General features: G+C 39.0%; 1 protein-coding gene across 3 annotated transcripts; it reads right to left on the minus strand.

Moving 5' to 3' along the window:
• Positions 1 to 37,704: 37,704 nt before the first annotated feature.
• LOC141014487 (cadherin-12-like) lies at positions 37,705 to 94,754 on the minus strand. Of its 3 annotated transcripts, none has more exons than XM_073488300.1 (11): positions 94,643 to 94,754; positions 90,311 to 90,605; positions 86,793 to 86,912; positions 83,995 to 84,162; positions 80,434 to 80,621; positions 60,528 to 60,781; positions 55,301 to 55,437; positions 51,769 to 51,890; positions 45,990 to 46,107; positions 43,143 to 43,394; positions 37,705 to 38,996 (listed from the first exon to the last, which is right to left on the minus strand). In XM_073488300.1, exons 2-11 carry the CDS (start codon positions 90,321 to 90,323, stop codon positions 38,485 to 38,487), a joined length of 1,884 nt encoding a protein of 627 aa, XP_073344401.1. In that variant the 5' UTR covers positions 90,324 to 90,605; positions 94,643 to 94,754; the 3' UTR covers positions 37,705 to 38,484. The 3 variants fall into 3 exon arrangements, with proteins under 3 accessions (XP_073344401.1, XP_073344402.1, XP_073344403.1); XM_073488301.1 differs by lacking the exon at positions 94,643 to 94,754 and adding an exon at positions 94,546 to 94,591; XM_073488302.1 differs by lacking the exon at positions 94,643 to 94,754 and adding an exon at positions 94,448 to 94,494.
• Positions 94,755 to 144,179: the final 49,425 nt, after the last annotated feature.

Below are 144,179 nucleotides of genomic sequence, written 5' to 3' on the forward strand. Positions count from 1 at the left end.
GGAGTACTTCAGTACGGTACCTGAGTAAATGTACTTACATTTCATCACTGCATATAACAAACATGCAATGTCTGGCAATATTTTCAAAATAAAGGCAACAAACTACTTTGTTAGCTTCTGGAAATATTATGCTTTGGCTTTAAATAACTACTTCCTTAAAAACAATCACCATTACTTGGTTAGGTTTAGGGAAATAATCATGGTTTTCTTCAAAATAGCTGCTTCCTTCAGTCAACATGGACTATTAGCTTCGCTGAGTGAAAGTCCTATGAACCCTGACCTCCTCCTGATGCAGACTCTCTGGCTCTTTATACAACATTCGTCCTTTGCTCTCTTTATTATCAGCCCCTGGAGTGCCACCTTCATACAGGTGTTTACTTTTCATGCCTTTCCAAGACAATACAAGCTGCACTCTAGGGTCTTTTACATGCTTTTACATGAGAATGTGCTGAATCCTACATCATGATATTACTTATGTTTCCCTATCATGATTAATTTCTTGTTAGACCATTAAAATACTCCATAAATCCAAAACAGATTCATGATGCCTTATAGTGCTTTGTCCTGTCAACTCCAACAACAAAAAATGTTTTATATTGTTTTACAGCAGACAGTCTCACTAAATGAGAAAAAGTCATTAAGTTTAAATGTGATAAAACAGTGTGAAGTCGGTTATTGAGCCGTTAAAGAGAGTCAACGGTCTCCAGGATGCAGAACGATGAATAATAAATGTTTTGTTGGGGTCCTGGTCCGAACATATGACATATAATGAATATTTATATAATAATTTTAAGAGTATCTGGCATTTAATAGTCTTAACTAATAACATAACAGTTTTGTGGTAATAATAGGCTCGTTCGAGATGAGCCAGGCCTGCGCAGAATCGATCACCGGCGACTACCGCACAATGCATGCCGGTTAGATTTGTGTCTGACTTGATCCCGACTTGCTCTGACGTCATGCACGCGCCGGCAACGATAACCTCACGAGATCAAGGCGGCCGCAGTTTTTAGAGCCAGGCGCCGCAGTTGCTTTCCACCGACTGCAAGACCTCAGGGCATGATGGGAAACGCCTGGCTGTCGCCTGATCAAAGAGCTGATTGGCTCTTAGTTAGGACTACAAACACTACGTTTTGTCGAAAATCCTAATTTTCTGTGTAATTGTTATATTTAATGCTAGATTATATGAATCTCATGTTGTGCAATGAAGGTTTAATCTGTTAACTAACATTTGTGTGGTTGATAATGATAATAATAATAATAATAATAACAATAATAATAATAATAATAATAATAATAATAACAATTATGATAATAATAATAATAATAATAATAAAGGTTATTTATATAACACTTATCAAAACGAGCAATCAGTGCTTTACAAGGCAGACAAAAAGAACAAAGGATAAAACAATGCCAGATACACACATATTCCCACATATATACTGTATATAATTACAAATATAAATACATCAATAAATAAAGATTATAAGAAACCTTTGCTGCTTGTCCTCCCCATGTGTAGCCTATATAGCTGCGAGAACGTTTGGACTGTTAATTCAGTAGTTCAATTTCTTAAATTTAGTGATTGTATGATTTATAAATGACAGTGCATACGCAATTTCTTCAGCCTTAGCTATCCGAACGTGTTCTGCAAACTACAGGTAGCCTACAGATGGATCTAACAGGATGTAAATATTTCTGTGACTTCCTGTATGTTCTTTGACGGCGGCTGGAAACTGTCCGACTTGACTGCAGCTTTTTGTCACCGCCCCCTGCTGCTGCCGCCTGGTCTCGTCCACCTTCCAGGCAAGGCACAGTTCATCTCGAACAAGCCTAGTGTAATTAACACTTCACTTTTTCTTTGATTCTAGAGACATGTTTGCATGACTGCCTCGATGCATGACTTCATGTGTCTTCACCCATTAACTGCCTGCGTTTGAGGCTCTTCTTTCTATCTCAGTATTTCTGACACAAACAAGTTGGTGCATCATAAAACTCTGGAGGAGCCACCCTGCTACGCCAATTCAATAAGGTGGTGAGGATATTAATAAAAAGAATGCTTTCACCAACCTCTTGTTGAATTCAATTGATTTCTCTGCTAAAATAAATTTGCTCAAGGCAATAAAAATAATCTTTTTCACTACTTATTAGGAGTTGTCAGGGGAGTGACATTTGCAAAGTAATAGTAAGGATACGTTGCTGAAATATAAATACCTTATTTCTAAGAGAACACCTCTGCTACATAAGAATTTGTGCCAGCTCTACTTGGGATTAAGAACATCTTTTCTGTGCTGAGACAGGAATCAGAAAATTAAATAATCAAATAATAAAAAACAGAATCTGTTTGGGGAAACACTCCCACATGTACAAATAAGAATCAGCAGTGTTTCCTTGAAGCTCTCGGGGATATAAACATCTTCAGGCAAATGGGGATGCTCACGGATGATGTCACGCCAAGGTAAAAGTTCAGCCTGAGGCCGTTGTCTTTCCCTTCTCTGTTCTTTATTCAAGAGATGTGCTTTTAATGAGCGATGACTGAGCCTTGATTTTAAATGTCTTAAGAATGTTTCTGGTAAGTCTGGCTGCTTCTGGGCATCAGATACAGTCGATACACATCTTTCATACTCCTTTTTATTTTTAATGAAATTCGCTTAGAGTCATAAAAATAGGCACCTGGTACACTCGAGTGATTCACTAATCAATTATTGAACCCGCTTGCACATTTTAAAGGCTCAGGCTATTGTCTTTGAACATACGCATAGCATTTTCTTTGATTTTGATCAAAATACACAGCATCCAAAGCAAAAACAAAGTCTTCATACATGTTACATGCATGTATGCAAAAGATACATGTTTGTTTTACAGCATACATGCATATATTCGCTCTATAATCCACACTCTACCAAAAGAGGCTTTGCACTTGCATTGCAAAATCTCCTAGCAACCACTCTATATATACACAGTACAGGCACTATAGAAAACAGAAAAGGAAAAAGAAAGTGAGACAGAAATATGTGGTGTGGGCGGAGGTCAATTTAGTTTACTAAGTGAATGGTGTGATGAGAGATTTCAAAATGCAGCTTTCAGGAGACCGTCTCTTTCAAAAATATACTTTCAATACATATTATAGCTGGCTCTAATATAATATTAGGGTTAGGTTATTAGGGTTTAGGAAAACATTGTGGTTCGGGTTCGAATAACTTTTACTTCTGAAACTTGATTTACAAACGTATCTATGTTACCTAAGTATATGGTTGTTTTTCTGATGAAGACGAGCTGGAAAAGATATTTTCAGTTTGTCACAAAAATTCATCTTTAAAACTCACTTTGGTCAAGGATACGGAAAAGATAGCAAATTCCGTTTTCTGTGAATGAAAAACTGTCTGTGAAATGACGACAAAATTGGATCTGGTTTTGTGGACATTTTTTTATTTCATTTTATACTCATGCTCAGCGTAGAGAAAGAAATAGTCAATTCGTCCCCATGCACACAAATCCTATGGATTACATTATGTCAGTATTTCACTAACGGCCATGATATTGGGTTGGACACTAATGCTGACATTAGCCACAATTCTAGATAGCATTAATGTAGTGTGTGTCCAGGTGAATAGAAACATTATGACCTTGACAGTCCCTAAAAAGCTGAAGTTGTATCAGTTAGGAATGGGCACAGTTTTCACAAGGACATGACCAACAACCCTCCTTTTGCCTTGCCAATTCTAATTGATATAACTTGGAACCAAAGTGTAAAACAATGACAGTTATACTTCCCCAGAACCTTTCAGGGATGACTCACAGTAGAGTTGATCATTCTGCCTTAAAAGCCTCTCACTTTGAAAGCAGAGATCACTGTTTACATCCCGTTTCTTTCAAAGCACTGCGGTTTCTTCTAAAAGTGACTATAATCACTCCTTTCCTAAATAAAGTTGATTTGTACTGAAACCTAACAATCTTTCAGATGAGTTTTGGAAAGCACTGACAAACACCTACAATCAATGTCATCTTAACCTGTTAGTTGAGAAAACACTCAGGCTGTGTGTGTCATATTTGGGAGAAAATGGCAGAAAAACTAACATTTAGTTTGCAAAAAGAGCTTCATCAGAAATTTTAGGAATGTGGCACAGCAGTCGGCATATTCAGTCCCTTCTGCACATGGTGGAGGTCTTTCACTTTGGCTGTAAGAAGGGCTTTTACACGCTTCATTAATGTTCACTTAAAAAAAACTTTGATCTCTAATCATCTGCTGGTCCAACAGAGTAATGATCCCTGGAGCCCTCAAGTCAATCATTAAAAATGAAAATGGGCTGCTTGTTAACACTTTCTTTTTAAAAAGGTTCTAAAACTAAGCCCTAATTGTCTCATCTACACAGCATCTAAACCAAAACAAACAGACTCAGCCAAGGTGTAATGTTGATAGCATTGGGGGATAGGAGGTTATGGGCAGGGCTGTGGCTGTGAATTAAAGATCCATTAAAAACAGAAGCATTTCCCTGCAACTTTCCAGGGACCAGGCAGGCAGTTCGTTAGGCAGACAGCTCGGAGAGCACAGTCTCGGCTCGTGACTGACTGCAGTAGATCCTCGCTCTCTGTGCATCACTGTTTGATGATGAGAACAGTGCTTTAGCTCCATTCAGCAGTTTGCTAAATAATTAAAAGTGCATTTCATTTCTCAGCCAACCCTTTCTTCTTCATTACGCACTCAGGCATTTTTGATTTGTCCATATAGTAGGTAGGAGTGGCTGCAGTCGTTAGAGGAATATAAGTAAAATATGGCATTGTGAAAAGTGTATTTTGTGTTTATTTCATAAAACTATGTAAGAAAAAAGAAGAAAAAAAACAAGCAAAAGCTTTGGAGAACATTTTAACTTACTGTGGTCTGAGCACAAGCATTTGTCCTCTTCAAAAATGCACTTTTGAATCAGTTCAATCAGCAGCTCGGCCATCTATCACAGCAGCAGTAAACTGACATAGCCACAACACTGGCTCATTCCAAGAGGTCTGGAGAAAATCAAGTTAGAGACCCCTGAATAGGTGGGCTGTGCGAGGCACAAGGTTGCAATTGGATTGGTCGCAAATTGGAGGGAAAGTTTCTCACACCCACAGAAGAGGCTCCTTTGGTTTGTTTATTGGAGTAGACAGGGTGAGCTCTCAAATATTAAATGCAATCTATAGGACTAAACACAGCCTACCAACTTTGAATCGAGTCTGGCTTCTGTTTCACCTGTAGTTTGCTTGTTACAGCAGATACAATGCAGCGCATATCACATTATCACACTTGGGTGTATTGCTGCAAACAAGCAGGTAAAAGTTTGGTTTACCAAGAAATCTAATAATATTCTGTTCTCTTGTCAAAAGGAATCTGTCAGTCTGTTATTCTTACATCTCCAGAACCATTCATCCGATCTATGTCACTGTCGAATTCAGTGCAATTTGGACATGCAAAACATTCAATATACATACTTTTGAATAAACAGCAAACAGCGCTCTGTTCAGCAGGGCTTTGGCTTCATCGCTCTGCAGACTGAAGCTGGGCTCTCACATAATCCCTGTCATGTGATCTCTTGGGTAAGCAGACTTAAACAAAATGGAGATTAGTGTGGCGCAACAACTTGCTGTAGCAACACTTTAGAAAAAAAACAAAAGTAGAAGGTTAAACGAGCCTGAATGAGGTGGGAGACCTTTTCAACACAGGTTTTCTATTGTTCAGTGAGAACTGGAGGTAAGATTTGTAAGTTTCTGTCAACAGTAGTATGCTAGCTAACGTTATCCTCAAGGCCTAAAATGTTTCCCATCGCTTGGCTCATCCAGATTTTAAATTGGTGAGTCTGTGAGCAGTTAAGGAGGCTTAAAACTGGATGTGTAAACACCTCACAGCACTAGATTACCTGTGTTGAACAGCATGTTTTAAACCAGCACTGCACCAGCATCAATAATGCTAGATCAGTTTGTTGGAAAAGTAGTCAGACGACAAAATATGGAGAGAAAAACACCATCACAGCTCATTATTCTGCACTGTTTAAGCAAGATTATAATTAGCAAAAGTTACAACAGTTGTGTGTTTGAAACTATCCTTTATTCCCGTGAAAAAATGAGGGACAGTTGAGGTCAACAAAAAAAAAAAAAAAATGTTTGCAGATTTGTATTATAATGACCAACTCAAAGAGTGAAAATATAAGGAATATATATTCACCTTTCACAAGGGGAGTTCATTTCTCTGCACGCTCAGCTATTCTGAGGAATCTTCCTGAAGCTAGAAAACAACACCTAACATACTGTCACACCTCTGCCTCAGGTATGGGTAGTGTACGGCCGCTGACCCGGGTTGACATGAAATAGATGGCAAGACACGCTGAAGTTTTACAAAGTTTATTCACCCAAGTGGTTTAAAGTGAACAATGACAAAAGAGACCAACACGTTCTGTAAAAAGAGAGAAAACTATAAGTAATCACAATTAAACACATTGAATGTATTAATTGAAATAAGGAGTTAGAATTAACAAACTCAAATCAATTAACTACAGCAAAAATAAGCAAATTAACTTTATAGTCATGACTTAATAAACAAACAAACTTTACCTCCTCAGAGACAGTTGTAGGCCTACTCCTGAGCACCTCAACAGACCAGCAGCATAGAGAGGACCGAGCCTCAGCTCACCCCCTTTTAAACACTTGGCCCCTCCCACTAAATGGGCCAGATCACTGACAGGGGTGAAAAAGGAATTGCAAACAATCCCTGTCTTTAAATAATTGTTGCGCAAACACCATAACAACAGCATGACTTTAAATACACATAATATAACATATAAAGTTCTCTTAATGTCTTGTGTACTGTTTTCTTGACGTCTTTTGTACTTCCTTAACAAAAGTAAAAGTAGAGATGGTGGCATCCATTCAATCAGCCACAACCAGTCTCAGGTGTGTCACCTTACCCCTGTGTGGTGACTGGGAAGCAGGTGGATTGAATTAAGGACATCTTTGCGACCTTGATGTTGCTCATGTGCTCCTCACAAGTGTGCACCCTCGTCAGGAGTCATAGGTCAGAAAAGGCTGTCCTTTTAGTGACAGTGAGGGCTCACATTGTCACACATACACAGGCATAATGGACATATAATTATACATTATGAAGTGCAATTTATCTACATAATCGTCTGAAGTTTTCTCTAAATTTGATGGACATATCAAATGTTGGCCTTTTGAACGATGAATGAAACCCATAACAAAAATAGGACAAACAGAATTTGATGGAAAAACCTGGTTTGTCCCATGCGGCACATACAGATTGCATAATGCACTTGGGTAATCTTGTTTAGATAAAGTGTAAAAACTGACAACCATGAGAGCAACAAGAATGATGACGCTCTCATCAAAGCGATTGCTGAATTATTCAGTCAAATTAATGAAAGTTCATAAAAAATGTAAGTCTTTGACATAGTGCCGCCTCCCTGACAGACGCATCTCAGCGAGATTAACCGTGAAAAGCCCCTTTGAAATAGTGAGAGGTCCTTCATTATTAAAGATCTCGAGGGTTTGCTCTTTGAAATGAAGAATTACCAAGTCTAAATGAGGGACACATGAAGTCATGTCCTGGTCTGCTCTGACAAAAATCTAATTTGTTATAGCATTTTTTTCTCATGACATTTAAAAACAAGTCCCAACAAGACATGGAATGTTTTTCTGTCTACGTAGTGCATTGGAAATATCATTCAAATTTGTCCTGAAATAACCATTTATTTCAAAGTGAGCAATGCTAGTTTGTTGTATGAGTCCAAATAAAAATTTCCTCTTGGGCCTCTTCTACTGTCTGTCCAAAAAGAAGTTCAAAGCATCGTTCTTCCTTTTTTCCTCCAAGCCCTTTAATGATGCCCATTAGCTCTCAGATCAACAGACTGATAGTATCTGTCGACACTGAATAACTTGATGTTTTGAGTATTGTCTATGATTCATAGTGTTTCTAACATTTAAAGACCAAACTCATGAATAGATAATCTGGGCTGATGATGATGAGTTTGACCTGAGTTTGAACATTTAAGCCTGTTCCATTCAGATTGTGGCGGTACTGGCAGCAAAATGCTTACAAGCCAGCCCAACCTACATAAAAATATAGACAAAAAACATGCAAATCTAGAGGACAATAAAGCAACAAACAAATGCCTCTTCAGGGTATAACCAAAAAAATGCCTCTTCGGGGTATAATCAAACTGAAATGTGCGCCTACAAGCCCCAGTGAAATAAAATGTTAAAACTGAAGGTGTATATGGGCTTGGGTTTCAAGAATGAACACAGGTTCTCTCGACGTGGGGCAGCCAAGAAAACACAATAGGGCCTAAACAGACTAGAGTTTCTGGCTGGTAATCTAATGGGATGAGGGTCTCAGTGAGTCAGGGGCAGATTCAGAATGACTGTAAGGGCCCCATGGGTGCCATTCCCCCACCTCTTTTAAGCCTTCACAAAAGGGCGTTGTCACACCATGATTGGCTGGGAGGGGGAACGCCCCAAGCTGCTTCCACTCCTCAATCAGGACTCAGTCTTCCCACCCTGCACACAGGTTATCTGAATCCCCTGCAATTAGTCCAGAACAAAACAAAACAATTAACGATTTAGTCTAAAGTTGATAATGTTTACAGGCTACACAATTAGCAATCAAGCTAAAGGAGTAAGACTGAGTAAAGGAGTGGAGAAACATGATCAACACAGATGCTTCCATACAGCTGTAATGTTTAGGAAATGTCCAACTTTATTATGTTCATTTACATATATAAAAATGCTGAGCAGACTGAGGTGACTTAGATCTTATCATCTTACCATCTTGAACCGGAAATCTAAGCGACTTTGAGGTGGGTTTACTTTCAGAGCACAGATGGAAGAATCTTCAGTGAAAAACTTTCATCTTGCTGATATTTCAGTAGAAACCTTTGACATCCGTATTTAGATCCATGGGAAAGACTTCAGTGTTGCAGTGATCTTTGAGACAACTACAGTCACTGGCTTACCAGCTTTCTCACCTGTGACTCCACCACCTTCCCCTCCTCCTCCCAACGCGAAGTCAGGTCATAAACTTAAAATGTGAACAAATATGGTAGAAATGTCAATATGGTACGTAACCTATGACACATACAAATGCTAATGTTATCAGTGTTTTCAAGAAACGTTAACTGCCAACATTTAACTAGGCTGAAAAACATTAGCCTAATGCTAGAGAGAGCCACCACTATTACCAAAACACCAATCCCAGAAGCAGTAAGGGGTTTTGGGACTTCCACTGTCCAAACAACGCATTTGCTGGCCAATCTTCATTCAATCTTCTCTTCATTCAATTCAATTCAACAGGCTTTATTGGCATGACTGTGTGTTACAATATTGCCAAAGCAGATATCTGCATATAAATACAGATACATTGAATAAGCTAAACATGTGAGATGATACCTGATGGTTTCAGAGATTGCATTTCCGCCAACACTTTCAGCCTCTTTTTACCTCCACATGAAATGTTTACCTGCAAGCAACTGAAGCCTGCTCAAAGGTCCAATACTACTCAACTACAAACAGAGAGAGCAGAAAGCTTCAATATCCAAATCTTTTCCCTTGCCTGCAGATTCTGCATTCATAAACAGGTCTGATTATAGAAATTACCTAAACAGCAATTGAGGCAGACGCTCTTCTACAGCAGAGCAGTGCCTATCCAGGATTTTATGTTTGTTTTCAGCATAATTTGTAAGCCATCTCTGTGATCTATGTGATGTGTTTATATTTTCAAATCTGACTTGCTACACTGAGTGCACTAAGTTATGAGTATTTTGCGATTCACTTCCAGAGTAAAAAATGATTTATGGAGTTAATTTGAATCTGCTGCTGGACCTCATGGATCCCTCCTGCAACATGCTGCAGCTCCAATTAAAAATTCTAATTATGATGACCAACATATGGGTTCAATAGAGTGCATATTCACATGTGGTGTGTCAGCGTGTCTGTGCATACACGCATAATTCAGAGAGCAGCAGAGAGTCTCATGGAGCTGTAAACCCTACGGCGATGCAGGTAAGATCTCATTAGTTGTGTGTGCGCTCTTCCCCAGACACCAATTCCTACACAAGGATAACCACTGCAACTAAAAACACATCAACCAATTTTCTTCACTTATTGGCCATTTACATTAATTGCATATATACAAACTACATACAAATACAAACTAATTTTAAGGTTTAAGAATATTGTGAAATAATCTTTTTCCAATACATGTAATGTTTTCTTGAATTCCAATTTTTTTCCCTTTAATTTTACTGAAATTAATTGATTATTGCTACCCAGCCAAAACTCATATTCATGAACTGTGAAATGTATAAAAATATTTTTTTTGTTTGGTAGGGTAGTTTTACTCAGACTTTCACAGTGTGAATATGTGGGGATTATGTTGACTGTCAGTTGCTGGAAACCTGAGCAGTGAGCCTTGAACCTGTGTCCTCCTGGTCACAGCTCAGTCTCTCCAACAACTGAACAGTGCTGATAATAACAATCATCCTGAATCACATTTCAAGAGTGCCTCTAGTGTCAAATGTGTTTTTTTTAAAAAAAAGATTAAAAGGTTGACACCTCAATACAAATGCCCACAACTTGTCTACACTTCATTATGTCTTATTTCTTCTGATATGTTAAATGTAAAACGAGGTTACATGGTATAACCTTTGGTCAAGCAGGTGCATGAACAGGCAACTTTTCTTTTTTTTTTTAACAGAGCTGTCGGTTTTAGTGCCACTCACAATTTGCAAGTTCCTCAGAGATTTACTGTTCGTTAGGCTCATGGCGTGGCCATGTGTTGGCACCTTCTGCACACGATTCTGCAGGACCCATATGCTCTAGCACAGGCTATTATGTCTGAATGACAATTAAGCTTCCTGACATGCGGATGAAGAGGTTGTTGGAACCCACACTCTGCCGTGACACGGTCAAAGGCTGCATCTCTTTATTTTTTTCACTTTTTGCCATTTTGGTCCATATGAAAAAGAACAAATAATGGGATTTACTGTACGATTTAACGCTTAAGTGTTTGACATTTGGACCAGTTTCCAGTGCTCACGTCAGGGGAATTTACAAATCCAGTCCAGATATGTTTTGTGGATCTTAAAAAACACTCGCGACCGTGTTCCCTGAGGTATTCTGTGGGAGTTGTGCAGGACTCAAGATCGGCAGCCATGTCCACCTACAGAGCATGGACAACATAACAGGAAGTTGCAATATAATGCAATCCAGTACAGCATAATCTATAGCCACGAAAATTATCATATCTTTATGACATGGTGACACTTGTACATGCTACTATGTACACCTCCTATGTTGCTGTATTGTGCTTGAATATTTTAAGCTTTACACAAAATGTTAAGCCTGTTTTCCAGCTTACAGTAAGATGTACTTTTGTATATATGTCACAGATGTTCTTGGGCACATTCACATAAACACAGCATATTGGTTTCATTTGGGTATTTCATTTGATTTGACTTGAATTCAGGCCGCATATGCAGTGAATAATCCCCTCAGTGAATAATTATTGTCCTTAGTGAGGCGAATTTTAATTTTGTTCGCTTTGCAAAAACAGCTCTACAGAGAGTTTCACTGTTCAATTAGATATTTCACACATCTCAAATAAAAGGAAAGGTTTGGGTAACGAGGGAACTGAATTGTAAAAGAAACATTTCAGAATCATGGTGTGCTTTATGCTGCAGACAGGATATAGGAGCAAGTTTCCTGTGGAAAATGTAAAGAAGGAAAAGATAGAAAACTGATTTTATAGATCGTTGGGCTCTTGAGCACACTAATCATTTCCTCCTTGTTTTCCTGGCCTACTTCTACAGCGGTCATGTTTTTTTTTAACTAGTCGTGATCCAGGTCTGTGAATTGCTCTTGAAGGACCAAGATAATTCATTATTAAAGTGTAAAGAAATCTAAAAACTGCTACCCATAGCCAATACAACAAAACCTTTATATTTGAATGATGATTGTGTCTGCCTTTTGTGACTAATTAGACATCAAATCAAACGATATCTGATGATTAAAAGGTAGCAAATTGACTAAAGTCTAAAAAAAAAACTTCACATGTGGTGTTTTCTGGGTTTTTTATTTAAAATATATTCCAAAAGTATGTAGATAAGGAATGACAGATGCAACATACAGACACGCACTATTTTTTATACTCCCACAACAATCTTTCTAATGTGAGTGTGATGCATGATAAAAGGACATGAAACATCACTTTGAGCTTAAACACTCCTAAAAACACTTTCCTATTCTTGACATCTAGACACCAAAATAGAAATTTATGTCTGTGCAGCACACGAAAGGAGTGACAAGTGCTGCATCTCCGCAAACATGCAACAATCTTCCAGGAGATCGTAAAGGTGCTGCACATCCTTTGAAGAAATCAAAGCTCATCAGGGTAAAAGGCTCAGAGCAAAGCAATTTCCTGGCTCCACCAAAACTGTTGAAGACACAGCTATTACTGCACCTGCGGGAGAATTGAGCCCATTACCGAAATCTCATTAGCTACTAGCACTGCAAGTTGGCATGGCACTGAAATGATGCGTGCTACCAAAGTTTCATTTTAATTATTCATTGTTTGCAATAAACTCCTCTAGTATGTCCAGTGAGGTAGACGATTGAGCTTAACCGAGCTTTTCTTCTCTCGCATCTTCCCAGAATGAGGATTGAAAGGAGAGCACGGTGCCTTAGAGGCTGCTGCTGCTATTCCTTTTTTTAAGTAAAAATTGCATCAAAATCGAGGTTGCCTTATGATCAGAGAGATGGGGCTATACGTGGAGTTTCCAGAAGAACTTGACTGATGTATGTTTTTGTAAGAAAACCTAGGCTTTTTGATCCATGCTGGTAGTAAATTTGACCATGTTCTCTTTAAATCTCTGTTTACATTTTTTAAATGTTTACCCACTCAAGTGGTAAGGCTCTCTGGATTAGGGATGCACAATATTAGATTACATTATCTAATATGACAATATTTGCAAACCCATTTTGGCCGATGGTGTAGATATATGCACATATTTCTTTCCACATAATTGTGGTGAACATTAAGTCCCTCCTGTAGTGGAGTTATTATGCCTGCTATTATGGTGATGGCCCACTGGCAGATGCTTGATTGCAGATGATTCACTTTGGGCTGATGGGGATATTTCACGAAAAAGCCTTTGTCAGACATTAATGATGGCATGTCTTATTGTGCGTCCCCCACTATGGATTGCAATCTATGTTTGTAGATAAGGTCGCTGGGTCAGCTGGTCTAACATTTTGGTCCAGATGGAAATATTTCCACAACTATAAGATGGTTTCAGTAGTTTGCACAGAACATTAATGGACCCCTTGAGGATTTATCAATTTATGGTTCAGAGTGAAAGGTCTTGACAGCTATTGGATGGATTTCTGCAAAATAAGCTCCATATGTTCAAAGTCCCCACGGGATGAATCTTTACAGATAGTGATCTCTTGACTTTCCCTTTTGTGCCATCAAGTTTCCCTAACAATTGGATAGATTGCCATGAAATGCAGTAAACACATATATGTTCTCCTTAGGGATCCACAGGTCAAAAGTTAATCTTGTCCAACACTTTGGTTTATCACCATATACAAGCCCAACTGGCATTCCCTTTAGCCTCAGCTTTGCTTTTCATTTTGTGCCGATTAGCAAATTGACAAACATGCGAACTAAGATGCCTGTTATGATAAAAACATTGTGCGCATGCTGATGGTAGCATTCCTTTTTTTGTTTGGTTGCCTATTTTGTTCTTGGGCATTTGTTTGTTTTCTGTTTTATACAGTTATTCATAAGTGTTAGTTGGACATACATTCAACTTAAAGATAGTCAAAGGTATGATGTAAACGTTCTCATGGAAATAACATAAAGGGTCACAGGAACATGCTGCCAGTTTAGTAAATATGTGCTGGAAAATATACTTAACCTTGTGATACCTTGTGATATATATATATGAGTTTATATGGGTCAAAATGAGACTTTTCTTTCTGTAATGGCAACTATGGAATTTTAAAACCCTGACAGGTGTAGGGTGCAACATATAATTGGCACATTTTCAAGAGAGCGTTAAAAGGCTGAAGACTCTGCAGCTGGAAAATTGTGAGGTGATTACACAGATCAACAGCCTTATCAACTGACAAACATTATACACTGTGACATGATTATTTTTCTGCTTTGAGACAGCAAACGTCTAATGATTTGCAACTAATATCATGTACGGGCTGACATTTACTCATACACATGGAATGGTTTATGACCACTAATTCCTTCTTCATTCTAGTTTATGAATTGCTTTACTAATGTAGCAACTTCTTCCCTGGAATATCAACAGCATGGAAAGTAAATATAATTTTGCCAAATTGGATTGAAAAGAGTTTTTTGGGGTCTGTCTGGATGATTTCGTTACACTGGCTGTAATGGTGCTCAAATTTATGTCATTTATTTGTTTAACAAAATCGCAGGCTCCGAAGTAATGACATAAAATGCTTAGATATTTAAGAAAACAAGCGGAAATGATTTGATTTTGTTGAATAGAAAAGAATTTACCGACTCATACAAAGACGATAATACATGTTAATTGAATTGAATGTTCCTCAAGAGAGCCCGACTAGCTCTACCCCCTGCTTACAGTCTTTGTGGGAAGCTAAGCCAGCCAGTCGGTAGCTCCTGCTACATTTTAATATTACAAGTAAAATGGTATTAATCTTCGGATCTCACTCTCGGCTAGAAAGAAAATAAGTTTATCAAAATGGCAAACAATTCCTTTAAACACAATCTGTAAACTGTTTCCAAAATAATGTCATGACAAAAAATTATTATACCATGTTGCAGTGACGGACTCTGTTTCCCTACAGCATTTAACAATTAATTACATCAGGCTGACTCTGACAGGGCAGGTTGCGTTCATACTGAATGTAAAAGCCAACTTGTTATTTGAAAAGTAAAACAAATCTTTTCTTTTTATTTTATTTTTCTCAATTAGTCTCAGATCCTTTCAAATCTTAGAAACACCTCTGATCTGACATTCAACAATTCGCTGGTTAAACACCAATTAATTTTAATGACACACCGAATCCTGACTTACTTCACATGAAGAAAAAAAAACGTAAGGGGCGTTATTGTTTTTTTAAGACTTTCTTACGGTCTTGTTTGCGCACAAATACGGCATTATTGCTTTCAGTGTGTGGCTTGACATTTTAATTGCACACACTCGGAAAAACAAAATCTTATTTACACATTAAAATAAAACTATTCTAGTATATGATATTTTTATACAGACAAACAAATGAATTCAATAGATAAAAGGGTCGGTCTTTCTTTCTTCAGCTTTGACAATGCAGCTTTTTTAATTTGTTTTACAGGACATTTACTGTATGTTTGGTTAGATCAACTCTCATCACAACATTTCCGGCAGAAGCATTAAGAAAAGCTCAGATAAACCCACCGTATGCTGTCTGCTTAACATCAATTAGACAGTTTGCGCCAAGCTCCTAAAGAAATTGTCGCCCAATCGCGAGAATAACATGATAATCCTTTCACTTGGTCTTTTTCTCACCCTAAACATGTGGCATTTGTGCCTAAACCTAACCAAACCGCAAGCACAGTGTTGTCACCACATAACATTGAATAACATCTCAAGAAACATAAAGTTGCAACACATCTATGGTAAGCAGAAACATACACTGCTAACATTTATTCTGACGACTGGGTTGAGCAGAAATCAAGTTACTGAGGCGATAACGTGCCAGGTTGGGGGGGGCAGGGAAAGTTCCCCAGTCCCTGAGTTGCCCAAGAGCTTAAAAAAAGCACAAAGCAAGCGCTTCAAAATGAAAAATTACAGTCTTCAGGGGCTCTGTGTCTCTCATTAAATTATGAAGCAGAGACCACTGCAGCACATTGCCTCCATTTTTTTGCGTTTTGTTGCATAAGAGGGACCCAGCGAGGTCACCATGCTTTGTACTGTAGCCTGAGCAGACTTCACAGAGAGAGCCCGCTGCCCTTGGCTCGCACCTCCATCAATAATTACTTGGCTTTAAAACTTCCTTTTGGAAAGCAAAGTGAGCGGACTGGTGTTAATTTTATCCTGCATGAGAAGAGTGTCAGTGGGTGGCCTGTGGTGAATTTCACTGCGATAAGGTGATCTTCAGACAAGACTAATATGGGGTTGGGCAGGGTGAAGGTCTGGAGAGGACAGTGATGACACATCAGAAATTGGCTTTACAGTCGGCTAAGTCAGCTTTGCTTGCTTTCAAATACCTTCCAAAGCCTTTCTTGTGTTTTCAGCACCATGTGTGACTGTTTGGCAGAGACTGACTGGATGATATTGCCGTTTAAGTAGCCACCGTTGGAGAAGGATAAGAACCTCACTTTCAAAGATTGTCAGTTGGGTGAGGGGATCCCATCTTGACGTCTAAACTTTATTGAGGCTCAGCTTTGTAGCACCGAGTATGAATCCACTCTCGCACACTCACAACCCGCCAAAAGACAGTATTGAGAGTATCTCCACAGCGTATCATTGTTTTTGAGAAGAATACTGCTCCCTTGCCAGTCTTGTCACTGAAATAGGGCAGCATCAGTCTGAGTTGCTTTGAACACTCTGACATGATTTCAGGAGGCATCTTAAGGGAACAGAAATATAAGAAACGATCTCTCAAAGGTGTTGGAACAAAAGCAAAAAAGTTGAGGGTTGTTAAAGTTTATTGCTCTGGAGCCATCCTAACTATTTTCAGCTGCACAGCAGTTGACAGTTGTCAATAGTTAACTGAGATATACAGACCTGCCCACAGGCATGGAACATAACCTGATGCCATTATAGACAGATACTGCATGTCATCTTAAAAGTGACCACAAGATCATATCACTGTCTGTCTGTGAAGGGTTCTTACACACCTTCCCTGACCTACATGCTTTCCAGTAGTAGTAGTTTTGAATCAACATGGCAAATCCTCTATTTTACAGGTCATTTTATGAATCATTCACTGTATACTGGGTTTGCCATTTTGTAGTGTTGTGTTGAGAATTATTAAACCCTATATGTATACTGTGCATTTAAATGACAACATAATGAAACATAAAAAGTCATGTGGTCTCTATACAAAACATAAATACCATCATGTTCATGCAAACAGGAAAACGAATAATCTTAGTAGCTGACCCTAAAGGATTATTTTCTAATTTCTAATTGAATGCTAAAAACAAGCAAAATGTAAAAGGCCCTCTCTTGAGCCAGTGTATGGTCTGTCCTTTCTGGGCTAATGTAGACACAACACGTTCCCACTCCAATCTTGTCAAATATGGCAGCTTCTTCAGTGGCGTTGAGCCTCAAAGTATGATTCTGTTTTTATCCCTGTAGTGTCGTAGTGTAGATTTGCACGTGCAGGTCAAATTAGCAAGAATAAATCCATCCAAACATCCAGTTAGACTTTCAAAATAAAGCTGCCAAATAAACATTTCACATGACTTTTTGGATTGATATTAATGTTGTGAAATGGCCACTGCTTGGTTAGGTTTGGGGAAAAGATCACGCTTTGGATTTAAAATAGCTACAGTACTTACATAAGTTCAGCCACGTCACTTACATGACTTGCATACGGAGTCATACCCTGCTCTCCTGGGGGAGAATCTGATGTAAGGCCCATCCACCCCCAAACTTAGACATCTCTTGCCCTTTATACTACACAACTGGGCACTTCAAGAAGTAATGCTAGATGGGTAACTACAGCATCATACTTTGAAGCATTGGGCACCTAACCAGGCTGCTGTATTTGAAGCGTTGACAGAACGGGCTGTGTAGAAACATGGTGTTGCAACATGGTAGACTACGTGGAAGAGGACCCACTCTCTCTGTAGATACAGATAAAAGGCTCATTCTAAGGTAATCTACGGTTTAAAGTACATGACACTGAACGTGTTTGTGGTCTTGTATATTGAAACACTCACACATTTCAGGTTTGTGTCCACCTGTGTCTTAAGAAGTGTACTCTACCTGATCGAGCCATCAAAGAAAGCATGAAAACATATGAAATGACCTGTTAAACACACTGTCTGTAATTTTCCTGGAGTTTGAAATGCAAAAGCCAGCTGTCCCTGGTCTGTTTTCACCCTCTACATGTGCACAATGAATAGAATGGTAATACTGAATCCTGTATTATTCGTTGTGCCATATGCACAAGGTGGACCTTAATTTATTGGCAGTAGGGGTCTAAAGTCTTGGACGTTATGATCTTCCCCCAGTGTGTCTGACTCACAGAACTCCTACTGCAATATGACTAATATAAAGTTATAATAATTCTAGGGCAGACAGGTCTTTAATAAACTTCCTTTATGAGCTTCTTGGTGAAAGTGACATTCTCTCTGGGATTTAAACCATGATTATAATCCTGAATGAGTCCCTGTTTATTAGGCAAATAAGCATCTGTGTATGAATAAAATACCACTTAGCAATAGTGGAGATAAATCTGTAAATGTGTGAGTGCTTTGTGGGGGATGCGGTGCAGCCTATCTTGAATTGAGCAGTTTGATTGGAAATGGAAAAAAGGTGGTGTTTAAAGTAAGGGACTGGCGGTCATGGATGACCACGCTGATCTCCATATCTTCCAAACACAGCCTTGTTCTCTGGGGTCACCTTGTCTGACTGCTTTGCTGCAAGGGGCTTCATGCATAATCCGCCATTTACTCCCGTGCTCTAAAAAACACAGGCTTACAGACACACAAAGCTTGAGTTACGCCAGCAACGCCTGTGCTCTCGTGCTGATCCACACCTATAACACCCAGGTGGCAAGCTAAGCACATGGGGGATGCGCGCAGATAAAGCCGGAATTGCTTGTTGTCTTACAATGAAATGATTTGCATGAGGCCTCGGAGAAGAGAGAATCTAACAATATGGATTATAATTGAGCATCATTTGTATTTATTGGTTTACAAAGTGGTTTAGCATAAACCAACACAAATCTTACCAGAATGAGCTTTGCAAATGGGAACTTGTTTTACAGGTAAACACACTGCTGAAGCTCGAAAACACAAGTTAGTGTGCTTGAGCATTGTTGACGGCATGTACTCAGGAGAAGATTAGGTAGCCTGTAAACCTCCGGCACACAAGCGATTTAATTCCAATTAAAGCACATTACAGAGAATCATTTTTACTGAGCATGGAGTGCTTCATTAAGCAGCTGCAAAAGCATGTAGTGAAATGAAGATTGGACTTTTTGTAGAAATCTTTATATTCAACAAACAACCAAAAACTTTTGAATCTATGACAAAAACAGGATATTTTTGTCAAAAAGGCTCTCACGCCAGAAGGCATATGTATTACCAAGGGAGGATCTGTTGGTTTGCAAATATTCTCTTAGGACCCTTTGAAACCTGTTTCTATGAGGAACAAACAGAGATTTTCTTCTGAATCTCTGATGCAAATGTAGTGATGGTACCAATACGGTTATTTTGATGATGGTTGATGAGGGTTAAATTCATTCCCCTTCCTCTCCACCTGTTTTGAAAGCATGTGTTGTGCTTATTCTGTAAAAGCCATTGTATCTTTTTTGGAAAAGACTATTTTTAGGCATGATAGCTGTAAAGGCTGTAAAGATTGCGATGTTGGCTGTTCTACAACTAGAAGTTTCCTACGGACATTCAGGATCCCCTGAGGATGATTCAAAATGACTTTGATGATCTCTTTATTTCTATACAAAGTTTTCCCTTATCCAGTGAAATATTTGCTTCAAACATTTATGGTTTCTTGACAATGTGTCCTAATATGGATGAATTGTAGAGTGACATTTTTTAGTGACATGTCTCAACAGTTACTGGACGTGTGTCTGTGTTTTTGTAGACACATTCACAGCCCCTGAGAGATGGATTACAATAACTTTGGTGAGTCACGATCAGTCCACCACTTTGGTCCAGAATGAAACATCACACAAATAAATATGATCCCATCGTCAAACACACTGCTGGTGGTGAATGCAACATTTAATAGCCACTAGTTTATCTGATGTGACTCAGGCGTAAATGTTAACAGACGAGGTGATGATTAAAGTTTTATTTAAAGTTCCCGATGCCAGAATGAAACACCATTAGTAAAGTTGTGGATTTCTCTGGGTTTGGACATTTTTGGAAACATTTGGGATAATGTAAGTACACAACTCAAAAAAATATATTAGAAGGGCTCGTCATTTTTAGACATTTTAATGCAGAATTCTTACATATTTTATGTTTAAGGATCACTGGAGATTTTTAACTTTCCCCAGGCCTGTTCGCTTGACTCAGCCGTGCAGTCATTTGGTCGGTCTACCAGTGTAAGCTCGCCTTATGAAAGGGAATTTACCAAAGTAAACCTGGCAGACGGAAGAATGGTGAACTCAAGAGATAAAGAATTTATAGCCCCCCCACACACAGTACACACAAGTGTATTGAGTCAGACAGCCAGTCTAATACAGGTTCAAAAACATCAGATATTTCTTTTTTAGTTTCTCCTGTCAGTGTGGGTTGACTCAAAATTTGCCCGCAACTCAAACGGCAAAGGAAAACTGTGGAAAACACCAGTCACATTTTCTGCTTTGTCAATGGTTGAGTTTATCGACTGTGGCTTCTCTCTATAAGTCTGTTTGTATTTAGTTTACTACAATCGCCAAATACTTTCAGATTAAGATGTCTTTAATGTGTTTGTAAGATAAAAATGACTAAGATTTAGGTATTAGTCCACCGCCAGATGCAAATATTCTGCATTTTGTCATCACATTATCCTTGTGAACCACACACTCTGTCATACTGACAACCTGTGGGAAACACTTAGTTCATCCAACACGTGCTCCTTCACACAGCTCTCAGTTAGTCATTGACTGATGCAGATGCACAGTCTCTAAGCAATTCTTCCTCAACCCTGAAATGATTTAATTCATCGAAGAATTAACAACATGACTGAATACATTTTGATTTGACTCTGATGCTTTCCTAATGAAGTGATCTGACGTTCAGCTATTTTGTTAAATAATTTACCTCACAGTGCTCAACACACATTATTACAGTTACCAGCAGTGGTACCTTGGCCAAAAAAGACTGTGAAACTACCTGATGTTTTTGATGAGGGACCACAGCGTTTCAACATTTGTAAGCCTGACACCACACCTGACATTTCCAGCTGTGTTTGTGGCGAACAAAACAGGTATTTTAAGCCAAACCATTTTCCTTACCATAACCGAGTTTTTGTGCCTAAACCTAACCAGCGCATAAGCACAGCGTTGTCACAGAACCTAAAGTAATCTAAAGTCACAAAATAATGAAAAGTTTTAATTATCTGTGGGTTTACATCATTTTTTCTGGCAATTGGGTTGGTTCGAAGTGGCTAATGTAGCCTTGAGCTGCTGGCCTCAGGCAGAGATGAGGAGCAGGCTGCAGAGGTCTCGTAAAATCTACTTTCTTTCTTCACACCTCCAGATTTTCAAACTTGCTACCCACGTAACATCACTGGAGGCAAGGGACGCACCTCCTCTGGAACAACTGTTTTTCTCCACATACTACAGACTTTTGTGGAATAAAAGCTGTAGTTTCTAAGTGACTAAACTTTATAAGACCTTTAGCAAAGTTGTGGCATAACATCCTCATATGAGTTGTTTTTGGATATGGGTCATTTTTGGGGACAGTAACCTATTTTGCCTTTTGGGTGTACAGACTTAAGAATAAGACAGTTTTAAAGACACAATTCACAGATGTTTTACCAGAGTCGAGAGCATTGTGCCTTGTGCCTTGTTTGCATGTCTTCAGAGATTTAAGTGACGTAAACAAAGGGACAGTGGAGCCTACCTCATTTCAGACTGTTAAATAACTCTTTGCTGGCCTAAATATCATAAAACCGCTTTCACACACTTGTGATCGGTGCATATTAAATGATAACTAGTGTCTATTCGGAAGACCTTAAAAGATACTTTATGTCTCTGAAAGTGCATCTCCAGGGTAGAGGCAAGTTGCACAACCTTATTTTTTTGTCTTTTTCAGTTCTTTCACTTGAGCTCACTCAACATTCAAGGCTAGAGAATGTGTCTCTATATTCTGTCTTTTCTGAGATTGGTGTGTGTGTGTGTGTGTGTGTGTGTGTGTGTGTGTGCGTGCGTGCGTGTGTGTGTGTGTACTTTCACTCTGTATGTCACTTCGATGACATTCCGTCAGTCTTGTGTTTCCTCGGCACTGATCAAATCAACTTTCTTTCAGCCGTGTTCCTGCAGGAAATAAGAGCACTTTGTTTTTCAGATTTGTTTTTTTCACTTTCGGCGCGTATGTGTTTAACTAAGAGTTTAATTGGATCGAGGGAAGCTGAGACACACGTCACTCATCTCAGCCATGGATTTTTTCGCAAATCTCCGTCATATACAGTCACGCAGAATATATGAACGATATAATACAATGTTAAAAAAAGCTTTAATACGTGCCATTTCACACATTTCCTCCGTTTCAATATGACTGCATGACATCATTACCACAATTAGATCACTTGATGTATCACAAGTTCACATTTTGGCCTCGCTCGTTGCCACCTTCTCCTCAGATTCAGAATCAGCGATCCAGGGAATCATTTCATTTATGTTGCCTAGAAACAGGGAATGGCTGATCTCACCCACAAACTAAACTCGCCACGCTCTCTCTGACCTGTCTCGGTCACATCAAAGAGGAGATTTTATTTTGAAGTCGACGTTCAGGAGCAGCCAATGAACCACTAACAGCAAGAAAATGTATGCATCATTGCTGATCTTCACATTAGAAAGGTGGTCTGTGCTTATTTCCTTCAGCTCCTTCATTAACTGAAGAGGAGTAAGAAAGGCACAGTACATCAGTTCCAGTCATGAGCTGATGTTTTTATTTTATCTTTTAAAAATCAAACTTCATTAAAACTTTTGCACTCATTCACATGACTGAACAGGGACTTTTAATTAGCGCATTGAAAGATATAATTTGGCATTGAAAACAAAACCTGAACTGACAAAGGGGACACTGACATTTAATGAAGTTCTAGTGGCATTGAAGTTCCGATGAAAAAAAGAAACACAGGCAATAAAAATGATTTTATTATTATTATTTAGGTGTGTTTCTTTTTAATGACAGTCTTGTTATTTTTACATAGAACTGAGGGTTAAAGTTAACTTTTAATAGATTATATTCTGGTCTGTAAGTGTTCTGAGTACTAACAACACTGGCAGAGAGAGACAGACTTCACTTACTTGCTGTTTGGCATTCTCAGGTGAACAGGAAGCCACGACTGTGTGGTTATATCAGAGGCTTCTGAGCAGACCTCGTGTCCAGATGAGTGCCATTTTTTTTTCATTAGTATGCAGATTATATGTAAATCACACTCCCCATGCCCCCTCCCCTCAAACCCCTCCCGTCCACGCCAAAACGGTGACAAAACATTGAAACTGAAAACTACTGACACTGACAACATTAAAAGAAACTTTCCCTAAAAAGACAGACACGAAAAAAAATTGGAATATTTTATTGAAAAACAACAAGAAAACACTTCAAATAAAAAATAAATCATTTTTTAAGTCTGTGTTTTATTTTTCCGGCAAAACTTTTTCAGTGCCAACACTGGTTTCAGTGCCCGTTGGGCTCAGTTTTGTTTTCAATGCCAAATTTTATTTTTTGATGCCAAAAGCTCAAAAGTCTCCATTTGCATTTCCAATGCTCAAAAGAGCATTATCTTTTGAAACATGAATATAAAAATTCCACTTTTTAAGAGTTTTGTAGTCTATCATTCTAATAAATGGGACATATGACATTTCAGTCTGCTGGAATAAGTTCAGTTCTCTATTGTCTGATCTGAACTTTTCATATTAATGTGCGCTGTCTTTTGAATTCACACGTGGATAAGACATTCACAAGGAAAAGCATGGACAGTGTTATTCTTTTATTATTATATACACCAAATCTGAAAATTGAAAGTAAATTTACACCGAAGATTGTGATTGTCGAGCAAAATACTGTGACATTTTAAATAGTCAAATTTGTGACTGCATGGATGTTCCATATATAGTGTGCAATGTCTATATCCTGTCAGGATATGACACAGATAAGCATTAATTAGAACCAATTAAGAACAAAACAATCATATAATCTTCTCTTCTTTGCATAATGATAAGAATCAACATGTGTTCATTCGTGCAGACAGACAGAAAATGAAGAAGGCTTTGAAGGAAAAACCACAGAAATTCGCTTCACTGAGCTGCCACTCTGTCATGATAATTATCACACAAGTAATTAGAGAAACCGTGGCAATAATAACAAAACTACTGTACTTTACATGATGTTTTTTCAAGAAGCAAGCACATTTTTTAAAGCCATCGTACAGTTAGTGTTTTGATATTGGGTGGAATGTCACTTTATGGGGTTGCTTTGGGTTTGACAGTCTTAAAAAAAGCTCTGCAATGAAACCACAATCACTGCATTAACATTTGCTTTTTCGATCTAGCTTCCGGAGCCAGGTAGTTTGCAGAGCACACACTGTTTGCTGGGTTTGATTACCATCTTGGTTAGGCACCAAGAATTAGCGTCTTCCTTTTTTTGCCGGAGCGATGATGAGAGTTTCATCATGCAGAACAGAATTACACTGTAAACGTCTGCACTTACACCTGAATGAAGTGGCCAATTTTCAGGGTACTATGTTCTTTCTTCTATTCCCTCTTCCCCCTTGGCAGTTTTTGAGTTAGAGTCGTGTGCTTCTCATCAGTGAACAAAACTGACATGGGTAATGAGTTTCCTCATTTTCTCTTGGCGAGTTTCTATTTCAGCGATGTAGGTGCTTTTGGCAAAGTCATTAGGGTTGAACTTGTGCCACTGTCTGCTGGTATTTTCTGCACCAGTTTTTGTGAAGTCTCCGAGGAGTTCACTCAGACAAATTTTTTACCATTCTAACTTAGACACTAATTTCAAATACTTAACTGATAAACCCTGATGAATGTATTAATTTCTCTACCTACTATAATCTGCAAGTATTAAAGCTTTGTGTGCTGTTTTATTATATTCCTACTTGCAACAATCAATATAAAAGTATTTCCTCACATGCAGTTAACACCTTCTCCCTTGTGAGATATTTATACACTTTCATTTTCGAGCGTTACCCCAATAACACTGTAAGCCCTACTCTCCAAAAAAACAAAACACTTGTGAAGCACTCGTGGCTTCTGCAAGGAGCTACAGTAATTATTCAAGTATTAGTGGAGCAGTGATGCCAGTGACAAAGAAAAACTGTTATCTCTCCTGGCAAAGGTGGTGAACTGCCTTGTCATTAAAAAGGTAGCAAGGATTTCCGCTGGTGGAGTCTCAAATCTCAGGTGTTGCAAAGGTTTCTGAAGTGTAATGATTCCCAAGTGTGTATTTATGTTCGACAAAGATGTAAATAGGAGAGGCGTTAAAAAAAAAAAAAGAGGGGGGCAGATTAAACTGGAGTGATAAACAACAAAATCATGATAAAGAGACAAAATAGGAGGATTAAGCTCCACGACAAGGGAACAAAACGTCATTAAAAACCATAACAGATGCATAAAAGTGAAACAAAGATTAAATGAATAACACTCGGCTGCAGCAGCCTCCCTTAAAGATATTCCTCTTTGGCGAACAGGATTAAGAGAGCCGCGTGGTTGAATCTTGTTACGCCGAACACAGACTGAGGCAACACGAATCTTAAAGCACAAATCTTTCAAGACTTTCATGGCGTCCATCTTTTTGAAGGTCAAATAGGTATTACAACCACGCAGTACGAAGATGGAGCCATGCAGATCAAAATCAGCAGCACTCTTACCTCGGGACTGGCTCATCTCTGAAAGAACAGACAGAAGTGAATAAATGTGTAAGGTACCTTTTTTAGAGAGTATTTCACATGAATAGTAAAGATATAGAAAATCTGTTGCAATCTCCTTCGAGGCCATTAAATCAAATAGAAGCACATCGAGGAAAAGTACAAAATCAATAAATAAAGTTTTACTGTAAAAGAAATGTAATTGTAAGCCAATATTAATTAATTTTGGATATATCTAAATTCAAATATCAGCCTCACAATCACACCTTTTTGACTTATTTAAAAGAGCAAATCAATAATATTTACTAAATGGTAAAAATCTAACACTCTCAATGTGTTAGGGGGGAAAAAATTAAATCTGCTTATTACACATGCAGATGCATTGAATGATGAAGACATAATTACTATTATCAAACTGTCTGAATAACATGGACATCTTATGTCACTTCAGCAAGTTAAGCAGCCACCGAATAAAAGCGAATCTGTCACGTCTTTGTGTGCATACTGAGAAAGGCAGCCATTAGCGACATAATGCAACAGGGCGAATTGGCATCACTTAGTTCTTTTCATTACCATTTTCATTATTTATTTAAATATGGCTTGTAAAAGACATGTAGATGTGGTCTGTATATTGGGTATAATAGAGGGCATCGAGAGAAATGTAGACTAAATAATAATGACAACTTATACTTTTAGTATATTTTGATGCTACCATTCTTTCACTTAAAATGGCCACAGACTACCTTCCCCCCTTGCAGTTCCAAGTGGTACTATTGTTCGTTGCTCCGTTGCAAACACAACTGGATTGTTTCCCGTTTTCCTCAGAGTCAGAAATAACAACAACACAGGACAAAATGTGAGTTTATTCAATCATTTTGACTATAATGGAAATGGATCGCCAATTAAACCTTCTTGTCCCTGGTGACTGTGTGCCCAGTGGCAGATAAAATTGTAAAGTGAAAACAAGGCGTATAGGGAACCAACGTAAACGCTGATGGTTTCATTATTCTATATCCATTACTTTGTACAATCAACATTTACTTCATAATAACCCGTTGAAGCAGAAAACTTGTCTATTACCAGTTTAATATGATTTTGGATGCAGGCTTTTGCTTGTAATAGAGCATTTTTACACTGTAGCATTGTTATTTTTAGTTCAGTAAAATAAAATCTGAATATTTCTTCCTGCACCAAGGACAGGTACCTCAAAACCGTCACTAAATGCAACCCAATCGCAGAAAAAATGTTGGCAGAAGACGCTTCTGCAAACCACAGATATGCTGATATCTTACATTTGTTGTTGTTGCAATTTTATGTTTCTTTAGAGATCATGTTTTGGCTTAAAATACCTGCATTGGTCACCAAAAATGCTGCTGAAGATCTTCAAACTTCCTGTCAAAACATCAATATGGTACGTATGGCACGTATTAATGTAAACATACCAGTGGTTTTTACTTAGATTGATAAATGTATTTAGATAATACACCATCACTGGTGACCTGCCAAACACATTAATAAGATTATTTGATATACACTTGATGTATGATGTGAATAAATGTATTGTGTAGCCCTAGCACAAGAATTGCAATTTACAACCTACTCCTGCTGTATTTCTTTTTTCCTTTTCTCCCACAGAAACCCATCATAAGCAGTCATCCCAGCTTGTTTATATTCGCAGGCTGAGCTGTAAAAATACATTAGCTTGGAGCTTTGGACTGAACGCCTCTGTTTCACCCCAGAGTTGAATAGAGGTGGCAAAGGTGCCATTTCACAGAGCACAGGGATAATCACAGGCGTTGTTACTCCGTATTATATGGTTCAGATATTATTTCGGTGGTTTTTCAATAGATTGCGCTGCTTTTGCATTTTGCGCATTGGTCCCACTGGATGTGGCATGGGATTAGCAAATTGGTGGTAGGTTGTTACAGGCAACATTTGCTCCACGTGTGAACTGTTTTCCTGATGGTTATCACTTTGATAATTACAGTCAGTGTTCTTTCAATTTGTCCAGCCTTTAAATAGACTGCTTATCATTAAGGGCAGCCACACCTACACGTAACTGTGTGTTAAATTTAATGAAGGTGTTGTTACTTTGAATCCTCTGGAGAGATTCAGTTTGAATATTTACTCAGCTCAACATCAGATTCATGTTTGCTTGTATCAAGCAATGATGTAAAAAACCGTCAAACAACGTGAATGCTTATCAACACAAAGAAAACTGTCAAACGTGTAAGAAATCACGTTTGTCTAATAAAGAACAGGATAACAGTATCAACAACAACATTTTCTAACACATTAGACAGAGTTGTTTTTATATGATAATGTAGAGCTGATTAAGGAGAAGCCTTTGAGAATAAGTGTCTTAACACTCAGCTACAGGTCCACCAGACACAAGTGTCACAAGGCTGCAGAAGCATGCGACTACACATGAATAACAAGAAAGAAAGAAAGAAAGAAAGGACATCTTAGGTGAGTGAGTGTTCTGAGGAGAGGTATGATAGATCTTCAATCAATTTTTGAAGACAGATGGAGACGCTGCTGACAGAATCAAGTTTGGTAACAACCTGGTGAGCCCACAGGAGAGTTTGGACTGAGATTTCCTGCCTTGCAGTGACAGTAGTGCCAGTCAGGAGTAATATTTTTTATAAATTATAAATAATGTTATCACACACAACATGTTAGACTCATAATGGCTGCTTCTGGGAATTATTTCATTATTTATTCATGTTTTTGCTCATAATAACTTAACTGTGTTCCTGATTGTTTACCTGCATGTCTTTGCCACTTGTGACACAGGCGTTGTTGCTGTCCGGAGGTGGTTCAGACTCATCATCCTCAAGCTGCGAGCGGCCACAGAGACAGATAGTTAAGATTTAACAATTGAAGTGTGCATTTACAATATGCTTCCCTTACAGAACAAGCATATATTGATATATATATACATATATATGATTATATAATATAATTCTAGAAGGAGTCCATATGTTTGATAGAACATACCAATATATTGTCATTTTGCTTCAAAAATATATTGCAAAATACAATTATTGTACATTTTGATAAAAATTTGGCAATATATTATGATATGTATTTAAAAATATATTAAATATATATATTTTGCATATATTCATAAATCATTTTTAGGGGAAAAGATATGGCAATATTTTTTACAATATATGAAAATAGCATTAATCGATATAATTGTCAATATATGGAGAATATATAATTTGATATAATCAACAATACATTGCAAGTACATTATTAAATATATAGTTTCAATATATATGACTCTAAAAAATATTGTATTGTATTGTAATAAAACACTTTTTAATTCAGACAAAGGACAGAAAAAAAATAAACATGAACGTATAACAGACATGATCTAAGAAACCCAAAGAAGATGGTTGACCTCCCTCGCTATATACAGGAGAAAACAAGTGTCAACAGAACCAGCAGCTCCTGGAGGACAACAGCCAGCAGCCTGGCAGAGATCCGACCAACTGATGCACAGATTTGCACAGAAACAAGTGTGTCTAGTTGGAACGCAAAGGAGATTAGTTTTTTTCCCCACACAGCACCACCACCATCTTGGCTCCTTATATAGTGGGACCTCATCCAGAGGGAAGCCAATCACTGACTCGAGCCATGGGGCTGGTGCACCAATCATCTCCTCTTCCCTGCCCATACAGTACCCACTCACACGCTCACCTGACACACATCCTGCATACTTTGACACAGAATTGCATGTACCATCGTCAACAACAACAGAATACATTGGCTGTAGTTTCCCTCCAGAATGAAACATTAAAGTTTTTTCTTCTCTTATGTTAAATCTCACTGATGCAAAACACAAACAAGAGCATCTGCTCATCACTATGTTAAAGGTTTGGTGAGGTTTATTCACAAAAATGGCCTGATGAGGGAAAGATCATAGTTTTGGGTTAAAATAACTATTTGATTATGCTTAGAGAATAATTGTGGTCATCAGCAAAAGGAACCAACTATTAGTGGAAAACAAGAAGTACTCAGTGGTGTCAGATGTCCAAATCCTAATGTTCCCTGACAGATTTATAAAAATAACCCATTTATTGTACCGCCCATGTGTCACATACACTCTCTGAGAGCTTTCTGGTGTTAATCAGTAATTTGTTCAGTTTCACAGATCGGTGGTCAAATCTCTTCAAGGAATCAGGGTCGACTTCCACGCTGGATCATTTACTGTACCAGCGGTGCACAGAGGAGAGCTTGAGGCAGGGATGCTCCGCTAAATTCAATCCTCTTGAAGCTCTCACTCTCAGCAGACCCAGATCCAAATTGGGTGCCACAGTAACAAAGTGAATCCACACACAAAGCCCTGACACAGATGATAAAACAAACTGGTGTTCACAGCACTAAAAAAGTCTAGAAAGTTTATTTTCCAGGCATGAGCAGGAGCTGCCATGTGTATATTAATGCTGACCTTTTTGTAGCTGGTGGTTCTTTGGAATGGTATGGAACAGACTAGTGAAAAGATATTGGAAGAAACTGCTTCAAGCGTGCACAAAATGTGTATATCCTTAGTTTAATCCTAGTTCATCAAGACATTTCAGGGTATTAGAGAGTTGTAAACCATCCCTCTAGCAAAATTAAAGGTACAAATGTATTCATAAATTCATAAATATATTGAAAGAAGCCTTAGAAGAGGAAGACAGCAGACAGAGAATCCCTGACAAATATTCTTTAGATAAGACCCTATAGTAAGAGTAGTTGGCTTTGTACTCTAACAGCATGCACGTTTGTATCTCACCAGGCAGCTCAACTTGTTTTTGTACTGGCTTTAAAAATAACATGCATGCACACAATCCCCTGGGACAGGAAGGAAATGGTCTGTGTCTGTTGTTGTTTGTAAAGCACACCAGCAGCCGCTTGGATAAGTAAGAGGAATGAGTTCAAACCATGTGTACTCTACATGTTAAGTCTAAACAGAGCACAGAACATATGGCCCTTGACTAATTCAGTGGTGAGCAGAGAGGCTGTTTCTCCGTACTTAATGAACTGGCACAGACGTGTAAAAGACGGCTATTTTGGGATTTGCGGTGTAAGGATTGTGTTTCTGCTTCAAAACATGAGGGAAGGTGATAAAACCACCCACTGAGCAGGCAACGTCTGTGGCGTCCAGAACAGGTTGATATCATGTCCGTCGGGCCAGGCCATGATCTGGACGTCCATTGACAGCCAGAATTAGTCGATAAATGACGTTCATACTGGCTATGATCTAGACGTCCACGGACAGCCAGAATTAGTCGACAAACGACATATAAACGTCTAAACAATGTCCAGAAAAGACGTATAAAAAACTTTCATTCTGGCTCCCCAGAGGACGTCTTTTAGACATCTTGGACATCCATAAATGACGTCTAAAAGATGTGATCTAGACCACTTTTTGCTCACTGGGCGGTGTCTGTCTGGCATTGTGTCCGACCATAAAAAAAATCATGTGAAATCATAAACTGAGTAGTGCTCTTTTATCGCTCAACTACAGGAAAAAATATCTGCAACATTGTGTGCAACTTCATTTCCTATAGAAGTAGAAGACATTGCAAGCAGTTTCAGTCAGTCATTAGTCATCAGTCATTTATAAGAATGAATGGCTCTGTAATCAGATTTTGTCAAATTGTCGGAAATGGCAAACTCTTGACAATCTCAATGATACTTCTGAAATTCGAAGAGGGCTTAACTACCAGTCGTGGCTCTCTGATTCTGAGCCAAGCATGAGTGAACAGGTGAATTTTCTTTTCTTTTCAAGCTGCTGTATTCAAGGAGTTGTGAGTGAGAACAAAATGTAAAAGAAATTTTAAGTTTCAACATATCTATGGTTTTGCCGAAATGTACATTGCCAACATTTATCCCGGCGAGCGGGTTGGAGGATGAGTTAGGCCTGGAGCGTGGTTCAAGCTGAAAGCTGACTAATTGAGACATTCAATGTTTAATGCATCCATTTCCACTCTTGCTGTTTATCGCCTGGAGTAGTAATATTCATTCAAACTACAACTGAGTCATTGAGGGTTGATGTTAGAAGAAACATTGGCTTAGAATATATTGTACTTCTTATGTTAATTTTTATGTATTATATTTTTTTCTTCACATGGAAGATGTGAGATTACTATTTCAATTAAGTCTCAGCTTTATTTTCAGACTGCTGACTTGTTTTCACAGTTTATACTTGTATTGTATAATTTGTGATGACTGAATAGAATAAAGCTACTACTTCTACATGTTTCTTTCAATATATCTTGTTCCTCATATAAAGTGCTTTATCTTGCCTCTTTTTTTGAGAGATGAGATAGAAATAAACTGGCCTTGCCTTCTTAGTGTACCGGGTGTCTCCTCTTTGTCTCAGCAAACATTTCTTTCATTAAAGACTTATCTTATATGATGTGCTTTTCCGGCTAAGTAAATGATAAGGGCTATAAGGAGAGGAACTAAATTGTAGGAAATGTTCTGTACTAACTAAAACTACGCAATCTGGCTCATGGAAGATTTAACATTCAGCTCGAGTGTTCAGTCGCTCAGTTTTGAAGTTTGAGTGTCAGTGTTGCTTTGTTCTTTTGCAGGTCCTGCTGTGAGAGAAAAAAAAACAATACGGTGATTATTTTTCTGACTTGTTTGGGATCACAGCGCCTTCGGAAAAACAGCGACAAGTCAGAAACAAAATAATTTAGAATTTTTCCACACATGCATACGATTTTTTCAGATGGGTTTAAAAAGTTACTCTGAGGCTTAATTTTCATGTAATACCTTCAAAGGGAAACCACAATGCTTTTTTTATGCTGCCGGCTGACTTTTTCACCCTGTTCTTTTCAACCCTGTCTGCAGTGTTACACCGGAGAAAGTGTCGGTAGCCGAGACTTCTAAAAGGATTCTGAATAAATAAGCTGGACATGTATTTAGACTTTGTGGTGTCACTGACGGTGCAGCAATCGCTTATGAATCACAATGAAAATAAGGGTTTAACTTTTAACCCCCTTTGGGATTTGACACCAATACAATGCAATACGCTAAAACACCAACCATCGACACTTCTCTGACACAGTGGCAATGAAAAGTCAAAGATATAATACCTTTCAGGACGTTTCTATCTAAATGAATTAGATTTAAATTGCCTAGGTGTTCCAAAAATCTGCCAGCTGTATTTAATTTGCCCATGGAAATGATTATTGTTGTTTCTCCATCAGTTAATGCTTAACACAATATGTTCTTAGAGTGTGATAATGACTGCCCTGTTTACTTACATGCCACCGTCTCAAGGTGAGTCACCGCTGCTGCTGCATAATTAAGGGGGTTAACAAAGGTTAGTGGCCACAAATGTATGCGCACAAAGATCAGCACATTTCCTGTAAAGCTAACCTGTCAGCTTAGAGAGCGCTCGGCAGCAGTGGTGACAGCTTAATTTCCATATGCATTAAACACTCTCAGAAAATACCCTTAGATGCAGAATAATACAAAGTGACTGGTATTAATTAAAGTAGCCACATGTATCAGCACCATAATCCCTAACCGCAGCAGTGCGCAATACAGAGGTTCATTAGAAACAGAGGCATGTTTCCATAGCAAACTGAAAAGTAATAACGCAGTGGTCTTGGTGATGTTGTGTATTCATTTATTTCAGCCTAAGCAAATTGTTTGGTGCCTTCAACAATAGAAGAGTTTATTCAAAAGGCACTATGACAACTCGTCTTTGTTGAATCATGACAGCTATGCTCTCACAAATTCTTGTGACTCAGAAATTGAATGCTGTAAACACCTTGGTTCACAACAAAACAATGTTCCCATTATTTGAAAGCCCCTGTAAATTGATGTTTCCTCGCATCTTTCCTGTGGCAAATAGAGCTTGTTACTGTGATGAAATTATCGATAAATGACTTACAAGGCAAAGGATGTTTTTGATTTTACGGAGTCACTCTACTCATGCTGGGGCACTGGTGGTAAAAAGGCTGCAGAGGAGAGTGAACAATGAGCCTGGACAGTGCTGTTCACTGGGGGACAGAGGCTTGAACCCCATCCAACATAAACAGTATCAATGCCATCACTTCTTTTTGCTTTGGCTTGTGGTAATGGTTCCTCTCCCCTGAGCTATTGCGTAGATTGTGCCAGTTCTCTCATGTTTATGCATACGATGAGGGCCCCCCTCATTCCCACACCCGCCCACCACTCCTCCCTAGTCGTGCTGATGTCTCTGTTTGGTCTGTCTACACTGCCTAGTGCCACTAGACAGGGTGAGTCATAAGTGGCATGGATACGGTGTGTTTTGGGAAAAGCCACTCAGGGCAGTGGGAGTGTAGTGTTTCGTGATCACAGTTGCCTGCTGCCTCAACTCAAAGATTGCTTTCACCAAACTGACCAGTCACATAGGGCTGCAACTAGCAATTATTTATAGTCAGTGATTCATTTAATCGATAAATATAAATATTAATTTATGCCGACAAGTCCAGAGCCCAGTAGTTATATAGTCTACAGCCGTGCGAGCAAGTCTGTGAGGCTTTTCTTAAGCACTGTGTAAAGCTAAATGCTAACAACAGTATAATAATATGCTCACAGTGAACATATATTTCAGCATTTATACAGTAAGTGTGAAACCACTGTATATATTTTTTGGGAGACCTCAGGCCAATTTCCAGCAGTGCTTGTGGTGATAAAAACCAAATAGTTTTGACAGGAAGTCAGGCCATTTGCAACCATATTGTTTTTTAAGGAGACCTCAGGACATCTCCAGCCCTGTTTGCATTAACAAAAACAGGTATTTTAAAGCCAAAATATCATCTTTTCCTAATCCTAATCAAATGGTTTTTGTGCCTAAACCTAACTGGAGCATAAGCACAGAATTGTGACGAGATAACATTTTTAAATTGAACCTAAACAAACAGAATATTGAAACGTAAAGAAACATAAGCATTTAACTTATCTGTGGTTTTGCAGAAACATACTTTGCAAACATGTATTTGGGTCTCAGATTGGGTTGCATATGTTAAGAGTAAATGACAGTGGTAGAAGAGGGTTTGAAAGAAGGCTCAGCTCCACACCAACAGCAAAAAAAATGTCCCCAAAATAACACCTTCCAAAATCACTCAAAGTAATGTTATCTGATCCTCAGAAAGACTTTATTTGTCATTTCAACATCATATGACCGCTACAAAAATGATTTAAGTGACAGGGTTTTCTGATCTGCTGTCTCTGTGGGTCAGAAACCATCCAACTCAACATCTTCCCTATGAGAGGTTTCGTGGCACAACAATATCACACTGCGTCCACCTTTTCATCCCCATAAGTGAAACTGAGGAGCAACACTTCAAAGCTATAACACAGGTCATTTCAGAGTGATACATCACCTCTTTCTGACATTATTCCTTTGACTTTACTAGCTCATTCATTCATCTCTCTTTAAGAAATGTGACTATGTAGCTGTCAATTACAGACCACAATAACTCAAAAGGATGACAAGGGTGTAGAAGTTAACTCGTGTCACTGTTGTTGCAATTCCAGCTTCCTGGAAGGGTCATAGATCGCTTAATGTCCATTCAAACACATCGCCGCACATTTACTGAAGCTCAGCCTTGAGGTATACCTGTTGGAGGTGATCTAGAGAGACAGAAAGGGGAATCACTTCACATCCACTGGTAGAGGCTCTGCTTTGTATGTCACAGACTGCTTTGGCTTTCATCCAGACCTTCCATTATGTCGTCACCAGACCATGGCAAGAAAGGTCTGAGCCACTCTATTCAATGACCGGGGAAATAGGGCCATTTCGATACCATACTGAAGCCTCACTGTGATTTGCAATTCTTAGATCGTGATTGCCTTTCCTCAGCTTGTGGTATGTTTAGCCAAATCCGGAAACACTCTCTTTAAAAGCACTTATTTGTTGATTTGTCCGAGAAAACCAGATCAACTGTAAAGTTATTTGTCTCTTCTGGGAAGGTTGTGCTGTCCTGTTGGTGGAAATGGGACAGGAGACGACATGTGCAGTTAAAACAATATATCATTTGATGATAGGGACTAAAGAGATTGTTAGGTGTCCATATAAATGGTCATTGTTCTCAGATTTTCACTGAACAGGACTAAGAGCTTTATGCTCTGAACACAAGGTATATAAAAATAGGGTTCAAAAAGATTGGCCAGGTTGAAATGTTGACTTGACAAGGAAGATTAAATGTGAGGGTGTCATTCATCCAGTGAAGAAAATGAAAAACTGTATTAAAAATGGTAGGTTATACAGGAGCATTGTCAAAGAACCATGACAGTGTCAGTCCATCTGGGGGATGTTAAACATTCACTTTGTTAAAAAGTAGATCTTTGAGTCTCATTCCCAACTCATCAAATACTGATGCTTATTGGATTGTAGGTTGGGTTGGCCACCATCTCAAAGCGTCAGTATTTGATGAGGTGTGAATTAGACTCAAAAAACAACTTGCTTAAAAATTGAACCTATATCCAATAAGCTATAACCCATATCTAACTGAATGATGCTACAGGTGCTACATATAAAGTCAGGAGATCAGCAAGATCATTAAACGGCACTATGTAGTTTTAAGGAAGAGAAAGATCTTCATTTTTTATGCCTAAACAAACCAAACAAACAAACTGTCTTTGTTTTTATTACTGAGTAAACTGAATAAACAAACTGACCTCAAGGAACAACGCAATTTCGACTGTTTTACTTTGTTCATATGTGGCGGACCCTGCCACCTTCCTAGCTTCAAACAGTGTTGTGGGGACCTTATTTTCCTCTGAGAACAGCTTGGTTAAAATAGATTTTTCTTACTTTGTGTTATTACCTCATTAATATTGTAAATATGTTTACAGTAGAGTTTGTATTTCTTCTCCAAAACTACATAGTGCCGCTTTAAGGTTCATCTTCGGGGCACCATGAACAACTGTACCAGATTTAATGCAAAGCTATCCATTTCAGAAAATGTTAGCCTGATTCTGGCACTGGAGGAAAAGTCATCAAAGTCAGCCAAACTTCATGCCCTTGGAACCATAAATGAATGTGCACAATTGCTTAGCCGTCTATAGCATATTTGTTCATGGGCTTAGAAAATGGAAATGAATATCCGGCATTGAAAGCATCACTTGAACTGAAAAAGGAAACACTAGCATTGAAAAATATATCTGAAAAAGTTGTATTGGCACTGAAAACACAGGCAGTATTTTTTTTCTTTTTTCTTTTTTTTTGTGTATTTTGATGTGTTTTCACTGAAAACCTTTTTTTTTTGTCTGTCTATTTTCAATGACACTTCTTTAACGCCCTCAGTTTTTTTTTTCACTGTGTTTCAATGCCAACGTTTTCAGTTCAAGTCTAGTTGTCGGTGTTTTTGTTGAGATATTTTATCAGTAGCGGACTGATTAACCACCATTGCCATTTGTAGCTCAACACTGACATGACATTTCATGTCATGCCAGTCGGTGGTGATTACAAGGCAACATATTTGAAATTTCTTTGAAATTACCCACAAATAACCACAATCATTACCTCTAAATTTATTGAAAAAATAACTCCAATGTCATTTCATAACAACACTCTGCATTTTCCAACAAGCTGTTAATGAGTAGCTGGTAATTGCATTTATACTTTTTCAGGAAACTTCCAATTGGTTTCGACTTAACTCCTGCTAATCATGCCACTTTAATTTCCAACTAGTTTCAGTCTAACTTCCCATCAGCAGGCCACTAAATTGAAGTGCGTTGTTGCAGCCTAATTTCCAGCTAGTTTCTGGCAAGCCATTAACATTTTCTCATCTTGATGCATGGCCTTACATATGAATAATTGAGATGCGGAGTACAGTAATGTAAGACAAATAAGTCATGGAGGGCATTTGTCCAAGTGTGGTTTATTTACGAAAACTGTGTTTATTACATGACTGAACTGCAGTATTTAGCCCTAAATTTATCTTTTTTTTTTTTTTTACAACTCTAGTACAAGTCTATTCACAGGACCCACCTAACAGAAACATACATTTTCATGTGGGCCTTCATTAATTACAAAATTCCTCGAGTGTCTCCAAAAATAAAAAATACAGATTGATGACTGAGAGATAAATAGATAAATACACAAAAAATCTAATCCAACTCAATCAGCCAATAAATAAATAGAACAATAAATAACATTCAAAACATCTTTGGCCAAACTCGGGCCACTTCATTGTCCCCACAGAGTTGACATTGGTCTTGGTAGATGGTAGATGCCTCAGCCAGTCAGAGCACAATATGCTGACTGAAATAGCTTAACCCATGGGGACCTAAGAAACAACACTGGATATGTGGCATGAAATAGCAAGTGAAAGAACAATTATATTGAGGCACTTTTAAGGATGTTCTAGGAAATGACAACATTTCCATGTGTATGCGTATTCCCCAAGAGGAAACAAAATGTAAGACAAGAAACAACATTCAATTGAAAGGTCATTGAATGGCTGCTCTGCTCATCCAGTCATGTTATCATAGATTCCCTCCTTTTTTTGTTTTTTTTTTACAATTTTGGGACTGAGCATGGTAAAAAGTACCACATAAAATAGAAAACAGTGAGCTGGAAAAAGATGAAAACAGATAACATGGAAAGAAAACAATGGTAAAACATTGTGTGTCGCCAACCAAAAGAACATTGTTACATATTTGCTTTTTGAGTCTGTGAATAACATCAATGTGTGTTCTCCGTGGTGGTTGAGTCCGACTGAGTCTCTGACTGCTCCCCAAATATCCCTGCCAGTGTCTTAAAGCGGGGCCCCCACTCGTTAAGGTAATCATAGTCCTCCTCAAGGTCCATGGCAAGGGAGTCGATGGAGCTGAGCGACTCGGCCACAGAGCCGTTGCCCTCGTAAGCGTACGTGGCAAGGGAGTCGTAGGGTGGGGCTGAGTTGTCCATGTCATGCTCTTTCAGACGCTGGTTGATGAAATCTCGGATGTCGGCGCTGTCCTGAGAGACAGGCGGCCTTGGACCTCTCTTCAGCTCAGGTTTGACGTCCCTGCGGAAGAGGTTCTCTTTGACAACCTTGGGATTGCGGAGCGTCCCCATGTCAAATGCATGCGTGTCCTCCTCCCCACCTCCTTCATCGTCGTAGTGGATGACATTATCCCGGATGTCCTCTTTGGATGACATGAGGGTTTCCTTCTTCTTCTGCCGTCTCAAGCCCACGTAGAGGACAACGATCACTGGGGGAACAAACCAAGAAAAACTTAAATATCTATATATAAAAAAATAAATGCTTGTTTTGAGACGATTTTGACTTTGTCACAGCTGGCTCTAGGCCATGACAAAAAGAGAGATGCACCGTTTCAAAGGAATAACAAAGTATGTTTATTTAACATAACCATAAGAATAAATCAGGCAAAACGATAACATGGGGTATGACAGTCAGTAAGATCAGTAGTGTAGGATGGGCATGCGTGGTGAGTGTAGGGTGTGTAGGCGTTGTCAGGTGCATAAAAAGGAACAAAAAGAGCAACTAAAACTAAGGCTGCCACATCACCCAGGGAGACAGGCGTCTATCTGGGAGGAGAGAGAGACACACAATGAATGAGAAACCGCTTAAATAGTAAACCAGATCACTGGGCCCAGGTGTCTTCAGTTACCAGATTGCCAGGCTGGCCCAGCCCACTGCCAACCAGCAACCAACGCCAGACCCCACTGGCAAACACCAGCAGGGGTCGCCACACTAAACACAAGTCAGATTATTTGATTTTTACTTGAAAAGAAATCTTAAAATTAGTTGGTTCCTATGGTTTTGAATAAGTAGAAAATGCAGCTTTTTAGGTCAAATTACTCGCTACAGCACAGATAAACGTAAAATACACTGAATATCATTCTTAATTTTTGCACGGTCTCAGAACAAATATGCTCAAATTCGATCAGCGTGTTTCCTGGAAGGGATTTCAACCCACGACCTTTGAACTGGAAGTCATGTACCCCTAACCAGTGTGCCAAGATTGTTACACTTGGTTAGATCTTGAGTTTTTGCACTACATTCATTGTGATAATTTGCTTCTCAAGCAAATCAACATTTTAATTACAAAAACTCTTTTTTTTGGCCCATGTCTTCAAAAGTAATGATATTACAGTAAGCTTCTGTACTTGTTTAGTGCTAATTAGCAAATGTTAGCATGCTTGCACAGTAAACTAAGATGTTGAACATAAAAATGTAATTTTTTTTTTTTTTGCATTGTTATTGTTAGTATTTTGCCATGCAGATGTTGAAACATTATGGCTCTGCATTTCAGTAATTTACACATTTGGTTTAAACGTAACCTTTTTTCAGCAGCACAACAAAGTCCCATTTCACTGAGATAAATAGACAATTCTTGCTTGTTTCTTTGGTAGAGTTGTGTAATTAGCTATTTTTGACAAGAAATGAGCCAAATATACTTAGCAACATTCTGAGTTTTTGCAGTGCATTTAAATGATGTAGGTAAAACCTGCCTCACACTGAGATAAAGTAAATTAAATCCCATTGGAACTAAGGTTATGAGAAACACAGACATTTAAAACAGTTTCCATTCAAATGCGGCCCAGTTTCAACCCAAATGTCTAGTTGTATTGTGACCTCCGATTCCATGCCTGTAATGACAATTGCCTTTGTGGTTTAAAGCAAATAATGCGTGCTGGCAGCAAACACTGTTGGGTGAAACTGTACCGTGGAGAATACACCCAGAGCAGAGGTTTACTGTTGTAGCACGCAACCCTTAAGAGGTTGGATGAGCTTCTGCACGTTCAGACCCTTGGTGCTGCAGTGTGATTTTCAACATGTTACAATAAATTTCCTTCTCTCTCTTTCTCCTGTCAGTGCAATCTGTCTCCTTCTGTGTCCCTCTCTCTGTCTACTCAGTGAAAAATGCAGTAAAATATGTTTTTTTCCTCCTGGGTCTTCAATATACAGTTGCATATAGGAGGAAGAGCGATGGGCAGAATAAAACTGAAATCATTCATGTAAAAGAGTCCAATAAATACATTCAGAGTGAAAAGGAAGCCTTAAGTAGGTCTCTTCCTTTCATCCTCGTTATATCTCACTTCCTTTCTGCCTCCCTTCACTCCCGAGCGATTTCTATCTGCCTGTGTTATAGTGTGCCAGCTCCCCCCAGTGGCGCCTACGCAGACTTCAACAACAGTCGGTCATTATAGGACACACTGGTTGAACACAGCCTTGTCACTGTGTGCGCAGACAATCCACATCAGTTTGAGAGGTAAACAGCAATGCAGATGAAAGTCTCTGTGCTGGACTTTTAAATTTACCTCATCATTTCTCTTCACAGGACAACTAGGTCATCCTAACAAATCCTGCACAGGAGCTAAGTGGCTCTATGGAAATGCTCTCAGTGTGAGTTCTGATTCTCTCTGCCACTTTCCTTCTCAGGGACAGCATGACAGCTTGGCGTCAGCCTCAGCCTTGGGGGCTAGTGGACTCGGAGCTTTGAAGCCATTCTTCTCAGATGAAGTGAACACGGAGACACAGCTCTGCAGCACACCACTAGAAACGACTGTTCCCTCACATATGAAACAATGAAACTCGAGCTGATATTCCACATGAATACATTCATGAAGGTAATAAAAAGGGATTTATGATGAGTCATAGCAGGAATTTGACAGCGGATTCCTTGTTTGACAGGGTATTAGAGAGATATAGCAAAATGTAAATACAGCTCAATTCAGAGGTCACGGCTACCCTCAACTTCCACTGTAAAATAGGAACTTCCTTAACAACCCACCATCCCATATTCATAATTCAGAAAATGATGCCATAAACCTACATTTACTTCCTCCCCACTATGTAGATGAGTTTGGGGATTAATAGCAGAGAATTAAGGGGGAGTTTTACAACCATGACCTTGTGTGAAATGTAAAAGCTGTAGCCTGGGAAGCAGCCACAGGGCAGCGAGATTGGATTTAGTTTATAGAGCTAAGCTTCCCTCCCCGCAATCTTGAACGTCTCATTGAATGACCAAATTCATACGGGGTTCTATAATTAACTGCGGACACTCCTGGAGTGAGGCCAGACTAAGTCTGAGGGTCAGCTCAGCATGTTTGGAGCCAGGTGATGTTGAAAAATGGCAAATAATTTAAACAGATCTGGAGGTTTAGGGGCACATTTGTATTCTAGGTGTGAAACTTAGAGTCTTACAATAATCTCTAACTTTGACATTTGAAGCTAATCATATTTAAAACTTCACCAGGAAAGATTTTAAAGGTAAAACTACTACTGACCTGTCGATTTAAATCTAAATGAGACACTGCAGATTTGCTGGTTTTGACTAAGTAAGGTTGGGATTGAGGTATCGACATTTGGATGAAAGTTACTGAGTTTTATTCCAAACTTCAGTAGTTTTCAGCCAGGGAGATATTTTCCCATGTTTTGGTATCTAAATGACTAATGGGGACAACAAGTTTTTTAATTGGTCCAGTACTGACAGAAACTGCTGATGTTAGATGTGAAAATATTCTGGCTCTACACGCTGATTCCCCGCTGCTTCTCTGATGTTGACACTCCCTCTCGCTCCACTCCCGATATTTCCCAAATTTAATGTGATGAATAAAGGGGTTTATACCAGCCAAACCAGAGATGGTGATTGCTGGAACAATGGAAAGATGAACCACATAGTTTTTTGCTGAGTTTTTTTGTCCTGTCATGTTTGAAGAAAGTGTGTTTAACGTTCATAAAATTACTGTTTCTGCGAATGGAGTCTGGTGGCTTTGGCGAGAGCGATAGGGACCGTTTCTGGTGAAAACAAAAAGGATTTAATGCTTTAACAAAAAGATCTATCTCCGTAGGAATCCTTTCCATAATGTTGTCGGACACTTAGAATAACAATTTGAGCCTGTCAGTTGCAAAACAAGCACTTTAGGAACTTTGAAGGTGTGAAATTGGAGAGATTGGAAAGAATGGAGAGAGATTACATTGCAGCCCGTTTTGCGGCTGCCGGCTGCAGCCGTCTCGCTCAATACTGGACCAATTTCAAAAATTGTTGTCCCCATTAGTCACTTAGACACAAAGGCATGGGAAAATAGGGTCCAGGTTGAAAAATACCCAAGTTACCCTTGAGAAGAAAGACCAAATTACTTACAGTGGTTAAAACAATTGTCATATTTTCCACCAATACCACCAAAAGATACATTTAAAGTCTTAAAAATCACTATCTTTCCTGTCAGGGAGCTGCCAAAATGTGAGGTTACCTTGTGCTGAGGTTTTTTTAAGATTAGGGCTGTAGCAATATGGCAGCACACACAACAAATCCCGTTTACTTTATTGTTATCAATGACTCTGTGCTAAAATGAAGACTGTTTACAAGCCAGAAGACAACAGGTCTCACCTAACAGGATGATGATACATAGAAGGATGGCGATTAGAGCTCCTGTGCTGAGACCCACGGGGAGAAAGATGGCCTCTGCACTGCAAGTTAGCAGGGAACCATCTGATTCACAGCCGCATACACGGATGGTCAGGGTGCCTGTGCTGCTCTTGGGTGGATAGCCATTATCTTCAATCACCACAGGAAGGAAGTAAATCTCCTGCAAGCGTCGTCTGAAGCCACCCCGCTTTGTCACAATTCCGGCTGTGTTGTCTGGAAGAAGGGGAAAAAAAGGAGAAGTTTTGCAATCGACCGAGAAGAAATCTTCAAAACAGCCGTTGACTTTTTTTGAAAGAGTGTGTGCTCGTAGATTAAAAGAATCGTCCAAATGTGAACAGAAAGGCCTGAAGTAGTGGAGACAGTGCTTATTCCTTGATCTGTGCAGGTTAGACAGTGTTCGGACCAAAGCAGAAGAAAATATTTCACCCAGCATCAATCAGACAATCCTTGGAGCTACATTACAAGTCTGGAGGTCCAAGTATGAGAAGATATATAAAACTTTTCAATGTCTGATAACTCTTTACGTTTGATATCAAATCCTCTCTGAATGTGATGAGAAGCTACAATGTATCAAAGAGTTCGTCTTATCAAAGCCCTCGCCATTTTACACCGCTTACTTTAGAAGCTGATAGAGCCTAACCACACCCACTACATCATTCCCTGAAACATTGCAAAGCGTTTCCTGTCTACCTTCGCTGTGAGAACTGTTGGGATCTGTTGTTATTTTGTTATCTCTTTGTGCAGGCAGCATCACTCTGGAGAAACAGCAGATTAGCAACGAGAGATAATGCGTGAGAAAAAAAATAAAAACACACAAAGGGAACAACTTGGGGAGACAGCCGGAGGTGTGAGGACGGCGAGTGGAATAGAGGTCGACAATGTATACGAGGGAGAGGGAACGTGTCAGGTTGGACCTGCCTGGTTCTGTCTGCTACAGCCAGACTGTCTGACCCCTGTCAAGCTGGGTTTGTTCCGCTGACGGAGCCCGGCACTTTTTCCTGACAGGAGGTCAGGCATTTTAGCACACCTTGCATGTTGTGCACAACCGTGATTCTGTTTGTGCCCCCTCTCCCTCTCTTGCTGAAGCTGTCCGAGGTGCCCGTGGTGCTTGTATTTTTCTGTCCCTGCCTATCAGATCTCACTCTGTGTCTGGAGAGCTCGCTCGCAGGGCCTCTGGCAGCCAGGAAACTGCAAGACGCTGTGTCCAAAAGGTAAAACTGGATCAGAGGTTCAGACCTGGGCTTGTCAAGGATGGTGAATGCATTCGTTTCCCTGGCCTCATCCTGCCACGTCCCACTTTTCATTACCCGTCTTTCTGGTTAGACTTCAAAGGGCTCGGCCAGTGCACACTGCAGTGTCATATACTCCCTTATCATAAGACAACGTCTCGCTGCATGTACTTTAGTTATTTTTAGCAGTGAGACATGACACTCTTAAACTAAATAATAACTGATCTTGAGAAGGTGGTTGTCCTAATTCCAAACTAACTAGTTGCATCTAGAGATTGGAGGGAAGCTATTGAGATATATTATTATTATTATTATTATTATTATTATTATTATTATTAAGGTATACATAACAGTTGGATTGTGGGCAGTATTTCATTTAAAATACATTTTTTTAAAAATCTCTGCAACACTATGTGTGATTCAGACTTGAGCAATTATTTAACTGAGCAGTTACTTTGGTATACTGTATTTAGACTGTAAATATTGTTATTTATTACCTATTTCAGTATCATTCAATATTATCTACATTGCTGTTATAGTGTAGCATAAGGCACACATCTTTAGTTTTCATGTGTCATAGTTTAATTCACATACATTTACTCTATATTTTTATGTTTTACATATTTTTATTCAGTGATGAAATGCACATGTACTCAAGCACTTAACATAGTGCAATTGTGAGATACTTGTTCCGCTACATTTTGGAGGTAAATATGGGACTTTTACTTGAGTAACTAGTTACTTTGCAGACTGCATGCTGCATCAGAGCCAACGTAGCGTATTTTAAAGTACAAGAACATTGATTGCAATCATCAGAAAAATACTGAATATTGGATCTTATCGACCCACCAGTACATATGATGTTAACATCCGTATAAATTACTTTTACTTGTATTTTTGATACTTAAGTACATTTCATATCAGATCAGACTTCTGCTCAAGTACTTTCTGTATGGGTGACTTTCACTTTCACCAAAATATCTTTACATTTACTCAAGTAAGATTTTTGGGGTAATTGTTCAATATTGCTCTCAGCTCTTATTCTCTATTTCATATTTTTCTTATAATTTCTATATTTGTGGCACATCCATTCTCAATTAATAAAGTATTTCTGATTCTGAAATGTAATTAATAATGGTTCTATTTGTTGGATTGTTTGCCCCCAAATTCAGCTGTTGTCATTATTATACTATAAATTGATTTTCTTATCACTATCAAGGCCACTTTTCATATCATTTACCAATCTGTTAAAACTGTTTGTGTAATCTCACAAATGACTTCTCTTTCTTCCTTTGAAGTGATCAATTTACCATCTGCTTTCTTTCTAGGGAAGTCTAATTGATCGCAGGCGCCATTTCATCATCATTCATATTGCTAAACTGTAATCATTTGTCAAGGTATAAATGCTGAGAGTGAATGCTGCGAGTTTCCATAGTTTAAAAGACGGAGCTGCATAAACTGTGATCATAGGCGATACCTCCTCAGGCTATATAGTCAGAAATCATTCTGCTGTGTCTCACTTGTACTGATTTATCATGTCACAGAACAGAGGGTGTTGTCAGAATACAAGAACACTTACTTCCAAAGTCCCGGATGGTGAAGTTCTTGTTTTTTACGTCGTCCTTTGGTGATTTGAAGGAGAACTGTTGTCCAGAAGTGGGTAGATCCTGGTCTCTTGCACTAAAGGTTTGAATCACCTGTTGAAAAAGGAAACAAAAGTAAAAATCTGACAGAAATCAAAGTGTACTAATACGTTTTAGCTAACGTTATACTTTTCTGTGTGGAAATTTGGATTTCCCCAGATTGAGGGTTTTGTTTTGAGTAGTTATGTTCCGTCTTTAATGGAAATTAAACTCCTACAGGTCGGATTGTTCTGGCAGAAAATGTGAAATTATTCAGCATTGAGCAGAAGTGTCAGACCTGTCAGTCTTTTAACAAGGCAGTGATTTGTTCTCTCTAGAAGTTTTGGATACAGTCGCTGAACACTTGATTGATAACTGACATTTCTAGCTCAGCTCACCTCATATAGTGTGATGGATTAAGTTCATTCATAATGCCGGAGCTTGTTCAATGTTCATGAAGTGAAAACAGTGATTTTGCAGTATATTGTATTTATATTACAGAGCATATTCCAAGAGCACAGGACCAAAAAACCCTGCAATGAAACAAGAAACAGGCACCATTTTGAACAATCCAACACCTCTTGCTCCACTTCAATGACTTATGTGAATATGTGAAAATGTGTTTACTGAACAACAGCCAAGCCAAGCAGCCACTAACTTCTCTGTATTTCCACTCTGCTAGACACAGACTGCGGACTCAGCCACCTCTGTACCAGACTGCTGACGACTTTATACTTTCTTCAATCCCCCTGAACGTCTCTGAGCTTTGTCTGAAAGCGGCTGTCCTGCCAGCCCAGCTGCGCTACCTGGACTGCTCTCCCTCACCACCCACAGGGCTTGACCTGAAGCAGACCTGATGCCTCAGCCTCGGCTCACCCACACGGAGAAACCACTAATCAGCCCTCCTGCCCTGTTATATCAGCTCAAATGTGTTGCTTCCCCCCTCTCACTATTTGAATAAGATTCCCTCCAGGGGAGTAAACCTGACACCAGGTGTGATGAGAGCTCTGTTGTGCTCCCCACAGCAGCTGTACACTTCACACTATTGATTCCCAGCAACCAAATTAGCTCAGTGATGAATAAATCTAAAGCTGCAACCAACAATCACTTTCACTTGCATGCAATCTATCAATCTTTTTTTCCAGTATTGTCAGAAATAATTACTTATGTCCATCAAACCTAAACACAGCCCAGAGTGATTTATGTTTTGCAGGGTGTCCTGGTGGAAGATCAGTAAAGTCGCATAAAATTAAGCTGCAGTGTCACTGGCTTGATTCAAGCCACAGACCTCTGTTGCATGCCCGTCTCCCCTTGCATTTCCTGGGCAATTATAAGTGTCCTTAAAAGGGCAGTAAAACCTCAAAATGTTATGTTGTTGAAAAATAGTCTCAACAGTCAATCGCCCCCTTGGCATCCCCATCATCAAATTAAAGGCTGCAAAGTGCCCTCTTGGATACCCTTATGGTAGATAAAACATATAAAATGCCCTTTCAGTAGAGAAAACATGGTGAAGTGCCCTCTCTTCACTACAAATATATCACTAATTTCTGCGCACTGGTGCCGCACCACATACAGCTTGTGCCCTTTTTATTGTTTTCGCCCCTGCCCCTCAAACATCCACCACTGTTTTCAACTAAACTTCTGCCGATATCTCACAAATTGCTCCTCTAACTTAAATGACAAAGTATCAGAACTATCAATAACTAATTATCTGTAGATTGACCAAATGATTAATCAGCCGTTTGTTTCATCTCCAATAAAAACAATACAATGAGGACTGATAAAATTACATTTCCTTCCTGTAGCGTCAGAACACCTCAGTTAAACTTATATAATATAAACATAAGTTTTGGATATTTTTTGTCAATTTCTGAAATTGCTTAGTGATTTTTGTATGTAACGTGATCTGTAACGATTCTTTAAATGCTGTTCATCAGCAACAAACAATACTGAATGAGTGAAAATACTGAATTTATATAATATATAGTATATAGTATATTAAACTGGCTGTCCTTAGCTTCAATGGTAAACATCCATATTTGTCACCAGCTTTGAAAAGGTTGGTTTTATTTCCTAATTACACCCTTTATTCTAATCTCTCGTGTAAAAAATGCTCCTTTTCTTGGACTTGAGTGCCTCCCACCCCTCTCTATCATAAGTGGAGCTGTGTGAGCTGCTGTAACTGCTTATTACCGCGTCCTATTGTATATGTTAAATGGCTTTAAGTGTATTCTGCTTTTGCACTCAGCTGCATTGTAAGTCAAGCTAGATAAGAGTGTCGGCTAAATGCTGTAAATGTAAATGTAATTATTCCGGCATAACCAACTGAGTAAGAGGATAGCATTTCAATGTGGCATTATAAAAGAGCAAAGGAAATACATTGAAGAAAGAGGGACACATAATAGCACTGGCTGTCTTAAGTATATCTAATAAGTCAAACTCTGCAGTAGTAAATAAGCTTGTTTTATGATTCCTTTGTGGCTGCTTTTTCTCATTTCACACTCCACCAGTTGACTGATCAGGTCTCTGAGAATAGTTAATATTAAAATAAGGAAACTACTAGTCCATTACTTTGCCACTGCCCTGACCAGTTTTATTTGCAAATCTAAGTTTAAGGTCCGAGGCCACACATTTACATGAAAATAGCCAGTCGCTTCTCTTGCTCAGCTACATCCTGCTTACTGATTATTTTACATGGGAAGTTGTGCCACAGTGTGAAGCACTCCAAAACGAGCAGTTTGTATGTTTTTCAGCTGTGCGAGCGCAGATAATCATCAAGAGAGACGTGTGATGGATTTTACAAGAGAGGATCTGCAATTCTTTATCATCCACCAGCTGTGCACAGCACCTGGTGGAATCATGCTGTGGAAACAGTGGAGGAGAGTGTATATACTGCACTGGAGGGCAACGCAGGCAGGGGGGGAGAATAGGTGGGAAAACAGAAGATTAAAAGCAGGAGATAAAAGTCAGGGAGTAAAGAAGAGGAGAGAAGAGGGTAGGCCATAATGTTTGCAGCTGATCTGAATATCAATCCAGTGTTGTAAAAAGTACCTGAAAGTCATACTTTTGTTAAGATACCATGCGAAAATATTACTTTTAAGTCATCAGTACAAATAGTACTGAATCAAAGTATCTAGTATTAAATGTACTGAATTACTTTTCTGGCAGTAAATCTACTTAAGTATCAAAAGTACAAGTTAAGTAAATTAAACATATACTGTATTTACATTTATGTATACAGGGCTCCAGGGTGCAACTGTGTAAACATTTGCATTTGAACAAATATTACTATATAAACATTTTTTCTGTATATTAGATTGTTTATATCAATCAATGGTTTGTATAATACCTCAATAATATTTTGGGTTGATGTATTCAGTCTGTCAAGCTGTCATGGTTTGGGTTTTTTGTCATTTGTCATTTTTTCCATTCCTGTTTTATTTAGGTGATTATACCCTCATGTGTCATATTTCACTTTCTGCCTCTTCAATTTGTCTGTTTGTTGTTTTTTGCTGCCTGCCTTTTTTCATTCTTGTATTTTGGGCTCACTTGGATTACAGCTCACTTTATTAAAGCTCCCCTTTTGTTCTGCCCGCCTCTGCGTGTTTGCGTTCGGCTCCTATTTTCATATCCGTGACGCACTTTAAACAGCAGAACTTTAACTTAACTTTTAAAACATCTGAGCTTATTGCAATCTCCTATTGCATGTGCTGTGATTTAAATAAAGAAAAACATCTATATGCACCTTTATTCCTGTTCTGAATGAAAATGTATAATTGGCTGCACCTAAGTAATGTGCTGGTGCACCTTAATGAAAACGTTAGCAAACCAGTACAGCCAGTGTAGAAAGTTAGTCTGGAGCCCTGGTATATACTGTATATTATGGGTTGACCAATTATTGGCCTGGCCGATATCGGATCCAAAATTCAGCATTTTTTTGATTATCAGAATAATTATTTTCTGTAATCTGATTGCTGAAACAATAAGAAAAATGCTCTCATTTGGTTCTCGTAACTGGAGTCAAAGGTCCTGGACCTCCAAGCTGCAGTTTAAAGGCTTCTCCCAGCACCTGTGGTCTTTCCTCTCTCCACTTCCAGCCAGACTGCCAGCATTTCTATTTCTGTGTCTTTTAAACTCTTTGTTGCTGGTGGTTCTTAAGAGTTGGGAGGAAGGGAGTCTCATTTTCATGGTGCGCCAGGGTTTCCCCTCAGTCCGGCTTGTAACACCTGTTTTTTTCAATGTATTTCTCTGCAACTGTTGCACAAGATTTTAATTTATCCTCGGAAGAGCAATATGCTGATTGGATTATAGGTATAGCAAGTTAAGGATCGCAATCCTTTATGGTTTAATTTGTGAAAGTATCACAAATTGTGAAGAACGGTGTGGGTTCCAGGGCAGAAGCTGTGCAAGTGAGTGTAAAGATCTGTTGATCCTTAAAGCCCCTGAAAACGTGGTCTCAGATACTAAGTACTTCTATGTAGCTTTAAAATATTTATGATTAAAAAACTGTAGCCAATGCATACAGTAAAAGTTTGGAAAGCATCTGTATTTATTATTTATCAAGCGTGTAACCCAGCTACTGTTTCATCAGGACTGAGTGGATGTGGTTTGAGCAGATTTGATTGACAGTGCCCTCGTAAACTAAAAGGAATACACAACTGTTATTGAATTTTGATTTGAAAAATTCTTAAATACCACCTGGTGGATTTACTGTACGTACATGAAGTCAAACCTAGCCTTTCACTAGAAGAGAAGAGCACAGATAGAATCTGAGATCTCTCAAGTGAAATAATATAAATATTGGCAGAACATTTTGCATTCATGTCGGATGCCCTCGTAGTCAGCAGCTGATTGAAAGAAAAGGTTGTCAGGGCGCCTTTTTCAAAGTGTTTAGATTCAATCTTGAAGGCTGAAAACATGGCAAAAATCACTGGCAACTTCATGTTAGCAAGACAGTGTTGCCTTCAAATGCAGGGCATAGCCGTTGTTTTGATTGCAACAGGCCTAAGGACCCGGGAAAACATCCTCAGCGTGATGAGGAGTCTACAGCAATTTGATAGACTGCCAAAGACGCTGTTCCCTCCGAACGCTAACCGCATATAGATGCTGGTTAATGGGCTAATTTACAGGCACAGGTGGTTTACAATGCGCACAGGCAAATTCTCCACTGCATCTCAAATACATCATCTGAAATGTACTCTAGGTTGCTGATATGCAAAGCACTGCTGCGCTTTATGATTGCCTCTCGAGCTGAATCGAACTCTATGACACAATCAGTTCGAGATTTAGATTCACACACTGTGCTGAAGGGCTCTCTGCAAACTCCCTTGAAATAAAAAGGTTTTATCCAAGTGACCTTGAGTAAAATACTGGAAATCGACCTACTGTCTGATATCAATGTGAGAGGTAAATGAGTGTATTTACTACAGCGATATGCAGCTCGGAAAGGCAAACAGTGGCACTAAATTTTATCATCCATGTGCTGTAAAATCACAGTTTTTTTCTGACTAAGTTTAAACAGCAACTCTCTCATTTCATATTCAATTTATCACCTTGAGATGGTTTTCAGCAAACACCTAAAAGCCATTATCAGGAAAAGCAACACCCCACTCAACAGCTGTCGACTCACTGAAAGATCAACACTTCTCAACACCACAACATTTGCTGCGTTCAGTGCCAGGAGCTCATCACATGTGCACATAATGAGGCAGGGAAGGGAGGAAAATGTGAACGTACCTGCCCCACTTTGGCATTTTCGCACACAAAGGTCTCATAAGGGCTGGCGAGCTCAGGGGGGAACTCGTTGATGTCCAACACGTGGACAGTGACGGCCACCCGGCTGGTCAGAACTGGACTGTCTGGAGAGGAAAACACAACGAAACAAAGTGTTTAAATAGAGCAGACATGTGAACTCAGGACTGGATAAAATACACTGGGAGTTTTTATTTCACAGCACTGACATCATGTGGATACCTACAGTACTACCATCATATTTTGGGGCAGAAGCATAAAGGTTTATCACTGTTGCTGTGGGATGGCCAAGTGGTTAAAGACCACCAAGTGGTGCAAGTGTCCAGTCTGAGTGTCCTTGAGCAGATGCTAAACCGCCTAGCTGCTCGCCCACTGGTTAAATACCTCTGCTGGAGAACCATTCATGTGTCTGGAACATGCTGGTGCATAAATTGCGCCCTGACGCTGCTATTTTATGACGCTTTTGATTGATGATGAAAAGGAGAATTAAATAAAAACACACAGTTAAAAGCATCCCATGCGCTGCCTACAAATAAAGCATGCCTCGCCTCATGGAATACGGCTCTATGGAGAGAATATTTCCATTGCAGGCTTAGATTCTGTTATGGGTTTTAGCTATAAGATGTGCGGCTCATATTAATTATAGTGTGAAAGCCCCCTTGAGAGGGACTAACTTGAATCCAGGGTTGTTTGTTACAATGTTTCCTCGCTGCAGGGGCACCACGGGGAAATGTTCTTTTTGTGTGAAAGCCCAAGTAAGGTAAACTTTATGGATTTGATGCGGGAATAGGCTTTGCTCTGCAGTAGGGGGGCTTAGTGTGTGCTTGTTTGTGTGAGTGCCTGTGCAGGGGCGCGTAGGTGCGTAGGCTTGTGTGTAGGTAGGTGGTTTAGAAGGATGCAAGAGGGGGGGGATCTGTAGAGTGGTCTCAAGGGGATTGGAGACGCAGCCACAGCTCAGTTAGTAACCTGTCTCTGACCTTGATGGAAAAAGCAATCTTCCAACCAAGGTAAAAATGACACCAAGAGTGGGATTTGCTGCAGTGCACTGTCTGAACTACTAACATTGATGCTCACCCAGCAAAAATACTGATCTTTTCGGTCATCGGGTTGCTCAATTCTTTGGCCTCTAAAAGTTTGAAGAACCTCGAATCGTCTGCATCGATGAAAATCTGCTTTCAAAACTTCTTCTGGTAACAAAATAGCATAATTTCCTCTTCATCTCTTCCTAAAAAAACTCATCACCATAACTGTTGACTGACTCTCAGCATGTCATCAGTGATATATCTTACAGCCCACTAGATGGAGCAATGGTACAGTGGTTATATTGAAATCTGTCTAGTGTCAGCATTTCAGCCAAGTAACAAAATGCTCTATTTATTTTACTGAAGCAGAATCCTGTATTGCTACAGAATGCTTGGGCAGTCAGCCATAAAGTTGTCTGCTTTATACTGCTTTTCTACTGGATATTACTTTTTTAATTAAGCTCATTTTAATAATAAAAAAAAAAAACCTCAATCTTTGCAAGCAATCAACCACAAATCTATAAAAAAAAATGGGCTACAAAACAGAGACAGAAACATTCCCTGTGGATAGTCATGTAGAAAGTGCAACTGTGGACAGAATTAAAGTAAGCAAACTCAAAACTGCATGATGGTTGTACACTTTATTGCTGTAAACGAATAGAAAGTGTGCCTCCTCACCGCTTCCTGCCAAGGTTATTATTGCATTTAATAGATCTTCCCCTTTCTTTGACTCCTAAAAAATTGCCACTGGGCTTAAATGCCAAAAAGCAAACCGTTAATCTAGCCCCGGCTCTTATTTAGCACGCCTTCTGCTGTGTACTGTGTCTCAGGAGAGCAGCAGACACTGCTCTCATTTTGCTGCATGACTGCGGTGTCTGGCAATGACCGGACAAATCTCCCAGGCTTTGTGACGTGAAAAGTCTTCAACTCAGGTGTTGTGCTAATCGTTGCAGCGGAAAAGTACCTTTTATTCAAAAGGGATGTCATTCAACAACTCAAAATGTTGGATATTTTGCTCAGAGTTATTGTAACGGGGAATAAAAGGTGTGGGTGGACAAATGCGAGAAACATATTAGCAGGAAGGACACACAGTAGAAGCAGAAACGGGTCAAATAGGAAGGTCTGCAATAATTTAGTGTTTATTGAAAACTGCTGTGAGGCTGCTCAAGAGAGTCAGAGCGCTTTTTTTTCTGTGCATGACCTCATACAATACATTATTTCTATGGGCATTGAAGGTATCTTGCTTCAGAATTTATCGCTGTTCTTCATGGTTTAAAACCCGAGTAAGAGACAGACAACATCCCGCTGATGATAATGGAATGCATCGCAGAGGAGCCATAACAGCTATCCAATACCCAGAACACAAAGTTCTGCCAAATCTCACTCAAGGTCACAAACACATTTGAACTCACGAGTGGGGACACAAACTCCGGGGTGCTGGGTTTATCTCTTTCCCTTCTGCACCAGTACAACCGTCCCCATCATTTATTTTAGACGTTGTTTTCTGGAGCTGAATTTTTGTCTCCACTCTCTCTCACGGTGAAAATAGTCTCCAAAGGAGCATCGGGGAACCCAGAGAGGGCAAAGGGCTGGATCAGAGGCTGATAGGAAAGGAATGAAAGGCAAGTGGGCGATGGTAAGATGTGCAGGAAAATGCTGCTCCAATCCTGTATAGTCGCACTGAACATGTACCGCGCTTGTAAAACTCCCATCTTCCTCCTACTCCCTCCTCCCACCACCGTATACCCTTTCAGTCCTCCTCATCCTCCAGTTCCTTGACACTTCTGCACAAAAGCCACACAAAGAAACGCACGCACACACATTGAAAACAGAATTAGCATGTCACTGCCATGACCTTGAGGGGAAGTGAGTAATATCAGTTTCCAAGGCGACAATGACTCAAGTTTTAACAGCCCATATTTCACAGTCTGTCCTAATGAATATACAGCGTGGGTAATTTTGATTGAGCACCAGCCTGCCTCTGGGATAATGACTTTGACGGTTCTTAGCAGATTTGATGACTTGATGACGATGGATTTGCTTATTTATCCGGAAATTTGCTCCACTTCCTTCATAAAAACATAATTAGCTTGATGACATGTCTTAAAGCCACAGCCACGCATTACTTCACCCTTTTCTCGCTGCATCTGCTTGCTGTAAAAACTCCAGAGGGTTCACATTTTACTGCGGTGTAAGTAAAAGTTGACTCTGGCAAGAAGAGCTCCCTTCCAATGCCAATGTCATCAAATGTGTTAAAAAAAGGACAGTTAAAAATGAAAACAGAGTTAAAGCGAGTACGCTGGAGGAGACAATGTCCTGGAGATACATCCCGCCGGGAGAGCCATCATGGTTTATAGTCACCTATAAACCTTTCCAGCAAAATGGGATTGAGTATTGACTTGAGTAAAAGCGTGTTAAATCCTTCACACAGATTATGGCGGGGGAAGGACAACGGCACCTGCATGAATCACGATCGATCTCGTTGTCATACTTACTAAGTTTGGTCGCCACGATGGAGATATTGTGCTGGGCGATGCTCTCCCTGTCGAGGAGTTCGTTCGTGGAAATGGTCCCCTCTACTGGATCAATGTCAAAGTAGCTGTCCAAGTCACTCTTCCAGTCAATGGAATACCTGAAAGAAAATGTTTGTTTAATGGCATCCATTTCCAACATAAACCAGAGAATTAAACCCCACTGATTTCCCCTCTGGGCTCATGTATATGAGTTAGGTGTAATATAATGTTGGCGTAGCCTTCATTACTCATTCTGAATGGTCATTTCCAGAAAATGTGCTGAGGATCGCATATACTTTCCAATCTTGTAATGGGGCACATGTACTTTGGCCATGCTGAGCAAACGCTTTTCTTGTGAGCATAAATGAATTTTAGGCACAGTTGAAACCGTATCAATCTCTCCCGGCCGATGAACAACAAAGGCATGAAATGTTGGTCTGGTGTCTGAGAACAGAGGATACGGCGTCCTCTCTGAGAAATACATCTCTGGTCTTGCTCAGACGCTCTGAATGCAAACTATGAAACACAAAAGAGATCTGAAACCAAACGGCATGCCACTGACAGCGCCATTCATCATGCCATGCTATTTGATCTTAAAAGGCTATTTTTCATTAATAATTTTGTGATCGTCGGAGCAGTTCCCACAGGAGAAAATATGTTGCTGTCTTTCATTCCCCCCCCCTGCTTCACAGGGAGGTCAAAGGTCAGGGGTTCAGTGCCTTGCTCGTAGGCACTTCCGCAGGAGAGATGCTTAATTTCTCTTGGGCTTGATCTTGGACTTGCCACATGAAGGACAGCTTCTCTGGGCCACCATTCTGCTTTTTTTTCTCTTCCATGGCAATCTATTTGATCTTAAAAGGGTATTTCTCATTAATATTTATCATGCTTGTTTTTCTACACTGTAGAGCCTCAAACTGGACTCGACTCACTCATTAAGAGAAATGGGCCTATCGTTCATTCAAACCCCGAAGTCTTTCACTGTAATGAGAATAATAACAGAACCATTTCAGTGTAGTTTGCCTTTTTTTTACAAGCTTTGGTTCCTTCAAATTTTCAGTTTCAGTTTTGATTTGTCCACGTCCTCTCTTTAACTGTGTGTTGCATGCAGCCTTGAAGTGAACATGATCGTGTCAAAATAGTTTAGAGTGAGTCTCTTTGATAAATATTACAGCCAAACCCCCATCAAGAGTTCAAAAGATCAATGGGTTGCAATTTTTCCCTCAGGGCAAAACGTTTTTTTTTTTCTTCTTTTTTTTGGGGTGGGGTATTATTTGAGTCAAGCTGCGGCTAAAGCATACGTTTCACATTCAGTGTGGCCCAGAGGTTAGAGAAAACGCCTCATCACCAGAATATTATGAGCGTTTTGAAATTCTCTTGACCAAAACAACAAACCCCCCGCCAGCGCATATCTTGCAATCTGTCAATATAAATGGCAAAAAAATGCTTCAAAAACTACATTTTCTTTTTTGTATTCATGTGAGATAGAAAACATCAAAAATGACTTGTAATTGCTACAATCTCTGCGTTATCATTAAGGAGAATGGAGCTCATCAACAGCTGTGAGAAAGAAAAGACAGATCTAAAGAGTCTACTTAAGCTCGACTTGGTGCTGAGAGGTGTAGATATGAAAATTAATTACGGCCGTTATCTCCGTCTTTGAACTGCTGTGATGTTAACTCAATCCGGCGAACATCACACACAAAACACACAGTAATTTAAGAAAGAGGCACATTTGTGTTTATTCTCCACAGGGATTGATTTTTTTTAAGAGTTTACAGTTTTACCCTCTAAAGTTCATGAGCAACGTGACTCATTGGCGTCTTGTGATTTGTGGTATTACCATTTTAAACAGAAGCCAAAAGTGCACTCTTTCGAACTCATTCTAACTTTAGGCAGTTCTTTAGAATCGACCGACAATGAAGAATTCATGATGCCCTTTTGTTTCCCCAGCTACAGATAACTCAGCTCCATACTGCTAAACAGCAGAAACAGTTGAGTCTAAAGTCTAAAAGCATAATTCCCTATGCATGATGGGTCATTGGGTCTATTGTTTTGAAGTGAAGAATGCAAGGCTGCTCTCTGAAGACACACAAATGAACAATGTCAGCTGTGGTATCGATGAATATTTAAAGTGCCGGAGACAAAGTGGAGATCCCTAGAATAGAGGGCATAAGCTTTTTGTTGTAAAAAATCTCTGCTTTTTTTTTTGTTGTTTCTGTAATAAAATATTCATAATAAAACAACTTCTTCACATGCAACAGGTGTTTTTGCCGTTTGTGTTGCACTCAAGCGATACATCTTCCGAGAACCATTACCACAAAGCAATATGCTCGAGCCAAAAGAAGCCACTGTAATAGATTTTTAAGAAAATGGTTCTCATACATTTTTAAGAATGCACTTCTTTTGTCTTTTCCAGTTATGATCTATTGTTATCTAGCACTCAAGTTTTATGTTAGAATGCAGGATAGTGTGTATGTGTGGTTGTGGGTGCGTAGAAAAACAGAGAGACTGACAGAAAAGGGAAAGACTCGTCTGTCAGAACTATAAAAGTGAGCAGTGATGGTTTAATGTCCCGCCTGATAATTACCGAGGAGAGACTGGCAGTCTACAGTAAAAAATGTAAATTATAAAATTATTTAGTATCCTGTAGTTTTTGGGGAAAAAAATACATGCAGTAAATTTAGTTTGACAAGGATTATTTTTTTGTTTTATAACCAAGGGAAATTGAAATATAAGGAATTCATTGTTTTGATTTAATTCAATACAGAAAAAGGTTGAATTAATATTCATGCTGTGCTTCTGTGAGGCTAAACTGATACACTGCGTACATGTTTTATCAGCTGTCATGTTCAAAAATGTTTTTGTTTGTTTCTGTTTGTCAGTGATTGATCTGTAACTGCAAACTGCCTTTGTATAGTCCAAAGACCTGCTCATTTGTTCTGATCCGACCCAAAACTTCTAGATATCGTAACACGTGTTACTCTCAGCATTAATTAAATACTGAAGTACGGCTAATTTAGGATGTCGGTAAAGATAAAAGAGGACAGCTTCCTCTGTGTAACGGAGCCCATTTTAATTACAGCCCTGAAAGTTGTGCAAAAGGAACGCTGACATATACTTAACACATCCTCTTCTTTTTCCTCTCAATATGACTTATCAATCTATCAAACATCTGCACATTGTTATGTTTATTCACATCAACACAAGAATAAGGACAACCATAGAATTCATTGAAGTGGCATCAGTGAAATTATGGCAATTAATTCAATAAATACAGTCAAATAATATGATCTAAGAAAGACCTCTCCCTAGAAGTATCTAACAACAGCTTTGAACAACTGCATCCAACTGCATAGAAACCCATGGCCACTCTACTCAGAAAAAACTTTTTAAAATGGTGATGCTCTGTAATGGTCAAAAGAAGGTGCCATAAGGGTGATCTTTTATATTTATGTCCTTGTAATAAGCATTACTTAATGGTTGATAAGGCCCTTGTAAGTCCTTTATAAGATACTTATTGACATTAATGATATCCTAACAGTGTAAATAATAGCATCATAATGTTTATTGTTGGAAGATAAAAAAATATTAACACCAATAAGAAACTTGTTGACAGTTTATAAATGCTTTAGAACATTAATGAAAGCCTTATGAGTTTCTTATAATTGTTTTTTATAGCACTACAAACACATTTATTAAGTTTAACTAAAACTTAAATACTTAATAATTACCTATTATATCATTGTTAAACCTTTTTAAGCCTTTTTCTTCTTCAAAAGATTAATATGTGCTTTATTATGCGTTCATTAGCAGATAGCAAATGTTAATAAGCAGCTATTAAGGACTTATAAGGGCCTTATTACTGATAAATGAATGCTTATTATGAGGACTACTCACATTGAAGTGAGTACATATACAGTAGAAAAATAAACTGGACATTAGTGGGATTAATGTCCAGCTGCAGAACAGTAGCAGTAGTCCAGTGAATTTAGAATAAAAGTATTTAAAATTAAAAAGCAGTACTGGGATGTTGGCAGTTTTGTGGAGGTCCTGTGTGTGAAGATTTTTGTGTTATGTTAATATATACATGTTACATGTTAATGTGCTTATCCTGTCATGTCTTGTAATATGCTTAGTTGTGTCTTGTCTTGTCTCAATTGTTCGGTCTTGCAACACAAACAAATTAAAATAGATAAAATTAAAATAAAAAAATAAAATAAAAACAATCTTAATCTATAATCAATAAAACTTTTATCAGGTCAAATAATAATAACAATAATAATAATAATACTATTAACATGTTCAGATATTGCATGTACAGATATTGAAATATGGGACCACCAGTGATGTTATAATATTGTTTCTGTCACATCACCAACACGCACTGAAGAGAAGATGCTCACATGATTTTACATGACAATGTCAAATGTTCTACATAGATTGATTAGTCCTCAAACTGATGAGTAAAACTGACAATACTCTCAAGATTAAAGCCATGATGACATTGATGAATGGAGACTTGAGACATTGATGAATGGATTAGAGTTCTAAAACCTTCAATTACTGGCTGCAGGATCACAGTACTTCTCCCTTTAGCTCTTTTATCCCTGCAGGAGTTACGAGGGATATTTGGTTTCAATGCTAAAGCCTTTCAAGATGAAGATGTGCATTTAGATCCAGGGCTACTTTATTCACATTCACTTAGATTTTGACATTCTGAATAATCTAAAAATGACCTACATTAGACTTCATTGAATGGTAAGAATTTCCAAACTGGGTCAGACTGACATGCAGTGTCTTTCTTTACTTTTATAATGGCCAGTATCTACAGTGATGTTATTTTACTATCTGTGCAGCAATTTAATAAAGACAATGTCAGACATGAGTTGGTCTCTCTATACCATACGTTATCTTCTGAATACTTCGGAGGAGAACTGAAGGTTCATTCATGGATTGCAGTCAGTCCATATCTTCAAATTTGATCGAAAATCTGTGAAAGTAGTCTGATGTCCCTTTAAGTACCATGACGATTGGGAATTTGAACAAATAAAACTAAAACACTGACCAATCATCATTTCTGGTGAAATTTGCAGCTACTTTCGATCATTTTTGAAAAACATCCATTTCGATACAACACCAAAGTTCAACACAATGTTGTGAAACTTGCTGGAAAGTGCATATTGTTTCAGACAGAAGAGTTGAACTTTACCTGACTGGGCTGCTGCTGGCATCTAAATCCTGTGCCGTCACCGCTCCAATGATGGTGCCTGCAGGCGTGTCCTCATACACATCCATCACATAGGAGGGCTTATTGAACACCGGGGGCTCGTCCACATCCAAAACGTTAATCTTCACTGTTGCTGTGTCTTTGAAAGCCCCAAAGCTTTGAAATCGTGGGTCCAGATGAGCGTTGGAGGCATCTACCTTAAAGGTGTAAGCTTTCTTGGTTTCAAAGTCCAGCGGCTGTGGAAAACAGAGAAGAGTACAGTTAAAGTTACTTTAACTGCAGTTTATTTTCACATCGTGATCCTGTCATGGTGTCATGATCTAGAATGTGTCAGCTGTAATTTACGCCCTCTGTGGTGTTCGTCAGAACGAGCTAAGAGCACTTGAAGAGATGCAGTAACTGAACATGAGCATCAGTGTTGACACCAAGTTTGCCCTCAGTTCATCTTTATTTCACTCGAGCTTTTTCAAGGATGAGTAACTCCTGGTGAATGCCAACAGCAACCTCCGTACACCCAACACATTTCAGTATTTCAGTGATTTGAATGTTTAGTTTGTGTCGCATTGTTCTCACCTGAAAAGAAGAACTTACAATCTATTTCAAGTGTATTTACACTGAACACTTGCAAATGACATGGTATTACAAAGTGCAAACCGTACTTTGGAGTTTTGTTTTTACATTATTTAAAGGGTAACTCCACCAATTTTACACATTAAAGTGTGTTTAACAGGTCTTGGGGAGTATGACTGCATATGTGAAAAAAGCAGTATAAAGCCTTTTGTTGGCTCCAGGGGAAGCTGCATGTAATTTGATAAATTGCCTCAAGTGATGTCACTCAGATGCTACTGTAAGTTGCATTGTGGGTAATGTAGAAGCCAGGTTTTGAAAAGGAATAAAAAAGGTGATATCTCTGGATATGTTGTATCAATTTCAATCTTTTGTTTTCAAACTGTCCATAATGAGTCCAACTGTCATGGTCCGGAGTTTTAGTTTTGTGGTTTCCTGTTTTATGTTGAAAGTTTATAGTCATGTGTCATGCTTTACTCTCCACTTTCTGTCATTGTCTGTTTCCCACCCTTTTACAAGCTCAAACTGTCTTCCATTAGTTTATCACTGTGTGTATTTAAGTCTGTGTTTTCCCTAAACTCTTTGTTGGTTCCTCTGTTTTCATCCCAAGTCTCTGCGTGTCTTGTCTGTTCCCTGGTCCTGTCTTCCCACTGTGCTTTACCTGCTTTTGCTGCCTGTGTTATACTGGTTTGTACTTTGTTTTTGGTCTGTACTTAGTTTAGCTTGCTTGTGGATTACTCCTGTATTGCTGCAAGCCTTTTTGCTTGCCTTTTGTTTTGGATTTTGAATGTTATGTACTTTGATTTTCCAAAAACTGACGCAGGATGAAAACAGACCTACCAACAAGAGTGAGTGGAGAACATAGGCTTAAATACACAGGGAGGAATTAACTAATGGAAGAGTGTGAGCAGGAAAAAAGGTCAGGAAACAGACAGAGAAAGGAAGGGCAAAGTAGAACATGACACATCAGGATAAACTTAAACATAAAACAGGAAATCACAAAAATAAAACTCTTTAACCATGTTATAGGAGTGTAATGCTGGAGGAATGGACTGCTTCTCAAAACCTGGGGCCCACATGACCCACAATGCAACTAAGCCACTGAGTGACATTACTGGAGATTACATGCAGCTTGCTCTGGAGCCACAAAAGTTCTACTTTTTTCACATATGCAGAAGTATATAGTAGACCTGTAAACACACTTTAATGTGTAAAATTGGTGGCTACCCTGAAAGATTTCATTACATTTTTATTTTCTTTTTTTCCTTTCCTTATACAAAATGAACTAAAACATTGACAAACATGAAAATCTTGGGTAGACAATAATTAGACAAAATTACAATCTTACACCAAACCCCCAAAAATCCCGGCTGAATTTGGATTAAACACTGTTACTTAGCTTGTTTACTAAACATGTAGTCAACACTGATCTATAGAAGTGAATCTTTGGATTGGTGGCAAAAACAACAAACAGCTACAGATTGGTTTGGGTTACACTCAACAAATTGCCCCCAAATCTTAACCGGCGACTGGACTGAAAACAAATGAAACGCAAAGCAAAAGAAACTAAAAATATTTCAGACATTTAAAATGATCCCTGTGCTGTGCTCTGTGTACATATTTTGTTGTTTAAATGTCAGCCCAATAGTATAGTGGCACCTAATTCACGAGAGGCAGACATTGGGTCATGACCAGGTTAACATCCTGCCCTCTCAGTGTGAATAAGTCAAGCTACAGTTACTTGGTTCAGCAGAACTAAGCCCCATTACAAGACATCTCCAAACAACAGCTCAGGGGTCCATGTTCTATCTCCTCAAGCCTCTGACATATCAGCCCGGAGTCAATTAGTCGAAGGGAGGAATCTGCATCCTCGGTATGTCGGCTGCTGAGGTGTAAACATCAGACAGCGGTGACACCCGTGTTCGTACTTCTGCCTGTCTCCTGCTCTCTCATGTGTGACCAACCATACTTGGCGAGCTTGCAGTCGTTCACGCTCTGCTGGCCTGGAGTCACATGAGAGACATTCCTTTCTGTGTATTTCAAATTGACTAACATGTAACCACTATGGCACCAATGCTATCTTCCAGCCCCAGGACTTCTCCTGGAATGTTGTTTTTAAAAAGACTACAGGTGGAAACAGCTGGTAATAGCACAGCAAAGTGTGCAACTGTAAAGAAACAGGGAATGTGAGAGGGGAGGTGCACTGGAGGATGTTTTTATGAAAAAAGCAGATTTTTGAGATGAGAGATAAATATGACCAGTCATCTGTCCAAATTAAATGCACATGAATTAGTGAACTAATTACAGTCCAACCACTAGAAATGACCCAGGGCTGTGCAATCATGATTTCACAGTGATAGCAGATGCTTCTCCGGCACTGTGTCTCTCCTCCATCTCCATGGTTTCACAGTCTCGCAGCTACAGCAGGTGTCCGTAAAAAGAAAAAAAAAGAAAAGAGAGAGAGCTATGTGAAGGCAAGCCAATCTGAAAGCAATCATTGACCATCAACCACCATGATTGGTTTGATTACAGTGCGCCAGATGCAACTGGCTAGGCACAGCTATAAGATCCTTCAACAGGAAATACACTCTGTCCCTTTCAATCTCTTTCAAGAAGTGACAACATTGAGCGAAGACCGAGCTCCCTGAAGCAATAGTCCCGTATAAAAAATGGAATTCACTGAGGGTATCGTTCAAATGCTGATCCCTACAATCAAACTAAAAGATTTTGCGCTAAGTTACATCTACAAAGTGGGCCTACAATTTACAAGCTGTCATTATTACAGTTTACTGGCCTCCTGCAGATTGCTGGAAATCAGCCTCAAAAGGAACTCAAAGCACTTTGCTTCTTAAAGAGCGAGTTGTGTCGGCGCGGTAAAAAGGAATCATTGATGCAATCAAAACATTCTCATTATTTGGAGTTTATGCCTGTGGATCATGGAGGTCCTGCAGAACCAAACTTTCAAGGTTAGTTAGTTAGTTTTATAGTTAGTTGTCTGGCCAATCCCACATGGGATTACAAAGCAACATCGCAATACAGCACAATGTCATCTTCTGGTTTTACAAATGTCATCTAAATGACATCCAATAATAAATACATAAAATAAATTTGACTACAAAACAATGTATCACCAATCTTGCAGGGAGAAAAAAACACATATGAAATATCTATCACAATGGGTGGCACAAGACTTTGAATCAGTATGGATAGACCTTGAATCTCAAGTAGCAAATCTCGAGTCACTTTAACTATCAAGCGTACCATTTTTGAATAATGTTAACATAAACACTCATCAGATAATAGGGATAACTTTATTGTGAGTAAGTGGAATAGTTAACAAAAGGCGTTTTCTATCAGCAGCAGATATTCTTTTCTGCACCTTGTTGATAATATCAACTTGAATCCTTCTTGAGTTGACCCCTGTGCAGTGAGTGGAAGACAGCAGGAATCTCTATGAAGGCAAAATAATTTAGCCAACTTTAAGAGGAATGCATGCTGCCTCCTATACACTTCTTCAGATTTTTACACATACAAAGTTGTTTAAACACGTTATCCCTTTATAAAGGAAGGTCATGGTCAGCAGCAGATTGAGGCACTCATTCACCAGGTTTATCTGCTGAGGAGGAAAATAAAAATACCAACATTGACAATAAACTGTTAGGTTCAAGTATTATCAGTATTCTCAGCAGCAAGCAGTCATTGGAATTCATGAGACTTAGGTGACATCTCCAGCTATGCTTTTGGCATCCAAACCGGGGTGTTTTTATTGAAAGCTTTGGACATCTCAAGCCATGTTTGTTGCAACAAAACCAGGTGTTTTTAACGAGACCTCGGGCCATCTCTTGCCATGATTGTTGTGACCAAAACAGGTATTTTAAGTCAGAAGATGGTGTTTTCCTCACCCTAACCAACTGTTTTTCCCTCCTAAACCTAACCAGACCATAAGCATAGTGTTGTGACAAGAGTTGAAAATTAAATCAAAAGACACGTAAAGTTTTAACCTAATGTGGTTTTGCTGAAACGTACTTTTCCAACATTTATTCTGGTGATTGTAAAACTGTAATCACTGATTCTTAAATGTTGTTGTATCATCCATATTACACTGTCCCATTGAGCTTAATCATAATCTTCTATGGTACTGTGCCTGTTTAGCACTCTTAAAGCAATGGCTAGACGATGACAAACCATCTGTTTCGAGTTGGCTTGATAATATTCCACAACTACTCCCATTGGAAAGGCTTAGAAGTGTTCTCAGAGGAGTCTTGCATGGGTTTTTCTCTGTCTTGAGCCCTGTTATAGCTGTTATTGGAGATGACTATGCTGAAATTATATCAAAAGGTTTTGCAACTTTGAGATAATTGATCCCCAAAGGGTTTAGTCCCTATTCTCATTAGCATATCATTGTTATTTTAGTTACAATACGGAGGAGGATTATTTATGTTTTTGTTGGTCTTTGTCTGTTCATTGTCTGGGTCTTTTATTTGTCTTCTGTGCATTTCTTTTTGAAGTGTGTAACCTCAATGAATTGAAAATAAAATGACTGAATGAATTGGACTTGGATGTGTTTAAAAACCTGTATAGAAATGCAAGCTAAATACCCTACAAAAAAAGGCCCTATTCCACTGAATATCATATTGTGTCCTTTACCACCACATCTAGACAGGCATGCAAAGCTCAGCTGAAATACGTGCACAGGTGGAGGAGGAGGAGGGAAGGAGATGCTGGGGAGGTGGACAGCAGGAGGTGTACACCAGGCCTCATTAGCCAGACTCTCACTGGGGATGAGGAGAAGCCCTGCTTTCCATCTCAACTTGCTGCATCACCACAATTAGGATAGAGGCCCAAACTCTCACCCTTTATAACTGTCTAATTTTCATGTAATCCTCTGCTAGCAGAAGACAGAAACTCACGGAGTGTGATGGGGAAATGCTCGCTTCACGCTCCGACTTCGCACTCGTGACACAAATCTCCTAGCAAGCACAGCTGGCATCCCGTAGTTCCATTTCACAAATGATGTGCGTAAATAATGTCTAAATTTAAGACAGTTGAGCATGAGAAATATCATTAAGGTGCAGTTGGACTCAGTAAAGCTAAAAGTGACTGGTTTGATGAGCTATTTTAAGATTGTAGCTATTTATAGCTGAGATCTTCCCGGCCTTATAGCTCTGGCCCGAGAAGCAGTTAGACATTCAAAAGCGCGGCGTCGGACTCACAGTTACTTTGCTATAACTCGAAATTGTTAGCAGGCTAATTCAGCATTCCAAAGCCAAACAACTAGGGCTAACATATTTTGTGAAAACTAAGTTAAGACTGGTTTGGTATACTCTAGAAGGGTCTAGAAGCTGTTATCACATTTGCAAAACTCTCCGTCAGACATCACAGACGTCACAGTAAGATAACAACAGCTAGCATCTGCTCACTACAATGAAATTCACATCTTCATTTTCACCCCTTCCTGTTTTCTGCAATTGAAAAATATCATATCAAAAATACATTTTGATAAACCAACATCATGGTAATTTAGTGTGTTATTCCACGTAATTTAATAAGATAGTAGTGAAATCCACTCATTGAGGAGAAAAATCAGCTCAACGCTCAAAATGAGGTTTCTTTTCTTGAACAACTAATTTAAATATACAAGTAAACCAAAATTACACATTTTATTGGTAGCAAACATTTTTTGAATATTATCATGGTTCTCTGTCAGTATTTTTGGGGTCAAATAATTTGCTTATCATCCTAAATCTGTTACACAGTTTGTCTGCCAGCCTGCTAAATTAAACCATTTCATTCAAGACTTAACTGCTTCTGTAGTTACCGCTCATTGACTTTAGAAGCCAACATTTACAAATGTTAATTATCTTAATGTTAACATGCATCTGCAAGCAGTTAATAACTTTTATGAGATGCTGTAACTGCTGTAGAATCAGATGCACTCTATCTGACAATAGTCTTATTTGTGAGTAATTCTTAGATGCTCCAATTAGCCAGTTAATAAGCTAACAATATCAACAATTTATCATTTGTTTTAAACTATTATTACTCGTTATTGCGTCCTCTATTTCTCAAAGAGTTTGGTGCTTGCAATATAACCACCAGAGGGCGTGTTACATAAAATGAAACTCTCTCCCCTGAATGATATCCATGTCAGGTGATATTGTAAAATAAATCAATAGTTGACACTTTTAAAACTTTACTCAGTTGATATGACATGTTTAATCACTCCTGTATGCACGAAAGTATTTAATCAGGCTTTATTGGTTTTGCTAGTAAAGGCACTCATTAAGTAGCAGCAAGAAGAAGAGGTGACATGAGAGGAACAAATGCAGCTCATTTCCTCAGCAGCTGGAGGAGTGAGAAGCCTGTGTGACACCCATGGAACAATGCATGGACAGCCATATGATTAAGTGTCAAGCAAATCCCACAGATTCATTTACATATTCTGGTTCGGTGCAAAAAAGAAAAAAAAAATGATGTTCAGAGCTTCACTGCGTTTTTAATGTGTCTGAGACACACGATGTTCCGAGTATTTCTGGGATATCTGTTGTTAAATAGGAATAAAATGGGGCCAGGAGGGGGTAATGAGAAACTCTGAGTTAATGAGAAGACGTGCTAATGTGTCAACGCTTGACTTAGGGAGAATCAAATCAGATCGGGAGGCCATAGGGGAAATTTCCCAGGAAGAGAAAGACGGCCATTCATTCTCAGACTGCATGTATCATTTTGCGTTTTTCCCCCTTCCTCGAAGATGACCTACTTATGCACTCAGAACCGGCGCAGCGTGAGTGACTATTACCCATATCCACACATATATTATCCTTAAACAACTTGCACCCACCTATGCATGTTCAATTACTCGTTTGAAGTGTCTCATTACAGCGTCAGTTGTTATGCAGCTTTTATGGGTTACTGCGGACACAACAAGGAAGTGTATCAACGGAGGAATTTGTAAGGAGGACAGACCGAGTTCCTCTCATGTCAGTGCTGCTGCTCTTCAACATCACAACAGAACACACTTGAAATTCTAGACATGGTGCTGCGCCCTTTGATATGTAAATGTGCACCTTCATTGCACTGGCAGTGATACTGAATGAAGGAACTTTTTTTTTTTCTTGCCAATTGAACGTGTTATGTTCCAGGGGAATTTGTTCATTTACAACAGGGGACTAATCAAGGCATCTCACAGGTACAGTATTAGACCTTGCACACCTTACAAAATCCTTAAATAGTCAGATACACCTGTGTGGATACTGAACAATGGGTGTGCTTGCTGACGGTATACCAAGAGAAAATCCTTCAACTTAAATCTGTTTCTCACTTGATACTTGGGTCTGTTTCTGGTCCCTCCCCCACAGCACGTTCTGTGCGCAGTCAAAAGTGTTAGTTGCAGCTGTTTTTTTTTTCTCCAGCTTGCGGGTTATTTTGGGGATGGGAGGAGCAGGACGATATGCATGTTGAATAGGTTCTCATCTTCCGTTCAGTATCACAATAGCAGAGTTCAATGATCTTCTCAATCCTCAGCTACGCTCACTCAATAATAAGTGGGACAGTCTTCTGCCAACACCCATGGGGGAATCTCGCCTTTCCTCCTTGAAGAATCACTATCGCAGCACAGCAAGTCATCAGCAGGCTGATGTCATTTGTTTGTGCTGAACACAGGTATTACTCGAGGAGGCTGAAGATTAAATAGGTTGGAAAAATACTGTTTAATCTCTGATATGCAGAGCAGTCTTAAATCCAATTAAACACAGTATTATATATTTACAATACAATTTATGAATCATTAACACCCCCTCACATGATTCATCCTCTGAGAGGGAATCAAAGCCAAGCCAAACATAACTAGAATCTCACACAATTCTAATAGCAGCTGTGTGAGCCAGCATATTACTCCAAACAGCAACATGAGAACATGTCTGGATGGTTATTTCTAGCGAGGCCATAACCTCCTGATCCCACATGACAGAGCCCCTCAACTAAAAGCTTGAGATTCTCCCGTTGGGTTGCAGTACGCTCTAACAGTCCTAACAATGCCCAATAAGCTTAACACATTATTTCTGGGATGCAAAGCTACCTCAGGGTGAGAAATTCAGCTGAGATTTGGCGTTAAGCATTTATGACTCAGTGGTTGGAGTCCGGCCTGATATATCTGTTGAGTATGAGTGACTTCTTTATAAGGTCATTGCAGTCACTGACTGACAGTTCAGCGAGACTCCGCCATGCAGAACAATGCTAAAGACCTCCAGCCACCATAAGCAGTCAACTGACCACAAAGCACAATGAGCTTATCATCAGTAGAGAAACACTTACATGCCCCAGAGAGTCATTTGATGTCCCTCTGAATACCGGGGGGTCCTAACACTGTGGAGAGGAGATGCTCACTTTATTGTGCTGCCATCAGTCACATCAGTTTGTGTCCTTGGCTGCCTCGGAGCATCTCCATCCCCCCAGTGCTCACAACAGTGGAGTGCCATCTGAGAGCCTCGCCAGCAGCCCTGTCCACACTGCAGTGGAGAGGAGTGACTGTGAAAGACTCGCACTGCCACTCTTAATAGGACAGGGTTAGCCATGGGATGAGCCCCGAGACACTAGTTTAATCTATTACACCCACGCCTCCCCAGGCCACCAGAGAGAAGGCACTTCATCGACTCAAAGCACCACCTCAGCCGCCTCTTTGTCATTCTCTCTCTTCTTCTTCTTCTTCTTCTCTCTTTGTACTCATTCACTCGCACGCAGCACATGCATAACCAGACATACACAGAGACATATGCGCACACACATCGCTCCCCGCTTGGTTGCTCGGTGAGGCGTTATTCATCTGTGCCGGGCACCTGGATCTCCTGTTGTTCAGAGGTATTGTTTCCTTCTTTTCTCCTCCTTTCGACTCCTTTCACACCAGGGCCTAAAATAACTCATTTCACCTCCCACTGGAACATTCAGCACTATAATCAATAGATTAGTTTCAACTCCTGTCCGTGAGCAAGGCTCAGTTGCTATCATGCCACTGGATGAGCTCTCAGATACTAATGCTATCAGTTTTAAGCTATAATATACTGCAGTCACCCCATGGCAATATAGAGATTATGTTTCAGACACTGTCACAAGGACATTTTGTCATTTTAAAAATGCAAAGATGTGTCTTTGGATAGACTGAAAACTTTATTAGACCACGGTCCATTGTGTTCCTTAGTATTCAGCTAACATTACACACTGTTGTCCTGCCTTCAGTCAAATTAGCAGAGTGTTCATTACCTTTGTCATTTGACCATTACTTTTTTTACTGCGTGGTAGTATCTCATCAAGACTGAAAGGCAGTAACAGCCCCCATTCTCTGAAATGATTTACTGTTCAAACGGCCCAGTAATGACATTTCTGATAGAGAAATTAGACTGCAGTCACTGTCTGGCTTTAGTGAAATTAAGTCCTTAATTGATGGCAGGAAGGATGAAAAAGGCTTCTTGCCTCAGTAGTGCCAATGGCTTTGACTTCAGGGAAGTCTAAATGGGGCCACGTTCGAGCCACTGCAATCCAGGCAATTAATGGCATTTGTTGTGTATGCACATGTTTATCAGTTTTGCACTCTGTTGGTGACAAGCTTTTTTCTTAAATGTCACGCAACACCATGACATTAATCACTTGAATGTAGAAGTGGGGAAAAAAATGTCACCTTATGCAAGCCGGGTGAATCACTGGCCATTTTTTTTTTAGACTGTTACCTGATTAAAACCTCAGGGGTGGATCAATTATACACTTGTATAATACCTCAAAACATCTAGCGGGTCTGAAATCAGTGTTCTAGAACGAGAGAGAGAGTCAGTGATCCAGCATATACTGTAGTTCAGCAATCTGTCTCCCTCCTTCCTCTCTCTGTCTCTGTCCATGGTGCTGAAACATTAAAACAGAGTTTCTGGTTGTGTCAGAAATCCCACTGCTGTTCACTCATTTTATATTCCCTATACAACATACACCATATAATTTACTTCATACTGAGAGGTAAACAGAGAGACTCAAACTCATTTTGTGTCATCACAGATAAGTATAGGGTGCAACACAACACATTATGGGATTGTTACAAAAAGCAGTGCACGTCATGGACACCCCACCTCTTCTCACCCCGCCTCACCTCACCTCACCTCACCTCACCTCACCTCACGACACATACTTTTTGAGGATATCGTACAGTGCAGAACTTTCACTCTCCGAAACCTGTATACATCTAATTCTATGTCATTAGTAACAAATCTAAACTAACCTTAGGCTGGAGACTTAATTTACCTGTTGGCCCACAGACTGAAGAAAATGACAGCTTGAGTTTTCCCAAAACTAGCAGGTAGTCCAACCCCCGCTGGGATGTCGCTGTTGGGTAGATTTGTTTTGTCAGACACTTGCAAAGCAACACAGCACATAAAATAAGCATGTATCACCCTGTTAAACTGTATATCATGAAATGTCACAGTTATGGCTCAAAATGCCAACAGAAATAAACTAAAATGGCACACCTCCGCCAAAGCCCAACAGTCCTCTTTCGTACTCACTTACAGATACCAGCCATCTGATTTTTTTCATCATCCGTGCAGTATTCCCTGAGAAATTAACGCAAATGTCGACTATCTCACAATGTTGAAGAAAGTGAGAAAAAAATGTCTGGATCTGTCCTTCTATCCAGATTCACAAACCAAAAGTTAATGGGGTTTATTCTGGGCCGAGACCCATCCTCCATTAAAGTTTAGAGGAGTTTTGTATTATTTTGCTGACAAACTAACCAACCAACAAACACACAGACACTAATGTCCACATTGCAATTTAACCGCCAGTTGTCTACCAAGAAGTTACTGTTGTTGTTGGCCCAATATCACTGAGATTCAGTCTAGAACTATTCAACCTTAATTGGACAAAGCGCTCTTAAGTGTGCCACCAATGTCCCTAGTCTGGCCACTGGGAGCCAGACATGTGACTCAATTCATTTGGTCCAAATCTCAAGCAAGTCCCAAGTCATTTTTTCCTTGGGATGGTCAAGTAAAGTGAGGTCAAGTCCCAGGTCAAGTCACTTTTTCCCACCCAAGATACTGCAGTGTTATCTGCAGCACTGTCTTCATAAATAAAGAAGAAAAAGTATAAGACCCTGTCTGATGATGATATTATTGACCCATTTATCTAACCAGTGTGACAATCAATTTAATTTGTATTTAATGTGATTATTGATTTTCAGTGAAATAAATGTAATCAAGCAAAAAAAGTCTTCATAAAGCTAATTTATTTCTTAATTTCTTCTTTTCAATCCCAAAAACATTCTCTCCCAATCACTTTTAAACAGTGAAATTCTGACAGCCAGACTAAAAAAATACCTTAAAAATACCTAACAAAGACAACACAGATTTGTCATTTCATTTGAGTCTTCATGTCTCAGGTCAAGTCATAAAGTCTTCGACTTCCCATCTCTGCTGAGAGCAACTGGGGTTCAGTGTCTTGCCCAAGGACATGTGGATGAGATCAAACCGCTAACCCCGCAACTGATGGACCAGCGCTATCTTCAGAGCCGAAGCTACCCCATCAACATCAACTACGCTACACAACCCTGATCACCCTGGTAACCAACTGAAAGAAATGTTTCAACAGAACACCAAACAACACATTAAAAATAAGCTCATAACACCTTAGTTACAACCCAAAGAACCACGAAACAACTGAGTATGAGAACGTTTCTGTAATAAAAAAAATCTTTCCTAGTTATTTTCTATGGTCATAATTAACTTCTACTACATATTTTGCCTGTTAATACTAGAGTAAACCAGTGTTTGCGGTGCACATGCAGCAGTTGGCAGGACACAAGTCACCTGCACTTCTCTACAATGTGTTTGTGAAATCCTCTGACACTCTGGGGCAATGGATTTAGAGGCAGCGCCAGAGGTCTGCAGCAAATGCTCTTTATTCAATGCACTGTGGCCGCCGGGGGCATTCGGTTTGTACAGTGAGGAGATAGTCCTGTATTAAAATGGATTCCCTGAATGTGAGCCAGCAAATATTGTGCCACACATGCTGTCATTAAACAATGCCGCTCCTCCAGGCTTACAACAGCAAATTTCAATTACGTATATCTGCCATCTTTTTTTCTCCCAGGAGGAGGTAAATAAACATGCAAATGGACAAACGACATTTAATCTAACTTAAAATGATTTCTGCCAACGCCACCCAAGGTTATCAAGACGCCGCTCCTCATGTGTGGGAGCGCTATTGCTCTCTGCATGCTGTATGTGTAGCTGTGTTAGAGCTGGGCTGTGTCCCTCCAGGTGCTCCTTCATGTACAGTATGTCGCTCCATGTGCTCACATTTGTCTGCACACATTTGTCTGCACGTTTCCTTGGGAATTTCATTGGTGGATTGATCTATTGTCTCCCATAATCCTATGTTTTGCAGATGGGATGTGCAAACCCCCTCCATGCCTCTGTGCCTCTTTTTTCCTCTCCCTCTGTATCGGCAGACTGGGAAACAGACGATCATCCTTTGAACCCATTACTCAGCCTGATCCTCTTATCATAACCAACCTTCCTGAGTCTCTAATTTGGGGTCTGCCAAACTCTGCTCTGTGTGTACAATGTGGCTTTTCGTCTCTGTCCTGCTGGGTTTTTTCCGACGCTGGTGCGAGGGAGGGTAGTCAAAAGAGAAGGAGACGGATAGAGCGGGGGAGAGGGGTTGAGAGAGAGATTGTCTGCACACATTTGCACACCTGTCTCTGGGGATATTCCACCAATCTGAAAATAAGACAAGTCTGTGGGCGGGTCAGTATTCTGGGAACACAGTGAACAACTCATAAAGGCTTCGTCTCCAGCTACCTACTCCCCACACCTTTCCATGGCACAGCTCATTCGTTCTCTTCTGGTCCGTGTCCTGCTAATATCACAATCCCACACGGGCAGAGGCACATGCTGTTTAGTAAATTACACTGTGAGGGGGGGTTTGGTCAGTTAAAGACGATCAGAATGTCCCCTATCAACAATGCCTTTGTGCGGTAGCCTACCACTGGAGGGAATACATCACACTGGCTCATTGTTATATGGCAGCATATCAAACGCTGCAAGTAAAACAATAGGAGGAATGATGCATCCTCACCATCCATCCAGGGTATACACGATGTAAACAAATAACTGTCTTCATTTACATCATAATTGCCTCTTGTCTCATTCTGTTATTCCATTACTGTCTATGAGAAGGTCACTATTCTGTGATCTATAACCACGACTGTTTGCACAATTCACTCATTCAGTATATTTAGAGTATGTAAGCACACATGCATGATTAACACTCCCAGATTTGCATATGTTCAAACACATGCACAGAGAATACTGAGGGAGCTCTTACACTGAGCAGGGAATCAATTACTCACTCAGCTGCATATTTTTGGGGATCAAAGCATGGCACACCTTTGTGTGCTTGTGTGCTGGGGCATGTACTAAAAATGTACCAGTTAACGAATACCTCAGCCTGATACATCAGGAAAACAAATGCGGATTTGCATTCCCCCAAAGAACATTTTAGACACTTACATCAGAAATACCCTGAAAGGCACAAAGACAGATAGAATTGGCTGCACTTTTTTTGCCCATTACCTTTGCAATCAGATGAAATATGTGCTGTATCCATGAAATGAAACGAGAGACAAAAAAAAAAAACAGATGTTTTACAACTCAAGGATTTTGTTGAGGGTGAATTTGCATGGAAAAGACAGGATTTAATGAGACACACTTTTTTTTTATCTTCCATAAGTGAATTTCTGTGTAAAGTGGCAAGGTTTTGGAGGACGGACAGACTGTTTGTGACTGTCTGTGACTAAAACTTTGATTTTACTTCAGCTTGTCTATTAGGGCCGGGACAAAATATCAATACGGCAACATATCGTATCGTTTCCTTTTGTGATAAAATTACTGGTACACTGGCGCCGAATATTGATATTTTTGTTAAAACATGCAGCCGCACAAAACAGATTCCCCTTACCTATACTTATCTGACTTGAGTTCACTTCTGTAAACTTAATTTACAAAAGATTTAGTTTTTACAGATTTTAGTGAGGCATAGTTGTATCCTTCAAAACTTATGCCAGTTTATGGCTATTTTACATTGATGACACACACGGATGTGGACAAGTTGCAGTTTGTGTGTGTGTGTGTGTGTCATAAGGAGGCACTAAGCAGAAAACACTATGCATTTTTTGGTACATTTTTTCATCTCAGTTCAAAATTTGCAAAATTGAGACCACAATGCCGCGAATAACAACATAATTCTAGCACTTTTAGGGCTATTTTGTATTCTTCACTTAGACAGAATTCGTGTATTGTTGAATGATTGTCTTGCAATGTATCGACTATTACAGAATTATCGTGTTATTATGGTTATCGTGGGCAACCTATCACGAACTGTATGGTATCGTATCTTGTATCGTATCACGAGTTACACTGTGATTCCTTCCTCTATTGTCTATTGTACTGATGTCACAGGACATAGCATAAGCGAGTCTACCAATAGCGCTATGTGATTCATCAAATCAAAATGAGACATCCATTTTTATGTAAATAATAAAGATTGCTCTAACAAGATTATTGCTGACATTATGGTAAAGCAGAACGAGTTGTCTGTAAAGCTGTGATCCATGTGGGACCTCTCCTTACAAAATATCTGTATTTAACTTGCTTTAGAAGTGTTGAGATAAGTCCAATATGTACCAAAAACTCAAACAGCATTCAACAAGAGAACTCAGCCCAGAATGAATGAATCCATCTCATTCATGTATCAGAGCATTTCTTACCAAAAAAGAAATAACTCTCTGACATTTACATTATGCTTCATTTCTGTATCACAGAGACATTTTATGCCATCTTAGCATTGCTCTGCAGCTCCTTTTTTTTTCTTTTGAAAGTCAGTAGCGCTAACAACAAATGACATTTAAACTCACCACAGGGGTCTAGTGCATCCTGCCAAAGGGAAATGCAATACAGAGAATGAAGGAGTCAATGTGCAAGGGCTTGTGTGAGCCATGTCTTACTGTGTGTGTGTGTGTGTGTGTGTGTGTGTGTGTGTGTGTGTGTGTGTGTGTGTGTGTGTGTGTGTGTGTGCAACAACACAGCAGGTTGAAAACTTATACTCATTTGCCTGCGTGTATAGGCAAACAAATAGACAGGAAATTGCATATGTGTGCACCTGTGGAATTTGATGTGTGAGTGAAACCTTCTGACTTTAACACTTTCATATTATATTCTTCTTAACTGTTACATCACACTCTCAGTGAGACGCTGAGGCAAACTTTCACCAGCTGCTCAAGTGACACTGACATGATGTATTTTAATAGCGTGCTGGCAGAGGTGTGGAAGCGTGAGCAGCTCTGTTATTCAGTCCTGGCTCCAAATATGAAAACTGCACATTGCACAGTCTTGTTTACTAACCCTGGCGAGCCTGCGATACTTGATGCCATAGCATACCAGACAGATTAGAGAGGCAAACAAACCAACATCTGCAAGCCCAGATTCCTCTGTGCATAGCTCTTACATTCAGGGCAAACGGGTGAGTCTAATGAAGTCTTCACTCATGTACATGCTTCTATTAATGCCCTTGATGATGCATTCATGCTCGCCACATGTTTAAAAGAAGGCGTACCTTTAAAGAGTTGGTTGCTGAATCTGTGATGAGGCCATACTGAGACTCTTTCATTCTCTGCTCATGCAGCACACATAAATGCATATTACACACCCACTGTCACAGAGTTGAATGCTTTCAGTGTCCAAAGGGGAAGTAATATCATGCTGTTGCTCTCCACAGTCAAGCCTGTGGGTAGAAGGATGATATTATTTCTATTTACTGTGCCTGGACTTGATGGATCTTCTTTAACTAGGCATGTCCGAAGGAGAGTGTCACAACAGAGAATGGACACAAATGAGGGGCTGACTTAAGGGGAGACACAACAGGCTACAACATTGTTTTTTTCATGCACTGGTCAGTTTTGAGATTTTGGCCTATTCTGCCCACATATCATGTCTTCTGTCAGACTAGCGGGAAGAAAATGTCCAAAACAAACATTTATGGTCCAAAAATTGGTATGTGGTATTTACCAACAACTTTAGCTTCTACTGATCATGCCATTTTAATTCCAAATTAGTTTCTGTCTAACTTACCCTCAGCAGGCCACTTAAATGAAGTGAGTTGTTGTGAACTATGGAACAATTTTCCAAAATGCCAATTTATTTTTATAAGACTGGAATGCTAAAATTATGAAAATGTAACTGATTAAAAAAAGGTACTTTTAATTTACCGACCTTCAGAAGCTGGGCATAAACTAGCTGGGTGGTAAGCTGGCATGATCAGCAGATGTTAGTATTAACTAGTCTGAAATTAAACTGCAACAATTCACGTCTATTTAGTGGCCTGCTGAGGGAAGTAAGACAGAAATGATTTGAATTTAAAATGGCTCTGTTGGCAATGTTCTGCAGGAGTTAAGCATAAACCAGTTAGAAGTTTCCTGGAAATGTGTTAAAGAAATTACCAGCTTTGTATTAACTGCTCGGTGGAAAATGCCACGTTTGGGTGATTTTCAATCAATTTTGAGGTGATTATTGAGGTAATAACATTGAGGTAATAAATGAATTTTAAATATGTGAATTGGTAATTACCACCTTCGTATTGTGTTACTGTTTTGCTTCTGTTTGTGTTTAGTTTAGATTTCTGTTCTGGACATTTATGCAAATTTTCATTTGAAGTTTCATGGTGATATCTATTGGATGAAATTATTATTCACCATTTATTTGTCTAAAAATGTATGTGATTTTACAATACATATCTATGAAGGCTGTCTCCTCAAAATGCATTTTTTCTCATACTCTGAGCGGGAAATCTCCACTTCAGTAGCACTTACATTCACCAAACCTTTCCAGTTTTATTCTTATTTATATTCTCAAGGTTTTCACAGAGGGCTTTGTTCATATATCATTCACAGTCTGATATATATTACATTTTATTTTCTAAAACATGGTGAAAAATGGATCTTTTATGTATATTGACAGCCATAACATTTTCTGATATAATTGCCTATTTAAACATACATTTTAAAAAAACTTGTAAGACAAAAAATAATTGTCTTAATGTAAGTAATCAACTGGAGAAGTTTCATGGTATTGGTTAAACATTTCACCCTATTCACCTGTAGTGTCACCTCTGAATAAAACAAACCTGATGTTACCAGCGAAGAGGAATACTTTGATAGGTTTTACCATGGAGCACTTGTTTTTTTGTTTTGTTTTTTATTATTTTTTTGGCCTTGTGTATGGTTTTATTGTTAGGACAGCTTCCGATGACAGGAAACAGGATGAGAGAGGGGTGGTGATACGCAGCAAGGGGCCCCAGGCAGGGACTCGAACCCGGGGCCGCTGCAGCGAGGACAAAGCCTCTGTACATGGGACACACGCTCCACCATTTAGCACTTGTAAAGCTCTATTATTGAATGTCCTATTATTCACATAATTATTTGGAGAAAGCTACGCTGTGGCGTACTTCAAATGAAATTAAATATCCATCATTTGCTAATTCACTCCTTAGGATATAAGGTCATGCTATTTTTTTGAAGTATGAATGAACTGAATCTTGGAACAGAGCTTTTTAAATTTTTTATACATAGGCTAAAATTAATAATTGATTGCATAATAAGTCTTATTATAGCCGAGCTATTTGGTGGGTTAGTACTCATTGCACTGGCTGGATCACTCTATTTCTCCCTCTAATTTTAGTCTGTGGCTGTAATGTCCTTTTCCTTTCACCTCTGGCAGTTGTGGGTCCCCCTTGAAAATGAGATGATAGACCTCAAAGGGTTTATCCTAGGAGTAATAAATTTCTCTAATATCACTGGTGCTTTTGTGCCACTTGCCATTTAGTGGAGAGATATCACAGCCCCACCAATGCTATATGTGGTAAAACTTTGTATTAAATTAGATACTTTTCCTCCGTGGTTCACGGAAAGTGCAACCAAAGGCCGAGACCTCTTGCTGTGGGTCACCGTGCATCCGATGTATTAATCCATTTAGCAAAAAGAACATATGGCATACTAAATGAGCCCTGGCATGCTGAGTGAATGCTTTATATAGCACAGGAGCTCAGAGAGAGTTATGCCATTGCTCTGAGCTGTGCTTTAGGGCATGGACAGGAAGGAGACAAACAGTTTGAGAGCAACATCACACAGCTGAGAGATCACAGGTTCAGCCCTAGCATCTGCCAAGTGTCCTGCTGCTACATCTTGTTTCGACACCATATCTTATTTGATTTTTTTTATATATATATTCATAGTTAATGGCTACTTGTTACTCGTTTCTTTCACTGGAATAAGTGCATGCAAATGTTTAATATACTGCAAAGGTAAGGAAATCACCTTTGGAAAAGTAGCACTTGGAAGCTTTGGGGCTTAATATAACACACAGAGTGACATATCCTGCGGGAAGCAGTGGCTCTAGGGGTGCTGCAACAACCCCACCTCCAAGTTGCTGAGGGAGGGTATATATATGTACTATGCAGTATGTTTGTGTGATTTGAGGATGTTTTTTTGTCTTTCTGTTGTGTTACCGTGAATCTCTCTTGTGCCCTGTCACCTATGATTTCTTTTCATTTTTTTAAATTTCCTTGAGTAAAGCAAGTGTTCCTGATGGTTCCTATAGTATTTCTTTTATGTGTTGATCTCTTGTGGCAGGGAAGGTTTGGACAGGTTCCGACAGCCTCTCCAGCATGAAAGAAAAAACTGAAGTTACAATGCAGTTTTCAAGCCAGAGCAGCACTTCAGAAGTCCCGAGTGACAACTCTGTGCATTGCCTCGTTATAAGTTCTTTATAAAAACCCTGCTGTTCACATTGTCAGATTGTTTAGCTTACATAACATGTTATGGTACTGTCAGGATAGGATGTTGTCTGAACCCCCTAGGGCACCGTTTTACAAATAAATTTTTCGCAACAAGTTTAAAGTGTTAGCAGTGTTAGTGACATTTCTGAACATTTCTAAACCTAACCAGAGCATTGTGATGGGAGAAAAATTGAAAATTAAACATAAACAAACACAAACTTTAAAATTATCTGTTGTTCTTCAGAAACAAATACTGTAGTTGACTTTACTTTTAAAATGTCAGGAAAACTGATTACCTCAGAATTTAACGACTTAAAATGATTTGTCTACTTTACTTAAATAACTCAGTTATGCGAACTCAAAACCTCCATGCTGCCATGATACTGAATACTGAATACTGGCTTTTATATAAGAATTCACAGTATATGTGTCACATTGTGTCTTAGTGTCTGAGACTCTGTACCCTTTTGAGAATGATGATTCCCTCTTGGTTGTGTTCGTTGGTTGTGATATCAAACATTGCACCTCCGTCACCTGGCACAATGGTGTACTCTACTTCGGCATTTTTCCCAATGTCCAAGTCGTGGGCTTTGATCCTTCCGACAGCTGATCCCACTGCAGAGGACTCGGGAACTCTTAAGTGAAAGAAGCCTGTCAACAAACAAACATCAGAGTCGACTCAGACTGGCTCATTTATTATCATCACTTGACATCCGATGGCAAACACTGAGCTTCTTCACATTCTCTTTCCTTCATGTAGTCCCGCACCCACCCAAGGATGTCTTATCCACCCACAGGCAAGCAGCTGATATGCTTCTGTCTGAAGTCAGTCCTGTAGCTATGAGCATGACATTATTCAATTTTGACGTGTTTGGACATCAAGGCTGCTCGGCATCTTGTAATTGGCTCGCATAACCTGTGCGATCAACAAACACAAGAGCTCTGAGGCTTTGATACTCCCAACAGCAGAAATCACTGCTGAGGACTTGGGTAGAAAAATAGGAAACAACAGTTTGTGTTGATTGATTGTCACTTACACTTGACAATAGGTGGGAATTTATCTTTCTCAGTGCTTCCCTTCACTCTCTGAGACGGCTTGCTGTTTGAACAAAAGCATCTGCTTGTGCCAGAGAAATTCAAACTTTACAGTGGCAATACAAATCTAGTGCGAACACCTGGTGGCATCATGGAGCTGCCATGGGCAATTCAGCAACACTATGATAATGTAAAAATTATTCTGAGCACTTGGAATATATTTAGGGGGAATTAAGCATCCCATTCTATGCTCAAAACTGTGTCAATTAAAAAAAAAAATGTCAGAAAATATGACATTCATTTTAAAACTGGCGTTTTGTCAAAGGTTAGACAACATTTATTTGGACTATTCATTGTAAGAGAATGAGTGAATTCCATGAGGCTGTACACTGCACACTGCCCGAAAACAGTGTAGCCTCTGAACACATTCCAACATTTGATTAAAGAAATTCCTGACAAGTTTCTCGGCTACAAGAATCACACAAGACCAAATTTGAACTTGTACCCAACTTGAACTTGAGCTTCAGAATGGATCCATTCACCAGTAAAACGATGTGCCAGAGAGGAATCTGAGTGTCTTAGATAGTCCTTCTGAGGATAGTGCTACTTGACACACAATGGCATCAAACCTGGAGATGGATGCACTTGCACATAAATGTCTACAATAAGCCAGACAGGAGTGTCGGGCACTAGATGGGTCAAAAGGAATGCTGCTTGGCAGAGAGGATATTTCTTTTTACTGGGTGTAAGACCAAAGTAAACGTACTGAAACTGAATCAAAATACAAGCCTCTTCTTCGAGCATTGAAAAATGTTATTGTATTTTTTTCCATGTAAATCTTAGCTGATCAGTCCTATATTCACAGTTGTTCCACATCATGAGATACAGCCCAGTTGCCAGCATTAAATGTTGGTGGTACCACAGATAAATTCAAATTTGTGTATGTCATAGGCTAAATACCATATTGACATGTCTACAAAACGTGCCATATCGCGTGCCCATTACATGTTTATTCCCTGACTTTCATGCCAGGGGGTGGAGGGGAGTCTGAGTCTGCTTTGCAACATTTGTGAGAGTTAAACCACAGGATATTTTTGATGCGGGACCATGGCATTTTAACATTTGTAAGCAAAAGGCCACTGGATAGTTGGAAGGAGAACTCAGGACAATTTCCATCTGTGTTTGTGTCAACAAAGAGCGAATATTTTTTACGGGAAGTCGAGCTATTTGCAGCTGTGCTTGTGGCAGCAAAACCAGGGTTTTTTAACGGGACCTTGGGGTATCTCCAACCATGTTCGTGGCAACAAAATCGGGTGTTTTTTAGTGAGACCTCGGGGCAGCCATGTTTGTGGTGACCAAAACAGGTATTTTAGGCCAAAACATGATCTGTTCCTCGTCCTAACCAAGTGGTTTTTGTGCCTTAACTTAACCAGAGCCAGGGTAAAAGGAAAATTGAAAATTGAATCTCAAGAAATGTAATGTTGCAACATAAAGAATCATAAAGTTTTAATAGGTGGTTTTGCAAAAACATACATTGCAAACATTTATTCTGGCGAGTGGGTTGTGAGATACTGACACTGCTGTGATGTATATGTTATAGCACTCTCTCTCATTTGTTATTCCTCAATTTTACTGTGGATCTTAGCCTTTTCCTCAGTGTTGATCCCAGGATTGAGAGAGGGGAGCCAAGGAATATGAATGAATTTTGGTGCTATAATTTCAATAAATAATCAAGTACTTTCAAGGACACCTTCAAGGTTCATGTCTTTTCAAGGATCGGACAAGGACGTCTCTTTTTGTTGGCTCGCTCTAGTGCCAAAACAGCATGAGTTGAAGGTTAGGGGAAGTTAACAAACAGCTGTTATGTGGCACTCTCAGTACAGTGCATTAACAAGCTTCTATGATTATTCAGCAAAGCCACATGGAGGTCTACACACTGCTATTAGCAATGACCACATCTGGTACCATCAGCAGCAGAGAGGTTCAATCAGTGGATTGATGGTTTAAAAACACTGAATCCATAATAACTAGGGAGGAAAAAAGGGGTTTAAGGAAAGACAGATGTGGGATGGATCCAGCAGCAATATCATAAATAAACTGAATCATCTGATGTGGTCCTCCATGTGGTCTTCCAATATGGCCATCACACATTTTTTTGACCTGTAAGCCTTCTACAGAGGGAAACGAGGGGAAGACAAAGGGAGGATTTGGGACAGGGCAGAGGAGCTGCCATACTTGGCCCAAACCTCAGTGCTGTGACAGCATTATGGAAATATCATCTTTTTCCTCACAGCCAAAGGAGCTTGACCGTCTGAGTGCCTGTATTTACATTCAGAGGAGAACATTTGGTGTCACAGCACAATACCTGAAGAAACTGCATCCATACAGAGCAGCATTTCTGCTTTCCTGTCGTACCCTTGCTGTTTTGGAATAGAATACATTCTGCACACAGTTTAATATTAATGCTCAGGATCTGTAGAGAAGCTTTCAGAGATCAATGTGTTTACACCAATGAGTATTTTTTTTTTTCCCCAGCTTGGCTTTTTACATGACCTGGTGAACGCTACAATCAAATTAATCTGGTTTAGCAGCTTATGCAAAATACTGGATAAAATACAGTGTTTAAATACACTGACTCAATCCCTGGTGCAGCACCATCATCAGCTCAACCCTGATCTAAATATAGAAGGATGCCCCATGAGCGAAATAACCCCAATCCTGGTTTTATTTGCCAGGAGTAGTAGCTGGAGATGCAATCATGCTAAATAAACAGGCCTTTGCTTATGACAGCATATAATGACAAATAATGAAAACCAATTACAAAGGGATGGCATGATGAATACCCTCTGCCCTGTTGTAATTGCAGGGTGTTTATTTTGTCATCACAATTGTGTGTACCTGCGTCTGGTCATCTGCATTATTACTGTACAGTGGATGTTGTTAAACAGCCATTATATTTTAATGTCTATCATCTACTAATGGTACTCACTTTTGGAGAACCGGGGTGGATTATCGTTGACATCGCTGAGGGTGATATTGACGGTGGTGGTCCCGGCCAGCCCTCCCAGCTGGCCCCCCATGTCCTTGGCCTGGATTAATACCTGGTACTGTTCCTTCACCTCTCTGTCCATATTGGGCAAGGCTGTCTTTATAACCCCTGGTGTACAGCAAGATGGATGAGAAATACAGATAATAAAGCAATGAGAAACAGAGGAAGAAGAGAGGATACTGAGATACAGACACAGTGGAATGAACGAAGACAAGGGAAATATTTTGGACGCCACATGCTCAGTTTACTACTGTATATTTTCACCTATGGAGCCCACTCTGCAGGAAGAAGTTACACGTGTGGCTCTGACCACGGCTGAAATAGAGGTCATTTTCACAAACTGGAGACACTTGACATTCAATAGGGGAACTATGGTGAAGCCATATAATGATTCACTTGAGGATCAGAGACCCTGAGATCAGAGAGCGTTTGTACTGCAGATTAATAGCGAGGTCAGTAGGAGGTTGGCAGGCTAAAGCGCAGCAGGCAGCATAGGTGGGTCTTCACTCTTTCCTCCCTCGTATTTCATTTAACGTGGTGAGGATGCACCATTTGATCCGCAAACCCCCTCACATGTAAGAAGCCAAAATCAAAGATCGTGTTTATTTCTGAAGGTTCTGTCTTTTTTTTTTTTTGGGAGAAGAGTGGATGTCCGTCTGCACGAGGGATAATTCTGTGACATGCGTGATGCTACATATGTTGTTGTTGTTCCCCTCCCACTGCTCCCCTTTTTCCTCCCAGTGTTTGTTCCCCTTGTTGATGTGCGTTTGGAGATAGTTGCAGGCCCAGCGGGGGCAAACATTTTCTTTAACAGTTTGATTTTTTCCAGCACCGGTTTGAAATACAGTCTCAGTGTGTGCTCTGTAAAGCTCTGGGATGAGCAGCATAATCAGCAACAGATTCCACCGTATCTGCCTGTGTGATATGTATGAACCTATTTTCATATGCTTTGAACTGTCCCAGATAGTAAGCCAACAGCAGCCCACTACCGGCAAACACTGCTGGTGTGAAGGTATTGCAGATTTAGAGCAGTCATTTGCCATATCCCACCCTGCTGTCGCTCTGCAACCATTTTACTGCAATTTTCCTCCTATGACACCATCTGCCTACACCAGGCAAAGTGCAGGTATAAATAATGTGGAAATAACTAAATAACAACGGTAGGCATAAAGTGTCATTTGTCTTTTGATTGAAGCTACCTTTAGCAGTTTGCTGGAAGACTCCACAGTAACCCTGCAGCAGAGAGTCACCAGTGGTTTTCAGATCGCAGTTTTTTTTCCTGACGATGAAACTGTCAGTTTATGGATTCAACTGACAGTTTGATATGCTGCAAAATGTGATGGCATTCCCTCCACCCCAGCAAGCTAGAAACTACCATATTTAGAGCTACTGTAGTTAAAAAGAGTTGTAAATTTGAAATGTTTTCTATCTAGCTTTCTCTGGAGCCGATCTCCTGGATGTTTATCTCATATCAGAGTGATCAGATCAGACCCGGCGAGCTCATTACCCACTTTTAAAGCCCTACTCCAGTGTATTTTGGCATTTTTATGCTATCTAATATTTCCTAGTCATTTCCTGACAATGTTGATTAGCCATACTGTTTGTCAAATGTTTTTTGACATGGTATTATTGAAGGAAATGAGGAGGGAATAACAGACAACATTGTGTATAAGGAGCTACTATAATTCTGTGTAAATAGCTGCAATGTTTTTTTTGGTTCTGTTATTGATCTTTAATCAGTAAAATATACATTTGTAATCTTCAACTTATCGGTTTGCACAATATTTGGGGAAGGAAAGGTATGTATGGCACAAATGATTACTCTCACCTTAAAGGTGCAATGTGTAGGAATTAATTTTGTTTACAAAAAAAAAAAAAAAACTATAATTAGTAATGAAGATGCAAACTAACTAACCGGCTAGTCCTAAACACATTGCCCCCTCCCCCCCTGACCTGGAAGCCTCCTCCTTCTGGTGGTCGAACGTTCCTATGTTGCCTGCGGACAAACAGTCTGACCGCCAGCTGCACTGTTATCTGAGCTGAACTAGCAAACGGTAGCTACACTTAGCAGCAGTTAGCGGTTACAACGGTGATATGCGTACCCCTATTTGTTTGGAGTATGAAATCGACAGGTGGCCAATTTGTACATATTGCACCCTTAAAAAACAAATATATAACATTATTATTACTGCACTTGAAATCAAGAGTTGGGTGTGAGTGTATGCACATTTTCACATATGGATCCCTTTTCAATCATTATCATTATTATTATTATTATTACTATTATTATTTTATTTTTATCATTATTATTGTTATTGTATTTTCAATATTTTTTTGAAAATATTTCATGATTGACTGAACAGCTGTTTGGTATAACTCTCCCTTTATTTCATACCTAAATAAATAATTCACAGTCTTTATTGGAGAACGTGTTTCCTTTTGTGGCCCACTGATTTGTGGAGTGCCCCAGGGGTCATTTCTGGAGCCTGTTTTCTTCTTATGATATATGCTTGCACTGGTCCACACTCTATCGCATGCACTTAATCATACATATCTTTCAAGTCTCGATAACCTTATTTCCCTGCCTTGCTGCATTTTCCAGGTGCACTTTAAACAGAGGTGCTTATTTTCTTTTGAATCAAACATTCCAAATGATGAAGTAAAAATGCGAAGAAGTTTATGAACTTCACACCGACTGAAACATGATTTTGTCCAATAAATCTTCAAAAGGTAAGTACCTGTTTTAGGGTCAACAGAGAAATACGGCTGGCCATGGAGGATGCTGTACACCACTCTAGCACTGTTTCCGTAGGTGGGGTCATCTGCATCTGTGGCTGTCACCTGCGTCACATACGTCCCTGTGGGAAAAGAGTGGGAAGACATATTGACTTAGACTTTATTTGTTTCCTCGTGAGACTGAAATCCAAACTCTTTGAAGTTCATCAGTTTACTGACCAATCTCACCTGACACAATGAATGATGAATCACGGCAGAGAAAGCTACAGCTAGTGCTGAACAGTCAGAGTCCCTGATGGAGTGCAACGAGGAGGAGTGTGGTGGAGAGAGGACGTGTCGGGATGAATGTTTTCTTTTGAATGTTTTGATTTGCACATTTGTAGGATTACTAAGTGGGCAAGAGTGAAAAAAGCTCTTGTGTAGCCATTCATTAAACAATGCTACCATTAAGAACACAAAGGGCTGTGGCAGGAATAGTATTAGGATGGCAGTCGTCCAAACTCCTGCAGTAAGAGGGACAGAATAATTACTTGTTGGAGGTTTGGCTCATCCCCCTTAACTAGCTGGCATTGGAAACACTATTCCATTAACAGTGTCCTTATTTACAATGTATTTAAATCCAACAGATTCAATCAAAAGTTTCCAGTTGGAGAAGAATGTCAAACAAAAATGCCTTGTCAGTCTGACTTGTTTATAACTCCAAGGCGTAAGCCTGGTGTGGACAGATGGGCAGATTCTTACAAAAGACGACTTGCAGACAGGTTGACACGGATGCCTTTACGGGCTGACAGCTCTGTGCTTGTATGTTCACGTATCAATCACACACCTACATCTGGCTAGCTTAAAAGCATGCTGTGCAAAATATTTTCAACCACAGGATCTGTCGGACAGGAGACTCTGACCAGAGGGATGTCATTTACACGGCCATTTTAGATTCTGGTAAGCTCCTATTTGGCTGTAAAGAACTTGTCGTATATTAAATAGGCTTTGCTGTCTGAGCAGATGGCAACAATGGCATTAAAACATTAGGTGAGAGAGATTAGTGTCTCAGTCCTCCCTAACAAAGCTACACATGCCTGATTAGACATACCGGAGAAGGACTGCATCATGTTCAACACAAATGTACAACAGATGAGATAATACAGAAAGAGAGGAAATCCGCAGCTCCAACCGCTCAGATGTGGTGAAAGTTTAAAAGCCTTTAAGTAGGGATGACACCTACGCGGTTCCAGGAGACACAGGCAACAGCCTTTACCCTCGGTGTGACACAAAAACACATAAACGTGGGGAATAAATTCTATTCACACAATTATGGAAATTTAGGTGTGTGATGAAGAAGTAGGCGGGCAGAATGGCTTCAAAGGTCATTGCTGGTAAACACAGGAGGAGAATGCAGACCAGTTTTGCAAAATATAGATTATCTATCTGACTTCATTATTTGTTCTTGAGATTAAAATATTGGATAAATTACAATAATGATACACTCATGCAGAGGACACAGATATACGTACACAACTTTAATATTCCAATATGAAGAAAAAAAGAGAAGATTTAGTGCAATTAAAAAAACTGATCTGCTCAGGAGTGAGGACAAGTGTTGATGGTATAAATATTGATATAGACTTTAGTTGGTTAGATGTTTATAGAGTGGTAACAGCTCCCACATTGTGAATATTGTCTGAAATATTTTTTGCACTGGCAGTAGAGGTAACTTCTGACACAAATTGCAGGGGGTGTGTGTAAACTCTCAACTAATTTCTCAGATAAGATATTTTTATAGTGGTATCACTCTGCATAATTTAGCAACAATTATTAGTTTAACTGATGATTATCATGGCTTCAACTACAATGAGTGGTCCTGAAGATTATTTCTGCACCGACTGTTTATTAAGTCTTGTTTTATGACAAATTAGAATGAATCACTTGTTTTTGTAAAACTCTTTTCAATTTACTATTATTAATATAACATATCAACACGTTCTCACTCCCAACTCATCAAATACTAACAAATGTTTTGGACGATAACAGCCATAATACGCTATATTCGAAGTGCAGTTAGACTTTCAAAATAAAGCTTGCGGACAAACAGTTCACATATTATGATATATTATGACTTTTGGACTGTTGTGAAATTTGTCAAACGGCCGTGGTTTGGTTAGGTTTCGGCACAAACCAGCTTGGTTAGGTTTTGGCAACAAAACCATTGATTATGTTTATGCGCCAGAAACTATTTGGTTAGGTTTGGTTATGTAAATGATGTTATGTAAGTTACATCATTTACATATTTTAACTGACCTACGTAACATAACAAACAAACAAAAACAAATTAAGTTGGTGGCACACAGGATGCAAACTCCAGTTTCCTAAGTAAACTTCAATGTATGACCCATCCAACCACCCTGACCGCTGTGACAATAAAGGGTACATACAGCAACAAACTTAGATGTGCTGGGCCACTGACCAGGCTGCTGTATTAAAAAAACGCTGTGAGTGAGAAAGGGCTGAACAAACACAATACACAAAATGCTCCACCAAATTACACATGGAGTTAACTTCACACATCACAAGGAGTGAAACTCAGCCTGTGAAAACAGGTATGACATGTTGCAAGTCTGAGGAAAAAAACCCTGAAAATGTGATTATGGTTAGTTTCTGATGATCTGAAGAGGATTTAGACTTTTGGGGGCATAACAGGGACTAAATGCCATGCTGTCTTTCCAACTGCTGCTTCAATTTTGGCCACTATTTTTGAATCTGTCTCTCACAAGTCAAACAACTTTAGGAAAGCATTGCTAAATTGTACCCCTTTAAAGTGTCGCAAATAATGATGGATATCCATTAATAGCAACTATCAAAGTGATGATTTAAAATGAATTTTGCAGAGTGACATTTTTAAACTGTTTGGTAAATTCAAAAATGATAATGAACAAGGCAATTAGTTTTGCCAGTTATCTAATTGATCACCTACTTAATTCTGTATGGGTTGTTTTTAATGCTAGTTTAAAGCTGATCTCTCTGCTCTGCTTCCGTGGTCACACAAGATGTTTTTTTTTGATAAACTTGAAAGCCGCTCTGATTCTCCAGTAAACAGTCGCCGAGCAGCTTATGATTGAGAGTGTTCACTGGGGCTAGGCTGTGTTGTTCCCGCTTTCTACACATCCTCTAGAGATTGCTGATTTTGGAGTTTTGAGGGCTTCATTGCCATTCAGATCAAGAGGAACCATTCTGCTAGCGAATTTACTTGATCTGTTCTCCCTGGGGGTGGTGGGGTGTATAAAGACAAAACAGTGAAATATACTCAGGGCACACCAAGAATAACTGGTTCTGTGAAATGTCAGAACCTGTTGTGGAGCAGCTTTGCCCCTCTGGTTGTACCTGTGATGCTCCTGAAACTTAACTTTTGTATTCCAAGTTGAAGAGGAAAACAAAGAACTCAGTGCAAAGAATTCTAATCAAATAAATAAAGTACTGACTTCTCTATCTTTATTGACATAACAAGTCACTGCAGATGATAACTTACCTACTGGTGACATCTCAGGGACACTGGCCCTGTATGGTCCCTCCAGAAACTTTGGCTCATTGTCGTTGATGTCTTGAACCTTGATTACAAATTCTGATTCAGGCTCTAAGGGCCTATTGGAGATGATGTCAACAGCCTGGGCTCGTAGGGTGTAGTAAGGCTTCTCCTCTCTGTCAAGGCTCCTTAAGGCATGGATGTCTCCCGTTGTTTGGTCAATTGTGAAAATGGAGCCAGCCCCGTCCCCCGAGAGAGTGTACTTCACCGCACTGTCCCCCTGATCGAGGTCAGTGTGCAGCTGAAAGACAAAAGAGGGAAAAAAGACAGGTTGAGTGCAAACATTGGCACAGATAATGATTCATTGAAAGCACTGGGGAAGAGCTGTCAAAGAACACCATTTCACAAAGACAGTCAAGGAAACTGACTGCGCATCAAAGAGCAAATTCATGTCTCTGCAAAGATCTGCAAAACACGAAGTCATGAGAAAAATAAAAGGATCGTACTTTCAGAGCGTTTCACAGATTAATGAGGCTAAATCTCTCATAAATAATGCATTCTCTCAGTGCAATTACGCTGCAATGATAGCTCTTCAACATCATGGACGCGTTGCTATTCAAGCATGACTCAAAAATCTTCCCCTATGAGAGATAGGAGTTTTTCTAAAATTGGCAAAGACCAGCTTGTAAAAACCAGGAATAAATACTCAACAATTTTAAACGCCTTCACCTGACAGCAGAGATCTGTGACCAGATGACTCTCAGCACAGTTGCAAAACATCACTACTCCAGCCAAAGAACATCTTTGTTAATATAGATCCAGAGTGGCGGCGGCTCTCTTTGTACAAGACAAACACATTCTGGGCTGGTGGCAGAAAGCTTATTGACACAGTTATGTTTACCTCCCTGGAGAGATCAGTTGTACAATTCAAAGCCTTTTAAATATTTAAGGCTCTAATGCAATGTGATCTTCATCATACATGGATGTGGATTTTTGCATTCTTATCAATGGTATGGAATTTCCACCAACGGTGTAGAACAGTAGTGTTAACAGATATTCTAAGCGCTGGAGCAGAAGCATGCAGTGAAGCCAGGTAACTGGAGGAGCTGCTCGCTCTTGGCAACATGGATTACTTTTTCTCTGTCAGGAAATCCTCCATAACTTGCACTGAAATACCTCTAACTCTAACTTAATGATTCCTTCTCAAACACTGCTTTGGTTGCTTTTGGATGGAAACTCTCAAATTGTAATAATGTAATGATATAACGAGTTTAGCAACCATTACCGTCCTGTAATCACATTCAGATTTTTCTGAGGATTTGTGTCCATATTGGATGATTTATGATTCAGGATTCTTGTCCAACACAGGAAATTGTGTGAGGATGAGGAGGTAAATGGGGTGCAGCGTGTCCTACTTTCATGTTGGTGATCGCAGGTTGCCTCCAGTCACAGAAATGAAAATAATGTTTACATTTTTATTACTGCTGCCATGATCTTTCTGTGTCCTCATCCTAACATTTTACTTGCTGAAGCCTATCCAGATCTTAAAGGTAGGGAAGGTTGTCAAATACAGATGTTTTGGGTCAGTATTCTTACCCAAGGCATCGGTATTTGACGACCTGGGAATGAGACTCGACAATCAACTGTCTTTCTGCAGAATTGCCTTCTCTACCTCTAATTGGTGATCCATCTGTTGGTTATTTTCTTGTTTAATCAATGTGTTGTTTGGTCTTTGAAATGTCAGGAATTGGTGGAAAATTATCAGTGTTGTCAAGCCCATTATAATGTCCTTCAATGTCTTGGTTTGTCCACAAACTAAAGATATTCAGTTTACTGTTGTAGAGCATTCAAGGAACCCAGAAATATTCATATTTAAGAACCTGGAATCAAAGAATATGACTATTTTTTTTCTTCTAAAAAATATACTCAGCCCCCTAATCTTAATGTACAATAGCTGTTATTTTCTCTAACCTAGCTGCCATGTATTACAGTTCAAAACAACTCAAGACACACAGACATAGCACACTGGGTGTAATTGTGGATTCAGTGCAAATCGCCCAGTTCACACAAGAAAAGTATGGCATTATAATGGTCTCACCCATGGTGTTTTATTCATGGCTTTTCTAATGAATGAGCATTAATTTTAGTAGGCTGACATTAACCCTTGTTTGGTGACAACTAGGTCCCATAACATTTTATAGAATGAGCACAAAATCTGAAATTTAGATTATGCATTGTCCATGTATATATGAATGAATGAATGAATTACTTTTATTATTGTGTCATGCATACTTGTATGCCCAGCCCGCATGGGCTTATAAGACACCAAGAAAACAAACCGGATCCAGAGCACATCATCAAAACATCAAAGAAGTAAGAAAACAAACAGGGGTTCAAAACCATTATCTAAAGAAAAAAAGAAAGGGAAGACAATGCCAAGGTTCAAGAGAAATCATCAAAAATTAATTAAACAAATTTACCTGTCTTTTCCAGGCTTGAGAAATAAAGCTAGCAGTTTTAAACACATTGAAATTAAACAACCACTCCAGCTTCTGCTCATTAGAGCACCAAAATATTTCAGGGTTTTGTCCACAGATTTCATGAAATAATACCTCTCTCATTCTATTCTATTCTCCTCGGGAATATTTTTAAATCGACCAACCTCAATGGCCAGAGGAAGAATACCAGATCTCAACTGTGCAACTAAAGATCTTTGACTTCTCTGTAAACGTGATGTAACATACAATTCAGGTCCAAAGTTAGATTTAATCTGCATATATGTCCTTAATTTTGGTTTTAATAGAACATTTTCAAACCATTTATCTTCAAATTTCAATGGAAGCTTATTTTTAATGGAGTTAACATTACAAGTTATTCCTGTAAATATACACCATATCCACCTCCTCAAAAATGGAGTAAATTTATTTTGACCAGGGGGACCTATGTAATTTACTCCATATAAATACTTTTTTATTTATTCTATCCTCTGCCATTTTGTTTAGTCGATTCCACAGTCGAATCATTTCACATTTTCGTTGTACACATCCTGGAATCCAGCCCATATCTCCCTCTATTGCTGGAATATAATGTGAATATGTTACTCCTCTGGGAAATAGATATGATAACAAAACAAAGTAGATTAGAAACTAAATTCTCCATTTTTTCATACTCTGCAATAGATAGGTTTACTTTTTGTTAAGTTTTGGCAGGTGGGCTGTTGTGCGTATTTTTGTGGAACATTAAATATTCGGTGAAGGAGATAAATTTACATTTTCAAAGTTGAGGCCAAATATATGCAATGACAACCACCATTTTGAATTTGTATCTTCAACAACCAACCTGTGGCTTCACATGAGCTGTAGTGTTTTTGCAAATCTATAGAAACCTTTTGCAACATTACAACATCCTTATCTGTGGCTTTTTGTCATCCTTTTCTCATTCTCTCAACCTTTACTGTATGTATGTGTGAGGACTTTAGACTACTGTCAAATATTGTTGCAGTTTGCAAATTTAATTAAAATCTTTATATTTGTAATTTCATCATCCCTTTATATTTTCTCTATTTTCAAGGCAGAGGGCAGAACAAATATGGAGAATAGTTATATAGCTGCATTGTAGCTACGACTTTGCCTTTCTGCATTTTCCAGCGCACCTGTGAACACTTGAATTAGCTATAAAGTCATATTGAAAATTGTGATGAACCACAATACTGTTGCTGTTGTTCATGAATTCATTTATATTGCTTATTAAAAGACAATATTTGGGCGTTTTTTCAATCAATTCTGGCGGATATTGAGCAACTATTGGGCTGGAAAGCAACCCAATCTGGCAACACTGATTAGAAGGAATCTGACAGCCGTGTTTTCTGTAGTGCAAGTTGCCACTTCGCGTACTCATTTCTAGGTGAAGACAAGCATTTCGACGGAAAGTGAGCGAAATTCCCTACGCAACCGCGAAGAAACGGTAAAAAAAAAGATGTTTCTCCAGGTGTGTCGAGGCTGTGAAGTCGGCGTTTTCACTTTGAAATTTAAACTGCGCAACAGGAGGACGCGGCTCAATCAAGCGCCGAGCTAAACGAAGGTGAGCAGCTCCCACTGACATCCTGCTCGATCATAGCAAGACAAAAGATGTGCTGAACGTTACCTTATGTAACTTGGATACAAGTAACAGAGCACTGGACGACGTTTTGAAGAGACCTGGAGGTTATGTTACCGATATTCAAGCGTTAAAAAAAAACTTACTTTGAAATGTGAAGTAAAGTTTAAAGGCCACAAAAGAAGATTAGCAAAAAAAATCCGGGTGGCCACCATCACATCCGGGAACAATATAAAGCGTTACCTTGAACAATGGCCTGCTCTCCACCTGAACTTTTTTGAAGGACTTCACTTGGGGAGTTGAACTTGAGTCGACCTCTGCAGGTATTCCCGATGTCAACTTGGATTTTGGAAAGAGATGGCTTCATGGCTTCGTCTTATCAAGGTAGGATATCACTGTTTCACTGGCGTGTAGTGCTTGGAGGCTGCTTTCCCTCCTTTTCCCCCCAGCTTTTTCCTCCATTATTCATTATTCTGCTGTTGCCTGCTGTGTATCATTAGTTTTCTGTGCGAGTTTGTGAGGGCTGAGTGACAATTAATCACAACTGATCGATGTTCAGTGTAATTATGTCGATAATTTGATCCAAATCAAGTAATTATCATGCTAAATTATATTGTCAAAGATGTAATCAACTTAGAAACAAAAACAAAATTGGAGTTTTTTTTTAATATTTCATGTTCTATCTGATGTAATGCATTGGAAAACAAAGTGCATTTTGTTAACCAAAATATCTATTTTAATAAAATGTATTGGTTATTGTTATGTTACTTTGAATACTAGGGCTGCATGATTAATTGGAATATAATTGTAATCTCAAAATGGCCAAATGCAATCTACAGATCGCAAGACGCTGCCATTTTTTTTGTATAGGTAAAATGTGTGATAAACTGCATTATTATAAATTACTTTAGTGCTGCAGAGACGCCCAGGACTACAAATCTTGTAGTAATCGTGAATCATATCACAATATCTGTAAAAGTAATTTCAGTAAGTTTTTTTTTTACAATATCGTGCAGCCCTATCAAATACATTTGACATATATATGATATATGACATAAGGTATAACAATTGGAAAAATATTCTCATTAATATTGGGGTATTTATTTCAAACATATTGCCAAGGGGAGGCATGTGTTTGGTGGAGAAGTTACATATTATTCTCTTTCTATTTTATGCTATGTGATGCTGTTTGTTTGCTGGCTGCTGAGCCATTATGCTCTTGTTTGTTCACTTTGCCTCCGTGTACTTTTGTTTAAACTGAATTTTCTGATCACAGCGAATCTTATAAATCACGTTGTACAAACAAAAAAACATTTGTAAGAAACATATTGAAGTGATACTTTGATGGTTTTCCCCACAGATGGAGGATGGGAGATTCTGCACCCTTGGTTGAGATTGTTTTGACTTCAAAAGGTTGGACAATATTCACTTCTCTTTTGTGCTGCTTGGCCGCCGTGCCATTCTACGATTGTTGGTCGCCTTTGTGCATGTGTGGATGCATGTATTCGTGTCATGGTGTTGTCCCACCTGCTGTGGGGGTGTTGGCGTGGTCAATTTTTGTGGATCAGTAATTTTGTCTCTCATTACTTATGGACATCTTTTTGTTAGACACATTGGGGAAATACCTTGAGCTGTAGGTTGCATTAATTTATCATTGTGAGACATGGCATGTTGTTAAACTGTATGAGTGGTTCAATAATGACTAATTAGCACAAAGCCAGCAGGGTTTCAGTTTCAACTTTATGGGTTGAAACAGCTGTTGAAGCGACTTGATGATTTATTTTGGATTTTTATTGTTGTCTTGTAGTGCAAGGATATTGACTTTAGTGAACCCTAACCCTTTGATGGAAAGTTTAGACTACCACAGTATCCATCGCTATCTGAAGTAATAGATAGACTTAATTCTATTATTTTCTAATCTTCTCTTTTCTGTCCCTTTCAGTACTGCGTGGGTTTCGGCCGCCGTGCCATTACCTCTGTCAGTGAAGCTCTATCTTGCCTGTGTGTTTGTGCATGTCATGCTTCCTTTTACCTATCACAGTGTTGCTGGCAATGGTTGTATAATCATGGTGTTTGTTGTATCTGGTTTTGTTGGAGAATGGTTTCACAGTCTCCTGTAAAATCAACCAGGCAGAAAGCCCCCTCTTTAATTAGAGTGCCCCCATCAGAAAAATTGGGTAGTACTTATTTGAGCACTAATGATCATGGTTATCTATCATTTTGTGATTGTGTGAAATTGCACGTCTGGCATGTTTGTAGTTGATGCTGTAGAGGGATAATTACTAGAACAATACCACTGGGGTTTTCAACAAACGTGAGCTGGAGGGGTATGAGTTTTTGTGTTTTTATCTGAAACATTTATGAACTTTAACTCGCAAAATGTGAAAACACTATGGTGCAGATTGGTTTAAAAAGCTGTAGATAATGCAAACAAAATGCAATCATCAAACAGTTGCATTTTCATTTAAGCCAAACTATTTCTTCTTCTGGGTCTTTCGGCTGTCAGCAGTATGGTTTAAGTGTTGTTGCCCTCAGGTGCTCCCCAGAAACTTGTGCTTCCAGGTTTTGCCAGTCTTTAATAAAACACTGTGTATTCCTGTTCCCTTTGTTTTAGTCAGATAGTAACAGGGGATCCTGCAACAAGAGTAGTGTTTTGTGTAGCTGTTCATTTATAATCCATTGTGTTTCCTTTTGTTGTGTAATCCCATAATCTGATTCACACAGTATCACTTGTACAAGATTATCTCAAGATGGTAGTGTTGCAGACTTTTTTTAAACAGTTTTGTGCTGTTAAACAGATGAAATGACAATGCCAGAGAACAACAGTCACATTCTTTGGCATGATGAAAGCTGTTACTTCTTTTATATGTGGCATATCACAAACATCAGAGTGGCAGATAGACTGTTGCAACCATGTAGTCATAGTAGGGTCTGCAGTGCTTTACTAGTTAGACCCAGCCAAGAAAAAACAAACAAACAAAAAAAACATTCCTGACAGAAAACATACTGGGGTGCACAAAACAGCATACAGACGTGTGGTCCAGACTTGTGCAATATTGTACAAAACACCTGCAACACTGTTGTTAAAATATAATGTTTCATTTTTTGACAACCTTTCATTGACATACAGTTTGTGATTGCATTTTGTTATAAGATGAACATCTTGTCACCCATTCTGTGTGGACATATAACAAACACTTCATAATGAAGTCTATACCTTGCAGAGCTGAATCAATCTTTCTGACACACTGAAAGAAAATTAAGCATCATGCGTTTTCCAGCAGTGTCTGTTATGGGGGTATTGTTTTAGATTGCATAATATATTTTTTTAAGTGTTCATGATCAGTGCTCCCCATAGGATGTCATAAGACTGTGCTGGGCATGCTCCACCTGAAGAAAATATAATATGTCTTAAAGTTCAATGCATCAATCTGGTGCACTTTGAGAGCCAAATTAAGAGGCTATATCACAAATAGCATGAACATAAATACGAAATAATAGAAAAATATAAAGTGTTGAAAATGATAAATACAACACAGAGCTTTGGCACTTCTAACTGGTAATTAGTCCAGTCCTGACTATATTATCAGGGTTCCCGCAGATCCTTAAAAAGTCTTAAAAAGCATTGAATTCATTAATCTAAAAATAAGGCCTTAGTTGGCATTAAAATGTCTTAAATCAATCTTTCAAAAGTCTTAAAAATGTTAACACATGGTAAGTAGGATTTTATGATTGTAATTAGTCTCAAATCTAAAAACAATAGGTAACATTTATTTTTTTTAAATAATTTGCCAAATAGCAGTAACGTCATACAATCACAAGAGCGGAACCAACAAAACAGTGATGTGTTTGTGGCCGTGACTCTCAGAGCAGATGCACGTCGTTCAGGTAGCAGTCGGACCGCATGGGAAAGTGTAAATTTAATGAAAATTGGCTGTCCAACAAAGATTTTTCTGGATGGCTGAAACCGGTACCGGGCAATTTATACGAGGAAAGGTTCTGTTCTACTCTCGTCTCTACCGTGCCTCCACCCCCATCTCCGATATCAACAGCCGGGACAGCAGCAGCAAATCTCCGGACAATGTTGGGGTGCACGCCTATGCTGAAAGCAGAGGTACTGTGGTGTCTGAACACCGTGACAAAACACCAATCATACAAATCAAATGAGGGTATTGGAGACTTATTCCGTGCAATGTTCCCAGACTCTGATATTGCCCACTCGTTTGCATGCGGTTCAGACAAGACGGCCTACATCAGCAAGTTTGGAATAGCCCCATACATTTCAGAGCAGATTGTTGCGGATGCTAACAAGGACGCGTTTGTTTTAATGTTTGATGAGAGCCTCAACGAGACCACGAAAACAAAACAACTGGATCTGCATGTCCGCTATTGGTGCGAAGATCACGTCCAGTCTAGATACGCGGGATCGCAGTTCATGGGACATGGAACAGCCCAGGATTTACTACACCATTTCAAAGTAAGTAGGTGGCACACATAGATTATTAAGGAAGCAGAAAATTAGAAACATCATTCTGCTCATCTCATTTATGTAAATGTGGCGACCAAAACGTTCAGTATAATGCAGTCCAGTTCAACACCACTGCAAATTATAACATCAGTAATTGAGTGAATATCTTTCTGACAGTGTCAATCAAAACTGAACATTATTATATTTGTAAACTTATTATTATTACTAAAATTATGGCTGACCTGTTGTATTGGATCACATTATATTGTACAAGTGTTCTGAATGAAGTGGCTTGCGAGTTTATATTGTACGGTCTTCAGCTTTGACTTGTTAAGGTGTCAGTTTATATTATTATTGATTCCTTTTCTGTGTCAGCCTTCCATCCATTACACAGATAATATGCTGTATGACAGTTTGCTAAATCTTTACTAGATCAATCCAGCATGCTTCATCATTGTTCATTCTCAGCAAGGTGCCAAGGACCTGGATAGGCATAAGCTGTTGTCCGTCTCCATGGATGGACCAAACGTTAATTGGAAGTTCCTGGAGCTACTGCAGCAAGAATAGGCAGAGCAGTATGGCGGCGCTCAACTGATTGTGGTAGGAAGCTGTGGCCTCCACACCTTACATAATGCTTGCAAAGGCGGCTTCATCATGTGGCAACTGGGTAAAGTTCTGAGGGCCATGCACACACTCTTCCATAATACACCTGCAAGGAGGGAGGACTTCACAGTTCTTACCAAAACCACACAATTTCCACTGTCATTCTGTGGCCACCGGTGGCTTGAGAACTTACCAGCTGTGGAGAGGGCTTTAGAGGTATGGCCTTCAGTGACCATGTACGTGGTTGCAGTCAGGACCAAGAGGCTACCAAATCCAGGAACCTCATCTTTTGACACCCTTGAAACGGCACAGAAAGATCCTCTCATCATGGCGAAACTTTACTTCTACATGTCTGTCATCAGGACCTTCGGGGCTGAAGGTCCTGATGACAGACATGTAAAAGTAAAGCCTGAGCACATATCAGACAGATGTGCCAATGATGCCATTCCTTGTGAATGATTTGGCAGAATTGATGAAGGTAATTATATTCTACGACTGAACTTTGTGTTTATTTCTGATTTTATACATATATATATGATATGACAATTATATTATATCATGTTGACAAAATCTGAAAGAAAAAAGCAAAGAAGCAAAGCAGTGTTGACATATTGTCCAGTCATTATGGTTGAAATTGTATGGGTTATATTTTTAGCTTTTCTGTTCACAGTGTATTTTGAGGCGTTTTCATCAAGAGGGAGGTCCTTCAGGACATCAGTCCACCACAGTTAGCCAGACTGGATGTTGGTGACAAAAAGAATTGGGTCCGTCCTAAGGAAGTGAACATCGGCTTGGGTGCAGAATCAACCCTGAAGGTAAATGGTCTTGCATTTCTATAGCGCTTTTCCAGTCTGACAGCTCAAAGCGCTTTACAATACTTGCCACATTCACCCATTCACACACACATTCATACACTGATGGCGGAGGCTGCCATGCAAGGCACCAACTGCTCATCATCAGGAGCAATTTGGGGTTCAGTATTTTGCTCAAGGACACTTCGACATGTAGCTGAGGGGAGCCAGGATTTGAACCAGTGACCTTCCGATTACTAGAAGACCCGCTCTACCTCCTGAGCTACAGCCGCCCCCCAAGGTAGTGTATCAGGTTATTGTTTAAAATATTACCAGGATCCAGAAAATGGATTTACTAGTTGTTACATAGGTCACTCTCATTATCCCCGTCAGGAACTCCAAAGACAGAAAAAAATAGGAGAACTCACAGTCCTATACTTTAAGAGGGACTGCATCAAGGTGATGTCAACTATCCTGCAGAAAGTGCAAGACAAGAGCCCCTTAAAATATCCCACTGTGAGGCAGCTGGCCTGTTTGGACCCTAGAAAGATGTTCTCTGATCCAGAATGGTGCCAGGGAAAGCTAAGGATTCTCTTCCAGAGGTTTCTGCATGATAAGCAGTTGTCAGGTGTCTCAGCCGGTATGAGAGAATAGAGCAGTTAGTTTTCTTTCTGCTTTCATTATGATGTCTGTCTTTAAATATAAAAGAAACTAAGAGTGATGTAAATAGCATCTAAAGAAGTGTTAGGTATCCAGAAAGCGTATATTATTACTATGAATTTGCCTTGTTCTTATCTAGTACCTAGTGTGACTGTAAAATAAAGTGTTTGCATTTTTTCATTGAATTTTGCCTGTGCCTCTGTTTTGTTTCTTGCAGGTGACGTGATTACACAGCAGTTCTGTAATTTCTTATCCGTTGAGGCTAGAAATGACACCTTCCACTCCTACCGACCCACTGAGACAAGGGTGGATGTCTTCCTCCATCAAGCTTTCCAGAGCAAATGCTACTCTGAGCTATGGGAGTTTTGTAAGAAGCTTCTTCTCCTCTCACATGGCCAGGCAACAGTTGAGAGAGGCTTCTCAATAAACAAAGAGGTTGAAACTTGCAACGTGCAAGAAGAAACAATGGTAACCCATCGACTGATCTGTGACTATGTCACCGTTTGTGGGGGTGTCCTCAAGGTCCCCATCACCAAGGAGCTGCTGTCCTCATTTGCATCAGCTAGGTCAAGGTACAGGATGTAGCTAGGTCAAGGTACAGGATGTACCTAGATGAGGAAAAGCAAAAGAAAATGACTGAAATTGCAAGACAGAACCAAAGGGCAGCTGCGGAGCACATTGAGGAACTTAAAAAGAAGAAAAAATCTCTGTCTGAGGTGGCAAAGGTTCTGCTGGATGATGCTGATCAGCTCGCCACACAAACTGAGGGAAAGGCTGGCACCCTGATGGCACAGCTCATCACCAAATCAAACACGCTAAGGAAGCGGTACAAAGAAAAAATGGCAGAATTGCAACAGGAGAGGAGGAACTGAAGAAATACAATTCCCAGTTATGTTAGCTAGATAATCAGACAGTTGAGAGAGAATTGGATCGTGAGCTAGCACATCAACTTAACATTCGAGCCACAGTCTAGGTGATTAATGGGGAACTCTGATGATAGTTTTCATCGTAAGCACTACTGCACTGCACACAGGCAGATGGATAGATTATAACACTCACTAATTTAGAAAGCTCACTAGCCTGTCAGTCAACAGCCTGTCCAGTTTTAATAATCATCAACACAAAATCATCTATCTTCAAAAGCTGGATTGGGCATTAGTATACTCTTTGGGCAGAATTCACATGTGTGTGTTGTATTGAATGAATAATCACTTTTTGTATTTATGATTAATGGGGAGTTTAGATTTTCTTGTCCCTTCACTGACAAGAGAAGAAAAACAAACTTGAAGCATATTTTTCACATTTGCAGTTTATTCAATACAAGCACCCAGGAGAGGCACCTGCAAATCGATTCAGACCGCACAATTAAAGATGAAAAAGAAATGCAAATGCGAATATGAAAAGAGTAGGCACGATGCTCCATTAATTATAAGTGAAAGTTGACTGATATTAATTAAAAATTCCATTACTCTAACAATGGTTATCAATTATACAAAAAGATTCATTAATAGGGAGGCAGACAAGGGCTTCTTTTAAACTACAAAACATCGACTCATCGGGCTAAATAGACAAGAGGCAGAATCACGACCACAACCTTCTCAACAGTTTGTCAAAAGAAAATAAGTGATTTCACTAAAGAGAGGGGCCAATTTTCCATTCCTTTCTTGTAGCGGTTGTTTCCAATTTATAACACACGAACCAACAAAACAGAGTCTATGCTCGGAGAATTTGAATGATGGCATTACCGATAACCTTATGTAAATCCAGAGAAGCAAATACATTTGGTTAACATAAAGCATGTGCTCAAAGACTGAATGAGAGCTGGCTCATAGAGACAGCATGTTGATATGGACGCATATAATGGTGAGGGTGTCTTTACACTCCATTTTTCATGATTAGCATAATTAGCAAAAAGCTGTGCTCAGGGTAACAGTTGACATGGATACTATAAAAAGAAAAAGGTTGCGTGAGGAACTGAAAAACAATTCCTGTTACCGTCCAAACTCACCATCTGTTTGAGTAATTATGTTTGCATTCTCCATTTTCTCTTTTCTCTCGGATGATTGCTCAGTGTTAACAACAATTTAATGTAGAGAAGTACTGTTTACCACCTTTTAGATTTACATTTTAGACAGTTTATGCTGTTGTCAAAGTGGTGTTTCACTTATCATGAAGCAGGTCAGTCTTACTTAACCTCATTTTGACAGGATTCATATTTATAGCCTTTTATGGACATGCATTAGATATTGCAGGGTTAGAAGATGTGACCTGTAATTTCCACAATGCTCTCTCTAACCATTAGGCAATCTTTCCATGTCCAGCACAGTTGAGGCAATGCAGATGGCCTGTCAGTGCATCAGCAGTGTTGTCAAAACAAATATCGGTAGTCACATTACTCATGTCCTATCAGGATAAAACACTGCTATTGACTGAAGCTACTCAATTACTGGTACAAATTGGAAAAAAATGTGTTCCATCTGTACTGGCATATGTGGAATATCTATCCTACATACTTCGCCTGATAATGCTTTAAAAGGAATTCTGGGCTCTGAGAGAGGACAGTCTTCCCTGTTACCTTCAGGATTTGCAGCACATGGTCCCTCATTGGCTATGCAGTAAACCCGCATATTGATTAATTTGAGTGATTTCAGAGGAGAATGTAACCAACCTCTGTAGAAAATGCTGTAATTGGATTTCTGCAACCAGGATTATGTGGAGCTCCTCTCAGGAATGCATATGGAAGCCACAACACTTTGCTGATAGCGGGCCAACATTGTTCCTTGAACGGCCCAGCAACCCCGCACCATCAAGTACATTTACAACTCAGTAAATACCCTGAAAGGGGTTGGTACCCACTTGTTCTTCTCGGCTTTATATGCAATTAATTATCCATGCAAATTATACAATTTAAAGTCCAACTGATATTAAATTGCATTTTTCTTTTTGTGCCACAGGTTTATATTTCCTATTTTTTGCTTTCATTATGATGCCCCCTTCTTTTGCATTCATTTGGTGGATTGCTGTTTTGCTATTTATCTGCATGGAGGAAGCCCTTGTTTTGATACAATCAATCAAATCTTAAATAAAGCAGAAACTTCAAGAGACGGTCACACTGAGCCAGACAGCAGCCTACTACACAACGCAAGACCCAAGAACTTTGAACAAAAACCCACATCACCTTTCCTGCTGAAATCTCTTTCTTATCCTGCGAACAAACATGAACACACGTCTTTCCCTGCGTCTTAGATTGTTGAATGAGCAATATATCCCAGTATCTATTATAGACCCGTCCCCTCACTGGTGCCACAAGGCCATTTATTGTAAATTTGTCATAGTTTGTGAATAAATTGATTCTAATTTATATTTAACGGTGGGTTATGCTTTAAGCAAGACATAGTGTATATATCTCTTATCAGAATTCATACGACGTGCTGTTAATCAGTGTAAATCATTCTGTATTTATTGGTGCTTTGTATGCATCCCCGAACTGCCGCTGTATTGAATTTATTTTTATGATGCTATTCATTATTAGGTCTGACACTACCCGTCAGTACAACAACCATTCAAACACTGTCCTCCCAACAGAGTAGTGAGATGACATACTGGCACCATGTTTGCGTGGTGGCATGTTGTAGGTGGCTCCAAGTTTGTGCATTGTCAGTGCCAGTGCCATGACATACCGAATCATGTCTGCTGGTTGTGTGGTGAGTTTTCACCGGTAGTCGGTGTACTGGTGAGGTGCTGATGGAAAGAAAGCAGTATGTCAAATGCTGCAAGCTTATTATAGCTGATCGATATTGGCTTGCGAACCATTTCTTTGCTGCTGACAGCTTGGAGCTTGCTATCTGGGTTGTGCCATGCCTCAGTCAGGTAATAGGGATGGAAGGAAAAAATGCACACATACACACACAGGGGGGTATACTTGTAGATATACAGAAAACATATATAGATATGTATGTGTGTGTGTGTGTGTGTGTGTGAGAGAGTGAGAGTGAGAGAGAGAGAGAGAAGGAAGGTGGAGAGAGGACAAAATGGGATAAATTGACAGATACAGCCTTGGGTGTGTAAAAGCAGATAGAAGCTGTTGAGTTGTATTCACATCTGAAGCTGTATTAGCGCAATTCAGTGATCCGTACATCTCACCGTCAGTTGTAACATCAAAACCGACACAACTGCATTCACTGTTTGTTTGGATGAACTTTGTAACTGCGGTCGTTGATACAACTTTAGGCTGAAAGCTAATAGGATGAAGAGGGTAGCAGCTCTATCATACATCACTAAAGGTTTCCAAAAATGCATTTCCATATATGTTATGCTATATTTTGCATAGCAAATAACATGGTGTAAGAATGATTTTTGACACATCACATTAATGTACATGATTGTTATTGATCTTAGAGACTGGGGTTAGGGCTTGATTCCCTTTTCTCATATCACACTTGATTAAACAATGCAGTGATATTGATACAACATACAGAATGCAATTTTCTACCCAGAATCACAACAATATTGCCCATCAATGTCACAGAACAAATTGAAACCGTTGACCAGGGTAGTAAGTGATACTGATTGGGGCATTAGCACACCGTTTGGAAATATGATCCAGGCAATTCAGGGGAAAAGTCCATTACCCATGAGGGCAAAATATATGAGATATATTTCTTTGGCAGGACAGATGAATGGCATCATTAGCTTTTATTTCAGCTGTTCTTTTCAGAATTTCTCGCAACATTCATCATCAACATACATTACAATTGTAAATGCCCTCAACCTCTTAATATGTTCTAATGAGGAACTGAATCACTGGCACACCTCATGCATAACCTTCAAGAGAGCAATCCTTTCAAATTACTTTGCATTTGACATTGAATTACTTGGGCAACAAATTCCGAGATTCATCCAGGGATAAGATCATGTGTGAGCATTTCATATAGCATAGCATTTATTTTGCCTTCTGCATTTTCTTAACTGGCATTTAACATATCTCTTAGTGTAATTCATATTATTAAATCATTCTATTAACACTAGAGTCTGGGCTCACATAGTTGCTGATATATGTACTTGTGTGTTATGTTCATCTTATCACTGATTGCATTATTGTAGTGTCAAACAATCAGTTACTGCATTAGACATGCTCATGGATAGGTCAACAAGATTATTGTGTGGCACTTTGCCTTGCTTAGCTGTAGGTCAATGAATAGACCTCTGCATAGAACAGTGCAAAGCAATCAAGTAATGAAGCCTGTGATTTTTGAGTCGGATGTTAATTAACTGCTGGCTTGCAGCAAGTCCCATTGAAGTATTTTACAACAATGGCTATCATCATCATATTGTGTAAACAGGTTTGCTGCTTTTATATGGGCCTCCTCAGGTTTTCAAGCATTTTACAGCTAAATTCCAAAGCATTTAAACTGAACCATATTTAACAACGTGGAACGCGCTATCGCTAGTAAGGCTGGTAAATTTCATATGGTCAGATGATGGAATCTCCCTTTGTTGTGCCTGGTACATAAGTCTTGTTGAAAAGGTTTTTATGTCCTTCTTATAGGTCCTCATTGAAAGATTAAATTGCAGGCTCCACATCAGTAATAAATCTCAGCCAGGTGTGGGGTGGGACTGGGAGGAAGAGCTATCAATAAAAGGAAGGATGGTCATTCCTTGTCAGGCAGGAAGCGAGGGAATAAACAAGTTATAGGACAAACAGGGCTGCCCTTTCTGGAGAAAGTGGTTTATTGACTTGTATTTAAATGAGCGACCTTTTGTCTGCAAGTGTGAGAAACTGGGCATTGGAGCATGCCACTGCATGCCATCACATGCTCTGTAAAGGGTACAGGGATAGGTTTTTCCCCTTTCCTTTTATAGGTCCTCAGTGTGACTCTATCTAAATTGATTGGATTTCTCTTTAACCTTCAGTGCATTGGGGGGTGTGATGTTTCTGAACTTAATGGCTGCACTTTTTCTTTTTATGAAACTGATTCCCTTGCTTCATTTTCTTGCCAAGTGTATAATTTGTTTAGTTCCCTTTGAAAGATTCTCACACATTACCATGCTCTGATGTTCCCTTGACTTACTGTATCGTAAAAGAAAACATGGTTGTGTTGCTCTCTAGCCTTTGCGATCTCATTGATGAATAATTTGACCCATGTAAGGACAACCTGGTCTCTAGATTCACAGTGTAGCTAAAAAAAATATCTTTACCCATCAAAGACAAAGGCTCTTTGGGTAGTCTTTCCCAACTTCCTTGCTCTCTTTTCAATTTCCCTGTTCCCTCCTATCACTCTATCTTTCTCATATACAAAACTTGCTCTTTTCTCGTACTTATACTGTATTTTAATTTTTTTATGTGCATTGTGCTATCACAAGTTAAAGTCAGGATAAATTATTTGACAACAGTTGAACTGTAAAACACCAGCATGCAAGTTTTCTCTTTTTTTTCTTTTTTTTCCATTTGCCATTCTACGAACCAGGTTCCAAAATTAACAACCCCCAAGCACCAAATGTGGGTTGAGTTTCTGTTTGGCACGTACATTTCTTTAGGCTACCCGTCACACTGGCGGGTGAATGTTTGTAGGAAATGATCCCCTAAATCTGAATGCAGAGTTGCAGTGACAAGGCAAGACAGATGCATGCTGTTTTACTCTGATAAGCGCAATGATTCGGTTAAGGAAGAGTGACTGACTCTAAAGCTGTCGCTTTCACCTCCATAGGGTGGAATCCCGTAGGCCTGGACTTGGGGAATTTTCAGTGTTGTCATAGGGTAACTGGGCAAGCTGGCCATCATAGACATAGATCCACGTATTATAGTGTTTATTGCAATGCTGGCAACATCTACTTCTTTCACTCACACAAAAAAGCAATTTATTGTTTTGGCGTTACAAAATATGCTTGGCTAGTGGATTTTTTCATCTATGAGTCAACTTGGCTGGTGAGTGAAAAAGTAAAGTTCATACAAAAAACTACTTGCATCACAGTGACACATTGTATGCTATGTTGTTAATATAAAATAGTAGCACCTGGTCAGAAAATCCCAGCATTGTAAGTGATGATAAGCCTGACAGAGGTTATGCTTTTGATTAAACCTCCAGCGACAGTAAGGGGTCATTATATTTATCCTGCTTAAAAATGACGAGCACAATTCCTTTCAGTGGATTCTGAGTTGCCACATTATTATAATTCAGGGTAAAATATGTCAAACAGCAATGCATGACCAATGTTCAAATGGAAGGTGTCATGATGCTACAAAGAAATATTGCAAAATAGCTGCTAAACTCAACAGAGAGTTTAGCAGAGAGTGAGAGGAAGCAGCTTGGCTTGATTTATAGCCACACCACTAATGGCAGATTTTTCTTGCAGATAATCACTGCTCAGCATAGGAAACTTTAACATTATCTAATTGTGAGTGCACAGGGTTGTTGCATCAACCCTCTTAAGCCCTCTGGGCTTTAATTGCTAATCTGCAATAATGTGGTTGTCAAAAGATGATTGTCAGAAGTTTCTCAGTGTAAGTGCTTGTATGAAATGTGAAATGTTGTTACTCAAAGTGATTTCTAATCAATATATTCTTGTGGTGCTTTTGTTTCTTAAGTGACAGGGTAATTGTCTTTTTAAAACCGTGGAGGAAGGCAGTCATGAACTTATAATTGTCATTATTTGTCTCTGTTAATTGTTTGTTAATGGCATTGAAACTTGGGAGTCACACATATTCACTCAGAAAATCAGCCTTGTAATAATTCTGAACAGGTATAAAACCTTTTTTAAAAAATATTCTTGGCAGTCTGTCTTTTCTTTATTTATAGTACAGGTCCATTGTGGTTTTAATACCTCCATTGTACTATCACAAAAGTAAATTAGATTCACTTTAAGTAGCGGTTTCCACAGAGGAATCTTAGTGGACCAGAGACTCTTGAGACATTGTGCCTCTATGTGAAAAATGTAATAACCACTTTTTTTTATACAGCTGCATTCAGTTGACCCTTGAGCAAGGCTCCAGAGTGGCGGCTCCCTTATTAATGCTAGCAGTAGGGGCCAGCAGTGTTGCTGAAGACCATGCTGAATCTCGTCATGATTGTATTTGTACCTCAGGGTGGAAAGAGGACAATTAAGTGAATAGTGTAAGTTGCAGCTTCCAGTTGTGACTGTAAGTTTTCTTATATTCCTTAATGTTAGGTGTCTGCCACCTCGGCTTGCCTGACAAGAAGCTGTCAAGGCAGAATATCTGGCATAAATACTGAGATGTAGTATTTTATGTGTAGAATCAATATGAATATATTGGTGTACATTTTGTTTTTCACAGTTTTGCCTTCAAATTAGGTTGCATGCATTAAATGTTATAAGAGCTTTTGTCTGAATCCATTCTCCTTCTTTATTGTCTCATCTTAGCAAACCACCAAAATAAGTGTAAATGCGAAGATAGCATTTTATTTTACTGGTGTTGCAAAACAGAAGAAATTTTGCTCTACTTGCACTCATTGCTCTAAAATAGACCAAACAGCAACATGAATAATGATTTGTATTTTCCCCTTCCCCCTATGATTCCCTGCACAACACTAACCTTTAACTATGCCTCATGATTACAACATATGAGGCATGTGCTTATGGAAAAGTAAATTGTGTAACTGCTATCAGATATATGTTTATACAAAAATATATGTAATGATCATAATTTCAATTTAAACATTGAAGTCAGACATGCACTTGATCTTAAGCAAGGCCCTATCTGACCAGGAATCTTATCCTAGGTTTGGATAATCTTTAATTTGATGACTGAAATTTAGTGTTTAAAATATGTTTTAACTTAATTACAGAGGCAGTCAGCTAATGAATTTAGATCAAATCGGCAAGATATTTCAGCCAATATTGGCTCATTGCAGACTGATGAGCGTCTACGTATGCGTCAGCCAACAAGTAACATGACTTTGCAGTACAGAAATGCCAACCCTTTTTTGAGAACATCTTAGAAAACTGTCAACATCACATAGCTTGTCCTGACAGTTTTATTTTTCAAACCTGAAATCTCAATATATTTTTATATGTTGTTCACAATTTACAAGACAAAGGATCCTTATCTAAGATTGTATGTTATGGTCTGTGTAGGACTGCAACTAAAGATTATTGTCATTAAAAAAATAGGGATTCATTTTCTGTAATCTTTTTTTTGTCTCCAAAATATCTATCAGTATCAGCCTAAAAAATGTACAAAGTAAATCTGACCCCGATTAAGCTTACCATAGTAACATTTTGTTGTGACTGTGAGAGAGTGCATGTTCAATTTGGAATATGTAGCCTGAGGTAGTGTTTTGTTTGGTTTCTCTGTACTAAAAATATGTTTTTTAAAATTTTGCCCACCATGTGCAATAAATTAGTAGAAGTGGGAGAGTGCTGAGACGCCCAAATATAATAATAATATAAAGATAGAGTGCTCCACTGCTGATCTGGCTGTATTATTTATACCAGACAGTCGCTTCAAGACTTGCACAGTCATTTAATGGTGGAATGGATGAGTATCAAGTAGCATCAGATAATTATTTTTGTGGTATGGTGAAGGATCTCATAAATGTGCCTGGATACTTCCTGCAGTTGATATAGGTTCAGTGGAGTCTCAGACTCAGATGAGTAGATTATGTTTTGAAATTTGAATGAAAAGGACAACAACAAGGCATTCACAAGGACGACTAAATGTTATCATGTTGTTTCCAAACATCTGCTGTCACTACAAGCATCCACTGGTGCACTCAGGCGAACATCACCAGTTAATAGGGAAACTAGGTGATCCGTAACACTCTCCACTCCACCATCAGTGGTTGTCCCCCACCCGCCTCCCACTGCCTATCCTATTCCAGTGGTTGTCTTGCATTTTGTGTGCCGTCAGAACTGACAAAATTACCGCATCTTGTTAGTAATGTGAATTATATGAATTTCAATAGCCAGTTCTAATTAGTAGTGATTTGGCTCTTGCAATTACAGTTGGCAGTGATGCCTTTAATCCGACACTCTTGAAATAGATTGCGCTACTGCTGACATGTTCAGAAAAACAAAAAAACAAACAACACAAAAATGACACGTCATTTCATCAAGGTTTTCACATCCTTGGAAGAATTACAAATTTCTTAATGATATTGTCCTTTGTTAGTTTAACTGTACTGTGAAGCTGAATGGAATCCAACCTAAAAGCTTGATGAAACACCTCATATTGATCGAGAGACCTCAGAGTTAAATAGCAGTTAACAAGGCCTTGAAGCCTCAGATAAATAAGGACTTACTTTTTTGTCAATTTTCAATCTTTTATATACACCTGTTTTACTACCACATTTATTTTGTTTTTCTTCTGCTTCTTAATCTTAAAAGTACTATTGCTACATAAAACCATAAATAAGAATTCCCAACAAATAATCACAAAGAGTAACCTCACACCTCAAATACTTTACAAAAATCATGTTTCCTATTGCAAGCTAGAGATGTAGCCGAATCAAAATTGTCCCCTGTCTCTGTTTTATGGGACCTTGGTTATTATGAGACCTTGTATGTGTACCCTGTTTGCATCCTCACTCACTGCTCACTGCTTGATGATTCGACTAATCAACATTTACCTAAGGATAAGTTAATTGTGTATTAATGCAAATGCATCAAACAAATAGGAGGAGGAAAATGCTGTTTGATTGTTAATGTATATTTACAGATCTGTTAAAACAAAGCACTGTGCTTTCTGTATAAGTAGAGCTCTTAACATAAAAAAGTTAGAAGTATATCTAATTTCCATGATATATTTAAGGAAAACAATTGGAGAAAACAAACAACAAAAAAACAGCACTGTTCACAGAGAGGAAGTGGCCCACTACATCACCTAAAAGAGCATGTTGTAACATGCACACATCATTTCTCTCAATCACACGTTTTCTGTTTTGAAACCAAAATTGCAAAACTAATGCCCTATGGCTGCATCAACTTTTTATGCCTCCGCACTTTTGATAGCCATGGCCAGAGGCAGTATGTTTTCAGCTGTCCATCAATCCATCTGAGGGATGCCTTGAGGTTCAAGGATGAACTGATTAGATTTTGGTCAAAGGTCAAGGTCACTGTGACCTCACAAAACCAATTGTTGGCCTTTACTCATCAATTAATTTGATAATTATGACAGCATTTTATGCAAATGTCTGATAGGATAAAATGATGAGGTGATGACATTTTACATCCAAAAGGTAGTGGTCAGCTTCACTGCGACATCATAATGTTCTGCAAAAATGTTATGGCCATTATTCAGTGTCATTCGGGAACAGCAAGTTGAATGGTGTGCAGAGGCATACAACCACAAGATCCGACAAAGCATGGTTTATGAAGCTGCATTACCTTACCTTATGTAGCCTTAGTGAACAAATACCCAATTATGGTAATGAAATCAGCAATAAACCGTTTCCATTGACAATTATAAAGAAATTGTATTGTGCTAAGAAGTTTCTCAAATTTTAATACATGTTAGAAGTGACCAAGGATAAACAGACATGGCAGACAGCACAAACAAGCACAACAGCCTCCATGTGATATGGCTTGTGATAATTAACTGATGAAGATTAACTTAAGCTGATCAATACTCAAAGAAATAAACGTATAGAGAGAAAGAGAGCTCTGTCACTGAAATAAATGAATGCTGACATCCCAAAAAATTCATACCAGAAATATTCTTCATAATTACTTAATTTGGTCCGAAAGGGGACTTCTGCCACTGAGGGGAAAGCAGGAGTCGCTTGAGCTGCTATAGCCCTGATACTCTGCAGGTCACTGAATGGAAATCATGTTTGCACTCAAGAGTGAATACATTACCACAATTAGGAATTGATGTATTATGGGACAAGCATTTATTGCACTAAGATGCATGGTCCATTAGAGTTAATCTATGTGCCTTGAAAAACAAAACTGTTACCTTTCTTGGCCTCTGTGATCTTACTTGATAATGCCTTGGAAGACAAGTCACTAACACCCATGTCCTCCCAGTCTTCAGGTATTCTGTGTTTTACCTTCTATCCTATTACAGCTACAATCGTTTTGAAGCAATTGACTTTCTCTTAAGATTGTCCTGACAAAAGTCAGAGGATCTCATCTCCAAATGCTTTTCATATGTCAAAGAATCAGTCAATTATTTTGAAGCAGTGCAGCAGTCCAGGATTAAGTGACTTAGGAGTGCAGCAGACAGCAGCCTCCCTCCCCCTGCCTTTAGCCTCAGAGACTTCCACAAACAGCATGGCTTGTCAGGGCTGATTGCAGCGGCACTGGGGCAGATAAGTCAGTCTTACTATTATCCTATGTAAGCTAGGAGTGCCAAATTACAACTTTAGCTTTAAACCCCCACAGAGTTTACTTACGAATGTCTTAAGCTGAGCAGTGAATAAAAAACTCAATACTAAAAAAAGAGATGGCCAAGGTTTAAGGAGGGACAAAAAGAAGGGTGTCTCTGGGGTCATGTGTGTACATATATCTGTCTAGATTCAGTTGAGGCTGTTTGGTCTTCTGCTGTCTTTTTATTGCCGTCAGCGTCTTGCCTGGCTCATAACTATGATGTTCTGACAGCTTTACAGGGACTGTAATTTAAATCTATTTCAACCGTTCCATCGATTCTTTCACCACATCAATGTCATGTGTGTCTGGCTAGTCTAACATAGAAATGTTGGCACAGCTCCATTAGCATGTATGGATTTTCTTCCTATGCCTGAGACCATTTATATCTTAAAACACTAACAAAAAGGGACAGTTTTACAATGAGAGCATTAGATTAAAATGGTGAGGCTTAGTTCCAGAGGCAAAATGTAAATGGGTTATTTGTGGCAGTTGCCATCAGAGTTGGCAAATGTATCTGTTTGTACATGTTCCAATTGTTTTGCTAAAAAGGACAACCTCACCCAATAGACTCACGTTGTTTGTGAATGTATCAATAATAAATGAACACATTGTAATAATTTATTTTGCTGATATTGGCCAGCTGAAAGTAGTAGTTTTAAACTTACTCTACATTGGTGATCTTTCTTTTCCTTCTGTTCCTTTCCCCTATTTTATCTCCCTCACGTTCTACTGCTCCCTCCATTTACCACCAATTCAATTTTTCCCAAGCTCCTTACTATGTGATTTATGACTTCTGGCGCACCATAAAAAACTGAAAAAATAAGGCTTCTTACCTTGCCCACGTACTGCGGATCTGACCCCATGTACTCCTCCAGTACAAAGAACTGGTTCCACACCCAGCCCCTTTTGACCCGTTGAAATCCAGCCGCCCCATTCCTCATTGGGCCCACCGAGCTCCTGGCGTGCTCCCTCCCTGTCCTGCTCCGTCCCAGTGGCGGTAAAGGTGGGCGTAAAGAAAAGACTGAGCCTTCGTCGACGAGAATCCAAAGGAACAGCAGCAGGCAGTTCCTTGTTAGCATTGGCGATCTGTGAGGGTCAGGTCCCCAAGTTAAAGTCCAGTGACGAGAGCTGAGCCACACTGAAACAACTTGTGGAGGTGGTTATGGGGAATGGGTGAGGCGGGCCGTGCCAGGTGTGGCAAACCCAAAAAAGCTGTTTTCCTGGGCCTGTCAGGATCCCACTCAGAGATTTATGGCGCTCATCACCTAAAGGAAAGACGACAAATACATAGTTTCAAAGGTTTGCTTTTTTCTCTTAATCCTCATAACCTGCATTACCATTCATGATGCAGTGTTCATACTCGATTAGAGGCAGTCCAGGAATGCCCTATAACAAGTGGTCATCATACAGTAGGTATTAGGGACAGACTGCGGATAAAATAAATGTATTTATAAATATGCTACTTTGGCTTTGATGCCAGTTTAAAAAATCTGAATCTGCAAAATAACAAGAAACTAATGTAATCAAATAAATGTATTGAGTAAAAACTCCAATGCCTGACGTGGAAATACATAGTAAAATAAAATGTAATCAAGCACAAATACCTCAAAATTGACCACTACTTGTGTAAATTGTACTTAATTACATTCCATTAATAGCTTTTCTAAAGTTTGATACTAAGATCCTCACTTTTACTTCAAGTGTCTGTGATTCCAAATATTGGTTATCGCTTTCCTTGATTATTCATAATTGGTATCGGTATCGCCCCTGACAAAACCATATGGGTCGATCCCGACTAGGCATAGGGTTAACAGCTTGTTAACAGCTGTTGTGCATGAATACATATGACTTGGTGGCCAAAAGTCTTTACTCCACCTCCCTCCTGCTTTAGTTTTAAACTGCTTAATGATGAATGATAGTACTGGCATTTTCAAGCAAAAAAGTAAGAGATAATTATTTGCCTGGCAATAGATTTCCTCTGTACTCAACAGTTCTCTTGGATGTATGCTCTAATTAGCTAGATTACTTGTCTCTGTAGTGAAAACCGTGACTCTATTTTCGCTGTCAATTTTAGGCCACCGACTTGTCAGAGTTACTACAGTTCCTTGATTGCCCATAGAGGTTGAAAGTCATGTATTATTTAATGACACTTTAATGAGTGGGTGCTGATGAGCTTTTATGCTTTGCTTCACAAGCCTTGTCTCAGTAAATGCAGTCAGATGAATCAGAAAGCTGCTGAAAAACTGTGCAGTTGTTACATCAGTTGCAGCAGGCAACCATCTGAGGCTGTAGCATGATGCATTGGAAGTTCATCAAATTGACTCGTGCACTGTGTGAGATGTCAGTGTGAAGCAGCACGCTCGCAATGATTTCTTTAAGGTACTTTGCTTTCTCTCAGACATCACTTCTGTGAGGAGCACAACTGATTTGACAACCAACGGCCACATGAGATTGTTCCGCTTGCCGCGGCATGTCATTTGACAGGCATGCGTTCTATGAAAGAAGCAACTCACACAGAAGATTAACAATATATAATCCAGCTCACTGACATGCAATTGAATGTTTAATTTGTTCTTCCTTCCAATACATTTTTATGTCTTCACATAGATCAGTGGAAGAACCAGTGAGCTGTAAACATAGGCAGAATGCATCTTGTCACAGCATCGTCATGTCATGCCACTGATGCTGTGTGTAGTGAGTAAACAAAATAATTGTATTGTGAAAGTATTTTTCAGCACATATTTTAGACAATTTTAAAACGACTCAATCACTTGTTTATGCAGTAGTGTTCCTTCATGGCATTATGTTTTCGGGTTGTCCGTCCGTCTGTCCATCCCTCCCACTCTTGTGAACGTGATATCTCAAGAATGCCTTGAGGGAAACTCTTTAAATTTTGCAAAAACATTCACTTTGACTCAAGGATGAACTGATTCGAATTTGGTGGGCAAAGGCTAAAGTTCAAGGTCAAATACATCCAAAAGGTCAAAGGTCAACTTCACCTTGACATCAGAATAGTCTGCAAAAATTCTCCGGGTAATTATTCAACGCTACAGCTCAGGAAAAGCAACTTTACTGGTGCACGGAGGCATACAACTGCGAGGCATACAACCGTAATTCCAGTTATAACAATACAAGGAGATTTGATTTCTCACTCAAACAGACTATGTGCTGCATGTATGAGTAGTGGCCTAATACAATTCATCCATTTTACTTGAATACAAATGAAAGCTAGTGCAGTCACTGAGTAACTTGAATGCGTTAGCGCTTTCATAAAATCATTATAAAATGAAACATGATTACAAAAGTCCATATAACACAATTAGGTCACTCTACACTTTATGACTTATGAAAGCTCTGAGTATAGATGTGATGTCAGTGAGTTGTGTTTGGACAGGTAGCACATTCAGGGGACTAAAACCTGATTATGTAATTGAACAATCATTCATCACACCGCCTAAAGCATAGAAGAAAAAGAAATATTATAGAACCAACCTAATTTGTGAAGCCTCATTCATTATTGAGCAAACAGCTATTGCACTGTTGCTGTTCACACCTTGTTTGCAATCCTGACTACCAAATCAACACTCAAGCATTCAGCTCTGGCCTTGTTACAAGACACTTAATTGCCCTGAAAACAAGAGACGGGAACCACAAATGGTTGGAATGAAGGATTGAGCTAATGGTTTCCACACCTGGTTTATTGTTCCTCTCTCCCTCCTAATGCACTTATAAGCTGTACAGTAATGGAAGACAGCGTGCCTCTAATTTCATAACTGGAGCCCTCATTGACATCATTGTCTTTGATTAATTATACAGACTTCGAACATCGGCTTCTGAGGGAGATTACTTCAACAAGGTTATGCCGTGCACCCAGATCCATTTATTCTCTCTGTCACCACACTATCTTAAAAGTCAAAACTGATCTGCAAAGTTCTCCGTGCAAAATTGGCAGGAACTATCTTGACACGGGTCAGACATGCTTCTCCCGCAGGTCACTCCTCATTTAGCATTGACATAATGGAAAATGACTGTTCCCATAATTCCTGCAAAATCACGCCTCTGCCACTGTACGGCCCAGGGAGGGCTTGATGCATATTTTATGAGATAAGTTCATTAGCATGTGTCGGGCTTCGGTTGTGAGCCTTGACCTGTGTGTCTACTTCAGATAACACGACGCAGTGGGCTGACAGCGTTCTCACACATCACCTTCAATAATCAAAGAACATATGGCTAGCCGATCTGCTGGTGCAGATTACCACCCACAAGAGACTCGCGCAGAAAGTTATTAGTCTTCAAGGCTGCCATAAACATGACAAACAAATAAGTAGGCATCTAATTCTGCAATGGAGGGGAGAGATTCGTCATCTGGATGAAGTTCTTGTTTTGCATTTACTTCATTTCCTGATATATAATGTGGGCAGGGATACTTTCTTTCATCCCCCTTCTTTAATTACTGCAGTGTTTTGCATTGTAGACTGACACGTCATTCTGAGACGTATATAAGAGACAGTTGTTTTGTGTGCCTGCCTACTCATGATTCAGAGTGGAATTAGTCACCAGGAGTTTATAGTTGTACATGAACAAAGTAGCAGAAGTGGTGCAACCAGGGATATATATAACTTAGATTATAGATATTTAAATATCTAATAAAATCATTTTCCATAAACCCTGTCACTGGCTTAAACAATTTACATTTAATGGTCGATTGAAGGTTGAAGTTGATTGTATGGATATGAGTTGATGGACGTGAATATAGGATGTGTTGAGGTGTGGGGATTGTTGAGTCTCATTCCCAGGTCGTGAAATACCACTTTTCTGTTAGAATTTCAGGCATAATACCAACCCAAAGTGTCGGTATTTCACGACCTGGGAATGAGACTCAACAAAATCAACTATCTCTTTCTCCAGAATCCCCTTTCTTGCCTGTAATTGTTTATGCAGAAGTGCTCATCCAACAGTTTTACCATCGACAAAGTAATAACATTAAAAGTAACAGAAACTGAGATTAGTAACCTGTGTGACAGCGATTAGAAAATACAAAGGTGATTGGTATCCTCAAGTGTTACACAAATATCTAATGAAGCTAACATAATCACTGAATCAATATTGAATAATGCACTGCAGAGCTGTTTTAAATACTTGTTGAGGGATTATAATTGCATAATAAACCAGACACAGGTAGAGGTTAATGATTTAGTATGTTTTGAGATTATTATTATATACTAAATTATTAATATGTTTGAATGTGCATCTTTTAACAGTAGATTTGGGGAATGTTTTTTTAAGTAAATGATTTCAGGAAAAAGGACAATGTGAATGTTTGTGCATTCAGTTGTCCGAGTAAAAACATTAGATGTGCAATGCCACCCATCAACAATTCTCAGCAGTTAATAAAAGGGAAAAAAAAAACTGACTGGCAAAACACTCTGTACTTGTGTCTCTACAAATAAATGAAACACAAGCGTACTAGTACAGGCCCTTATTGTTTTAATCATCTTGTTTTAATGAAGTGATGGCCCCTCTCACAGTAATGTTGTGATTCCGCACTGTCACCACACTGATCAAAACAGTGACCTCAATTGAACTCCATCCCTGACTGATGAGAAAATATGTGCTCTAAGGCTGAGGAGATGAAGTGAACGAGTGTTAGTCAGGGAAATCACTGTGAGGACATTGTTTTTGCACGGCTAAGGCCAAAGAAGACTGTAATATCATTGAAAGCCTTCAGGGGAAGAGTGGGAGGAGAGAAGTGTAGGTGGAAGCAATGTAATGAAAATGGGAGTAACAACACAGCTGGCCAGTCAAGTTAAATTATCAGAGAACACCTCATGCGTAGGTTATGACATGACCGAGGTAATGAATAGTGAATAAAATGGCTTTGTTTGTTTCTCAGATATGTTTACTCATTGAGGACGCAGTTTGGCTTCAGCCATTCTGTCGGCTTGGCAAAAACCAAGTGCTTTATTCATGTCTGTGTGTGAGACAATGACTCTTCAAGCTGTTTGATGTGAGGCCCCACACTGTTGCTGCTGTGTTGGGAGGAGAAATATGCTGCCCTTTAAGGAGATTTTTCATTTTAAAATTTTTCTTTATGTAATATTCATCGGAGGACTGCTTGCATGCAAAAAGCTATGAGGGGCACACAACTTGGTCCCCTGAACAATGGAAACATTAATATGATGTGATGAGTCGCCCTCCCCACTTTTTCTTACATCCCACACACATTTTGTTTGGGGCGAGCCAAAGAATGCCTTCCATTCACATTATGTCTGGGCGGTTGTTAAAGTTTGTGTTGGATATGAATTGCTGTGGGCTCTCACACCAGGAATATGATGAGTTTTTACTTAGCCTGAGTCACCGTCAGTATGTCAGCGATGTGGTTCCATCTTAAATATAACAATGATGTTCCCACCCATTGTAACTCCCACCCATACCTTATAAAAGATGAAGCCTTTTTGTAAATATTTGGGTTGTTAGAGTGCGTTAATAAGTTCTCTCTTATTAGGACAGTACTCTCTATCCTCTCCATTAACTTACTATAACAGGGGTTTGGACCATCAGCAAAACACTTACTAGTTACCGTGTTGAAAAACGGATTCAGCGATAAATAACTATGGTGATTTGAAAGCGGTGATAACCGTAGTATTGAGTGCCACACTAAGTTTGTCAACCACAGATTTGCCCTGTTGAAGAACAACTCTATTTTTCATGGAGTTCATTAGAGCACTAAGACAGTAAGCCAAAACACTTTCTTTTAATAGTGACAAATGGCAACTACTCCCATTGCCAAGGCCATTTCTGTGATAAATGTGCCTTGATGTTTACTTTAGTAAAGTGCTTTATCAGCAGAACCAAGACTGGAAAGAGACTTTGCAGGAGGTTTTGGTTGTGGGAGATGCTGCTTGGGAAATATAGTTTTACATGGTGCCAATTATTTAATATTGGGAAACGTTGGGACTACAGAAATGTTACCCTTAAGGACTCATTTTTTTGTTTTGAAAATGTTACTTAAAGAACTTAATAACCACCTCTGACTATGTTATCAAAAAGTACAGTAAATGAAATAATGTTCAGGTAAAGATGTTCTTTGCTGATCATAACGTCAGTATTGAGTTGGATCGGAACAAAAATCAAAGGATCAGCACTGTTTAAAATGAAGCTGATTGAAGTAATTAATACAGTTAGTAACCTGATGAGAAGGCCAAAATAGAAATTGGTTTGTTGTCTGGTTAAAGTGCTCCCTTCAAGTTGGTATCTGTAGTCAGCCAAAGACCTTTTGTGAGGGAAGGACCTTATTCTGTAACACCATAGTACAACCCTTCGATGTTCCAACAACTCCAGTATAGTTGTATATCTTCTCTCCAGTTGATTACTTAATGTCATTTCTGGGCCAGATTCCTCAATGAAACTTGGCCTGGGACATCCCTAGTTTGGGGAATATACATAATATATGTGTTTTTTTAATGGAAACTCTATGACGAGTGACTGTCAGAAAGCAGGGAGTGGCAAGAGAAGCAAACAAGACAAGTAAGGTTTGTCAAGGTACAACAGATGTCAACTTGTCTTTTTTTTAATTTGAAATATGTCACTCTATCACTCCTACATTTTCACTTTGGCAACTTCCTGCCAGACACAATAGTGTCAGCCTTACCCAAACCAATTGAGTGCTCATTCCGCATCAGCAGAAATCAACGGAGGGAGGAATATTAACTACTCTTCCATAAAAATAAAAAAAAGAAGAGGAATGTGTTTAGGCACTCAAAAAATCCAATCCCCTCTTTGTCCTAAGTAATATTTATACATCATATAGCAGAAAAGTGATTAGTGAACTAGTTTGGTAACACGTCAAATTTTATTTTCAAAAGCACATTTAAACAACTAGTTTACTGAGATTTAATCCTTGTTAATGCAGATAATTTATAGTATTTTTGCTATTAAACCACAAATGATAAAGAATCAAGTCAATCTTTTTTTTCCCCCTTAAATTCTGTTTCCTGATAATCCAGTGCTCAGCTATCTTTTATCATGTCTTTGACATCGGAAGCTTTGACAGATACAAATATTCAGGTCTCAGTTAGGAGACATGCCTGATCTTATTCTGGAGCAGTGAAAGACAGACAGCTACAGAGATGAAATAAAGCAGCCCTTTTGCCCCAAGGCAGCTCTGGAGCACCATTGGTGCACAGGCAACTGCTGTCATCCAGGCAGACAGTTTTCAACCATGTAGGGCTGCAACAAATGTTTGACCCTATGACATATGACTGCCAGAAAACAGTTTTGTAGGGACTCCTCGCAGTCAGGGACTGTCAGTTCCTCATAGCCCAATACATAATCACTGTTGGTGCTAGCAGAAAATATGCTTCTGGTTGTAGCTATGCATGTCAAGTAGGAGTGAAACACAACTTGGTATGTGACCAGTGTAGACACCAGCATTAATTTAAATCAAAAGTGTATTAGTTTCGTAACACTTGTCTGATGAACGACTGAAAACCAAAGCTAAAATGCGTCTGGTGTACACAATCTGTTCAGACAGATCTTTTCACTGCAGCTCATGGACAAATGTATTACAGTTGTTGTCTAACTTGTGACCTTAAAATTTCAGTTCAGTCAGTTTGCTACTCAAAAGCATATTTTCAGCTTTGTGAAGTCAATATGTTGGTTCTTCATTAAGATGGATTTCTTGCAGAGGAAAAAAAACCTTTGTTAGGATGTTGTAACCCTGAATTACCCCTCCTCTTAATGTTTTCCATAATACTGTAATTCAGGAAAAACACGCTTGATTATACACTGACCAGAAATGGCTCCACCAGTTGAATTTTGTTCCTTTAGGAACTCTTCGTATCATTAAGTACATGAACTCCCTGAGATGGTATATCACCTTGAGTATATTTCAGTGATGATGAAAAATAAATTAGCCGCGTGTCCTACTGAACGAAGGTTGCCTCTCTGTCAAAACTGAACTTTTCCCCCCTGAAGATATGGAAGGCTTAGCTATAGAGACAAAACTGGCCTGAGGCAATAAAGAAGCACCACTCTGAGTCAGCTCTCCCCAGCGTGAACATGTCTGGATCCCCTGCCAACAAAGTCTGTGATGCAACAGATATGGCTCAAATGAAAGGTTATGATTTAAAAGAAACCATAGATAAAAATTCAGATACGCTCATTGGATCTAAATAATGGATTTTTCTTCCTAACTTTGAGATTCTATGGATAATCTGTGACACAATGCCTGCATACACACACACACACACGTACACATACAAATAAGATAAATAAAGTACCCTCACAGGTGGAGCAGCTCAAAACCGATGCCTGGTTCCTGTTGTTTGAGTCAGAGCTGCCACTGTTTTTTATGATCTGAATCGGATGAATGTACATTAAAATAAAAGGTGTGAATGTGGAGACCTGTCGGCACTCAGCTTGACTACGAGCCCACAAGCCAAATTGACAATAGGGGGGATCTTGCTTTACCTGGGAGTACCACGTAAAGTTGGATAGCCCCTGCTGCCTCAGTTTGAACTAAGAAAAGACAGACTCTGAGACTGAATTGTGAACCCTGTTGTTTTGTGAGAGAGTGTGTCATTAAATTCTGCTGAAGGCGATGCCAAATATTGACAGAGGAGGTTATAGAAGGCAAGTCAGATTATAACAAGACAGATAGCATTGGGCAAGTGGTCAAGCACCTGTTATTTTGGAGGTGGAAAAGGAAAATTAATTGTAGAGTTGCAGAAAACCATGTACATCAAAACACCTGGTCACTGTAAAGCAAAACTATTAATGGGCTCCATTGTTCTCCAAACACATGAAATTTGGGTGTTTGACATAATTGTTAGATCACTAGTAAGAGGTATAATATGTGAAAGATAGTGACTTATTCAACAGCTTTCTAAATGTCAATACAGAAAGACTAACAGCAATGTGAGGCATTTAGATCCAAGCCATTTCTGTAATATGCTGAAATAAAATAATAAAACACAGTTACAGTTTGAGACTAAAGTGCTACTCCAGGATAAAATTGCTATTTCATAGTTCAGTAACATGTCCAGAAGGGGAAAGAAAGAGGAAATCAAAATCCTCCAAAACATTCTTGTTAGAAAATATTTCTCTTTCTCACTAAAAGGATAGACTTACAGCTGTGTAAATTATTTTTTTATCCATGAAAAACCCCATTATATAACAGTCACTGGATTGGATTTTTTGTTGGTGACAGTAATAATTTCACTTTTTTGCTACAACAAGTTTTGCAGACGCACTTTGATGTCTCACTAAATAGATGATTCTTGTCAAACGCTTAATGATACAGTCAGTTAAACCACAGATCTCTTGCTGCCATAATGAAGGTCATTTAATGGTCCCAAAGTTCAGGAGATACTGCAGTTGATAGAGGGCGAATGTTATTTTACACCTGGTTTAAAATGCTCTCATGATCATCCCTCATCCAATCTAAATCTGTTCCCTTAAATTGCTGAACTAAATGCATCACTTGTCCCCATACTTTGTGAGGTAGAGGACGGGCCCCTTAGATTTGTACATTAAAGTAAGTCATGTGTTAAACTCTTTAAAAAAAGGGGAAAATCATTAAGACATTGCCTTTGGTCTGTTAAGTATCATTTAACTGTTTTCCTGCTCGAATTATTCATTGTGAGAATTTCAACTTAATCATTTTATAAGCTCAATGGACTCCTTTAGACAACACCCACCACACTATCATTAAATATCGATTTAGCAACATATGAAGAATGTCTTACACCCAGGAAAAGGTTGTTTTCTGAGGACCTTTGAAATCACTGCCCGGTCCCTGTTCACAGCAACAATAATTACTACAAGGCCAATACTAACTACTAATGCTGACCAAAAAAAGCATACTTTATGGATTGTGGTTGTCAAGAGAGTTTCATGTCTACTCACCTTAAGTTTCATACTTGAATAAAAAGAAGGCTGAAGATCGATTTACAAGCTTATGATATGCTTTGGTAATGGTAATGTAACATAGGTGCAACTTTGAGCAGGGTTCAATGTCGATGTTTTTTTTCCACTTGCTGATAATCCTTTTTACCTCCTCCAAAGAGGTTATGTTTTCACCTGTGTCTGTTCAGGCATATTTAGGTGTCTGGTATTTATGAGTGAGCACAAAAATGTACTTGGGCCTTGGCAGAGGTATGTGCTCTACTGAGTGGCAATCTAGTTTTAAATAGAATAATCAGAACAGGGACACAGTGTGTCATAGATGCAAGGCAACAAACATATCGAAAAAGTTAACTCCTGTCTCAAGGATAATTACAATGTTTGCTTGCGCTTCAGCTCATAAATGTCGTTAATGGGTGCCATTTTCTTTCTGCGTGCCTGATCGGTGCAGGGCATGTGCATCTCTCAACAGAGGTGAGAAGGATTTGAGATAGCTCACTCCTTAGCTACTTCCATCTCCAGAGAAAAACAAGGTGTTAACTCTTTACCACTTGTCTTATCGGGCAAATTTGAGTCGCTAGATTAACTAGCCCAATGTGGCATTTTAATTGCTCCAGGCAATTGGGCAATACTTATTGTTAAGCCCTGCTTATAGTTAATAGATTAAAACATGCAAAGCCACCGGTATGTCATGGCAACAGTGAGAACTGACCAGATAATGCTGCTACTTGGCAGTTAAAGTGTTATTTGAAATAGAAACCTGATTATAGTATGTGACAGAATGTTCATTCAGCAAGCATACAGTAACAGCATCTTGTTTATTAATTTCTGTGTGAGGTTAGATATAGAACAGCAATCAGCTGCTCAGCTGTTATTGCTCAATTCTATCTGCTGGCAGATGTAACATCATCTTGAAGCCTTTTATTGAGCCAACTTAATATCAATATTGGAGCTGATCCTGAAGTTAATTATGTAGTCTTTATCTGATTATCCAAAGAGCATTTTCAGTATTTGTAAGTTTTTCATCAAACTTTCAGTGGGTACGGTGAATGGAGGATTCTTTGGTATTCTGCCTGCTGTGACCTTCATCACACCTGCGCACAGCTGAAAACAATTGATGTACTGCAAGTTCGCCTCTTTAATCACAGTTGAACAGCTTTTGCCTATTACAGCTGTTGTCTTCTTCTAATTACCCTGATCTAATAAGTGCATTTGCTTGCTGTGACAGACATATATCCCAAACTATTATGACTGTCATTATCCGGCCGCAGCATTTTTCAGCCAACGCGCTTCCCATTTTCGCTTAATTAGACATTGCTAAATGTTAACAGATAAAGCCTGGGCGAGCAAGTCAGTCTGCGTTCAGATTTACACCCAGGCTGAGCAGATGGCAATAAATTAGATATGAGAGAGAGAACAGGAGACAGAGAGAGAGGAAAACAGAAAGAGAGAGAGAGAGAGAGAGAGAGAGAGAGAGAGAGAGAGAGAATGGGCAGTGGCTTAAACAATTTCTGAATTACTGTTTAATGATCGCAGAAAAAGAACCTGCCATGTTTGCTTTTGTGGCATTTTTGAAGTTGCCAGTTGTCTTTTCTAATCAACAGTTGTTGGACTTGCATTATGAGCAGTCCCACTGCCCTCCCACTATCCCACACTATTGTGTTTATCATTTGGTGTCATGGTTATATACTTAGAATTAAAGCTGTAATGCATTGCTGCTTCGGTGTTCCACCTTACATTCAACATTTAGATTTAAAGGTTTTCACATCAACCACAGCCTCATGTTGATTCAGTGGACAGATAACTTGCCTTTCACGCCGAGTGATAAAACTCTTCTCCTAAGGTTGGTGAGGTGAAAAAAAATATCTTGCTAGCATGTGTTCAATGGAATCGCTCAACAGTTCGTTTTGAATACACACAGCTACTGTATGTAAATGTCAAGCTCCTCAACATTGTTATTCACCGAAGCTTAAATAGAGCTAACATTTTCACCTCTGCAGTCGACTGAATGCTAATGGCATGGACTCCTCAGGGTTTGCAATGTATGCAATCTCTGTCACAACAAGTCTGCCTGAGTCAACCTATACAGAAATTAAAAACTCCTCCTACTTCTATTTGCGTCACAGTTGATAATGCAGGTGGTGGAGAGTAACAGCCAGCTTGTTGACATGCTGAGCTGCAGTATTGAGTTCTTTCTCAACTTGAGAAGTAAATACAGAATAAGCTAATGCTGAATACATTTTCTCCAACTTGTTTTCAATTGTGATTCCTTCCTCTTGTTTGCATTTTCCCCACCACAGTAATGACTTCAGTCGACGGGGGAATTCTCACGCGATGAACGCCTTATTTTTTGATTATTTGAGACAGCTCTTAAAAGTGTGGATGAGAACAGGCTTGGCGATGCTTAATTAAGATGCTCCGATGCTGTGGAGCCGTCACTTTTGCGATTGGAGGACTGGGGAGAACTGAAAACAAATGAAGCCCTTTTGGTATGCACTATCGACACACTGTGCTAATGAATATGGAAATCAGTGTTTGACGTGATTTGCAGCAAATGCCTGATGGAAATACAGTAGATTTACCATTTCTATTGTCTCTAAGATATAAGGTACAGATATGGTGTTTTTCTTCTGTAGAGATTACACGTACAGAAGGAAGGTAGCAGATATAATGAGTTAGGGGTAGGCGATAGGGCCTTTAAAAATATATATAACATTTTTAGGCTGTATCATATACACAATATATATCTCGATATTTTGAAATCTCCACAAGCACTTCATTACCACTTGGTTTGGGTGAGGAAATCAGATATCAGGATATTTTTCAAATACCAAATACCTTGATATTGATATTGCAATGCCATTTTTGGGGTGACTATTGGTACTAAACTTTCGAGATTCTTGATGAAATAGATTTGATGACTAGTGGCAAGTATTGGAACAAGTAGAGCAGTCTGATAAGTTCAGCAAATGTTTATCAATATACAGTAATGCTAACTTTTTAAACAAGGAAAGTTTTCGCAATCTAAGATCTAGAACTTCTATCTACTATCATATACCAGTGCCTATATTAGGGGTTAAAAAAAAAATCCAACATTAATATGTATGACAATATTCATAGAATATCTACATAAATACTGACTTTTTCCAATAACCCTTCAAATGTAGTTATCAAACACTTGTATGTACCTGATGGAGGCAAGATATTTGACAGTTCAATGATAAACTTTACTGTCCAAAATAACAAAATGGTCAACTTCACTGATAATTTAATAATTAGGAATTACCCCAGGCATGGTACTCTACATTATCTTCTGGAAAAAAAAAAAAAAAAAAACAGGTTTCATATTGCTGCATATCGGACCACATATACGCTCATACTGATATACTATATCTTTGACTAGGCTTATGCTTACCAATAATATTGGCCGACTGATTTGTCAGCCGATGAGGACATAATATACCCCCTAACAGTAACTGTACAGTATGGACAGTGTACAGTCTCAGTAATTATCAGAATCTTTGTTTATTTTTGCATAATATTGTTGTCCACCTGTTAATAACTATGGATTAGCTGTTATTGTTTAAGTATGATGGATTAATTATGACGATTCCATTACACATCTTTCATACAGACTCACCCGGAGTCTTTGTCTGTACAGTTTTATTCAAAATACAACCATATTAGTCTCTTTTTTAGAACAAGATTCATCACCGTGGTTTTTCTATTACCACAGTAATCTAAATGCAAATTTTAACTGTCCCTTTTTCCACCAGGATGATGCTCCTGGCACAGCATGTGCACAAGAATTGAGATGTGTTTTTCCCCTTCTGTTCTACCTCTCTTACCTAATCTTGAATGAAGGCTGCTTATCATGTTGAAATACTGTAAAAGAAAAGATGCCACTAATTGAACTAAAAATAAAGCCTTGCTGTTGAATTCTGACAATTTACCTGCATCTACAGAGCTATGCAGAGTCAGCTGTGTAAAGCTGAGAGCTTTCTAAGGAGAAGTCTTTGTACCATTCCACAGGGATGAATAAAGAGGAAAATATCACTACTAAAATAAATCATCGTATTATGAGAGGCAATCAGTAGTTGAGTTATAGGTTTGTGGTGGTACTTTGCGATGAGCAAATGTTAATTTTGAATCTAATCAAAATAAAGTTACAACATCCAGTCCTTTCAAATAAAAAAAAAAAAAAAACTGAAATCTAATCCCTGGGGGTTATGCTGCATTTACCATCTGGACTTAAATAGAGGCTTTGCAGAGTTTTCTCTCACTAAAGGTATCAGCCTAGTTACTTTCATTGCACAGGGGGAAGGGGAAATGCACGGTATACACACTGTCTACACACAGTGTGATGCCACAGCTATCCTGGACACACTGATATGGATTGGTGGCAGTGAAAGGCTTCATCATTCCTGCCTTCCTTCTTGCCCCTGCCATCAATTTTCCCTGCATGGATATAGTCCTGAGTGACACCTTGCTTTCTCCTATCTAGGCCCTTCCCCAGCACTGTAAATACATCCATAGCGCAGGAGCTGAACGTGCCTGTCCTCATGTAACTTTAAACCCACGTGTTGGTGGTCTGATACCAATAATCTTCCTCTGCACGTTGCTACTTTGGCATTGCCACTCAATTGTACTCCATCATTGTGGTCAGGGATGCCTGCTCTGGCCTTTTTTTATCATCTGCTATTCATTAGAGGAGTGAAGGCTGAGAAATATCTGGATCCACATCAGTCATTCCTTCACTGTCTCTTGGAGCTAGGCAACATTTATCTGAAGTGAAACTCATCCTCCTCATGAGCCTAAATCACAAAGTTAGCCTGCAAGATAGAAATCATGTACAGTACCGATTAATGACTGCATCACAGCTTTTAATGTTTGTACAAACACATTTTTCAACACGTCAAGAATTGTGCTCTGATGTACTCAAAGTGTATGCAGAGTTCAGAATCAAGCCTGGCAAAAGAAAGCTGGTCTCTTCTTTGAAGGCTGTTTGAAGGCAACAACAATAACTTATCAGATATATTCAAGGTTTACACTTTCTGGGTAAAGAAAACAATGATAAATTCAAATATTTCAGCTTGTCTGGTGCAGATTTAAAAAAGTTTTAGGTGTCAAATTTGATCTGTTCATGAAAAATTATTATTTTTCTTTTGTGTGAGCTAACTGCCAGCATGAACCTTTTTTTGCCCAGTATTACATGGTCAATCCTGCTTACTTTACTAGAATGTAATAGAATTGTTTTTTGTGTTGTCACCAGGAGTTAAAAGTCTCTTGCAAAATAATAACATTAGAAGTTACACAGTATGCGACCAAAACAAAAAACAAATCTTTTGTATGAGTCTAGTTGTACACTTGGTTACGCTGTCAAATTATAGTCTTTTTAAAGTCTGTGTGAGTAGGGCAGCTTTCAAAACATCTTGACATTTTCATTTAAAACAAAGACGAAAGTCAAAGACCTAAGTAATGCCAACACCGTGGGTGCTATCAATGCCGGTAGAAGTACCTGATAAGAGACTGATGAGTGGAATTGAGGCTAATTATACATTTTACAGTCTCTGCTGACAAACAGGGCTGTCTGTGTGAGTTGTCAAGTGGATTTAATGTTTCAGTTAACATTTTGGCATTTAGTGCCAACTCGGAACAGCTCAGGAATAATTCAGAAGTAGAGGGAACAAAGATCAAAACACAGAGAGATTTAAAGTAGCAAGAACTTAAATAATACATGCAAAACTAACTAAAAAATACAAGAATTAAAATAAAAACATAAATTTTATAGTTGCCAGATTGTGAGGACGTAGAGGTGTGCAACTGTGAGTCGAGGGTATGCAGCTTATGTTGAGCAGGTAACTATAGTGTAAATTGAATTCTCTTGAAAACACATTACATTACTGATGATAGGACTGCATTGCACCACAGAAATAGCATAGCACACTTAAAGGTGAACTGGCAGTTGCTGTCAGCCAAAGCCTAATGAACTCTAGATAATTCAGAGGCAGAAAAAGAACAGGCTGGATGGAGTATCATCCATATGATGGTATAAATTCTTCATTAAAAAAAATTGGATTGTTTGGCATTAATGCAACATGTGTTATAGAGTTATACAGTATGATCATTGTTTTGGTAATTATCAAAGCAATGTGTAGAAACAGTGAATTAATAGAATACATGCATATTTTCGAAGTACTGTCTAAACTTCTAACAGCAAATGTGTAAATGTAGGTTTTGTCAGCATTTGACAATATTCCACTTAACTATATTAACATACCCATGTTGAGTTTTTTGTAAAAAAGAGAAGTTGGTTTCCAAAAACATTTTAATCATTTCTGATGATGTTTTAGGGCACATCTGCTGTCCTCTAGTAAGCATTTAGAATAAATAATGAGGACATTTTTAACTCTGAGAAAGGTTTGCTTAATTATTTAATGCCTCAAATGGATTCAGTAGTCTACATCAATTGGATGAACATCAAAAGGAGGATAAGGAGATCACAATTATTCCATCACAGAACTTCCCCTCCACTCTACATTAAACTCAGCTGAATCCGCTAAACTCCGTAGGCAGAACACCTTTTTGACTCATGCACTCCATCAGAAAAAAAACACATTTAAGACTTTCTTTTCTTACATCTGTTATCAATTATCTATTTTCCTTGAATATCTAAGTGCACACTCCTGGGATCACAGACAAACAATAGTTACAGAAAATAGTTGCATGTTAGATAATGAAATACAGGATTTCATGCCATGTTTTTTACCGTATTATTCATGTTGCAACTGTAAGGGTAATGGGAATGGTGTGCTGACCAAAAGAATACATGCATACATGGGTAAACTATAACAAGCTGTATTTATCGGATTCAGGGTAAACAACCTCCACAGGTATTGCTGTTGCTGGACTTCATCTGTTGCAAGAAATAATGACAGAGGCAGAGTAGCTGCAGGGAGTCCACTAGAATCCTGCTACAGAGAGCAGCCTATTAACATTAGATTTTTTTGTACATAAACATTAACCAGTGTGTATGAAGGATTGATGTGTGTGTTAATTAACCTGTGTGGCACAGGACTAAACTGTTGATTGGTGTTGCATGGATCAAATGTTCAGTATTGTGTTGCGGGATAACTTGGTACCTGCAACATATGGAAAAATTATATGACCATGACCTATAACTAGAGGCAAACTGATGGTGGATTTTTAAAGGCCAATATAATAACAATAGTTTAGAGCAGGAAAGAGACATTCACTGATTACTGGCCGATAACAACCCCCCTCCTCAATATGGCTATGTGCTATATTTTGTTTACATTTTTCTGTTCCGTATCCATTAAAATCTACATGAATGATTCAAGTTGCATTTCAATATGGGGAAAAATTATACCGCAGTTGTGTTCTTACATTGCTGTTTGAATAAAACCTTGCTTTTCTAATTCTAGTTCAAGTTTTTCAAGCTTCACACACGATATGTTTTAAAAAAAAGTGATTATTTTGACGGATATTGTGATTGCGATACAATTCATGATTAGTTGGAATCGTGATTTTGCATTAAAATTTGTATTTTTACTGTACAAACTGTTCAATCATGATGATGACGACTTTTACTGGGGCTAAACAAACATGTTTTCTTACATCAGGAGAACAGGATTTGTAGCCCAGGGCATCTCTGCAGCACTACCTTACTTTATAAAGATGCTGTTTTATTATGTAGTTGAACTTTATCAAAAACATTTGGATCTTCTGTGATTTGGATATTGCACTTGGCTGTTTTGGGATTTTAAATATTTTTTTAATTAATCGTGCCGCTCTGTAAGTTTCCTAAATTTACAGCTTTTTAGATATTTTTGGCCATTATTTGTGGGGAAAATGCAAAAACGTTATATAATTCAACAGACAAAACTTAAGTAATTAAAAAGCCTACCATAACAATCTTAACAATAAAAGGACCATTCTTGCGAGCAAAAGAGAGACGGAATGCTTTCGGCAGAGGAGCGATATAGTAATAATACCACACTATAACAATAACCTTATCTTCTTAATTTGCAAATAAAGCAGACTTGTATGTGACTATTGGAGGCTGCACTGCCATCGGCCACTATTGAAGAAAAGTTATGCTAATAACGAAAGTTTGTAAAACGTCCTATCAGATGATCTCTACTCATAAAGCCATGATGGATTGCTGTGAAAAATAAAGAAGAGTGTGGAACAAATTGGTATACAAGCTGTCCAACATGTCACTCTCTGATCAGGTGATTTTGCTCACCTTCCCTGTTCATTAATCACGTGGTACATGTGATCAGAACCCAGTGATGGGGGGACTGCTTGTACAGTACCATTCAACATATTGGGTTTTTCAAGTTTTCTTGTTTTGGGCTAAACCTGCCAATAGTTAGTGTTTGTATTAAAATCAAATATCTTCACGTTTGCACCCGAAACATTTATAGGACTCAAAAAAGGTTTCATGATATGAACTGCTTAATATTGGTAACAATGTTGTAAATGACCAGTAGATCTTGCAGTGGTACTATCTCACTCAATCCAAGCACTTAGCTTGGAGTAGTTATGCATTCATGCGGCCATAGAATACATTGAACAGTTTTAACAGACATTTCAGTACCTTCCTTTTGAGTCACTCTTCCAAATGAGGGTTTTCAGATAATTAATGTTTAACTAAGGTTTTAAATAAAACCTATCTCGTTATCTGACTGCTCCTGTTGCTCGCCCTACGTGACACTAATTAATACAAGCAATGGCTGAAACAGAGAATATGGGCTGTAGGACATGAAAAGAAAAAATCCTGCGAGGCAGAGGGGGCACATGGCACGTCTCTGGAGCAGTGAGAGCTTGGGGATACATTATGGGCATTAATGAACAGTTAATAAAAATAAACATCACAGGCCAGTTTAATGAAAATATAGTGTGCAGGTTTAACAGGCATTTCTATATGGCTGGCTAATTTGATGGGGATGAGATAAAGGACGGATGAGTGATAAAGGGCCAATTTCAACCAGAAGTATGCCGCTTTGCTGGTCTTGCTCTAATTATGTGATTGAGAAATAGATACATTTTCTGCACTCAAAATTTTGATAGATTTCAGATTGTGTGTGGAGGTTGCTCTGCAGATAGTTAAACAAATGTCCCTTGAGTCTACAAATCGATATTTCCCTTGTTGTAAAGTGTCAGAATGTCAGCAAACAAATTTGTGTCTGCGAGGAATCAAATGAAATCAACAGAAGACCCATGCGTTACAGCGTTGTTGTTATTCTACAAGTCTTTTGTACCAATTTTCACTTGTTTTTTTTGTGTCCCCTTCACCCTTTCAAAAGAGTGCCAATCTCATTTTGGATCTGAGTCAAAGCATAAATGTGGAGGGAACAGCGTAATCACAAGAGAGATGTAAAGGTCTTTACAAGACTGTATTAGATAAATTAGGGGAATTTCAAGAGTGTTATTGTGCTCTTAAACAACTTTTCTGGAGGTCAATAAACAGACAAAGTTGCTGGAATGAGGCACAGTACAATGTTAGTATCATACACCATTAACCACACCTCTGATCTTTAATGGCAGGAATCTGAATGAACCAGTGAGCAGCTCCAATCCTGCCAGTGTTTTAGTGTCGATATTCCATGGAGTACAGATGCCAGCTGATCACTTCTAATTTTGATACGTCTATGAGTAACAGAGCTTAAATCGAGGCTGATACAGAAACAATAACCAATTCTAAATGGAATCTAATATATTGTCATTACTTTATTATTATCATATCGGTGTGGTCATTAGTGTACAGTGTCACATTCATGCAGTAAACGGTGTCATTCACAGAAAATATCACTGACATGTAAATTCAGTCGAAAGCAAAGAGTCTGCCTGTCGACATTTTGTATTTTTAGCTCATGATATGGTCAATGCAAAGCCTACAGACTGTTCAGACCTTGTTTTATCATGACAAGCCTTACCTATAATGCACAGCGTACTAAGTAGTCACTTAGACGTCTGGCATTCAGACATCTATTACTGGTTGCCAATGACAACTCAGTGGTTGCTATATTACAATAATTTGCGAGTGGAGATCCATGTTTAATGGTTCTGTGTAATCAAAGCTTGAGTTTCAGCAGTTAGGAAAGTCATAACAGCGGCTAAATATTTTACAACCCACTGTCTCTCAATATATATCAAATAGGTGTCTCAACTCATCACTGGAAATACTCCCAATAGAGTTGCATATACTTATTAAGTTAAGATTCCATTCGGGCTGCACAGTTAACCAACATATAATCTGAAGTGCAATATCTAAATAGCAAGAAGCAGCAATGTTTTGATAAAGATAAAAATGTGTGACCAAACGGCATTTTAATGAAGTGCCGACGTGCTGCAGAGATATCCTGGCCTAAAAATCTTTTTCACCAGATGTAAGAAAACATGTTTGTTTGCTACAGAACCCAATAAATGTCATGATTTTTATTATTTTTTTCATTCATACTCGCAGTGAATCATATCGCAATCACAAAACTGTCAGAATAATAACAATATGACTTTTTTTTTTTGCCATATTTGCCAGGTAATCTATTGAAGTTCCCTCTGCAAGAGTGATCAAATTTTTCGAAATGTCAGTTGTGTTAGAGAAGGGCTAAGATCAGAGCAAAGACTTGAAAGGGCTCCATGCTCGTAAATTGCCAGGAGTCTGATTCCTTGTTTTTGTTTTCTAAAGTGCGGTGTCCATTGTGCAACTGCTGTGATGCTCTTTGCTTTGTTGTATTTTTTATCTGTCAGCCCTACTTTACCTTCCAAGCTTTAATGAAATTTTCACTACTTTTGTTGTCTTATTTGGCTGTCATATCATCAGAAAGTCTGTCTACTTATTTGTCCAGCTGGAAGATTCCACCACGGGCGATGCATAATTTGTTCCAATAACAACAGGGAATTTGGCTGCGAGCAGATTCCCCGTATCGCACATACTTGTTGACATTGATTCAGATCTGTTTGCTTGGGTCAACTTGGCATCTGTCACTGTGGAGCCATGGCCTTAGTGTTGTGCAACAATCGCATGTTTAGAACTTATGTGGGAAAAAAAAGCAAACTTCAAACGCAAAAGCAGATGGTGCTATTTGAAGTAATAAAAATATGACAGAGCTGAGTCACCCGCTTGAATTGATGTTGACAGAACAATTGATTTAAATAAGAGCCATGTCTTTTTCTGAGACACGAATGGATGAAAATCACTGCTAGAACATATGTGGTGTAAATTGGCTTTTTAAAGTATTCCTCTATTGGCCATGACTCTTTGACTTGAAGAACACAAATCTGATTTACATCGATTTGATCTCTTTACTATACTACCCAGTGAGCACGAACTGGGATTTCAACATGATTTCTTGTTTAAAAACTGGGAAATATTTGGTCTGAACATCTAAGATGTCTTTTTGCCCTCTTTTCAACCAGCTAAATGTGATGACAACATAATTATGTCAAACAAAAAGATGTTTAATCATTTGATAATTTGCTGATTTGTAGGTTGAAATAGATATATTAATAAGGCGAAATATGTTCCACATGAAAACACAATTTCAACGCATTTAATGTTTCATATAAAATGTCAAACATATCAACTATGTAAGCTGTAAGCTGCCAACAAAAAGCTTCCAGGACATGGTAATGGGAGCAGTCTTATACATTCATGTATAATAAGACATTACATTTACTGCTGTAAAGCACATGTGCAAGTGTTTTAGAGCTTTGACTAATATAAATTGGCCGTAATGGAGTAACTTGTGGAGCAAAGTGCACAAGCTTAAGAAATCGAACAGTCATGAGACGTGTACATGTGGTTGTTGTGGCGCAACAGAGTCAAAGGGTTGGTGGTTCCATTTTTGACCTTGGCGGTTTAAATCAATATTATTATTAATAATAATAATAATAATAATAATAATAATAATAATAATACATTTAATTTATATAGCGCCTTTCAGGGTACCCAAGGACGCTTAACAAAGTGGAACATACAAACAAAAAATAGACAATAATAAACTTGAGTCTGGAGGCCCTGTGCACACAGTGGGGGCGATGCAGGAGACCAAGAGATTCAATCCCAGCGATATATATATAATATATAAATGTATATAATATTGCAGGATTTAGTGTTGTCATGATACTGGAATTTCTAACTTTGATACAATACCTTGTAAAATATTGATATTCAATATCATGGGGAAAATTAACACAACATTGGGGGCATAACATTTCTGACTTTTTATGAAAAGATAAATATGACAAGGTTTGTGTACTCTATGTTAAACAGCATCTAAGTTAATTTATTTCTGGAGGAGGTGGGACTGTATGGCCACTACAGCGGTGAAGATGTCAACTAGCTGTTGGAGAGGGGGGTATCTAAACTAGCTAGCACTGGAGTATTAATACTGTGAAAAAAGAGTATTGAGAAAAATGTCATCATCTAGTATCGACGTATCGATATTTCGATACTAATGACAAGCAGAAATTGCTTCAAAAATGCCTTTTATCCTCTACAATGTGCAATTAATAGCCTATTGTCATTTTGGAGCCGACTAAGAAACCACATCCAAATTTTTCAGTTGAATGCCAGTACTGTAAATGTCAGTGACATCTAGTCTAAATCTGAACAATTAATCAAAGTCTTTAATAGTCTGTGACAAAACTTTCACTTCTGAGGCTACGTTTGAAGCAACTGAATGTCTTTTCATTGGTGACCAAAGCTGTTTTTTTTAAATGCCTCTTCAATGGAAAAATGCTCATTGGGTATTTACTCTTGTGTGTTATGACTCATCTGGATGCAGAGAAGCCAGACATAAAATCTTCTATTTTTAAAATGGAAAAAATAAGTGCAAAGTATGTGGTGGAAGCTTGAACAAAAATATCACATCCGTAATGCAGCCGAGCTGATTTCTCCTTTTATTGGAGTTATGTCCTTGAAATGAAACCCTCCGACGAAGCACTCTGGACCTAATTTCATTAAACGCTGGATTTTGCCAAGTCAGTGAACCTAAAATGATGCAGTTGAACTCTCTGGTCTCCAGTCTCTGTCAAGGGGGGTCGGGGTGGGAGTGAGCCAACGTAAGACAGGTAACCACGCTCTGGCCTCCAGTCAACCTCAACTCCTCCTCAGCTTGCTCTATTTTAACCTTGCTTTCAATGTCTCCTACTCTTTCTCCTACATGCTGTCCATTTTCTGCTCAGCTGTGCCGCAAAATAAAACTGGAAAGAGAGACAAAAACAAATATTTTTTTCATGGTGTTATGGGTTATTAGGCACACAGAGTCACATTAAGCTGAGCCTCATTATCAGGGCAAAGATAAACTCAAAAGGCATTAGGGTTGGAACTCACTGATGTATAGCTATGATCATCACATTGGTTATGCTAATGCTTCTCTGTGTTTTCTGTGTGTGTGTGTGTGCGCGCTACCCTAATGGCCGTGTTCATCAACGTGTGCATCTGTGAACAGTGTGCATGATTTTTATATGCCTATGAGAGTTTTAGAGTGAATGAGGAACATCGCAGTGGGAAGAGTGTTCATGTAAAAGGACTGACAAACAAAGCAGTAAACGTTTCCTCTTAGTTTTTTATTGACTTTGTGAGTGTTAAACTCAGTCGTCCGATAGTATAATCTCAAACTAATGGACCATTATGCGCATCACACACATTAGAATCTAGTGTAAAAATTATCTAATTAATTAACACAGATCAAAAGAAAAGAGAGAAGGGAAAGTGTTTAGGATTTTGCCTCAGGCAGCCCTCAGTGTCCACAGTATGTGATATAAACGATACGCCTCGTGGAATCTCATCTTCCTCCCCTTTAGCAATGGGCACTGCGAGCTATTGATGTTTGCAGCAATGCGCTCCGTGCTGCTGGGTGATATTACTCTCAGATAAGTGCCAGCAAAAAAAGGTCCACTTTAACCTGTGATACCTTTTGTGCAAATAGGAGAGGAGCCACTTTGAGAGTGAGTGACTTTGAGGTGGATGTTCTACGGGATTATCGCTTTGAAACGGTTGTGATCTCATTTATTTGCCACTTCCACTGCCTGCTGTCATCTGGCTCTGATTACTGAAAACAATATGAGGCACAAAGCTGACAGCGAGCATTAGGGGTAGCAAGGGTGATGGGCTTTCAATTAAAAGGGAAGTATTATTTTTTATATATTCAGCACACTGGAACATACTGCTTATAAATCTGATGCTCGTCTGCCGGCAAAGACAGACTTTATAAACAAATAACAAGCTACAACAGTCGTCTTTATTTATTGTCTGATAACCTATCCCTTTGAGAGTTTTCCATCTCTGAGCACAGTTTGACTGGCAAGGCCCTCCTCCTTCCTGAGAGTCCTTTTTCAGGCTGCCAAGCCCCCATCTCAAATCACAGATAATCTAAAGGACCCTCAACTGAGCCTCACTATTAAAGTGGAGTGATCTGACCTCAAAGGCATTCAGAAAGCTACTTGAGCACTTGTGTTTTTCAGCACTTATTCCCAGAGTGTTTAATCAAAGCATTGCATTCTTGAAGGTAGTCTCTTTATTTCACTGAAGTGTAATACTGCTTTTTCTGTACTCATTCCAGTTTTCAGTGCAGATGAATGATGCAATATTTAAATTTTAGTTTTGAAAGGCAGCTGCAATAATGTCTCTTGCTACACAGCCTACTTTGGAATTGAACTAGAAAGGTAAATGGTAGGAATGGGTACTGAAACCCACTGTTAGACGGGCCCCAGGGCAAAATTGTGAATACTGGAGTTTTGATCAGCTCCAATGTTAATGATTCTGCAATTAAACCTTTGTGAGTAAAAGCCCATAGTTTATCAATACACCTGTTCAACAAGCATAAACATGTAGAAAGTGATATTTTAAATATGCTCTGTCCGAAGTTTTACATCCACCGCTGCTATGTTATCCACTCGCAAAGCGCACTAGCTCCACATCCTACCGGTAGCTATCGGTACGCTAAAACGAAAGCTGTCTGTACTCTGTTTAGCTTAGATTGCCACGAAGTGGTATCTTAGAATTAGGCAAATTCTTAGAAACTTTGTTGCCAGCTGAGACAAACTAGCTCCTCCTCCCTCCACCAGTGATACCTGCAGGGAGTGAATCACATCAGTAAAGGGAGGAGGACTGATACTGATTGATATCTGTGTTCTTCATTCTTTCTAAACTTCACTCAGTATTATGATGTCAGGAATATTCTTTATTTTATTGACAGTTCAGGTTGTTTAATAGGTCTGTTGAAGTGTTGCTGTTGCAAACACTGCTGTCACTGCTCCAGAATCAATATAGATATAATTCAAAAATTCAATTGTATTCCTGTTCTAAATTTAGTGTTTTCCGAAATTATACATTAAGAAATGATGTCGTTATGATAAAGAATTGAGAACAGTATTGACAAAGAACCAAACTGAGTATCAATAAAAGCAGTAGTACCAATAAAATCCTGACTATACCCATCCCAAGTGAATGGTCAAAATCCTCACCCTTAAAAATGAATTGGCAGTCAGATCCAGTTGGTGGTGTTTGGGAAAATTAATTTGCATTGTTTATTGATTAATATTTGAGAGTTGTGAAGGCTACTTTGTCACACAGGACCCATCAGCATTCATAATCGTGCATCACAGTTCAACATTATTAGCCTCAAGCAGTGCCGGTATAATCAGTCAGCCAGGTAATATTAAAAGGTGGGCTCTTTCAGGCTCTCAAGTGACATAACTGCCTTAATCAAACAGTTATCATGCAAGAGGCCAGAGGGAGAGAGAATAATGAGAAAGCAATATCCGAGATTAAGAATTAGTCTTTTCTGCAATGGCTCTGTCTCACTGGGTCAATGCTGTATAATGGTGTGGCATACACAATTGGAGTACACTTGAGTTTCATGACTCACACTGATAGAAACAAAATAGAAACACTTTTTCCCATGCATGGGTACAGGAGTTAATGTTTTGTCTACTTAGAAACTCAACTGTGTCCTTTGTCTGATGGTCTGTCAGTGCCACTTAGTTTCCTCAGTGTTAAAAACTTTATTTGTCATTGTCTGTGTGTGCGTGTTGTCACATTAAGTTGAGAAGAAGTGACAGCCACTCGTTAAAAATTCATGACCGTGTCTCACAATAGAAACTCCTGTATTTAACAGTAAGAATATTCACTGCCGGATTTGAGATAGCAAAATATTTACAGAAATGCTTTTATTACATCTTAGAAATTGAAACACCTCTCGCATACTGTACTGGCTGAGTTTCAGAAAGGATTATGCTCTACTTCAGATAGTATGCGGTATCTTCGGTCTGTGTGGCAACAACACTGGCCCTAAAAGTCCCACAGGGAGGAACTTTCTCGCTCTCTCCCTCTCCATTTGTACTTTATTCTTTTCAAGCTGCATTGAAATATTGAATAGATGGAGTCTAATGCTGACAATGGCTGTAAAAGGCTTATGAATAACTTCACATTCTGCATTTTTTTCTCCCCTACATTATTCAGTCCCAGTTAGCAAGTAAACTTTGAAAAGCTATTTTCACGTATTCAAACTGGAGCAGGTTCATGTGAATTCCTCAAAAAGAGGTAAATCCTTCCCAGAAAAAAAGAAGTTATTTATCCATAATTCTGTGAGCTGAAGTGAATATAAAACCTATTCTATAGTTTTTTTTCAAAGCCAACTCTTTTTTTAGACTGTAAAATATGCACAGGTAATCTGATACTGTGATGACATAGGGAACAATCTTTCAGCACTTGTTTCAAGTAAGAATGGTTGGATAAGTTTGACCTCAGCCCCAATCTCCACATGTGTAAAGGTAAGTATTTTGCTATGGTTTTAGAAAATGCTGCCATAAAAATTGTGGAAATTAAGTCAATTGTAGCAAACTGGTCTGTCTCAGTGACAGTCTGCTGCATAAGTGAAAAAAAATGTGTGAATTACTAAAGTGAGGAAAGGAATTGATTACGGGTTGATGAGCAGCTACTGTGAGACATCATCTGTCTGAAGCGATGACACTATGTGCTATTCCAGCAGCTTCAAGCCTGAAATCATGATTTCCCCAGAGCAGTTGTTAATTATGTAATTCATGCTCATGTGATAAGATAACAGATCATCCATGTGTTCCTTGAGCGAGTCACATCCCAGTTATTTATCTTTTTTTATTTTATTCTACACAGTTATCACGCATGATTTGTGCATCTAAATGGACAAATGTCAGGCACTCACATGCATTACCATGTGGAGGCTTAATTATCACACACACAAAAACATCTGCAGTGTGTTTGAACTTTTCTTTGAGGTGTAAATGGTTTTCCACAGGAGTGAAATAAACAGATACTGAATGTAAAATGGCTGGTGAAAGATCACTTTATATATGCAAGGGCTTTTCTTAATCGAAATACATGTGATTGTTTTGCTTTTTTTAGTGTATATAAGTTAAGAGCATGTATTCCTTTCTTTTATTTAAACCATGATCACCGACCTTGGCTTATTATGATCTCATAATATCAATGCACCAGAGTGCTCTTATTAGTTTTCTGTGTATGTACAGCGAATGCATTATGGATTAAAAGTAAATGTGCCACATGGCAGAATGCATTAGCCAGAAGCCAGCAGAGTTCTGCATAATAAAACAGGAAGCAACGCTTTCTTCACAGACAGTTTTAGTTAGAGGCAAAACTATGATCTTCCAAACAAGTAATCAAAGAATGTAGCCCAACATTTTGGTTTGGAGTGAATTAAAAGTAACTTTTCTCGTCGTGCTGAAAGTTTTGAAGCACTGTGAAACAAATGCACACTGACAGTTTCACTCCTGCATCTCATTTGTTCTGTTATGTTTTGAATCAATCAAGTGCAGTGCACCAAAAATTGTGACAACAGATCTCTCAGCTCCTTAACTTCAACAGGTGGTGGTACTGCCACAAAAACGCAGGAATGTTGAAATCTCCTAAGACCTCAAAGATGCTTTTGCATTAAACTTCTGTTTATTTACAAGAGAACTCCACGGAGTACCTTAACTTCTGAAATTATGAATACTGTTTTCACTGCAAACAAATTCCTGATTAGGTGGCAGATGTCCAGGTTGTACTGACCAAAGTTTAATATTATTAAAAACTGTAAACATGTTGAGTATTAGTACTTAAACAATGTAATGCAGCACCCATCTTCATCAAACGTTTTTGAGAATGAGTCAAATGTAACGGAAACTTGAAACTTTGTTGAATTTTATAGCAAAGAAATTATACTTGTGTAATCACCACAACAAAAGAGTGATTAATGGGGAATAGCATTGTGTAGGTAAGTTAGGTGTTTCTGAGGATTTGTTTCTAAAAATAGAAGACCTGAAATTACATTTCTACATCTGATACTGTACCTTCGTCAGTGCTTACTCAGGTGCAGGTTACTGCAGGTGCTCAGTTCATTTTGGATCAAACCTCCCACACATTCAGGTAATTAAGGTAAGGAACGGCTCCTGTACACATTTTAGATAACACCATGCAGCTGATGTCACTGCAAGTTATTGAATCCAAAACTTATCCAATTTAAAGTTAAGATGTTTCTCAAAACATAACCCGAGTGATTTATGGCTCTATATGAGCAAGATGATGGATCTGTCAGTCCAGTGGATTGTGTAGACAGACGGAGATGGGGCTGGCGGAGGCCTTGCTTGCACAAGGGTACTGTGCACATTGTTTATGCTCTACACAATGAAGTCAAAGGACCCTTGCTCATCAGCAGAACTGAGCAGGCTAGGTCACAGCTGTCAAATACAGAGCAGAGTGCCTCAGGGGTTTAGTCTTGAATTTTGCTTCTCCTGACTCATCGTTCTGCTCAGATGAAGAAAAGTAAAAATGAACCTTGGAGGTTTAGTAAGAACGATGGCCACTCCTGTGTTCATGTATGCTCTTTATATGCATTTAGAATTGAGAAATCCAGCCAATCTGTTGAAGACTACAACGTCGAGCCTTCATATCATGTGCATGAACACTTAGAGATGCAGTTTACTTGGTTCAATACACAGACATCTGTGCAGTCTAATGTATATTCTGCCAATCCAAACAGCACAAATTCCACCATTAATAAAGACAGAAATGCACATATCACAAGCCATATCGCATCCAAAACTTTCCAGTTGTAGTCAGTAGACATTTTTCCAGGCAGTGATGGATCCAACACTTTTTAAAGGCATCTTAAAGATTCGGTCCCTTCAGTGCTTTTTATGACTATAACTTTGAGCACAAGGTCTAATGATGTATGATCCTGTATTATGTCGGCGCCTATGGCAATGACATACAGTGTCATACCTTATATAAACAACAAACAGTTGTTTAAGGAATTTTGCAATGCATACAAATATGATAATTTAATTTTATGTAAAAGGATAAAGCAGGTGCAGCACCTGTGTAAGCACCACGATCTGCATGTGTTAACAAATAGATGCTGACACAGCAAGTATGCAGACACAAAAGCACATAAAATACAAAGGTAGACACAACACACATCCATCTTTTTTTTTTTTTTTTTTTTTGTACATGTAAACCACATGTTTCACATCAACATTCACTACCACTATGGTATCATGGCCAACAACAATAACATGACTGAAAGATGACTAAAACATATTTCTTGTTCAGTTTGTGCTGTCCATTTTTTGATTCTGTTCAGTTCCATATCGGGGCCCTGGCACCAGTAATGCCAACCAGTTTAGATTTTGTTCAAGGCAAGAGGGACTGTTTGATGCTGTTGCCACATTTTCATCTCTCTGTAGCACTGACCAAAGCATTTGATTGTCAAAATCCAGACTCTCTCGATTCCAGTCCTCTCCTTTTCAAATGCCGTTTTCTTCTTATTATTTTCTTTGAAGCACTCTCGAAACATGATTCTGCCCTCCACAGTAAGGCTGCCTTCTTGTCATCTTGTACCAACACTGGACAATTTTGAATTGTCCCATGTTAGTACTCAACTTACTTTCAGATGAGATGGTCTTATGTCATCTCAAACTCAGTAAACTTTCTTTCATATTCCCACCTGCACTT

This window comes from Pagrus major, chromosome 19 (assembly GCF_040436345.1).
Source record: "Pagrus major chromosome 19, Pma_NU_1.0".
Taxonomy (NCBI): Eukaryota; Metazoa; Chordata; class Actinopteri; order Spariformes; family Sparidae; genus Pagrus; species Pagrus major.

Coding starts and splice junctions, on each gene's coding strand:
- LOC141014487 (XM_073488300.1), bottom strand. Junction 60,782..80,433: donor GAATCATCATTCTCAAAAGG/GTACAGAGTCTC, acceptor TGTTTTCCACAG/CCGCTGGACTTTGAAACCAA. Junction 43,395..45,989: donor CACCATCCGGGACTTTGGAA/GTAAGTGTTCTT, acceptor CCCTTCTTCCAG/ACAACACAGCCGGAATTGTG.